A 144179-nucleotide genomic window follows, 5' to 3' on the forward strand; every position below is an offset into this window, starting at 1 on the left:
TGGTTATGGGGGCAAAAAGAAGGGTGTCATCTAAAGTAATAAATTGTCCCATTGAGATAACAGGTCAACAAACTAGTGTAAATTTGAATGTGCTACCCTTACAGTGTTTTGATATCTTAATTGGTATGGACTAGTTAGAGGGGAACTATTCCTTGGAAAATTTTAAGGACAAAACCATTAGTTATATCACTGAGGAGGGCATCAAACAATAAATTCAAGGAATAAGGAGGCCCATGAAGTTGCGACCAATCACAACTTCTCAGTTAGGAAAATGTATTAGGAAGGGTTGTTAGATTTATGTTGTCCAAGTAGGGTATACCAAATCTAAGGATAAAATATATGCCTTAGAAAATTTGCTTGTAGTCCAAGATTTTGCCGATGTGTTTCCAAAAGAAATTCCATTGCTACCTCCCAAATGAGACATTGATTTCACTATAGATCTGATTCCAGGAGTTGCTCCTGTGTCAAAATCCCAGGCTATCGAATGAGTATCCTTGAATTTTCTGAATTAAATATGCAACTGCAGGAGGTACTTGATAAGGGGTACATCCTTCCAAGTGTATCACCTTGGGAGCCCCCATGTTATTTGTTAAAAATAATAATGGTACTATGCGACTCTGTATTGGTTAGAGGCAATTTTAATAAGCTTACCATTAAGAACAAATACCCCTTGCCAAGGATCGATGATTTGTTCAATCAAGTAAAAGGTGCTACAATATTTTATAAAATAGATTTGCGATAACGCTATCATCAGATAAGGATAAGGGAAGAATACATTCGAAAAATAACCTTTAGAACTTGTTTTTGTCACTACGAGTTTGTGGTATTTCCCTTTGGGGTTTCCAACATCCCAATAACATTTATGAGTCTTATGAATGGTATTTTCCACCCTAACCTAGATAAATTTGTCCTAATTTTTATTTATGACATACTTATTTATTTAAGAAATCTAGAATAACATAAGAAACATCTACAGATAGTCCTGCAAAGCCTGCGAGGCCATCAATTGTATGATAAATATAGTAAGTGTGACTTATATAAGGACTAGATCCAATACTTAGGACATATAATTGATGTAGAGGAAATAATTGTTGACCCTAAAAAAATCAAAATCATCATGGAATGGCATATTCCTAGTAATGTTTTTTATATTTGATCTTTCATGGGAGTTTTATTGAGGGATTTTCTAGAATTGTGTATCTTATAACTTCTCTGTAGAAGAAAGGAAAAAAATTCAAGTGGAAAACGAGTTGTCAACATAGTTTTGAACAATTAAAGCATTTATTGACCACAACCTCAGTGTTAAAAATTGCAGACCTTGAGAAGGAGTTCATCGTCTACACATACACATGCCAGGAAGGTGTGGGGGGAGTATTGATGCAAGAAGGAAAGATAATTTCCTATGAGTCTCGAAAGTTGAAAGAGCATGAGCAAATATACTCTTCCTATGATTTAGAATCAAGTGCAGTGGAACACACCTTGAAGGTATGGAGGAATTATTTGTTAGGTAAAAGGTTCATACTGATGATTGAGCATAACAACTTAACTAGTTTCTTTAAACAACCTAACCTCAATGCATGACAAGCCAGATGGACAACTTTTCTAAGTGAATTTGATTTTGACATTAGGCATTTAAAAGGAAGAGAAAATTGAGTGGCTAATGCATTAAGTAGGAAATTACATTATGTATATGAAATCTCCTATAGTCAAGTGGAATTTATTTTTTTAAATCAGATTAAGGAAGTTGTAGTTAAAGATCCAAAATATGTGTTTTTATGGCAGGAAGCTAAACAAGCAAACAACTTTGGAACTAAACATGAATATAACATGAATAAATACAATTTATTGACTTTTAGGGGAAGGATCTATGTTCCTAATCAAATGATTGTTAGGAAAATAATATTGGATGAATTTCATAGAAGTCCTTATGCTGCTCATCTCGGATATCAGAAATTATTTTCTGCCATAAAGAAAGACTATTTTTGGCCCAGAATGAGGAAGGACATCACTGAATATTTAGCCAAATTCTTGGAGTGTCAGAAAGTTAAAGCTGAATGCCAACACCCAGCCATTTTGCTTCACCTGCTGCCCATTCCAGAGTGGAAATGGGAAGTTATTACATTAGATTTTATAATAGGTTTTCCTAAAACCAAGAGACAAAATGACTCAATCATGGTGGTGGTGGATAAACTGAGTAAGGTAGCCCATTTCATCCCTATTCAATCTACATACAAAATGGTGCAAATTGAATATATATTTATGCGAGAAATTTTCAGATCACATGGTATGCTGAAGGTAATGATTTCCAATAGATATGTGAAGTTCATATTAACATTTTGGAAAACTCTTTTTGGACTGAGTGGGTAAATTGTTATAGCTCTGATACCACTAGTTATAGCTTTGATATCACTTGTTATAGATCTGATTTGAAAATATATGAAAATAATAGCAATATACCCAATAACTACAAATAATCACCAAAAATAACAAGATCTAAATATAGATAAATGATTCATTTTATTGATCAAACCCTTAAGGTAGGGCAACACCATACATTCACTCCTTAAGGAAGGAGAACACTCCACAAGCCATATTCCTGTTCATACAATAATCCTTGACACCTCTCAATGTGGAGTCTCTAGCCTCTATATAGTCCTCATACATACAATACCATGGGTCATTACCATGGCTCCCTCAATACCATCTATCTAATATCATGGGCCCATTACATTATTACTTACTACTTGTGGTCCCTTACATGATACAGGTTAACCACCTTATTTATTACTATGGCCCATCCCATTATTACATTATTCCCTTGGGTACCTCCCTTTGTACCCCATATTATCCCCGCTAGGTATATAACATAAATTAAGTACTAGAATATATGTTAAGAATGCATGTAATGCAACAACTGACTAAGTGGGAAGAATACATTCATTTACTTGAATTTACATACAATTTTTTTTACCATGAATCATTAAAGATGAGTCCCTTCGAAATCTTATACGGAAGGAGGTGTCGAACACCGGTTAACTAAAAAAACCCTGAAGATAAGTTACTGTTAGTCCCTAATATGTTGCATAAATGGAATAGACTGTGAAGAAGGTTTGTTAGAACTTAAAAGCTGCTCAAGATAGAAAAAAAGCATATGTAAACAAGAGGAGAACCCATAAAGAGTTCCAGATAGGATACCATGTATATGTCTGAGTGAAACATGAGACAAACACTCTATGATGGGGTGGTTGTGAAAAATTAGCTCCATATTGCGGCCATTTCCAAATCTTGGAACAAATTGTGCTAAAAATTAATTAACAGAATAATGAAATACACAAAATATTGCGGTAACACAAATATAAAAATACATAGAATAAGAGAGACAGATATATGTGGTTCACTCAATTTGGGCTATGTTTGAGGAGAAATAGTGAGTCCTCCCTTTTATATTATCCATCAAAGTAAAGAGATACAAGCTACAATAGATCCGCTACTTCACTCTCATAAAATTTCCGCTCTCTCTCTCTCACTCAGAATAATAATACACATTCGCAATACAATTCCCTCATATAAATTGAGGGGTTTCCTTCTAGGGCAAAAAAACCTAAATTAAACATAACTTCTACCATCATATCATTTGCCTAATGAACGACTTAGATTGACTATGAAATTACAATAACAAGGAAAATTTTCATCTATTTTTAGCGGGTGCTACCCCTAAGCCCCAGCCAGGGGGGGCTCCAAACATGCAGTTGCCCCCCCTGGACCCCCCAGGCATCAATAGTGTGGGGGGGGATCCCCCCCACACCCCCATATCAAGGATTGATATCCAAACACGATTGAAAGAATACCTCTAAAACAGGAAGACAATCATGCTCCACATCCAAAAAATTGAACCTATTGCATATTGGCTTGCATTACCTAGTCATATACGGGGCCAAAATGTATTTCACATCTCTTTGGTAAAAAAATATGTATATGACTCTAGACATATGATTAACTGGTAAGAGGTGCATGTAAATATCTAATGATTAATTTTCATTATTATTTAACAATGCTTTATGAAGAATAATATAAACTAATGACAGTTTATGATGTGGAATAGGTCGAACTAGACAGAGAGTTCCTGGTATTTTCTATCAAAGAGAAACAATGTCACAAAGGTGAGTTATCGCCTAGGCTAAAGTGTAGTGAAGGAACTTTATCTCAGAAGAGGCCACTTGGGATGATGAAATCTTAATGAAGGAAGCATATCCTGACCTGTTCCAAGGGAAAATATGAACACCGAGGATGATGTTTTGCACAAGAGCGGAGAGATGTAACACCCCCTGACTATGTAAATATTTGTTATTTACTTTTACAATGCAAGACTCGATAAATTATGGACTAGTGAAAGTCTAAGTAAGGAACTTTAGATGTTTACAAGTTTGTTTTATTTTAAATGTGTAGCAAGTCAAGGAATTACGGGAAAATGATTCCAAAAATAAAATCTTTAATTTCTAGGTAGTTGAGACAATTTATTCCTTCTCCTCCCTTGGAGATTAAAACATCTCAGTTTTAGAAGGGAAGAAAAGGGAAAGAGGTAAGAGTAAAAGAGAGGCTTGAGGCAAGTGAAAGGAGGAAAGAACCTTGAGCAGGATGTTGCCAAGGTAAAGCAAGACATTGTTGTGGGTATTCTTTAGCTGGGCAAGAGCTAGTGGAATCCCTAAGTCTGGAATTTCTTGGATGGACTAGGAGTCTTAAGGTCCAAGATCTTACTACTGTTTATCAACTACTCCAGAAATTAAGGAGGCTTGGGGGAGACTTGGATGTAATTTCCAAATCTCATTGGTTGGGTGGTGGAGTCCTCTTTCCAGATTATTTCCTTGACTGGGTGAACTACTTTCAGATAAGTGCATTGAATTTCTAGAACTCATTTTATATTAATAAATGCTATAGGTTAAAGATTTTTTTTGTGGAATGAATATTGTTAACTGTAGGAAGTGGACGATTCCTACAGAGATTTTCTATTGAGACAATCTTCATGATTATAAACTATGTTTAAGGAAAGCGTGCTCCTTTTAATTTTCCAATATATTTTTATTGTATTTCTTCTATGTTCTATATTTGAATATAAGGAAGATTTCTTAACATTAAGAATAAGATAAGACTCAGGATAACTAGTAGCCAATAAATTACAATCGGATAAGATATCTAGTAGTAACAAGAGAAGGGAATTGGTTGAACCCCATATGAATGAGACTCGTTCGAGAAGTATTCTAGAACTTTAAAGGATATAAGAAATTGTACCGCATGGGCAAGAAGTAGGTCCTGAGGACCTCAGGTCCCACTTCATGTCAGGCACCATAAATATTTTACAAAAAAAACAAAAGAACAAGAACTTTTTGCGGAACTTCTTCGCATAATGGGTGATAATGCTAAAATTATAAGGAAAAAACCTACAGGAAAATCATACAACTCTAGAATCCATAATTTAAGCATAGAAAGTACATGCATAAAAGTAAGGTACATATAAGAATCAAATGTTCAAATATTCATAACAAGTTCTAAATTTATCTGAAACCATGTACATATAAACAATGACCGATAACAAAAGGCAAAAAAGCTAGAACATTCTAAGACTTCTTTTCAGAAAAGATAGCATAAACGGGAATATGAATTGAAATAAATATTGAACTTAAAGAAGTCATTAAAAATTCTTAAAATGCCATAAGTAAGGCGATAATCTATAAGAAATCAACATCAAAAATGTCAGAAGATATTGTGTAAAATCCTATCAAATCTTACAAAGGCTTCATGGCCATTCTTATAAAAATAATAACAAACTTAACATGAAAACCCTTGGATCAAGTTAATTCTAGTAGTTCTTGTCTTTTAACTGTATTGCTATCATAGAAACCTTTTTATATAACAACATTCTTAAACTGAGAATCTTGGTCAGAAGTGTGCACATATTTTCTTGAAACCACGTGTCGAAGCAAGAGAGGTTATAAGTAGAACCTAGAGGAATAAAAAAATTGTGTAAGTACAATTGGAAGTTCAACAAAGAAGAAATTCTGAAATGGTTGAACTAGAATAATCTTAACCTACAACAAGGCAACAAAAAGGAGAGTTAGTTATACCTTACACAAGGGAAAAATAAAAATATGAAAGGTAACTGGTGTAGAGTGTTAATACCTACTAAAATCAAAAGGTACCCACCTCCAATATGCTAGGGGAAGTATTCCTTCCATTAGTAATTATGTGGACCTATTGATTAAAAGGGAGGCACTTTAGTTGAGGGAAGAGTTATTTTACCTGTGCCATGGTGTCGTTCCTTAACTCAGCTAGCCAAAAGAGAAGAGAAACCCTTTTGCTACTTGTAGAACCATTAAAATTGCATGAGACAGTAGGAAAATTAAATAATGTGAGAAGTCTTGAAATAAATTGATTAGTGTGCATACCTGTAAATTCTAGTTGGAGAAGGGTAACTCAAAACCCTAGCAACGTCAATGTGGTTGTAGAACCCTGAAACCCTATCAGTCACAAGCAGAATGAGTGGTCGGGCCACTCGGCAGAGAGAGGGTTAGTTTCCTCAACCACTTAGTTGAATTCTAGATCGTAGGACCAAGTGGTGGAAGGACGAAGGGAAGATCCGAGGCTAGGTGTGCAAATTGACCGGTGAGTATTTAATGAAGCTAGTACGACAAGAAATTGAGAGACTTGTAATAACCCTCAACAACATGAATAAGTTATATAGTTTCTAGCACTTGGGAATGCAACTAATGTCTACCTCTAAGGGACATCACACCGAGAATACCTTGGCATAGTTTACAAACTTATATCATATGTCAAATATATAAACAAGGGAGGGTTAGATTATTATAAGCAAGTTAAACATGTTCATACCCAAGGTCATAAGTTGGAATAACCTTGCAATATAACATATAATTGAAAATAAAATTTTTTGGTAATGAGTGTATAAATTATGTGATTTGTGTTTTTTTAATTGAAGCTTTGGAGCATGTAACATTAAGATAGATCTATGTTGATTTTGAGCAACACACTCATATATATATATATATATATATATATATATATATATCACCTTGAAATATTTTATTTATAATTCACATTCTACTACACGCGTTAATAAATTCCCCAATCATATTTGGAAGTAGAAAACATAGATCCATAAGACTCTCTCTATAATTATTTTGTTATATATATATATATATATATATATATATATATATGCCAATGCCATATTAAAAAATGAATGAATTACAAATATCCCTATATAACCTATTAATGGAATAAGAATTTTATTTCTTCTCTCTCACATATATAATCTATATGATTTTTTTTAACTAATAAATTGTTTATATATATATATGACATTGAATATTTTATTTTATTTATTTATTTATTTTTTTTTTGAAAACCATGGTGATTAACATGAGCAAGGGAGATTGAAGCAAGCAGGAAGATTGAGGATCCGAGCCGATGAAGAGCTCTGCTACTGCATCCAAACCCTAACCAGCCGCCGCCCTGTTTTTTCGTCCTGCTACAGCCGCCGACTCCTTGCTGGTCGTTAGCAATGGATATGGCGGGAGGAGGGGAGAGCTCTGCTCCCCCTCCAAAACATTCTGCGCGCTCTGACGCTACCAGGCACACTCAGAATACGCCCCCTTCTGACGCCGATCCAGAAACAGGACAAGGTGCAAATCAGAAAGAGGAAGCAAGGACCCATACGGCCCCTACAGAAGAAGCAGAAGATGACAAAGAGACGCCTGCTAAAGCCAAAACGAATCAGCATAAGGTTACATCAGCCACCTGCATCCCAAAAGCAGCTGAACCCATCAAAGTGGACCTGCCCAGCCAGCGCATCAATGGTGAAATCCAGTACATGCAAGACCATGCACTCATCGGAAAATTTTTAGGCTTCTGGCCAACGGAAAGGGCCTTACAAGGCTGGATAGCCTCCAAGTGGAAACCCAAAGGTCAAATAACTCTGCAACTAGGACCAAAGGGCTTCTTCACTGCTATATTCCACTGTGTGGAGGACAGAGTGAGAATATTCGAAGGAGGGCCGTACTTCTTCAATTCTTCAGGCCTCTATCTCACTGAATGGAAGCCCAGATTCAATCCTAACAAGGAGGACTTCAGCTGGGCACCAGTCTGGATCAGGATGTACTCCCTCCCTGCAGAATACTGGAAAGAAGAAACACTTGCAGACATAGGCAACAAACTGGGCACCTTTATCAGAGTGGCAGCTGAGACAAAGACTCGCAAGTACACCTCTTATGCCAGGATCTGCGTCCTGATGCACCTCACCAACGCTCTCGCGGATACGGTAAAGCTCTATCATGATGATTATGAATGGACTCAATCTTTAGATTATGAACACATTCCCTTTCGTTGTCGTAAGTGTCATGAGCACGGTCACCTCTTCCGCAACTGCCCCTTAAATGTACAGTCCAAAGCAGCTGTTGCTGGCTCTGAAATGGACTCAGAAGGTTTCATCAAAATACCTAACCGCCGCAGGCATGCCAAAAAGAGCCAGCCAGCCATTGAAAACACTCCCAAAGTGGACCACCAGAATAAATTCTCCGTTCTTGCAACGCAAGAAAATATTGGCCAACCCAGTTCTGATCCCCCTCACATTCCCTCCCCGCCCTCTCCACCTCACTCTCGCCCAGATCCCATGCAAGTATCTGTCCCTGATCCACTGAAACCCACACCCAGTCCCACTATGGAGAAAGGCAAATCCATATCAAATTTCAGTCCCTCCTCATTCTCCAAAGAACACTCCCCAGAGGCTAGCCAGCAGCAGGACACCGATATGGAAACCGATGTCTCTCTTGCTCTCAGGCTTCAGCACGAAGAGGATGAGGAAGCTCTAGATGACAACATTGCTATGGTAGAAGATCAAGCGGAGGTCACTATAGATGGATTAGACATCTTCACACTTGAAACGGCATGCAAACAAAAAGAATATAACTCCATTCAACCCTGGCAGATCGACAAGCTGGAAGGAGTTCTATCCAAGGCGCAGCATAACAAAAGCCTGGGTATCCAGGGAGGTAGCCCATGGGATGGAAAAAAGCTTCTCAAAGACCTCAAGAAAAGAGGACGAAAGACAGAACTCCAGCGCACAATAGCATTGGGTGAAATACTTATGGAATCGGGGCGATTCCCTAAGTTGACTAAATTCTACAAACCCAAACAATAGTTTACATGAAGCTAATATCATGGAATGTGAGAGGATTCAACAGTCCCTCAAAACACAGAATGATCAAACACCTGATTCAGCAAGAAAAACCAACCATAGTTTTTATGCAAGAAACCAAAAGCACCACGGATGCTATTGAACGAATCCGAGGCAAAGTCTGGGCAGGAAGCAGAGCCATCTCTGTTGATGCTTCTGGAGCCTCAGGAGGCTTAGCCATCTTTTGGAACCCTCAGATAGTCACATTATACGACTTTCACGCTACACTTCATTTCATTCAAGCCTCATTCCATCTCATTGGCACTGACATACATGGCCACCTCACAAATGTCTATTTCCCTCAATTAGTTCAGCAAAAGATAGAACTCCTGGAAACGATTGCTCATCTCAATGAAAGCAGACAATTCCCACTATGGATTGGGGGTGGCGACTTCAACATAATAACTTCACTGACGGAGAAACAGGGAGGCCGAATTGGGCTCGACAGCGACAGCGAAAGCCTCAAAGAATTCATTCGAACCAACCATCTCATGGACATCCCCACCTCTAATGGAATTTTCACTTGGACAAACAAGCGACGAGGCATACAACACATAGCCTCCCGCCTTGACAGATTCTTCCTCTCTAACAATGCAATCCATCTTGGAGGGGATTTTCATGCTTCCATTCTTCCTCAAGGAGGGTCGGATCACTGGCCAATTCTGCTACAATGGACCAGACCAGGCAATCAATGCAACAGACCCTTCAGATTTGAGGCATTCTGGTTCACAAATGCCACTTTCAAAAAGGTTGTCCACGATGCATGGGCAGCCTACATTCCGCCGCAGGGTGCCAAAATGTATCAATTTCAGCAAAAGTTAAAGAATCTGAAACATGTCCTCAAAATATGGAATCGCACAAGTTTTGGCAACATTCAGGAGAAGCGCTTACAACTAGAACAGCAAATGAGTAAACTCCAACAAACCCTCATCCTCCAAGGCAGAATAGAAGAACAAGCACAACAAGAACAGGAATTATGGAACCAAATCGAGGAGCGCAGGAAGCAAGAAGAAATACTCTGGCGGCAAAAATCAAGAATCAACTGGCTCAAAGAAGGGGAGAAGAACACAAAATTCTTCCATAAGACCACCATTCAACGGCGAATGCATAATAACATAGCATTCATCAACAACCAACAAGGTGAAAGAATTGAAAAGCATGAGGATATGGAAAAGGAATTCACAGGGTATTTTAAGGAAATATTAACATAGCCCATTGAAAACAGAGAAGCAGCCATCCGCGCCATCACACAGCACATTCCAAGCATAATCACTGAGGATCATAACAACAGATTACTTCAGCCCACCACCATGCAAGAAGTCGAAGAAGCCATGGCTCAACTCAAGGATGGAAAAGCGCCAGGTCCTGACGGTTTCACGGCTAACTTTTTCCATGAATTCTGGGACCTCATCAAGCAGGAAGTCTGGAATCTGGTTGAAGAATCCAGAAGCATGCATTGGATTCTTCCGTCCCTCAATACAACTTTTCTAGCTCTGGTTCCTAAAGGCGAAGAACCCAACAGGCCGGAGAACTTCAGACCCATCGCTCTCTGCAATGTGATATACAAGCTCATCTCAAAGGTCATTGCAAATCGGCTTAAGCCTCTCCTCCCCCTACTTATATCTCAGGAGCAGACGGGCTATGTGGAAGGACGACAAATTATGGATGGAATCATTCTTTCCAACGAGGTCATACATTCTCTAAAGATCCTCAAGAAACCAGGTATGATTTTAAAACTCGACCTCTCCAAAGCATTTGATAAGCTTAGTTGGAATTTTATCCAAAAAATGCTTCTAGCCTTTGGATTTAATGCCACATGGACCAGGTGGATCATGAACCTTATCACCTCCCCTAGCTTCTCAGTCCTACTGAATGGATCCCCCTCTCCTCCTTTTCGGCCCTCTCGTGGCATAAGACAAGGGGATCCTCTCTCCCCTTTTCTTTTTGTTTTAATGGCTGAGGGGCTTAGTAGACTACTCAAAGCAGCCACAGCCTCTCGCAAGCTTAAGGGCATCTCCATTCATGGCCTCAATCCGCAGACCCATCAACAATTCGTGGATGACACCATGTTATTTGGCCACCCGTCCTCAAAAGAAGCTTCCATGTTTAAATCGCTCCTCTCCCTCTACTCTGAAGCATCCGGCACCTCCATTAACGCCTCCAAATCGCAGCTCTTCTTTTTCAATACCCCCCCCTCCACTCAAAGGAACATAGCAAGAATCCTGGGATTCACCATCTCTCATCTGCCATCCAAATATCTTGGCGCGCCTCTCTTGGCCTCTGCTATTAAAAATACCTCATGGCAATCCCTCCTTGATAAGCTGGAATCAAAACTCTCTTCGTGGACCTTTCGTGCTCTCAATATGGCTGGCAGATTGGTCCTTATCAAGTCTGTCCTTCAAGCTATGCCGCTGTATCTCTTCTCCACTCTGGCAGCTCCAAAATGGGTCCTAAAAGCTATTCGCAACCTTCAACGAAATTTCCTCTGGGGCTCCTCGGGCAGAAACCGCAAATGGGCCCTCGTGAACTGGAAAGATGTATGTAAACCCAAAACAGAGGGAGGCCTTGGGCTTCGAGATCCTCTACAAAGCAACAATACTATGGGAGCCCGCATGTGGTGGAATTGGCTCTCCAAGCCTCACACACCTTGGGCTCGCTTATGGCAAGCAAAATACGCAATGGGAAGTCAATGGCAAGAACTAATCAGAATCAATCCCAGTGCCAAAGGCTCTCCAATCTGGAATGCGGCGAAGATACACAGCAGCTTCATACAGGACCATAGCTTTTGGGAAATACACTCAGGAACGTCAGCCAGGTTCTGGGAGGATTCGTGGCAGCAACTCCCCAAGCTGACTAATCTATTCCAGATGCCACTTTGGCAATCGTATATGCATCACGAAAACCTCATTCACGTGCATCAATTCTAGCAGCAAATGCCCCATCAAGAATACCGAACTTGGAGATCTGCTAACAGCTGGCAAAGAGACTGGGCAGGGGAAACATTCTCAGACTTGGACCAGGAACTTGTGCAACGGAAAATACGCCACTCTGACCAGCAGGACAAGCTCAGATGGGGTCACAGGCACAAGGGCACTTTTACCACGCAAGAGGCGCATCAGCTGCGCTACTCTAATATCCAAGAGATTCAAGACCAAATCTGGGCACGAGTCTGGCTTCCTGGGCTCTGGCCCAAAATCTCAACATTCCTTTGGCTGCTCAGTAAGAGGCGTATACTTACTTGGGATAACCTGCTAAAGAGAGGATTCGTCGGGCCCTCTAGATGCCCGAACTGTAACCTTCACACTGAAACAATCGGCCATTTAATGGAGTCTTGCCCACTAGCAAAGCAACTTTGGGAGCGGGTGGAGCACTGCAACAAAAGAGCAGCTCCACGGAGCGAAGATGTGACGGACAATATAAGGAACTGGGCCAAGAATCCGTTTCGATGCCAAATACTCAACTCCTTATGGGATCTCACTCCGGGTTTCATGTACTGGCTGCTCTGGAAAGAGCGTAACTCACGCATCTTCAACATCTCCTCCAGATCAATAGATGCCCTGTGGCTCATCTATAAAAGAAATGTCCAGGAAACCCTAGCTATTCGAACCTGGTATGACACTGATATGCCAAAAACGCAACAAGAAAAGGAAATCTTTAAAGCATGGAATCTTGACCTTTCAGCCTTTGCAAAGGTCACCACGCGTCCCCCCCGTGGCCCCACCTCTCCATCCTCTTGGTCCCCTCCGGCTCTCAACTCTTTCAAGCTCAACTTTGATGGGGCGGCAAAGGGTAATCCTGGTCCGGCAGGCTATGGAGGAATCATCAGAAGTCACACAGGCAAACCCGTGCACATATACTATGGCTCTCTAGGCAAAGATACCAATAATGTTGCAGAAATGGAAGGACTTTGGCATGGGATTTGCTTCGCAGAGCAACTTCACTTCCTCCCTCTGGAGGTTGAAGGCGATTCCCTCATCCTAATCAATGCAGCCAAGAAAATCCAAGCAGGAAGAGCAGCAGACAAGGTAGCGACCAGCTGGAGACTCTTGAGTAGGTTGGAAGCCTTGGAAACAAAGCTTACAAATCCACATAGCCTCACCTTTCAGCATGTGCGAAGAACAGCAAATAAGGTAGCCGATAGACTGGCTAACCAAGGAGTTTCCCAGACTTCAACTTACTTCTCAGGACCCCTGGACACAGTTGAAGATGAACAACTCAAAAAAGAATGCATCACCCTGGTGCAACAAGATCTCTCTCCCCCGGATGCGGGTGGTCGCTAGACACTTGGCGTATAAGGCTCGTCCAAAGGGCAGGTGTCCGCCCGGACGAGCCACGCATGACGGGAGGACACACCATCAATTCACCAACCTGCAGCATTTAAGGAAGGGAGTAAAGGGAGTTGACAGAGGCGTCCTGTCGACATTCAAGGCGAGTCTTGAGAAGCGCAACATGGCTTTTCATAACCGCATTCTCTCGGACATTCTTCCGCCATTCCTTTCTGCAACTGTTATGTTCTTGCCGGAGGTGACGAAGGTTCTGAACTTCGACTGTCATTCTTGCCCAGAATGTGAATGTGGGTGTGTTGCTGCTGAAGAGTGGGGCAATTGGCAAGCTCACAAGCAAGCCAATTGCGCCTCTGAGAATTTGGCAGCGCCTATCTATCCGCGTCTATCGTTAGCTCCTGTTCTGGCTTCGTTAGAAGGTGTGGAGGCACAGAGTCTCAGCTCTTATCCGCGTCTATCGTTAGCTCCTGTTCTGGCTTCGTTAGAAGGTGTGGAGGCACAGAGTCTCAGCTCTCATTCAAGCTTTGAGAAAGAGGGTCAAGGCTCTGCGGCCACAGCTTTTGGCAATTGGGAAACAAAGACCTGGTCTGGCAGTATTTCTGTGCCAACAACGTGGTTACATTGTGGAATTGTGCGCTCTGTTCAGAAGACCAGCATGCATCGCAATCGCGGAAGGGGCAACAGTGGTAGGGGAGGTTATAGTGGCAGAGCCCCCTCGACTTCTTCCTCAATTGAGGAAACCTCTGAGTGCAGAAGGCCGAGGGGAAGGCCCCCGGGCAGAGGCAGACTAGGGGAACCTCCTGCGCGCATGGATTGTGGGCATACGGAACACCCAATGGTGAGATACCGCCTCCCCTGCACCTTAGCCAATTCTACTTTCTTTGTGACTGTCTCTGTGGAGCATTGTAGCAATCCCTGGGAAGATGAGGATGGCAACCCACGGGCCAACCCTCCGCGTGTTCCTGGGATTGTTCCTACGGTGGATATGGAATTCCCTGCTGTTGAGATGATGCGGCCCTTACATGACCCGGGAGCGAGCCTGAGAGAACCTGTTTGTGACTCAGGCGCTGGCCCAAGCGACCGTGGAACGCGCAACCTTGGTAAAGCTATCCTACAGCCTCCATGCTGCAAGGCAGAAGATGAACCGCAGACCACTGATGAAGATTGACATGCCCAGCTCGCGCTCCAGGTTTTACAGCAAGAATTTTTCTCAGTCAGCTTCCAATGCGGTTATATATGAGTCTGTCACTCTGTCTCTATGTAATTGTGTCGGTTTTATGTTATCTCTGTTCTGTGTCGATGTTCTTCAAGTGTTTTTGTCCATGTGTCAGCTACATGAGTGTGGCTCTAAGTCTTTGTCCATGTGTCCTATGTAATTCTGGCATGAATTCTCAGGTGTCTACTGTCTGTCCTTGGACAAATTTTACAGGGCCGCGGCCCCGTTGTAATTTTCACAATGTAACTCTGCTCTTGCTGTAATATAATAGTTTAGCTTTACTTAGAAAAAAAAAAATATTTTATTTTTTATTTATATTCTACACATTAAAATGTTATACATGCCCCAATCACATTTAGAAATAGAAAACATATATCTATAGGACTCTCTCTATATAAATATTTTTGTTTTAAATATTTTTTGAAATGATATATATATATATATATATATATATATATATAATTTTTGTTATTATTATTTGAAATATTACATGTCAATTCCATATTAAAAAATGAATGAATTACAAATTTTCCTAATGGAATAAGAATTCTCTCTCTATATATAATTGTTTTTTTTGTTATTAATATTTTTTATATGTTATGGGGTGGCAAGAGTGGGAAAGGAATTATTAATCCCTAACGAACATTTGGAATCTACCTTTGTGTGGGCTCTCATACAAGCAACCAACAACCACATGGAGTTTTGGGCATTATGGAAAGCCTTGGAGCTAGCTAGTGAGCAAGATTTTAAGAGTATGAGGATTATGGGAGATTTACTACTTCTTATACAATAGCACACGACAGGGTCTACCCCTTATTGTTCAGAGAATTGGCAATCAGGTGGATCATTTTGAGGATTTCCAACTAATCCACGTTGAGTGTAACACCCCCGTGGTAAAACTTGTAAATATCGTTTTTTTTACTTTTGCTGTTAGTAAGAAAAGAGTTTGATGCAGGAGCATCTATCCTAGGGTTGAATGTTTACAAGGGAGTTGGTTCCCTAAGTTAGGATTTAATTATTTATTGTATTTTCCTATAGTTTTAGGAGAAAATGAGAATTATTGTAATTATGAGAAAGTTAGAGAGTATTTTGGAAGAGTTGAGAGATTTGAGCGTTAGTTAGATCTCATCTAGAGATAAGGGATGAGGTGAGAGTTTTTGTGGATCATGAGAGATATTGTGGGAGTTTGTTTAGGATCTAGAACCTAATTTGGGTTCAGATCCACTTGTATAAATCTAGGTGAGCCATGAGGCATGTAAGCGAAATAAAGAGAGGAATGAGAGGCCAATGATTAGGGCAATAGTGGCATGTAAGCGAAATAAAGAGAGGAATGAGAGGCCAATGATTAGGGCAATAGTTCACTTGTAAATATTTTATTTATTAATGAACTACTTAGATTTTGTGTGCATACTTATTGTGTGGATATTTCAGTTTTAGTGTGTGATAATTTTTAATTTGCGGGCTCCTATGGTCTCTGCATCATTTTTGGTATCAGGCCCACAATTTACAGATTATGTTATAAGAGTTGGATTTAAACAATTATAGATTTAAACAATTATAAATTTCACACCATCAGTTGACAGCATTATTGTCCACTGGAACGTGCTTGGAAAGGAAGCACCGTTCCTGGAAGGTTGGATGTATGTGTCCAGATAGGGTAGACTAGGAAAAGTATATGGATTTTCTTAGTTTGCTACACTGCACGTTATCGTTTAATACACTACACATTATTCATTGGATCCACTAAGTTATTCTTGAGATAACTCGAAAGGTTATTGTCTATGCTGTGCATCGAGGAGCAACCTGCAAATATGGAGCAGTGTGAAAAGTTCTAAAGTAGCCGAGCACATGGAGCCACCTTTGAGAAGTATTGTAAATCAATTTTGAAGCCAAATTGTGTCGAATGTGTAGAGCCAAGTGTGTGGAGCCTACAGTAAAGAGTTTTGTTGTAGAGCTGAGCAACGAACCTGGGAAGTGCGTATAAATGCGAAGCGCTGGTGCTTGAGCATAAAAAACCCAGTAGAGTGATGTAAACCATAACGAAGTTCGTAAGTTAAAAAAAAATTCGTAGAGTGAATTTTGCACTAGAAAGCGTGATGGATGCTTAAGTACGTTGAGATCAGCATGGAACAATATTAAGGAGATCAGATTAAACAAGTTGGGACGTGCGCTTTGCCTTGGAGATCGGCGTGAGTTAAGTTTAAATTTATTTTACCAATGCAAATTTCCTTTGCTTGCCAACCCTTCACCATATTTCGTTTATCACACGTTTTCTCCACTCATTACATTTAAATAAGGGCATTCTTTTCTGCAACTATAATTGAAGGAAAGAAAACTGGAATAACATCAAATTCTTGTCAACATTATATAACCATTGACATTCTATAGCGACCATTTAACAAGAAAATTAACCCACAAATTTCTGTCAATACAGTTAAACTAGAAATCCATTTCATGGCATGAAAAGATTAACTATTAAGACAAAATGTGCAATGGAGTGACACATGAGTCCATAATTTGAAAAAGCTTGAAACTTTACAATCAAAGGTCAGACAATGGAGTATAGGCAACAAGTGTTAGTCGTGTAAAATCCAGTAGACACTTAAAGGGAAGAGAAAATCGAGTGGCTGATGCCTTAAGAAAAAGAATTCATTTTTTATATGAAATTTCATTCAGCCAAGTTAAAAATAGATTTACAGAACATATTAAAGATGCTGGCCTAAGGGATCCAGAGTATTAGTTTTTGTGGAAGCAAGAAGAATTATAGAACAAAAAGGAAAAATAGTTAAGATGTGATATTGAAGAAAACAATATGTTGGTTTATCGGGGCAGACTTTATGTTCCTAACCAACAAAGTTTGAAACAGTTAATTCTGAATGAAAGCCATAAAATCCCTTATGTTGCTCATCCCAACTATCAAAATTTAATTATTTCGCTAAGAAAAGATTATTTCTGGCCTCGTATGAAAAAGAAAGTATCAGAATATATGACAATGCTCCTAGAATGCCAACAAGCAAAGGTTGAGCATCATCATCCTGTAGGATTGTTGCATCCCTTGCCCATTCCTGAGTGGAAATGGGAGGTTATTACACTTGACTTTATCACCGGTCTACCTAAATATAGAAGGAAAATGCTTCTATAATGGTTGTAGTATACAAATTGAGTAAGGCTACATATTTTATACCAGTGCAATATACTTATAAGATAGTTCAAATTGCTGATATTTTTATGAGAGATATTTTTAGATTGCATGCCCTACCTAAGATAGTAATATCTGACGGGGATGTGAAATTCACATCTTCCTTTTGGGAGGCCTTATTCATTGGACTAGGTATGCAGGTATAGTTCAGTACTCCTTACCACCCTTAAACGAATGGATGGACTGAATAAGTGAACCAAGTTCTTGAAGATATGCTAAGAATGTATGTAATGCAATAATCGACTAAATGGAAGGACTATCTTCATTTGGTGGAGTTCACTTATAATAAAAGTTACCGTGCTTCTTTAAAAATGAGTCAGTTTGAAGCATTGTATGGACGTAGATGAAAAACACCTATTAGTTGGAGTGGTCTTGAAGATAAACTAATGCTAGGACCGGATATGTTGAAGGAGATGGAAAGTACTGTGAGGAAAGAGAGAATGAATAAAAGTTGCACAGGATAGACATAAGACCTATGCAGATAAAAGGGGATGTTATTGAGAATTTCAAGTGGGAGATCATGTCTATGTGCGTGTCAAACTCAAGAAGAGCACTTTGTAATGGGGAGGTTGTGCAAAGTTAGCTCCCCATTTTTGCAACCTTTTTCAGATGATTTCTTGCATTGGGCCTATAGTTTATTAGTTAGCCCTACTTAGTCACATACGAATGCACAATGTGTTTCATGTTTCACTATTGAAAAAGTATATGTATGATCTTAAACATATTATTAGTTGGAAATATATACAAGTAAGTGATTGATAAATTAAAATTTATATGAATGTGCCCCAATAATTATTATTTGAGGAAGAACTAATGATGGATTTTAATTATGACGAGGTTGAACTAGATGGGGAATTTTTGGTTGAACCCCTACGTATTCTAGATTGGAGAGAAGTAATGTTGCGGAAGCGAGTTATCACCCAGGTTAAAGTGTCGTGGAGGAACTTTAGCCCAGAAGAGGTTACCTGGAAAGATAAGAAGTTTATAAAAGAATCTTATCCCAACCTATTCTAGGGATTAGGAAACACCAGGACAATGTTTCTCTTGAGGGGGAAGAGATGTAACACCCCTTGATAAAACTTGAAAATATATTTTGTTTTACTTTTTCTGTTGGTAAGAAAAGAGTTACTTGGTTGTGGGATGTGCAGGGGCCTTGTAACTATTTAGATACATTTATTTAATATATTGTTGTCGTTGTGACAAACACCCTCCAAAATTTTGCCTACACTTGAATTTTGGAGCCTACTGAGGATCTTGCAATTGATCATTCTATAGTCACTTCTTGGTCGGATGATGGCTTGTTAAGCCTTTGAGCTCCCTCTTGGATTATAAGTGTCAAAGTCACCTAATCACACATGCTCAGTCTGCAACAAGTTTATGCGCACATTTTTTTTGCAAGATTGTACAAGCATAGCACATTCCATCAAGACTGTGCCAGTGCGATGATCAACACATGGTGAAAGTCAATGTGTGCTTTCATTGTCAGTCTGTCACTTTTGGTTGTGATGGTATTGTTGTTTCGGTGAATTTTTGAAACTATCTCTTTTAGGAACCTTTACTTTCGCGAGTGTCTCTTTCATGTTTTTGATTGTTTCCTTCACTTTCTTTCATCTTAATTAGTGTTTTTTTCATGTTATCTTGGCTTTGGGATGTTTTGTTTTCACTATCATTCACATATCGCAAGTGTCGTTCACACTTTTCTCTTTATATAGTAAAGGTTGTCTTTTGGCATGGGAAGTGTCACTTATCATGTAAAGTGAAGTTTTGGATTGTTTCAAGGAGTAACTTTGGTATTGCTGAGTCCTACTAGTCATGTAGACATGTTTTACACGCATTCCGAAAGTTTCATGCATTTTCATAGAAGTGTCGTCACATTCGTTGAAAAGTGTATCTGTGTCGCACTTAGAGAGGTATGTTGCATTGTTGTCGCATTGAGGGAATCATGTTGTTTTTGTTTTTGAGTGATTCATTTTTTGTCATCAATTGTTCTGAGTGTGTGATCATGAACTAGTTTTGTCTCTGCTCACTTGAGCCTCATTGATCCCATACTTAGCCTTGTCTGGAAAATTTCATTCCTATGCAACTTAACTTCACTCAACATTCCTAAACTGTGCATTGCGCAGTATCAACCCACAAGCCCTGACCTTGCCTCTTGGAATTACACACTACATAGTCATTGTGCTCAGTCCCAGTCCTTGAGATCCATAACTGTGAATCCTTACCTCCATCTAGCCTTCTCTGTGCACTGCGGAGTCTCAAGCATCAAGCCTCATCCTTGAGCTCTTGAACTGCGTAACTGTGCAATCACTTGGCCTCTCTCCCTCCTATTAGGGTTCTCTAATATATAGGATCATAAGTTGATTATCTGTGAATTTTCATGTGTATGAGTATTGAAAATATTCTTCCTTTCTGCAAATTATTTCCAAAAGAAAAGAAAAAGAAAAAATAGAATAACAGAAAAGAAAAGAAAAGAAAGGGGATACAAAAAGAAAAAATATATATGTGAAGAAACAAAAGAAAAATAAAAAAAATGAGAAAATTGAAAAAGAATCAAAGTACCCCAAAAATAAGTGAGCAAGTCTAAATGCCACTAAAAGAAAATCTATCAGTAATACCTTAGAAAGTTTGAATAATTTGTTGCTAGTTAGAATGCCACATTGAAGATAGATAGATAGGGTTAGTTAGATTAATCACACCGTTTAAGCGTGATTAGGCTTGTTAATAAAATATGTTTAGTTAGGAAAATAATGTTTTAACCACACTGTTTAATTGTGGTTTAACTTTAAGTTGATTAGATTAGTTAAAGTTGATTAATTAATCTACACCGTTTAATCGTGGTTTAATTAACAATGAAATAAAATTAATGTAATAAATTTGCTTTACATGTTAAATGTGCAAATGTATATGCTTTGAATAAAGTTTAACGTGACATGACCTTTTGTCATTTTCTAAGTAAAATTTGCGCAACATTGGATGGTGAAGATCTCACTCGCTCGGATCAACAATGGGTGATGAGATTCGGTCTCCCCCAGCCCCTCCGACGTTTAATCAAGGTTGGGGGGGGGGGTTCCGAAAGAGTAGAAACCACTTTCCCACTTTGGGTGATGTGGTGACATCCTAGGTGCTTCGCACGCCCCCATAAAACCCCTAACTATCCTCCGCCCCCTCCGAAAATCGCCATCCTCCTCCTACCAAAAATAAGAACGTTACCCTGCCACGTCTCCCATACCATCCACTAACCTTCAGCCACGTACCTTCCCCACTCCCGCCTGCCTTTACTCCTCCCCCACTCTTACTCCAACCCCGTCCTGCCATCTATCTTGCCCATTACACCTATCTGTTAACTACCCATTCACCATGTGAAAGTCCCCCCTTTGTCAAGGGATTCGCTCCCTAACGGACCAAATTCAACCGTAAGTCATTTTTACACTATAAAACCCCTCAACCTCGTTTAGTGCCCCCCTTCTTCACTATGTTCCTGGAAATTAAAAAAATAGATTATTTGCAGTGAGCAATCAACAAAATCTACCTAACTTCTCGGCCCAGTTAACAGAATAAGAGCCTATACAACCTTTAACCATCAGGATTACCTGTCACAGCCACGGGAAATAAGTCCCAAACCTCCATTTATTTTTCCCAGGTAATCACAGTATCCTTTATTTATTTTTTCTGTTCATCATGGTCCCTAGAGGAAAGTCTAAAAAAACCGAGAAAAACCCCATGTTACCCACAGTCATAGACAAGACCATCAACCTCTAATGGACCAGGAGTACAAAATTGTTGAAAACAGTTGTGAATTTGACTTATATAAATTTCACAACTAGTTAAAGAAAAACTTCTTAGACCAAAGCGATGAGCTGAGTCTCTGGGACTCTCTCCTACCACAATTCATATTTCCCCAGACACAGAATATCCCTGAATTGGTCTCTTGGTGTTAGTTTAGGTATATTCCTAGTCAGAGGGAAGTTTTGGCCTAGAATGGAGACATTTTGTTCACCATAACCCCTGAGTCAATCAATCAAATGCTACAAATCCCAAATAGTGACTCTCTAAGCCCATTTTTAGTAGATTCCCTCATGGAACTCTACAAGAAACTTACCTTCCTACAGCGAGATAATATTTTTGAAAATTTCCTATTAGAAGATGTCCAGTTGCCAAAAAAGAATCCATCTTACCCATCTTCTATGTTTCTAGACATGACCAGGCATATTATTTCATTAGTATCATGTATTTTAGGCTATCAATTTGATCAATGGGTTGATGAGCCCATCCTAGTTTTTCTGTCAGTTTTTTCCATGGGAGAGAAACCTTTTGTCATTTTGAACTATAGTCAGTTTCTAACAGATACAATTCATGAGAAATTTTTGAAATTCTCAACAGAGGGAGTGTTTAAATACGCTTTTGTAATAGTTTATCTATTTTTATTTCACCAGGCCAAGAGATTCTATATTTCATTGTAAAAAATAGATGAGAATGGTAATGCTCAATCAATAATTCATTGGACTTCCTTGATGAGGAAGCATTCCAATGAGTTTACATTCAGTGACTTTCTTGATCAGTTTCTATATATATATTTGACTACTTGCTGAAAATGATGTGGAGCTTAGGATAGGACCATAAATATAGAGAATTTTGCATCTCAATGAGCAGACTAAGACAAGATATTGGTACTTGTACCAAAACTATACTGAGATCAGCGTTTATGGGGGTGAATTGCCACCATATAGGCTTCCAAAATTTTCTCCCATGAGGATTTTCTCATTAGAATACATAAGATAGATGATAAATATGGATGATATCCATTTTGTTGCACCAAAGAAGAAGTCTCAGTTTAAGATCAAGGCATAGGTTGGACCATTTATATGTAACACCAGGGCAATAGGTAAGGAGGAAAATTTTCTTCTTAAGCAAATGAATTTCAAGTTGAGTTTCACCTAGTCATATGACCCCTTTGGCATCATTTCCAAACTGAGAGTGGAGCAGAAAACCACTCCCTATAATCACACTCCTAGACTAGATATAGAGAAATTTATGAATCAAAGTCAGTGGGAGGAGAATACTCTACAGGAGGCAGAAGAGCAGGTGATATCCGCAACTACCTCACAAACTCTAGTACTTGAAGAGAAACATGACAAGAGGCCAAGGGAGGATGTTCCCCCTTCAGTGACAGAGATTGGAGTCAAAGAGTTTAAGATATACAAGAAGAAACACAAGACTAATCCTACACCAGTTTTTCTATAGGAGGATGATGAGCAGTCCACCATAGTCCTAACATGCCCTCATGTTTCTACAAGGAAAGAAGATACCCTCACATGATCTCCACCTTCCTGATCTTCCCAAGATCCCCTAGATATAGCTCAAACAACAGAGTTGGTTCAGGACTAGGCTGAACCAAATATTTTTGCCAAATTCAAGGAAATCAAGAAGAAAAATGAATTGCTCAAAGCCACCACATGCTCCCAATTCTGGAAGCAAAAAACCTCTTCACAACATAGGCTTCCTTCAGCCTTTGACATAGAAAAGGAAAATGAAAATTGCATTCCTTCAAGCATATGTCCCATTTCCAAAAACTCTGGCTGATTACAAGAAGTCTATATTTTTCTTTGATGTCGAGCAGATTCACCCCATTGACAAAATGGACATGGAATGTTATACTCTACTCTGACCAATACTGCCATGAAAACATCCAAATTACAGGCCTTAGTCAGCAACATACAATGTGAGTTAAACTTTAAAAGACCTCATCTATGGCTAGAGATACAAAGATCAAATCATTAGAAGACCTTGTAATCAAACGGGGGTATGATCCCAGTGATGTGAAAGCAACATAAGAGATTGTAAAAAGGAAGAATGATGATTTTAGTATGGGGGTTCACGCAGTGCATTATATTAGATATCATTTTGGGATTCAACTGCATTAAGTAAGTCATTCACGTATGACCATTTCCATGAGAGGTAGTCGTAATTGACTAATTTCTCATGATTTTTTGAATAGTTCACTTAGCACTCATTGCATCGGGTGATGCTCACAGGGGTGAAGAAGTGGGATTGAGACTAGTGAAATGAATCACATAGCATCATTCATCACTTCCGGGGCTTGCACCCGGTAACCAGGACTTCCCAGGAGGTCACCCATCCCAGAACTCCTCTGGCTCAAGCGCGCTTAACTGTGGAGTTTTCCCCACAATCAAGCCCACTTAGCTTGCTACCCCATTTGCAAAATATTGCAGCACTCAAGAAGCAGCTCAAGCTTCCCTCTATAGAAGACCCACAGACTAAGGAAGTTGGGGAGCTTGAGAAAGAAAAAGAGGACATGTTCAAAATTATAATTGAACAAAATGGTTAGATTAAGGACATGGAGGTTGAGATGGAAAGACTGCTGAAGGAAAAGGAGCAGTCTTCACAACTAGCAATAGTTCCACTGACAACAATCCCTATTTCAGTTGCAACCATAGTAGGAGCATCTACATCGACAACAATAGAAGCACAGACCACAGATTCTTCAAATGAGTTGGTTAAATCTATCAAAGACATGTCCATTAGAGGGAAGGAAATTGAAAAATTAAAGGCCCAACTTAAAAATTTACAGGAGAAAAAATTGAAAATAGATAATTCATATATATCAGAGCTACAAAAATCTCACAGGCTAACCCAAAAGATTGAGCAGCTAGAAAATGAGTCTGTAATGGCTCAAACACTGGCACAAGCCAAAGAAAGTATATGGATTGAAATTAATAAGGACATTACAAAAATATGGCCTTCAATTGAAATAATATTTGAACATGAGGACTTAATACAAATATCAAAGGAGCTAATTGAAGAAGTCAGAGACAACTTGGGACAGAGGCCAGGGGAAGCTAATAATTTAATTAAAATTTTGAATTCAAAGACTAAGGATGAGTTAGCAGAATTTGAAATTGTAGTTAGGACAGAGACTATTTTGGAAGTCAGGAGAGTCCTTACTAAAATGAATTTTCCAGTATAGTTGGAAAACAAGTACCAAAATTTGGAGACCAGCATCCCGATGTTCCATAAGAAATTCAATGTATTACATTTAAAAGGACTACCATGACTAAAGGGGATTGGAGACAAGTTAGTGCAACTAACAGATTACCAGCAAAAATTGTACTCAATAGCCCGAGACAAATTAAAATTTTCTACTATCAAAGGCACAATCACAGGAAAAGATTTCATGGAGGCTTTAGAATTCGATCTGCTTATTAGAGCTGAAATCAAGCATTTATTTTTGGTCAAACCAACTTTCCAGAAATATACTAAGGTAGATGAAACTTATAGAAAGTTGGTTAAAATGCCCATTCCAGATGAAGATAGATGGGACAAGCTATGTCAACTCTTGGAGTAAAAAGAAGTTTTATCTTCAGTAAAAAAGAAACACTTTTCTCGGTCCAGTGATCAACAACAACCCTCGAAGATAGTTCTGATAGATTCAGTAGTTCAAATGTTCTATATTTTTGTTCTATTTATATAATACGGTTTTAAGATATTTGTAATAAATCTTCATTTTTCAATCAAGATATTTTACTTTAGAATTTGTATAAATACTTCAGAGTTCGAAAGTAATAGGGGTTGGAACTTGGATGAAGAAAGCATGTTATCGGTGTAAATTTGTTCACTGAGATGAAAGTGATCATTTTCTTTAATACATAAATTTGTTCAAAGATTCTTGTGTTAGGCGAACTGGTGATGTTTTTCTTTTTGTAAACTTGCTGTATCTTTGTTTTCCATATGTTATTCTGATCTATATTGTTTACAGAAAATGAAAGAATGATTTGTTTAATTACACTCTATCTTCGCATATAAGGAATATCTATGTTTTCAAACTGAAATTAAATATAAAATTCTTAACTGCTCTATGTTTAATCGAACCTTAAGCTTTTCCTCTTCATCACTCCATCAAGCCACGAAGATCTAATAGCCTACCTACCTTGCCATGTTAAATCTGTTATGATATTTCTGCATATGATCACCCTAAGGCCTTTAACTCCATTTTCCCAATGGCCTTTCTCTGCAATTTCAACCATACAATTCAAAAACCAAACATTGAACCTTACATCTAGCCTAAAATCCTAAAGCAACAAAGCTAAATCTGATAGAGAGATGCCTCTCTATGTTTATAAGGGTTAGCTTCTAAACTTAAAAGTGGTTTTGCGGTTACCTCTACACTTCCTTTATAGCCTGGGAAATTACGAAGTGATAACGTTTTGGCGACCATACTAGGGAACAAACATATTTCATAGAAATTTTATTTTCCATGGTAAATATTTCATTAGACCTTAAAGCTATTTCAAGTTTGTGGCTTTGAAATAGATCTATTTTAGGTTGTTTTACATTTTAAAGTTGTATATATTATCTTTGAATACTTAATAGTAGATCGGGCTCCTAAAAGAATATACACTAGAGCTAATCCAGATCCAAATCCACCGAAAATTGTAGATAATCCAAAAAAAATTATTAGAAAGAAAAGTGTATATGAGAGTGAATCAAGTGAAGGTCCTCTGCCTAGGGTTAATTCCCTTCCTAAGAATTTTTTCACTTTAGAAGATATATAATTTGATCTAGCTTTTGAACATAGTGTTTTTAGAAGTAAATCTGACAACTTTGTGCCTAAAATTGTGATTGACGAAAGCCTTTTAAAACCTTATATCTTTAAACCTCAAACTAACAAATCAGATTATGTTGATGATGAACTCAAACAATTTGACAATCTTGAAGCTCTAGTAAGCCAGTTAGATTAGGCTGTGCATAAATCCCTGATCCATCAGTCACCTAAACCCTCACCTTCTTCTTCTACCGCTTCATCCCCAACCCCACCAAAAATTACACCTAGTATTTCTATCCCACTAGAAATTCCTCCTATTTCTACTGCTCCTTTAATAACTTCCCTCATTACTACAGTATCTACTTCCACTACTACTACACCAACTCAACAGAGTTTTGCTCCACCTCCTTTAATCCCTCCCACATACACACCTCATCTTCTCATTCTCATTTACCAATCATGGCAGCCTGTTATGCCCCCCTGGTCCTACCTGCACAACTAAATACAATGCCTCAAGATTACTATATTAGGATTCCTCAATTTCATAGCACTGGGCCCATAACTTCTCAAAAAAATATTGATAAAATGAATGAATACTTAGACCTCCAAGAGATAGATGATGTTGATGTAAAAATGAGATTGTTTGCTCAATGTCTCACTGGTGAAGTTAAAAAATAGTTTAAAGGATTACGAGCTCATTCTATCCCTGACCTTACTCAATTTCATTATACCTTCCTCAGAAGATGGGAAGTGAAAAGAACTCTCTACAAATTTTAGCAGAGAATGAAAGTATAAAAAAATCCCCCGGTGAAACAGTGTAGGACTATTGTATCAGAGTTAACAATATCTATAACTCTATCCCTACAACAATACAACCTCCCTCAAGGCTAGCCCTGATTAAATTCCCAGATCGTTTTGACCTTGATATGTCTTACCAATTAAGAGAACGAAACCCTGCAACCCTTGAGGAAATGAAGAGAAATGTAGTTAGTGTTGAAGTCAATCTGTTAGCAAAAAGAGCTAGTCTAAAGGCCGAAAGGAGAGTTACCATAAAAGAGGAACATGCTTCTTCTTCCTCTGATGTTAAGTTGTATACTTTAGTAAAACAAATGGAGAAAATGATGGAGAGAATTTCTATAGTTGATAGAGCCCCTCCAAGGGAAAAACAAGGTGGCCCCAAAATTATAAATCCAAATTTAAGGAAAAACCAACCTCAGATTAAACAAAGAGAGCAGAGAGGCCAAAATGATCGGCAACAGAGAAGACCTCCATTCCAAGAAAAATATGCAGACGAGGAAGCTGACATAATCGATGGTCCTGAAAAAAATCAAATGAATTTGTTTGAGGAAACCGAAGTTGACCACATTTTCTTGATTAACGAAGAGCAAGACATTTTCCTACTCTCACAACCATAAGCCATTCCATTAGACTCTAGAGACTACAAACAAGGATATCGGAACACAATTATGGAAATACATAGAAAATATAACTTGAGGAGTAAAAATACTGCTGACACTCCTCTGAAGAAGATCCAACTGATACCTCGTCTACTAGTCATCCTAAAGATGATTCTCAAAAGGAAACTTCTAAGAAGCAGGATGAAACTACTAAAGAAATAGAAAAACCTCTTACATCTTTTAGCATTGAAAATGAACTAGCTAAAGTAAAAAATTCTATTCCCCTCACTAAATTAATCAATAAAAATGCATATAGATCACAAGTCATAAAAGCCTTGAAGATAGGGGAAGGGATTGACACAGTCAATTTGACTGATGACCAACCTGAGTTATTGTTTGGGCCTGAGGTTGAAGGAAAATCTCAAGATGGCAGTGTGCCCCCTTTCTACATTAGCTTGAATATTCATGATAAAATTCTACACAATGCTATGCTTGATTCTGGAGCCTCACACAATCTAATGCCTAGGGCTATTATGGAGAAGCTAGGCTTAGACATAACCAAGCCATACAAGATTTATATTCATTTGATTCAAGTAAGGTAAGATGCTTAGGATTAATCAAATATTTATGTGTTACTCTAGTCCAAATACCAACAAAGAGCTTGGTGATGGACATTGTAGTAGCATACATACCTCTTAAGTATGGAATGTTGCTCTCTAGATCTCAGGGAGAAAATTTACAGGGCACTTTACAAATGGATATGACTTATGCTACCATTCTAGTGTTTGGTCAACCAAATCGATTATACAGGGAGACACTAATGAATTACATGGTTAGTAGTCAAGACAAACCCAACAATTATCCCCTGTATTCAGTACATTCAGACATGGATTCATTTATCTTGTATAATAATGAATGTGTAGAAAATGAAGTTTCACACTTAGAGGCTAAAATCAGTAATACAGAGGTAATAAAATTGGATACTGAAGAAAAGGATGTAGAGGGAGAAGCTCTTTGGAATATGAATTTTGATGGGGCTGTGAGTAAGGATGGAGCAGGGGCAGGTGTTTTCATTGTAAACTCATCAACAAATATGGAAAAGGGACATGGTTACAAACTTAATTTTCAGTGCACCAATAACATAGCTGAATATGAGGCGTTGATCTTAGGGCTGCAAATTTTAAAGAGATTAGGAGAAAAAATAATTTCTGTGCATGGGGATTCTGAGCTAATTATCAATCAAATTAAGGGTGAATATTCTGCTAAACACCCTAGATTAAGAGCCTATAGGAATGCATTCTTAGATTTTTTGCAATGCTTTTCTGAATATGATTCCTCGAAGCCAAAATATGTGGTGGAAGTGAAACATAGGCTAGATGTTCCTGATAATGTAAGATATTGGCAAGTTTTTGTTAATGATGAACAAATAGAGAATTTTTTACAAATGAAAGATGCGTTTGAGTGTGTGAATATTGATGTAGATAATGATATTGATAATGATGTAAATAATAATGAAAAAGAAATAGTGGTAAATGAAAATGATGATAATCAAGAAGAAGTTGAGGTTCTGCAATTAAGGGACAATGTGTTGCTAAGAGGATTGCTGCTATTAGAAGAGATTTTTGACTTCAACGATGTGGCCAAAAAGCCAAAAATTGAACCTATAGGATATGAGGTAGAGGATTGTAACATAGGAAAATAAGAAAATCCTAAAATCCTAAAACTGTCTAAAACCTTGCCTCCTAAAGAAAAGCAAAAATACATCGAACTGTTTAAAGAATTCTCTATGTGTTTTCTTGGAGTTATGAGGCCTTAAAATCTTATGATACTAGTATCATAAAGCATACCATCCCCATGAGAGAAGAACAAAAACCCTTCAAACAGAAATTAAGAAGGGTAAATCCAGTGTTATTACCTCTAATACAGAAAGAAGTGAAGAAACTGTTTGATGCTAAAATCATTATACCCTTGAGGTTATCGAAATGGGTCTCTAATCTAGTACCAACTAGGAAGAAAACAGGAGAAATTGGACTTTGTGTAGATTACTAGGAATTTAAACAAGTTCTCTCTTAAAGACAACTATCCTCTCCCTAAAATGGACCATATTTTACAAAGAGTAGTTTGTTCTAGTATAATTTCTCTGCTGGATGGTTTCTGAGGGTACAACCAAATTCTAGTTCACCCTAATGATCAACACAAGAAAACTTTTACTACACCTTGGGGGACCTTTATGTATGTCAAGATGCCCTTTGGCCTCATGAATGCAGGGGCCACCTTTCAGAGAGCTATGGACTATGCATTTGCTGATGAAATAGGCAGGTTCATAGTAATTTACCTAGATTATGTAACTGTGTTTTCAAAAACAAATGAAGACCATATGCTACATTTAAGAAGAGTTTTTGAAAAATGCATAAGGTATGGAATATCCTTAAACCCTAAGAAAAATATTTTTGGTTTAAAGGAGGGAAAACTTCTAGGTCATATTATTTCTGAAGAGGGTATCAGGATAGATCCTAATAGAGTCAAAGCCATACAGAAAATTGACCCTCCTAGAAACAAGAAAGAAATCCAATCTTTCATGGGCCAAATAAACTTCCTCAGAATATTTATTCCAAATCTTTCCGAGATTTTAAATGCCATTACTGATATGCTAAAGAAATATGTTGAGATAAAATGGAACACTGAAGCCAAAAAAGATTTTAATGAAGTAAAGTTAGCTTTAATAACAACTCCAATTCTAATCAGCCCTGAATTTACAAAAGATTTTATGATTTTTTCTTTTACATCTGAACATACTATTGTAGAAAAACAGTGAAGGATTTCAACAACCTATTGCTTTCTTTAGCAGCGCCTTGAGAGATGGATCCCTAAAATATAACATCATGGAGAAACAAGCATTTGCATTGGTAAAAGAAGTAAAATATTTCAGAGTTTACATTTTACATTACCATATTATTGCTTATGTTCCTAGTGTTGTGGTAAAATATATTCTTACACAGACAAATCCTGATGGAAAACGAGGTAAGTGGATAGCAGTCATCCTAGAGTATGATATTGAAATAAAACCTACCAAGCTTATTAAAGGGCATGGATTGGATAAGCTAATGGCTGAGTCAAATTTCCATGCTCTTGACATAAATTTCATAGCTTCTCTTGATGAACAGGAAGAGCAGGTGACTCCATAGGTTTCAGAAGCATTTGCTACCTCTCCTTGGTATGCAGATATCATTTTTGTTTTACAGAATTTACAAGCTCCTCCTAGTTTAACTAAAACTAAAGCTAGATTTCTTAAGTTAAAAGCTATGAAATTTTTCATTTTAGATCAGAATATGTATTGGAAAGATGTTGGAGGTATTTTTTAAAATTGTTTATTGAAGGATGAAGCAGATAAGACCATGCAAGAATTTCATCAAGGAGACTGTGGAGGACACTTATATTGGAAAACCACAGCCAATAAAATCCTCAGAGTTGGTTTCTACTGGCCCACCTTATTTGCAAATGTGTACAAGAAGGTCTCAACATGCCATCAATGCCAAATTTTTGAAGGTAAAAGAAAGTTGTTTCCCTTACCCCTAAAGCCTATTTCAGTAGAGGTCCCCTTCCAACAATGGGGCCTAGATTTCATTGGAGAAATCCATCCGAGCTCCTCAGCTCAACATAGATGGATCTTGACAGCCACTGACTATTTTACCAAGTGGATTGAGGCTATCCCAACCAGGCAGGCTACAAACACGGTCATCATACAATTTTTAGAAGGTAACATTTTGTCTAGGTTTGGATGCCCACACAAGATCATAACAGACAATGTTGCAACCTTTAAATCAAGGAAAATGATAGAGTTTTGTCATAAGTATAACATAAAATTAGGACACTCAACTGCCTATTACCCACAAGGAAATGGGTTAGCTGAGTCCTCCAACAAGAGTTTAGTCAACATCATCAAAAAGCTATTGCAGGAGAATAAAAAATCCTGGCATAAAAAGTTGATTAATTCCCTGTGGGCTGACCGAATTAGCACCAAAAAGTATATTGGGATGTCTCCATTCCAAATAGTATATGGAGTTGATGCTATTTTTCCTGCTTCTTTGGGAGTTCCTGTGTTAAAATTGTTACAAGAATCTCAAGTAGAAACCAATGATTTACAAAGAAGAATTAATCAGTCCATACAGTTGCAACAGTCTAGGGAGGAAGTCTACAATAAAACTCAAATCATTCAGGATAAGATTAAAAAGATCCATGATAGAAGGACTAAGGCAGATGATTTCCAACTAGAGGATCTAGTATTGAAATGGGATTCAAGGAATGAGGACAAAGGAAAACATCAGAAATTTGATCATCTGTGGAAGGAACCTTACAAAGTTGCAGCCTTTCGAGGAAATAATGCATTTTTCTTGAAGGAATTTACTAAAGAAGCACTGCCTGGTTGACCAGTCAATGGCAGAATTCTAAAACACTACTTTCCTCAAAGTTAAATTAGTTTTCATTTAGAATCATTGTATATATCATTTTACTATTCTACTGCAAGAGTGAAGGTGGCTAACATCAGAAATTGAAGCTCGAAGAGAAGGACCTAAGCTTCTGGTGATTTGTTACCCATATTTAAGAATAACAACAGGTAATCAATTTATCTACAGAATAAGGACTCCAAGCCTAATGGATAAAGGCTACTGATCTACAACGTTATTGACATCTCACAAGGAGCATGTTATCCCCATTCAAGCCATTGTTAGGGTCCTCTAATATATAGGATCATAAGTCGATTATATGTGAATTTTCATGTATAATTATTGTAAATAATATTCCTTTCTACAAATTATTTCCAAAAGAAAAGAAAAAGAAAAAATAGAATAAAAGAAAAGGAAAGAAATGGGATATATATGTGTGTGTGTGAAGAAACAAAAGAAAAAAAAATGAGAAAATTGAAAAAGAATCAAATTACCCCAAAAATAAGTGAACAAGTCTAAATGCCACTAAAAAATAATGACAAAATGTATCAGTAATACCTTAGAAAGTTTGAATAATGTGCTGCTAGTTAAAATGCCACATTGAAGTTAGATAGATAGGGTTAGTTAGTTTAATCACATCGTTTAAGCATGATTAGGCTTGTTAATAAAATATGTTTAGTTAGAAAAATAATGTTTTAACCACACTGTTTAATTTTGGTTTAACTTTAAGTTGATTAGATTAGTTAAATTTGATTAATTAGACTACACCGTTTAATTATGTTTTAATTAAAAAATAAGTAAAATTAATGTAATAAATCTGCTTTACATGTTAAAAGTGCAAATGTATATGGTTTGAATAAAGTTTAATGTGACATGACCTTTTGTCGTTTTTTGAGTAAAATTCGCACAACATTGGATGGTGAAGATCTCACCTGCCTGGATCAATGCGGAGTGATGAGCTTCTGTCCTCCCCAACCACTCCAACGTTTAATCACCAGGGGGGTGGGGTTCGAAAGGGTGGAAACCGCTTTCCCACTTTGGAAGACGTGGTGACCTCCTAGGTGCTTCGTAGGTCCCCCTCCTCCTATAACTCCTTAATACCCTCCCCCCACGAAAACTGCCATCCGCCTCTTGCCAAAAATAAGACGGTTACCTCGCCATGTCTCCCATCCCATCCACTAACTTTCTACCACGTACCTTCACAACTCCTGCCTACCGTTACTCCTCCCCTACTCTTACTCCAACCCCGTCGTGCCATCTGTCTCGCCCGTTACGCCTTTCCATTAACTACCATTCACCATATGAACGTTCCCCCTTTGTCAATGGATTTTCTCCCTAACGGCCCAAATTCAACTGTAAGACATTTTTACACTATAAAAACCCACAACCCCATTCAGTGGCTCCCTTCAACATTATGTTCTCGAAAATTAAAACAAGAGAATCTTTTCAGTGACTAATCAGCAAAATCTACCTACCTTTGTGGCCCAGTCAGTAGAAGCAGAGCCTGTACAAACTTCAGCCATCAAGATTACCTATCACAACCATAGGAAATAAGTCACCAACCTCCATTTCTTTTTCTCGGGTAATCACAGTATCCTTTATTTCTTTTTATGTTCATCATGGCCCCTAAAGGAAAGTCTAAAAAAATGGAGGAAAACCCTATGTTACCCCCAGTCATAGACCTGGACCATCAACCTTTGGTGGACCAGGAGTACAAAATTGCTGAAACCAGTTGTGAATTCGATTTATATGAACTTCACAACTGGTTAAAGCAAAAATTCTTAGACCAACGCGATGAGCTGAGTCTCTGGGACTCTCTCCTACCCCAATTCATCTTTCATCAGACACACCATTTCTCTGAATTTGTCTCTTGGTGTCAGTTTAGGTATATTCCTAGTCATGTTAGTTTGACAACGAATCAGTAACTTTGGGTAAATGTAACTAGACAGTTTTATACCGAAATATTAGTTATGTAACAACAGTCGATGATATAAAACTAACAAATGCCCATGAAATGTAATGAGCGGAGAATCATTGTTGAATAACAAATTCCAATCCATTCAGTTTCTTGTCTTGTTTATTCTGTTGAGCTTTCTTGTTTTCTTCATTATTTTAGTTATTCATACAACAAGTGGTATCAGAGCTCTGAGGGCCGAGCGATTGGGCGTGAAGCTGTATCAGTTGTGAGGCGTTTTTGAGAAGCCATGTGAAGACCCTGCGTGAAGAATTGATGTTGTCTGCGTGAAGAAGGAATCAAGACCTCCCTGAGATGTACGTGAGGCATTTCATTGCTACGTGGCGGTTGGTTCTTAGCTGTGTGAAGATCGGCGAGGCTTGAAAGGCGACCTGAGAAGACCTGCGTGAGGTTTTTTCAGATTTGCTGTGTGAAGGAGGGTAGACCTGCGTGAGGTTTTCTGTACCTGCGTGAGGGAATCAAACTAAATCAAATTGCAGATTTGCTGCGTGAAGGAGGCGTTGAGACCTGCGTCGACCTCCCTGAGAGCTGCGTGGACCTGCTGGGCATTTTCTGCGTGAAGGAACCGTGTGACCTGCGTGAAGAGTTGTTCTCTGCTCTGCGTGGACCTGCTGGGCATTTTTTGTGTGAAGGAACTGTGTGACCTGCGTGAAGAGTTGTTCTTTGCTCTGCATGGACTTGCTGGGTGTTTTCTGCGTGAAGGAACCGTGTGACCTGCGTGAAGAGCTGTTCTCTGCTCTGCGTGGACCTGTTGGAATTATTGTTGAAGCCGTCACGTTGAGGTGCCTGCGTGCTGCCTGCTAGAACCAGGCAGAGTCTGCATGAGGACTTGCATGCCAGAGCCATTGAAGGCAGGCCGAGTCACTGTTAAATCCGGGTATTGATCAGAGTTTCCAGAATTGTTTATTTTCAGCAGAATTTTTTTTTTAAACAAAGACTGAAGATTGAAATCAAGTCAAGTTGTGGTTTTTGGAGAAAAAAGAAGGAAGGGTTTTTATTTGTTTTTTAAAAGAAACAAAAATAACAAAGGGGTTTGCAAGAAAGAAATTTGTAAAATTTGTTTGTTTAAAAAAGAGGGCTCAGTTTTTTTAAGAAAGGGAAACAAAGTTTTTTTTTTAAGAAAACGGGAAACAAAGTTTTTTTTTTAAGAAAACAGGAAACAAAGTTTTTTTTTTTAAGAAAATGATAGCTGAAAGACTGAAACCTAGGAGAAGAACAAGATGGCCAAGATGTCGAATGCGAAATTCGAGGTGGAGAAATTCACCGGAAAGAGCAATTTTGATCTTTGGAAACTGAAGGTTAGGGATCTGCTTGTGCAACAAGGGTTGCACAAGGCATTGGATGGGGCAACTAAGAAACCTGCAACCATGACTACTTCAGATTGGGAGGACTTGGATGCCTGAGCTCTCAGTACCATCCGGTTATGCCTAGCGGATGAAGTTCTCTTCAACATTGTTGAAGAGACTACGGCGTCAGGATTGTGGGAAAAACTTGAAAATCTCTATATGACAAAGTCATTAACCAACAGAATTTATTTGAAAAGGCATTTATACAGTTTTCGAATGAAAGAAGGTTCAAACATTACAGAACATTTGAATGTTTTTAATACACTAATATGTCAATTAACAGATATGGAAGTCAAAATACAGGAAGAAGATAAAGCCATAACCTTGCTGTGTTCTCTGCCTGAATCGTGGGATCACTTCGTAACTTCGATCAGCTTCAGCACTGCTGATTCTTTGAAGTTTGAATCAGTCGTGGGAGCTCTCCTGTCTGAAGAAGTACGAAGGAAATCCAGCACTGAAACAGCTGCATCAGAAGCCATGGTCGCTAGAGGACGCTCAAAGGAAAGAGGAGAAAAACCAAGGGGGTCTTCCAGATCGAAATCGAAGGGAAAGAAGTGTAAGGCAAAATGTTGGAACTGCAGTAAAGTTGGACACTTGAAGAAGGACTGTTGGAAACGAAAGGAATCCGAAAACCCGAAGAACGAAGCGAATCAGGTCGATTCAGGTATGATAGACGAAGTTTTATCTGCTAAAGAATTATGTATGATAGATGAAACTTCACCTGAATGTAATGTCTCTCAGGGTTTTGATAGCTGGCTGTTAGACTCTGGTGCTTCGCATCACATGTGCCCACATAGAAATTGGTTTACTTCGTATAAAAATGTAAACAGTAGTTCTGTGTTTATGGGTAACAATGTGTCATGTCAGACTGTTGGGATGGGAGATATCAGGATTAAGATGTATGATAACACAGTTAGGACATTAACTAGTGTTAGACGTGTACCTGGTTTGAAGAAAAAATTGATTTCTTTGGGAGTGTTGGATTCAGATGGTTATAAGTTTATAGGTCAGGATGGCGTCTTGAATGTCTTAAAAGGAGCCCTTGTGGTTATGAAGGCAGAAAAGGTCGGAAATATTTACAGGTTAAAAGGAAGTACTCAGGTCAGTGAAGCAGCGGTTGCGTCAGAGAAGGAAGAAGCAGGTACTCGTCTGTGGCATCAACGATTGGGTCATATGAGCGAGAAAGGTCTTCAGATACTGATGAAACGTAAATCTCTTCCCGATCTGAAATCCTTGAAGTTAGATTTCTGTAAACATTGTGTGTATGGAAAACAATGTAAACAGAGATTTAAAGTTGGAAATCATAATAGTAAAGATGTTTTAGGCTATATTCACTTTGATTTGTGGGGTCCATCCCCTGTTGTGTCATATGGAGGTGCATTGTATTTTTTAACGTTCGTTGATGATTACTCTCGTAAAGTTTGGGTCTATATGCTAAAAAGGAAAGCTGATGTATTAAATGTCTTTAAACAATTTAAAGTAATGGTAGAGAAAAGAACAGGCAAATCTATTAAATGTATAAGAACTGATAATGGTGGTGAGTTCACTTCAGTTGAATTTGAACAATACTGTAAGGATGAGGGAATTGTTAGACACAAAACCGCTGTTTATACTCCTTTGCAAAATGGTGTTGCTGAGCGTATGAATCAGATTCTTATGGAAAGAGCCAGAAGCATGATCAGCAATGCTAACTTGCAAAAGGAGTTGTGGGTAGAAGAAGTATCTACTGCTTGTTATTTAGTTAATAGATCACCTTCAGTAGCAATTGATTGTAAAATTCCTGAAGAAGTTTGGACAGGTCAGTCTTGTGACTATTCACATTTGAGGATATTTGGCTGTGATGCTTATTCTCTCATTCCGAAAAATCAGCGTTCAAAATTAGATCCAAAGTCAAAATGTTATGTCTTTGTTGGGTATGACTATGCAGTGAAAGGATATAGGTTGTGGGATCCTACATTGCGGAAGATAGTCATTAGTAGAGATGTAACATTTGATGAATCCTCTCTGTTAAAATCAAATGTTGAAAGAATTAAACAGGAACAGGTATCTTCGAATCAACGAGTTCAGTTGGAGGCTAGACCTTTCGGTGACAGTCGAAAGGAAGGAGAGACTTCTGGAGAAAAAGGTGTTGATGACACAAAGGAAGCCGTTGAAGTTTCTGAACCAGTGCAAGTTTCTGAACCAGTTCAGCAACCAATAGCTCTGAGAAGGTCTACAAGGGAACGGAAAACTCCCAAAAGGTATGAAGATTCTGCTTCATCTTTTGCTTTGATTACTGAAGATGGGGAACCTTCTTGTTATCAGGAAGCAGTAGATGATACAGATAGCGAGAAATGGAAAATGGCTATGGAAGAAGAAATGGACTCCTTAGCCAAGAACAATACCTGGGATCTTGTAGAGCTTCCTGAAGGGAGAAGTGTTGTTGGATGTAAATGGGTCTTCAAGTTGAAACGGAAAGTTGATGGAAGTATCGAAAGGTATAAGGCGCGACTAGTAGCAAAAGGGTATTCTCAGGTTGAAGGTATAGACTTTCATGAGATTTTTTCTCCAGTTGTAAAACTTGTTTCTATACGTACTGTGTTGGCACTAACTGCGTTGCTTAATCTTGAGTTAGAACAGTTAGATGTTAAAACAGCTTTTCTAAATGGTGATTTGAACGAAGAGATATATATGGAACAACCAGAAGTTTTTGTACGAGGTTGCAGCAGAAGATTAGTTTGCAAGCTCAGGAAATCATTGTATGGTCTGAGGCAGTCTCCCAGACAATGGTACAAGAAGTTTGACTCCTTCATGGTGAGCCAGAACTTTATAAGAAGTGAGTATGATCATTGTGTGTACTTCAAAAGTTTCAATGGCATATTCATTATCTTAGCTTTGTATGTTGACGATATGCTTATTGCAAGCAAAAGCATGGAAGAGATCAATATGTTAAAGGCTCAAGTCTCTAGGATGTTTGATATGAAGGATCTTGGAGCAGCAAAACATATCTTGGGCATGGAGATACACAGAGACAGGAAAAATGGTAAGCTTTGGTTATCACAACAGAAGTATGTGGAGAAGGTACTTGAAAAGTTCTCTATGAATAATGTGAAACCTGTTAATGTTCCACTAGCTTCCCATTTTAAGCTTTCTTCGGTTTTGAGTCCTAGAGATGATGAAGAAAGCAGTATATGTCTCATGTACCATATGCAAACGCTGTAGGAAACTTAATGTATGCGATGGTATCTACAAGACCTGACATTTCACATGCAGTTGGAGTTATCAGCAGGTTCATGGCAAATCCAGGTAAAGAACATTGGCAAGCAGTGAAATGGGTGCTTCGATATCTAAGAGGCACAAGTGACCATTGCATCGTCTTTAATGGTAGTGAAGGATCAATCTGCAGATATGTAGATGCTGACTATGTAGGTGATTTGGACAAAAGAAGATCTACTACAGGTTATGTCTTTACTCTTGCAGGTGGAGCAATTAGTTGGATGTCAAAGCTTCAAGAAACAGTTGCGTTGTCCACTACCGAAGCTGAATATATAGCTGCTTCAGATGCCAGTAAAGAAGAAATCTGGTTAAAGGGTCTGCTCGATGAGGTTGGAAGGACGCAAGAGAAAGTGAATATACTTTGTGACAGTCAAAGTGCTATTCACTTGGCTACAAATCCTGCTTATCACAGCAGAACCAAGCACATTGATGTAAGGTATCATTTTCTGAGACATGTGATCGATGGCAGAAAAGTAGCTCTTCAAAAGGTCCATACGCGAGAGAATTATGTAGACATGTTCACAAAGCCAGTTACAATAGAGAAGCTGCGGTGGTGTTTAGCTTATCTTGGCTTGTAGAAAAGATGATGAATGGGCATGGGCAAGGGATTAGGAAAATTGTTGTCAAGGTGGAGTTTGTTAGTTTGACAACGAGTTAGTAACTTTGGGTAAATGTAACTAGACAGTTTTATACCGAAATATTAGTTATGTAATGACGGTTGATGATATAAAACTAACAAATGCCCATGAAATGTAATGAGCGAAGAATCATTGTTGAATAACAAATTCCAATCCATTCAGTTTCTTGTCTTGGTTATTCTGTTGAGCTTTCTTGTTTTCTTCATTATTTCAGTTATTCATACAAGAAGTCAGACGACAGTTGTGGCACATAATGGAGACATTAAATTCACCATAACCCCTGAGTCAATCAACCAAATGATGAAAATCCCAAATATGATTCTTTAAGCCCATTTTCAATAGATTCCCTCATGGAACTCTACAAGAAGCTTAAATTCCCACAGAGAGCTAAATTTTTCGAAATTTTCCTACCAGAATATGTTCAGTTTCCAAAAAAGAATCCACCTTACCCATATTCTATGTTTCTAGGCATGAAAAGGCAAATTATTTCATTAGTATAATGTCTTTTAGGCTATCAATCTGATTAATGGGTTGATGAGCCCGTCCTAGGTTTTCTGTCAGTTTTTTCCACAGGAGAAAAACAATATGTCATTTTCAACTATAGTCAGTTTCTAATAGATACAATTCATGATAAATTTTTGACATTCTCTATAGAGGGAGTGTTTAAATATGCTTCTTTATTAGTTTATCTATTTTTATTTCACCAGACCGAGAGATTCCTGATTCCATTGCAAAATTTAGATGAGCTAGGCAATGCTCAATCAATAATTCATTGGACTTACTTGGTGAGGAAACATTCCAATTAGTTTACCTTCAATGAATTTGTAGATCAATTTCTATATACTGTTTCCTGCATGCTGAACAATGATGTGGAGCCTAGGATAGGACCAAAAATACAGAGAATTCTGCATCTTAGTGAGCAGACTATGACATGAGATTGGTACTTATACAAAAACTATACCATGATCAGAATTTATGAGGGTGAATTTTTAGCATACATGCTTCCAAAATTTGTTCCCATGAGGATATTCTCATTAGAATACATAAGACAGATGATAAATATGGATGATCTTCATTTTGTTGCAGCAAAGAAGAAGTCTCAGTTTAAGATCAAGGCACATGTTGGACAATTTATATGTAACACCAGGGCAGTAGGTAAGGAGGCAAGTTTGCTTCTTAAGAAAATGAATTTCAAGTTGAGTTTCACTTGGTCATATAACCCCTTTGGCATCATTTACAAACTGAGAGTGGAGTAGAAAACCACTCCCTATACTCACACTCCTAGACCAGAGATAAATAAATTTATGAATCAAAGTCAGTGGGAGGAGAATACACAACAAGAGGTAGAAGAGTAGGTGATATCCACAACTACCTCACAAACTTCAATACTAAAGAGAAACAAGAAAAGATGCCAAGGGAGGATGTTTCCCCTTCAGTGATAGAGATTGGAGTCAAAGAGTTTCAGATATACAAGAAGAACCATAAGACTAATCCTACACCAATTTTTTTGTAGGAGGATGATGAGCAGTCCACCATAGTCCTAACAGACCCTCATGCTTCTACAAGGAAAGAAGATATCCTCACAGGATCTCCATCTTCCTTAGCTTCCTAACATCCCCTAGATACAACTTAAATAACAGAGTTGGTTCAGGACTAGGCTGAACCGAACATTTTTGACAAATTCAAATAAATGAAGAAGAAAATGAACTACTCAAAGCCGCCACATACTCCCAATTATGGAAGTAGACAACCTCTTCACAACACAGGCTTCTTTCAACATTTGACATGAAAAAGGGGAAAATGAAAATTGCATTGCTTTAAGAGCAGGTACTGTTTCCAAAAACTCCAACTGATTACAAGAAGTCCATATTTTCCTTTGATGCCGAGAAGATTCACCCCAATGACCAAATGGACATGCATAAACAAACTGGTGAAATGCTATACTCTACTTTGGACAGTACTGCCATGAAAACGTCCAAATTGCAGGCCTCAGTTAGCAAAATACAATGTCAGTTAAAACTTGAAAAGATCTCATCTTTGGCTAAAGCTACAAAGATAAAATCATTAGAATACCTTGTAATCAAATAGGGGTATTATCCTAGTGATGTGAAAGCAACAAAAGAGACTGTAAAAAAGAAGAATGATGATATTGTAGCACTCAAGAAGCAGCTCAAGCTTCGCTCTACAGAAGACCCATAGACTAAGGAAGTTGGGAAGCTTGAGAATGAAAAAGAGTACATGTTCAAATTATAATTAAACAAAATGGTCAGATTAAGGACATGGAGGTTGAGATGGAAAGATTGTTGAAGGAAAAGGAGCAGTCATCACAACTAGCAATAGTTCCACTGATAACAGTGCCTATTTTAGTTGTAACCACATCAGGAGCATCTACATCAACAAAAATAGAAGCACAAACCACAAATTCCTCAAATGATTTGGTTAAAGCTATGGAAGACTTGTCCATCAGAGGGAAGGAAATTGAAAAATTAAAGGCCCAACTTAAAACTTTACAGGAGAAGAAATTGAAAATAGATAATTCATATATAGCAGAGCTACCGAAATATCACAAGCTAACCAAAAGATTGAGCAACTAGAAAATTAGTCTGTAATGGCTCAAACACTGACTCAGGCCAAAGAAAGTGTATGGATTAAAATCAATAAGGACATCACAGAAATCTGGCCTTCAATTGAAATAATCTTTGAATAGGAGGGTTTAATACAAATATCAAAGGAGCTAATTGAAGAAGTGAGAGACAACTTGGGATAGAGGCCAAGGGAAGCTAATACTTTAATTAAAATTTTGAATTCAAAGACTAATGATGAGTTAGAATAATTTGAAATTGCAGATAGGATAGAGACTATTTTGGAAGTCAAGAGAGTCCTTAATAAAAGGAATTTTCTAGTACAGTTGGAAAACAAGTGGAAAAATTTGGATACCAACATCCAGAAGTTCCATAATAAATTCAATGTATTACATTTAAAAGGACTACTAGGACTAAAGGGGATTGGAGACAAGTTAGTGCAACTAACATATTACCAGCAAAAATTGTACTCAATAGCCTGAGACAAATCAAAGTTTTCTACTATCAAAGGCACAATCATAGGAAAAAATTTCATGGAGGATTTAGAATTTGATCTGCTTATCAGAGCTAAAATCAAGCATTTATTTTTGGTCAAACCAACTTTCTAGAAATATATTGAGGTAGATGAAACTTATAGAAAGCTGGTTAAAATGCCCATTCCAGATGAAGATAGATGGGACAAGCTGTGTCAACTCTTGGAGTTAATTTTTTTTTTTATCTTGAGTAACAGAGCAACACTTTTCCAAGCCCAGTCATCAACAGAAACCCTCGAAGATAGTTCCATGATATTCAACAGTTCAAATGTCCTATTTTTTTCTATTTATATAATACAGTTTTAAGATATTTGTAATAAATCTTGATTTTTCAATCAAGATATTTTTCTTTAGAATTTTTATAAATACTTCAGAATTCAAAGTAATAGGGGTTGTAACTTGGATGAAGAAAGCGTGCTATTGATGCAAAGTTTTTCACTCAGATGAAAGTGATCATTTTATTTAATACATAAATCTGTTGTTCCGGGATTCTTGTGTTAGGCGAACTTGTGATGTTTTTCTTTTTGTAAACTTGTTGTATCTATGTTTTCCATATGTTATTTTGATCTATATTGTTTAAAGAAAATGAAATACTGAATTTGTTTAATTACACTATGTCTTGGATTATAAGCAATATCTATGTTTTCAAAGTGAAATTAAATATATAATTCTTAACTTCTCTACGTTTAATCGAACCTTGAGCTTTTCCTCTTCATCACTCCATCAAGCCACGAAGATCCAATAGCCTGCCTACCTTGCCCTATTACATCTGCTCTCATATTTCTGCATCTGATCACCCTAAGGCCTTTAACTCCATTTTCCCAATTCTCTTTCTCTACAGTTTCAACCAAACAATTCAAAAACTAAACTTTGAACCTTACATCTAGCCTAAAACCCTAAAGCAACAAAGCTAAATCTGACAGAGAGATCCCTCTTTGAGTTTAGAAGGGCTAACTTCTAAACTTAAAAGTGGTTTTGTGGTTACCTCTGCACTTCCTTTACAACCTGAGAAATTATGGAGTGATAACACCTCCACAACTACACATCAGGAAACTTCAATATTCAAGCTTAAAGCTTGAGGCCTTGAACCCCTAAACTGCGCGATATCCTAGCATGTTCTCCTGTCTAAACTGCGCATTGGGAAACTTCAAGCCTCAAGCCTAACCTCTTGAATTCTTCAACTGCACAGTCACTCAGCCCAAGCCTTCAGAACTATGCACTGCATAGTCTCAAGCCTCCAACTTGATCCCTTGAGTCCCTCAACTATGCATTCCCTCTTCTCAAGCCTCTAGAACCATGCATTGCATAGTCTTAAGGTTCGAGCCTGGTTGAAATAATGAGAGGGGGCGTGAATCAATATTCCTTAGCAATTAGCTCTTTTAAATCTTTTCAGAGCATTGGTTAATCTTCAATTATTATTATTGTTTATGCAGTAATAATAGTAAATAAAAGAAAACAGTAGATGCAAGAATTTTAGGTGGAAAACCCCTTTCGGGTCAAAAACCACCGAATTCTTTTCTAATAAATTCTTTAATCTTGAACCGCAAGTGAAATGAAAGCAACAACTTCCTAGAATTCTAGAAAAGCATTCTTCTCCAGCTCACACTGGAAGGATGCCCCAATGCCCTAGTTTCTTCAATAGTCAACTGAATGGATGCCTTAACATCCTAGACCAAGCTACCACCCTGAAGTGTTCACAAGCTCCAACCTGTAAGCTATTAGAAAATTATATATTACAGAGCAATGGAACACATAAAAAATACTACAAAAATATAAACACAGAAAACACATAAAACAAGAGAGACATAGATATACATGGTTCACCCAATTTGGGCTACATCCAAGGAGAAACAGCCAATCCTTCCTTTTATATTATCCAACAAACTCAAGAGATACAACCTACAACAGATACACAATATCCTCTCTCTTTCTTACTCAGAATACAGATCTACATAGACGCAATACAATTCCCTCATATATAGCGATGGGTTACCTTCTAGGGAAAAAAACCCTAAATTAAACATAACTTCTACCGTCAGATCTTCGCCTAATGAACGACCTAGATTAACTATGAAATTACAACATTTTACAAGGCAAATTTACATCTATTTTTAGCTTCGGGGGTGCTGCCCCCGATCCCCCACCAGGAGGGACTCCCAAAGATCGCAGTCGCCCCCCCTGGATCTTCCTTCTTTTTTCTACCTCCTCAACATGTAGCTTGAGAAGAGTGGTCTTCTCTACTTCTCTGTTGAGAACCTGTATCCGTTCCTTCTGCTTCTCATTTTCAATCCTGAGCTTGCTTATTTCTACTAAATATGTTTATAATTCCTTTTGCTTTTGGTCAACAACGGATATGTATCTTTCATCAGATTCCTTCCTTTCAATTTCTGCTTCCTCCATCTATTGTATGATCCTGCTAATCTCTACAAACGCTATGTCAAGTTCTTGTTGCTTCTGTTCCACTTCTTTATTGAGGTCCCATGTCGTTGTATTCTTGATTTCTTCCAATTGAATTCTAAGACTACTAATCATCTTCTCAGACTCTTCATTTTCTTTGATGAGTTCTTTTGTTGTCTTCAATTCTGCTTCCAAAAGTCTTGTCTTTTCCTTTTGACTTTTGAGTTCCTTTATCACCTTGATCACTTGATTTTGAAACTTTGTTTTACTCATTTCTTCCATTTCTTCATCATAATTAGAAGGATCCAAATTTTTAATAACATCTTGACCTGATTGCTTTGTTGAATAGAGATTATGAAGTTTTTCCCAAATAGCTTAGCTGTTGAACATTGACCAACTTTTGTTTTCACAGAATTTGGAAAAACATTAAAAATTACATTCATGACCTTTGAATTGTACCTTTTAGCTTTGTCGGTAGATGTGTCTCTAGAAATAATTGATTCCCATACTCCATGTGCCTACAAATGTACTTCCATCCTGGATTCCCATATCCAGTAATTATCTACATCAAAATCAGGGGTTGGTACACAATACTCACTTCATATTTTGTTGTACCTGTCTGTTCCTTTGAAATCCTTGTAACCTGCCTATTTGACTTTCCCATCTCTATGCTCTAAAAACTGACTTCCAGCGGTTAAGCTGTTACTGAAGGAACCAAGCTATATTACCAATTGTTGGAAATATTGAGGGGGCGGGGGAATCAATATTCCTTAGCAATTAGCACTTTTAAATCTTTTCAGAGCATTAGTTAATATTCAACTATTATTAATGTTTATGCAGTGATAACTGTTAGCCTAGTGTTGCAACAGGTGTTCATCTTTCATGATTGACAGTTGAAAGTGCCAAATATGTCATACTTTGCATGTTGCAATGCTCCATATTTCCAAAAGACGCCAAAGAAAAGGTCATGAAAGTGTGCCAGTCTAAATGCCACTACTCTATTCCAATTTTGATAAGTTATTCCTTTTTGAAGAATTTTCTGTTAAGGGAAGGCCAAACAACTTAATCTTGGCTTCCCTAGGTTTCAATTTCTTGTTCTAGAATGTAGAGAATGAAAATCTGTCCAAACAGTTTAATCTTGGCAGATTTGTAGGTAGGTAGAGAAACAAAGGAGCCTAACTGCTTAATCTAGGCCCTTGGAAGAAATAAGTGTAGATTTAGATAGGAGGACAACAAAAAGAAAAAAGGATAATCAGGGTCTGCAAGTCCAAGTGCACCCATGCAAAAAGAAGAAAAAATGCTAGGTAAGTAGGCTGGGTAAGTAGTTTTGTGGTTGCAGAATCAAGCTGTGTGATCCATTTCATGTTTTCAAGTGTTATATCTATTCAGATCACAAGTGCAAGGCAATTCCCCTTTGGAGGAGCTCAAGCAAGGCATGTCTAACTCCCCCTTCTTCTCATTCCCCAGTTCACTCACTAACATCCCCTTGAGGACCTTGGGATCTGCCCAACCAGTCCTGTTATCACTTCATTTTTGTAAAGCACCAAGTCAAGCTTTGACTTTCTTCAGTGAAAAGAAGCCACATTTCTTGTGTAAAATCATGTCTCCACAGTCCATTCACTTCCTATGTCTAAGTTTCAGCTCACAAACTTAGCCTCTCCCCTACACTTCACCTCACCAATTCATATTAACTCCTAACTCTACTATCTAGCTCCCTAGATCATTTCCCTACCCCCCATTTTACAAAAAGCTATAAAAAATCCCAAAAATATTACATATCCCCCCTATAGCACTATAGCTATGTACATACAGTTCTGGGATATAATAGTCCACCTGGGACTATTATGAACCCATCCGTGTCATAACCCTGGGATTGGTCTAAACCTCTGGTTAGGCCAATAACCTATATCCACCCCTTTACCCTTAAAAACCTTATAATTCTACCTCCGCAATCATTTCCCCAATGTCCAATGTTTAATAGTTTTTTGGTTAAACATTAAATTAACTCGTGACCCACATTAACCAAGTTTTTGACCCCCTTGGCGCGTTTTTTATTTAAAAATGTCGGGCGGGTCCCGTCCCTAACCCCCTATCACCTCACCTTTACCGCCAGCCGTCCGATGGACAGCGCCCGAGATCAACGGTGGGCGGTTATTCCTGCGCCCCGATCTGCTGGAGGTTAACGTCCGGGGGATGGGCGGTTTCCCCGTCGTACCCCCGCCACGTGTCAGCCTCCCGGTATGTTCGGAGGCCCCCTCCCCAGTATCGCCTGTGCCGAAAAGTGGTGCGGGGAAAACCGGATACCGCCTTCCGCCCTCCTACGTCAGTGCCACTTCATCATGACGTCATCATCCTACGTCGGCCCCCTGCCATCGTGTCCTTGCCACGTCGCTGCCATCGTACTTCCACATCATCACCCCTACCGTACTGCCATGTCACCCGGCCGTACTGCTGACGTCACCCTGCTGATGTCACCCTGCCATGTCACCGCCGTACTGGGACCCACCGCTGATGTCATGCTGATGTCATCGTCAAAAAGGGCGAAGCGCGAAATCTGCACAACGGATGCCCTGAATGAAAAACCGAGGCAGTTTTTAAGGGAAATAGGCCAAAATGGAAGCCCTCTCATGGCATAGCTACCAGCGGGCCCGAAATTCACAAATTCACAGGAATTTCTTCACATAGGTTCGGAAAAGGGGCAAACACAATTCTAAAGGCAACAGAGGGCTGAACAGCAGCCATAAAATGTCGATGGGACAGTTTAAAGCATTCAGAAGACATTAAGGACCCCAGGTTCAGTGAAAGTGTATCAGAGGAAGCGGTGAAGACTATTAGTTAGTGTTTTTGGTGGAAATCCGTATTTCCAAAGCAGGAGAACATTGAAGGCCCCAAGAAAAGTCAAAGAAAGTGGTGAAGCTATTTCAAAACTCTCAAATCACAGTTAATGCACCTTAGAACCACTCAAGAGCAAGGGATCAAAACCCAAAGCACAGTTATGGCTAAGTGATCAGCACAGAGCCGTAAAGACAACACATTAACTCCCATTTGATACAGCTGCCCCCAGCGCAGCTCGAAGATATTTTCTTGCATTTATTTCAGGCATATGTTAGGTTAAAGACACTTATTATATCAGATCTATCTCAAATTTGATTCTTGTAGATATTTTACTTATAAAACCACCCTAATTTACTGTTTAGTGGGTTGGTTGGTTAATGCACTCCAATAGAGACTCGCTCTGTATATCTGATATGTTTTCTTTAATCAAAGACTGCTGAAAGCTTGGAAAAAGGACTGCGTTCTGTGTATTAATGTTTTGAAGAATGAATATGGAATCCTTGTGCTGCAACATGACTCAATAAGTGTTTCTTATCTCTGTTTTAAATTCATATATGTTTATATCATACAGATATCACCATCTAAATATCAGAAAGAAAAATTAGCTTAGAACTTGCTTGGCTGCACTCTATGCTCAATTTCCGCTGTTTCTTTATGTTTTCATCTGAATTGGTAATGAATATGAATTCCCTTTGGCTCATATTCCCCCTAATTCACTCATGTTTGACAGTTATCTAGGGATTCTTGATTGCTCCTAGATAGAGCTCATTCACCTTCCCTCTGTTAAGCTGAATGAGAAATTCTTAATTTCTTCTCATTCCTTAGCCCTCATTCCATCCTTTTAGCTTGAATCATTATTTCAGGTGCAGCTAGCTTGCTCCATATTCTTCTTGTGACCAAGAAAACGCACCAGCAGTCCTAATCCTTGACTCCATGCCCAATGGTTTGAAACTCTCACACTATACTTACCTCTCTACTTGGAAGCCTCATCCATCCCACCAAACTCAAACAAAACCCCTTGAACTCAATAACTAGCCTAAAATCATCATCAACAAAGCTAAATCATAAAGAGAGAGCCCTCTCTGATTGCAGGTGGGCTAGAACCTGCAGTCCAAAGATTGGTTTGTGGTTACCTCGGCCATATTCACTTGGGAGTCAAAGGGAACAACCTGAGTGATAACAATAACAGTAAATAAAAGAACACAATAGACACAATAATTTTAGGTGGAAAACCCCCTTCGGGTCAAAAACCATTGAACGCTTTTCTAATAAATTCTTTAATCTTCAGCCCCAACTGAAATGAAAGCGGCAACTTCATAGAATTCTAGAAAATCATTCTTCTCCAGCTCCCACTGGAAGGACGCCCTAATGCCCTAGTTTCTTCAGTAGTCAACTGAATGGATGCCCCAAGATCCTACACCAACCTACCACCCTAAAGTGTTCACAGGCTCCAACCTGTAGGTGACTTCATGCACCGACCTAGCACCTCCGTGCCACCCTACAATGACTGAAATGAGACAAGAGTGTGGATTCCTGGACCAGGGAAAACATTCCACGATACAATATGATTTACAATGATTTTGACCGAACACCCAATCACGCTATCACCTCCAACCCAGCCATGACATCATACTAGAAAAGACTCCTATACCTCCCAATAATGACTTTTCAACTCTAGGTAGATTGACTCTTTTACAATAATGACTCTTCCAATGATGACACTTTTACAAATGACTCTTTTATAACTTTATAATGATGACTCTTGGTATTAACACTTCTTAACAATATACGGATGACTGTCATGTCTTCAAAGGATGTCCCGCTACAATGCTTCCTTTGATTTGATACTTCTGCTCTTGAATTCTTGCTTGAAGTTGTACTTGAATCTTCTTGTACCTGCATGTGAAATTTTCCCGACGAAACCAATCCCAAAACAAAACAAAATACCCTTCAACTTACCTTTGCTTGCAAAACACATGTAAGTGCATAATAATGAATAAATACAAATTAAAATTACAATGCGTACCTGAAGTGTTCTTGTCACTTTTTTTTTGACTTGTTGCAATAGTAGACAAAGACTCCCACTCTTGATATAGGCCTGGACTATGTGCAAGACTATATCCAAAACTGACCTAAATATATATACAATAAAAACTAATGAAATACCCTAGACTTGTGATGGAACAAGTTCTAAGTACAACAAAAAATACCATTCTATCAATTATGAAAAGACAAGTAACATGAACTTACAACATGATATAGATTTAGCAGACTTGGTGTAGCATCAAGAATATGTAGCATCAAATGCGTAGTATCAACAATAGGACGTCTGAAATGTGGTATCAAAACTAACTGTGACATATAGAGACATAGAGATATGACCGAGATCCTGTATTTACTTGCGTTGTCGTGCAAAAACATATGTCAGAGATGATACTCATATTTAAAATGTAAAAACTAATCATACATACCTTGTTGTAGGAGACTTACCCTTGACTGTTGATGTGTGGTCCTTACTGCAGTGTTCCTTGAATGCATGCTTTCTCTTGCCTTCTAGGAGCTCGATATTGAATCTATTGTATATATGTAATTTCGGATCTCCAGGCTCTTAAATTTCGTCATGTGGTAACCCTCTAAGTCCTCTTTCCAACCCCATAGGTCAGATGAAGATTGGATTCTTAAAGAAAGTGTCATGCCCAATCTCCCACAATGACTTGATTATAGACTTGTTTGGTAGAGAGAACTTGTACGAAGTGCCACGTGTCACCGTTGCAACCTTTAGCCCTGAACACACTGCTCAAAAAGCTAAAGTCTGTCCCATTTCTGTGACTATTTATGAAATTTGAATCCAATTCTCAGAGAGAAAGTTATCACAATTTTCCCAACGTCACCTATTTGACATGGAATTCGGGAGCCTGCAAAAACCATAACTTCCTCAAATCATATCTAAGAAATATAGTGTTCCAAGATCTGAAATTTGGTCATGAGGTTCACCAAGATTTCGGTTCAAATGAGTTTTAATATCAGATTCTGAAAATTCTCATAAAAATCGCTATAGCGAAAATGCCACGATGACCTATTTGAAGCAACAAAATCCCTACTAGAGGAGGATATGAGGGTCATTATTTATATGAATGTCTTGAGTTGAGAGGGTCCTCAACAAGTGAATGTTGGAGGGATTTTACGAAAAACAAAAGCATTATTAATTATTTACTATTCAATGACCACAACCAATTATGAGTGCCATGCCACAACCCCATAGGGCTTTATCCCACTAACTGGGGTTACTAACTTCAAACACGAATATCTCTCAAACTGTGAATAATTACGCTTCGTGCCATATATCAGCGGAAACATATCGACGAGTAGAATCCATATAGAAGATTCTTGACTCAGAATAGAGTAAGTTGTCAATTCAAAATTCCCATGCAAGATTTGGGTAGGCCCTGGTGGTGCTTGGGTTAACATCAATGACAACCACTGATCAATAAAGCCTCGAGCATGAGTCCGTAATCTCTAAACTATGCAATCCTTTAACCCTGGCCATCTTGAGCTGCACATTGCATAGTCTCAAGCCTCAGTCCCAGACCTTGGCCTCTAGAACTACGGAATCTATGTGTTAGGCACTCAACCATTCACCATTTCTAGACCTAACAAGTGATTTCATGAAGCATCTTAGGCTAGGGGTTTATGATCTAGGTGGATATTGGTGGCCACCCACCAATTCCACTTGAACCCCCACTATTGTTTCTTTCAGTTTTTCAGTTTCCTTATTTGTAGCACAATTTACTTTTTTTGGCAGTTTTTCGGGTCCTGAACTTCCGGAGCCGTTTTGAGTCCCTAAACGAATTTTTTTGGGAAAAATGGGAGCAACATGGCCCAATGGACCAATGTTGCTCATCCCAAAGTTGTAGTCCTCGGAGAGATATTTCTAATGAGGTATTGTGCGCATCAAACAGAGATCATATGCCAAAGTTACGACCCTGGGAAGTTGATGTACCAATTTACCCAAAACGGGGCCCATAGTTTGGCACTTCATCTCCTAGGATTAGGGTTTTGGATGTTTAGCATTTTCCGTTGTTTCTCAACAATAAATAGGCCTTCGAGCCTCATTATAAGACAGTTCAGAGGCATGTAGCCGCAACATCTCTCCTCAGAGATAAGCTACAATCGCCCGAGATAGTTTATTTCCATTTTTGTTTGTAAGAATATTTCAGTATTTTACATTAATGAAATGAAGTATTATTTCTGCTGTATCTTGGTATTTATGGTTATCTCTGTAATTTTTTCCGTTCCTGTTTAAATCTAGATCAGTGGTATCAGAGCGGTCTGCTCTTTCTCTGTTTTTCTTTGCATGTCCCCAACGAGGTCAGGATATAAGGAGTTAGGGCTTGAATTGGTCGAACCTTTGCAAGACCAGCCTCAGAAATCCCAATGGCCTCTCATGGCGGATAAAAATAAAGACAAGGGGGTAGGAGATCCTATCATAATCTTGCTCGAATAGGCCCTCGAGCGACAAAGGAACACGATGATGGACAACTTTGCCCAGATCCTTCAACGGCTACTCAGGGGCGACACATCTACTTCCAGCATCTACTCTGGAAGCACCACACCCTTTAAGGTACAAATTAACTCTCACACTATACTTACCTCTCTACTTGGAAGCCTCATCCATCCCACCAAATTCAAACAAAACCCCTTGAACTCAATAACTAGCCTAAGATCATCATCAACAACGCTAAATCATAAAGAGAGAGCCCTCTCTGATTGCAGGTGGGCTAGAACCTGCAGTCCAAAGATTGGTTTGTGGTTACCTCGGCCGTATTCCCTTGGGAGTCAAAGGGAACAACCTGAGTGATAACATAATGGCGACTCCACTGGGGAACCAATGAATTTTCCAATTGCTGTATATTCCTTAAAACTACAGATGAAGCCTGAATGTCAGCCAGGGAGCCTTTGAAACTGTTCTTGCTTTGCATTTACAGGAGTAAATAAATGCTGCTTCAGTCAATCTTCATGCTAGTTTTAAGTTATACATAGTCATTCCAACATTTGATCAGTTCCTTGCTAATTCTAAAAACATTCACAGAAAATACCAAAACAGGTTCAGAATCTGGCTCCCAAAAGGAACTCACGTTATACAAGGTCAAATCCAGACCCAAACCCCCCAGCTGCTTTTGAAAATCCGAATTTAATCCCAAGGAACCTCAGGAAGCTAGAGCGAAGAGAAGATTTTGTTGATTCTAGCCCTGAAACAGTTCAGCCAAGCTGTGTTCCAACCCCTGTCAAAGTTTTATTTCGTTCAACCCCTACTTCCCCTTGCTCATCATCCACCTCTCAAAGCACTCCTTCCACACCTCCATTCACTGCACATACTACCATTACCACCACTATTGTTACAGCTGTTCCGGCTGTTCCTATTGTTCCACTTATCCCTGTAAACATGGCCAATAGATATGCACCCCTGCAATTACCTGCAAATCCTGGGGCTATGCCTCAGGATTATCAAACTAAAATCACATATTTTGATGGAACTGGTTCTTGCACAGCCCTCCAACATACCAAGAAGATGCAAGACTATTTTGAGAACTACGAGATAGATGATGGTAGCGTGAGAATGAATATTTTTTGTCCAAAGTTTGACAGGTGATGTCAGGACTTGGTTTAGAGCACTCACAACCAATTCCATAGCAGACCCAGAAGCCTTATACCAGTCATTTATCAACAGATGGGAGAAAAAGAAAGACCCCTTGCATATATTATCTGAATATGACACCATCAAAAGAGGCCCTCAAGAGTCTGTCTTGGACTATTGTGCAAGATTCAATAATGTTTATAATGCAATACCACAGAACTTAAGACCTCCACCTGATCTTGCTTTGTATAAATTCCCTGATGGTTTTGATACTGACATGGCTTATCAGTTAAGGGAAAGAGCCCCTCAAACCCTTGCAGACATGCAAAATGTTGCTGTTAGCGTAGAGGCAAATCTAATTGCCAAAAGAAACAGAGCTAGAACTGAGAGAAGAACCACCTTTAAAGAGGAACCCTCAGCCTTAGATCAAAAGCTGGATGCTATTATCAGTGGCATGCACAGGCTGGGAGATAGAGTGGAGAGTGTTGAGAGGAAGTCATCATGGGAAGGACAACAACCTAATACCATAAGGAACCCAAATTTCCAGAAAACTCAGAACACAAATGCTGGTAGGTCTAGCCCAGACCATGATGTAAGGCCTCCTTTTCATGAAAATTATGCTGAAGCATCTACATCTAGTGAACAGACAGAAGACACTCACATGAACTTGGTGGATTTGAAGGCTGAGCAACAAATTTTCCTAACCCAAGCAGACCAAGATGAGCATGACTTTAATCAATTTCAAACTAAGTCTGGTGAGTCTTTTGACTTTAAACAGGGTTATGATTCAGCTGTTTACGAGGTCCACAAACAGTATAAGCTGAGGACAAGAACCATAGATGTGCCCGAAAAGGTTAAACCAAGTGATACCAAACAGCCTAAGAAGATCAAAGAAAAGGCTGCCCTCATAGAAATTGTTGATAAAACAATTCCAAATCCAAAGGATGTCACCATAGAGGATGTCACAGACACACAGCCCTCTAATGATCACTCTCTGCCACCTTCTTTCTCAAAAGAAGATTTGAACAACTATCCTAAAAAACTTTCCAAATTAGAAATAGTTCAAGAAATCAACGAAGAACAAGAAAAAACCGCTGAAAGTGCAATTGAAAAGGGAAAATCTGCCAGTCACAATACTAAATCACAGTCAGAAAAACCTTTTGATTTAGAGGCAGAAATAGGTAAACTGAAGATATCCATCCCTTTATCTGAACTTGCCAAACATGATATCTATAGGCAGCAAATCAAAAGATCATTGCAAATGCCAGAAAATAGGGATGATGTGAATGTATTAGATGATCAACCTGAGCTCCTTTTCGGTCCTGAAGTCAATGGTAAAACAAGACATGGAGCTGTGTTACCATTCTATGTCAGTTTGCACATTCATGATAAAGTATTGCATAATGCTATGTTTGACTCAGGTGCCTCACACAACCTTATGCCCAAAGCTGTAATGGAGAAGCTAAACCTTGATGTTACAAGACCCTACAAAGACTTATTTTCCTTTGACTCAAGTCAGGTCAAGTGTTTAGGCTTAATCAAAGACTTATGTGTCTCCTTAGTCCAATATCCCAACAAGACAATCCTCATGGATGTGGTGGTTGCTGACATTCCACCAAAGTATGGCATGCTATTGTCAAGATCTTGGGGAGAAAAACTCCAAGGATCTCTCCAACTAGACCTCTCTTATGCCACTATATCTGTCTTTGGGCAACCAAAGAGACTGTATAGAGAAACACTGATGAAATATGTGGTAACTAGTGAGGACAACCCCCAAAATTTTCCTATTTTTTCAATCCATTCTGATATGGATTCTTTTATTTTATTTAATGATGAAACAAGTCCTCCCACTGATGATAAGCCGTTGGCTTTAGAACTGGACACACACACCAATGAAGAATTGGTTGCCCATACTGATGAAACTGTCAAAACAATCAAGGCAACCAGCATACAAGAAGAACCTCCCCAAATAGAAAATTCAAATCTGCCCACTGCAAGAATGACTGAAACTCTTGATACTAACCACAAGCAAGAAATCACATGGTATTTAGAGTTTGATGGCTCTGTCAACAAGTTAGGAGCAGGGGCAGGTGTATGGATTCACAATACACATAACAATCATGCAGAAGGCCATGCCTACAGATTGAATTTCAAATGCACCAATAACATGGCAGAGTATGAGGCTCTCCTTTTAGGCCTTAAACTGCTCAAAGCTCTAGGAGCTGCGAAAGTATCCATTCTAGGTGACTCAGATTTAGTCATACAACAAATGAAAGGCAACTTTGTTACTAATGACAATAGAATGAGGGCCTATAGGACTGCTGCCACTAATATACTCAATGCATTCACTGAATCCAAGCTTGCCAAGATCTCAAGAGATCATAACATTCATGCACACAGCCTAGCCACTTTTGCTAGTACATGCAAGCTGCCCTTTGAGCCAAATCACCATTTCACTGCCGAGATAAAACATAGGCCTGCTATCCCAAATAATGTTAAAGATTGGCAAGTGTTTGAAAATGATACCCAGATTAACAATTTCCTCACTCTTGAGCATGAGTTTTCAAATATTAACATTGACATGGATGCTATGACGGATGAACAACAACAAACAAATGAAAATCAGCAGGCTGTAACCGCTGTAACAGCCAAACAAATGCTAAACCCAACTGTTTTTGACAATGCAAACATAGAAGAGCTGAAACAGATGCATTTGGAGGAAATAGCCGAAACAGAGGCCGAGATCGTTGATCTAAAAGATAACTTTCTCCCTGCTGGCCTCACTCCATTAGAAGATATGTTTGATGCAAATGATGTTCCCAAAAAACCAAAAATGCAGCCCTTAAACGCTGCTATAGAAGAACACAACATTGGGACAGCAGAGAAGCCCAAAATGATCAAACTATCTCAATCTTTGCCACATGATCAAAAGCCCAAATATGTTGATTTGTTCAAAGAATTCCAAGATGTATTTGCTTGGAGTTATGAGGACTTGAAGTCCTATGACACCTCAGTGATCCAACACACCATTCCCTTAAAACCAAATCAAAAGCCCTTCAAACAGAAACTAAGGAGAATCAATCCTGTGCTTCTCCCGTTGATTGAAAAGGAAGTGAAAAGAATGTTTGAAGCAGGTATCATAGCACCCATCAGATTTTCTGAATGGGTATCCAATCTTGTTCCCACAAGAAAGAAGACAAGTGAGATTAGGCTATGTGTAGATCTAAGAAATTTAAACCAAGTCTCCCTAAAAGACCACTACCCGTTGCCAAAAATGGACCAAATCCTACAAAGGGTAGTGGGGTCATCTAGAATCTCTTTGCTAGATGGCTTTTCAGGTTTTAATCAAATACTGGTTCACCCGGATGACCAAGACAAGACAACCTTTACCACACCGTGGGGAACATTTAAATATGTGAAGATGCCTTTCGGACTTAAAAACGCTGGTGCTACCTTTCAAAGGGCGATGGATATTGCATTTGCCAAGGAAATACATGATTTCCTAGTTGTCTACCTCAATGACTTAACCCCTTTCTCCAAATCTGATCAAGAGCACCTAAAACATTTGAGGCAAATATTCATGACATGTAGGAAATATGGCATTTCCTTGAACCCCAAGAAGTCTCTCTTTGGCCTTGAAGAAGGTAAATTACTAGGCCATATCATATCAAAAGATGGTATTAGAATAGATCTGGAAAGGATCCAAGCCATTTTGCAAATCCCATATCCAAGAAACATAAAAGAGTTGCAAGCATTCCTTGGAAAGATCAATTTCCTAAGGAGATTTATCCCAAATCTAGCTGAGCTGATAAGACTGTTAAGCAACATGTTAAAAAAGGATGCCAAGATAAAATGGTCTCTTGAAACCAAGCAAGCCTTTGAGAGTATCAAAACTGCCTTAACCCAAGCCCCAGTCCTCACAAGTCCACAATTTGATAGGGACTTCATCATATTCTCATTTGCATCTGAGCACACCATAGCTGTTGTCCTTTTGCAAAAGGATGATCAAGGAGCTGAAAATCCAATTGCATTTTTCAGCCGAGCCTTAAGAGATGCCCCTTTGAAGTACCAAATCATGGAGAAGCATGCTTATGCCCTTGTTAAAGCAATCAAAGATTTCCGAGTTTACATTCTATATTCACATGTGATTGCCTATGTCCCAAATGCTGTTGTAAAAGACATATTAACCCAAGAGGGGCTAGAAGGCAAAAGAGGCAAGTGGATTGCTAACATCCTTGAGTATGACGTGGAAATAAAACCAACCAAGCTCATAAAGGGATAAGGTTTAGCCAAACTGATGTCTAAAACAAACTTTCAAGCCTTAGACATTAACCAACTGGACAATGAACAGGAGCTGGCGACTCCACAGATCAGTGAAACCTTTTTGCAATCCCCATGGTATGCTAATATATGCTTTGTAGTGTTAAACCTGTTTGCTCCCCCAGGATTGTCCAGAACCAAGAAAAGATTTTTAAAGATGAAAGCTTCAAAGTTTTGTGTCATAGATGGTGCTTTATTTTAGAAAAATCATGAAGGCATACTGCTTAATTGTTTAACCATGAATGAAACTAACAATGTCATGAAAGAATTCCATGCAGGGGACTGTGGAGGACATCTATATTGGAAGTCCACTGCGGATAAAATTTTAAGGGCTGGTTTCTATTGGCCCTCTCTGTTTACAGATGTAAAGAAGTTTGCTATCTCATGTCATAAATGCCAAATCTTTGAGGGCAAAAGAAAGCTGTTACCTCTGCCTCTTAAGCCCATCTCAACTGAAAAACCTTTTCAACAATGGGGTCTTGACTTCATTGGAGAAATCCACCCCTCTTCCTCAGGCCAGCATAAGTGGATTCTAACAGCCACCGACTATTTCACTAAGTGGATTGAAGCCATCCCATGTAGACAGGCCAATGACTCCATCATTATCCAATTCCTTGAGACCAACATCCTATCTAGATTTGGCTGCCCTGAGAAGATCATTACTGATAATGCCGCTGCCTTCAAATCCAAAAAGATGATCAATTTTTGCCATAAATTTCACATTACCTTGGGCCACTCCACAACCTATTACCCTCAAGGTAATGGCTTGGCCGAATCATCCAACAAAATCCTCATCAACATCATAAAGAAAGTGCTAGAAGAAAACAAAAAGAACTGGCATAGAAAGCTCACAAATGCCCTATGGGCAGACAGACTTTCAACAAAGAAATCCATTGGGATGAGCCCTTATGAGCTGGTGTATGGCATGGAGGCCAGATTTCCATCTTCCTTGGGCATTCCTATCATCAAGCTGTTACAAGAGATCCAAGCAGAACCAAATGATATTCAAAGAAGAATAAACCAAACCATTCATCTTCAGCAAACAAGAGAACAGGTCTATAACAGAGCTCAAATTTTGCAAGAGAAGCTCAAAAAGATGTTTGATAAGAGAGTTAAGGCTGAAGATTTCTGTGTTGGCAACAAAGTTCTAAGGTGGGACTCACGAAGAGAAGACAAAGGCAAACATGCAAAATTTGATTTTTTATGGAAAGGTCCATTTGTTATCAGCGCTGTGCAGGGCAATAACACATATTTCCTCAAATCTGTAGAGGACGACATAACTGAAGAAGGCCCTGTCAATGGTCGAATGCTAAAGCATTATTATGATCCCTGTTGTTGAACACAACGCAGCTGTATTATATTTGTACATAAATACTTGTATTTTCAGCACTTTGTTTTTTTTAGCAGGCCGAATAATGGAACAGTGCAGCAAAGTTTTTTAAAGGCAGAACCAAAGCAAGTCCTCCATTCAGATCTCTGTCATTGCATTAATCACAGCAAAAGAGCAGGCAGTTCTTTCCGTCAATGGTATTAAAAAGAGAAGAAGATTTTCAGTTTACATCAGCACCCTTTTTCAAGACAGAATCAAGGGAAGTGCTCCAGTTTTGTTCCCCTATGTTGTGTTTATTTCAAAGGCAGGTTCTCAGGCACAGGTGCATGTAATAATAGAGCATGCAGAAGAAAGCAGGCGATGCTGCTATGCTATAAAAATTCAGTTGATGAGAATGTTGTGTTCAGGTTTCAAAGTTTCAATCATTTGACAGCCAGCACAAGGGAAGTTTCAGTCTACAGCAACAATAGAAGATCAAGGCAGTCTGACCTGCTGTTCTTGGCTTTTCGCAAGGAAAAGCCATCCCCAAGTGGAGCCACTGTTAGCCTCCTATTGCAACAGGTGTTCATCTTTCATGATTGACAGTTGAAAGTGCCAAATATGTCATACTTTGCATGCTGCAATGCTCCATATTTCCAAAAGAGGCCAAAGAAAAGGCCATGAAAGTGTGCCAGTCTAAATGCCACTGCTCTATTCCAATTTTGATAAGTTATTCCTTTTTGAAGAATTTTCTGTTAAGGGAAGGCCAAACAGCTTAATCTTGGCTTCCCTAGGTTTCAATTTCTTGTTCTAGAATGTAGAGAATGAAAATCTGTCCAAACAGTTTAATCTTGGCAGATTTGTAGGTAGGTAGAGAAACAAAGGAGCCTAACTGCTTAATCTAGGCCCTTGGAAGAAATAAGTGTAGATTTAGATAGGAGGACAACAAAAAGAAAAAAGGATAATCAGGGTTTGCAAGTCCAAGTGCACCCATTCAAAAAGAAGAAAAAATGCTAGGTAAGTAGGCTGAGTAAGTAGTTTTGTGGTTGCAGAATCAAGCAATGTGATCCATTTCATGTTTTCAAGTGTTATATCTATTCAGATCACAAGTGCAAGGCAATTCCCCTTTGGAGGAGCTCAAGCGAGGCATGTCTAACTCCCCCTTCTTCTCATTCCCCAGATCACTCACTAACATCCCCTTAAGGACCTTGGGATCTGCCCAACCAGTCATATTATCACTTCATTTTTGTAAAGCACCAAGTCAAGCTTTGACTTTCTTCAGTGAAAAGAAGCCACATTTCTTGTGTAAAATCATGTCTCCACAGTCCATTCACTTCCTATGTCTAAGTTTCAGCTCACAAACTTAGCCTCTCCCCTACACTTCACCTCACCAATTCATATTAACTCCTAACTCTACTATCTAGCTCCCTAGATCATTTCCCTACCCCCCATTTTACAAAAAGCTATAAAAAATCCCAAAAATATTACATATCCCCCCTATAGCACTATAGCTATGTACATACAGTTCTGGGATATAATAGTCCACCTGGGACTATTATGAACCCATCCGTGTCATAACCCTGGGATTGGTCTAAACCTCTGGTTAGGCCAATAACCTATATCCACCCCTTTACCCTTAAAAACCTTATAATTCTACCTCCGCAATCATTTCCCCAATGTCCAATGTTTAATAGTTTTTTGGTTAAACATTAAATTAACCCGCGACCCACATTAACCAAGTTTTTTGACCCCCTCGGCGCGTTTTTATTTAAAAATGTCGGGCGGGTCCCGTCCCTAACCCCCTATCACCTCACCTTTACCGCCAGCCGTCCGATGGACAGCGCCCGAGATCAATGGTGGGCGGTTATTCCTGCGCCCCGATCTGCCGGAGGTTAACGTCCGGGGGATGGGCGGTTTCCCCGTCGTACCCCCGCCACGTGTCAGCCTCCCGGTGTGTTCGGAGGCCCCTTCCCCAATACCGCCTGTGCCGAAAGGTGGTGCGGGGAAAACCAGATACCACCTTCCGCCCTCCTACGTCAGCGCCACGTCATCATGACGTCATCATCCTACGTCGGCCTCCTGCCACCGTGTCCTTGCCACGTCGCTGCCACCATACTACCACGTCATCACCCCTACTGTACTGCCACGTCACCCGGCCGTACTGCTGACGTCACCCTGCCACGTCACCCTGCCACGTCACCGCCATACTGGGACCCACCGCTGACGTCATCGTCAAAAAGGGCGAAGCGCGAAATCTGCACAACGGATGCCCGGAATGAAAAACCGAGGCAGTTTTTGATGCGCGATTAGCGCTTAGCGCTAATCACGCATCGCTAAGGGAAATAGGCCAAAATGGAAGCCCTCTCATGGCGCGGCTACCAGCGGGCCCGAAATTCACAAATTCACAGGAATTTCTTCACATAGGTTCGGAAAAGGGGCAAAGACAGTTCTAAAGGCAACAGAGGGCCGAACAACAACCATAAAATGTTGATGGGACAATTTAAAGCATTCAGAAGACATTAAAGAGCCCAGGTTCAGTGAAAGTGTATCAGAGGAAGTGGCGAAGACTATCAGTTAGTGTTTTTGGTGGAAATCCGTATTTCCAAAGCAGGAGAACATTGAAGGCCCCAAGCAAAGTCAAAGAAAGCGGTGAAGCTATTTCAAAACTCTCAAATCACAGTTAATGCACCTCAGAACCACTCAAGAGCAAGGGATCAAAACCCAAAGCACAGTTATGGCTAAGTGATCAGCACAGAGCCATAAAGACAACACATTAACTCCCTTTTGATACAGCTACCCCCAGCACAGCTCGAAGATATTTTCTTGCATTTATTTCAGGCATATGTTAGGTTAAAGACACTTATTATATCAGATCTATCTCAGATCTGATTCTTGTAGATATTTTACTTATAAAACCACCCTAATTTACTGTTTAGGGGGTTGGTTGGTTAATGCACGCCAAGAGAGACTCGCTCTATATATCTGATATGTTTTCTTTAATCAAAGACTGCTGAAAGCTTGGAAAAAGGACTGCGTGATGTGTATTAATGTTTTGAAGAATGAATATGGAATCCTTGTGCTGCAACATGACTCAATAAGTGTTTCTTATCTCTTCTTTAAATTCATATATGTTTATATCATACAGATATCACCATCTAAATAGCAGAAAGAAAGATTAGCTTAGAACTTGCTTGGCTGCACTCTATGCTCAATTTCTGCTGTTTCTTTATGTTTTCATCTGAATTGGTAATGAATATGAATTCCCTTTGGCTCATATTCCCCCTAATTCACTCATGTTTGACAGTTATCTAGGGATTCTTGATTGCTCTTAGATAGAGCTCATTCACCTTCCCTCTGTTAAGCTGAATGAGAAATTCTTAATTTCTTCTCATTCCTTAGCCCTCATTCCATCCTTTTAGCTTGAATCATTGTTTCATGTGCAGCTAGCTTGCTCCATATTCTTCTTGTGACCAAGAAAACACACTAGCAGTCCTAATCCTTGACTCCATGCCCAATGGTTTGAAACTCTCACACTATACTTACCTCTCTACTTGGAAGCCTCATCCATCCCACCAAACTCAAACAAAACCCCTTGAACTCAATAACTAGCCTAAAATCATCATCAACAAAGTTAAATCATAAAGAGAGAGCCCTCTCTGATTGCAGGTGGGCTAGAACCTACAGTCCAAAGATTGGTTTGTGGTTACCTCGGCCGTATTCCCTGGGGAGTCAAAGGGAACAACCTAAGTGATAACAATAACAGTAAATAAAAGAACACAGTAGACACAATAATTTTAGGTGGAAAACCCCCTTCGGGTCAAAAACCATTGAACGCTTTTCTAATAAATTCTTTAATCTTCAGCCCCAACTGAAATGAAAGTGGAAACTTCATAGAATTCTAGAAAATCATTCCTCTCCAGCTCCCACTGGAAGGACGCCCTAATGCCCTAGTTTCTTCAGTAGTCAACTGAATGGATGCCCCAACATCCTACACCAACCTACCACCCTAAATTGTTCACAGGCTCCAACCTGTAGGTGACTTCATGCACTGACCTAGCACCTCCCTGCCACCCTACAATGACTGAAATGAGACAAGAGTGTGGATTCCTGGACCAGGGAAAACATTCCACGATACAATATGATTTACAATGATTTTGACCGAACACCCAATCACGCTATCACCTCCAACCCAGCCATGACATCATACTAGCAAAGACTCCTATACCTCCCAATAATGACTTTTCAACTCTAGGCAGATTGAATCTTTTACAATAATGACTCTTCCAATGATGACACTTTTACAAATGACTCTTTTATAACTTTATAATGATGACTCTTGGTATTGACACTTCTTCACAATATACGGATGGCTGTCATGTCTTCAAAGGATGTCCCGCTACAATGCTTCCTTTGATTTGATACTTCTGCTCTTGAATTCTTGCTTGAAGTTGTACTTGAATCTTCTTGTACATGCATGTGAAATTTTCTCGACGAAACCAATCCCAAAACAAAACAAAATACCCTTCAACTTACCTTTGCTTGCAAAACACATGTAAGTGCATAATAATGAATAAATACAAATTAAAATTACAATGCGTACCTGAAGTGTTCTTGTCACTTTTTTTTTGACTTGTTGCAATAGTAGACAAAGACTCCCACTCTTGATATAGGCCTGGACTCTGTGCAAGACTATATCCAAAACTGACCTAAATATATATACAATAAAAACTAATGAAATACCCTAGACTTGTGATGGAACACGTTCTAAGTACAACAAAAAATACCATTCTATCAATTATGAAAAGACAAGTAACATGAACTTACAACATGATATAGATTTAGCAGACTTGGTGTAGCATCAAGAATATGTAGCATCAAATGTGTAGTATCAACAATAGGACATCTGAAATGTGGTATCAAAACTAACTATGACATATAGAGACATAGAGATATGACCGAGACCCTGTATTTACTTGCGTTGTCATGCAAAAACATATGTCAAAGATGATACTCATATTTAAAATGTAAAAACTAATCATACATACCTTGTTGTAGGAGACTTACCCTTGATTGTTGATGTGTGGTCCTTACTGCAGTGTTCCTTGAATGCATGCTTTTTCTTGCCTTCTAGGAGCTCGATATTGAATCTGTTGTATATATGTAATTTCGGATCTCCATGCTCTTAAATTTCGTCATGTGGTAACCCTCTGAGTCCTCTTTCCAACCCCATAAGTCAGATGAAGATTGGATTCTTAAAGAAAGCGTCATGCCCAATCTCCCACAATGACTTGATTATAGACTGGTTCGGTAGAGAGAACTTGTACGAAGTGCCACGTGTCACCGTTACAACCTTTAGCCCTAAACAAACTACTCAAAAAGCTTAAGTCTGTCCCATTTCTGTGACTATTTATGAAATTTGAATCCAATTCTCAGAGAGAAAGTTATCGCAATTTTCCCAACGTCACCTATTTGACATGGAATTCGGGAGCCTGCAAAAACCATAACTTCCTCAAATCATATCTACGAAAATATAGCGTAACAAGATCTGAAATTTGGTCATGAGGTTCACCAAGATTTCGGCTCAAATGGGTTTTAATATCAGATTCTGAAGATTCTCATAAAAATCGTTATAGCGAAAATGCCACGATGACCTATTTGAAGCAACAAAATCCCTACTAGAGGAGGATATGGGGGTCATTATTTATATGAATGTCTTGAGTTGAGAGGGTCCTCAACAAGTGAATGTTGGAGGGATTTTAGGAAAAACAAAAGCATTATTAATTATTTACTATTCAATGACCACAACCAATTATGAGTGCCATGCCACAACCCCATAGGGTTTTATCCCACTAACTGGGGTTACTAACTTCAAACACGAATATCTCTCAAACTGTGAAGAATTACGCTTCGTGCCATATATCAGCAGAAACATATCAACGAGTAAAATCCATATAGAAGATTCTTGACTCAGAATAGATTAAGTTGTCAATTCAAAATTCCCATGCAAGATTTGGGTAGGCCCTGGTGGTGCTTGGGTTAACATCAATGACAACCACTGATCAATAAAGCCTCAAGCATGAGTCTGTAATCCCTAGACTGTGCAATCCTTTGACCCTGGCCATATTGAACTGCACATTGCATAGTCTCAAGCCTTAGTCCCAGACCTTGGCCTCTAGAACTACGGAATCTATGTGTTAGGCACTCAACCATTCACCATTTCTAGACCTAACAAGTGATTTCATGAAGCATCTTAGGCTAGGGATTTATGATCCAGGTGGATATTGGTGGCCACCCACCAATTCCACTTGAACCCCCACTATTGTTTCTTTCAGTTTTTCAATTTCCTTATTTGTAGCACAATTTACGTTTTTTGGCTGTTTTTCGGGTCCTGAACTTCCAGAGCCGTTTTGAGGCGCTAAACGACTTTTTTTGGGAAAAATGGGAGAAACATGGCCCAATGGACCAATGTTGCTCATCCCAAAGTTGTAGTCCTCGGATAGATATTTCTAATGAGGTATTGTGCGCATCAAACAGAGATCGTATGCCAAAGTTACGACCCTGGGAAGTTGATGTACCAATTTACCCAAAACGGGGCCCATAGTTTGGCACTTCATCTCCTAGGATTAGGGTTTTGGATGTTTAGCATTTTCTGTTGTTTCTCAACAATAAATAGGCCTTCGAGCCTCATTGTAAGACAGTTCAGAGGCATGTAGCCGCAGCATCTCTCCTCAGAGATAAGCTACCATCGCCCGAGATAGTTTATTTCCATTTTTGTTTGTAAGGATATTTCAGTATTTTACATTAATGAAATGAAGTATTATTTCTGCTGTATCTCGGTATTTATGGTTATCTCTGTAATTTTTTGCGTTCCTGTTTAAATCTAGAGCAGTGGTATCAGAGCGGTCTACTCTTTCTCTGTTTTTCTTTGCATGTCCCCAATGAGGTCGGGATATAAGGAGTTAGGGCTTGAATTGGTCGAACCTTTGCAAGACCAGCCTCACAAATCCCAATGGCCTCCCATGGCGGATAAAAATAAAGACAAGGGGGTAGGAGATCCTATCATAATCTTGCTCGAATAGGCCCTCGAGCGACAAAGGAACACGATGATGGACAAATTTGCCCAGATCCTTCAACGGCTACCCAGGGGCGACACATCTACTTCCAACATCTACTCTGGAAGCACCACACCCTTTAAGGTACAAATTAACTTTGACATTCCCATATTTGAGGGTCAGATAGATGCAAAAATTGTAGATAAATGGTGAAATATGCTAGAAGGGTATTTAAATTTTATGTTCATGATTTTTCCGGTCAGGAAAATATTACTTTCGCTCTTCTCAAAGCCACCCCCGACGTCAAGGACTCGTGGTAAACCTACTGCGAGCAGAAGGATGAAAGTATGGCCTTATTGTTTTCAACCACACTCACTTGGAATTCATTCCAGAATGCCATCAAGGAGCATTACTACCTTGTCAGAAGCTATGAGGATAAATACATAAAGTGGACCATGCTACGGTAGGGAAGGGACCAAGACGTGCCAGAGTTTACCAATATTTTTCATACCCTTCACACAAAGTTGGGTATCAAGGATTCTGAGCTGCATTTGGTACTCAAATACCGTGGCTACCTACACAGGTACATCCAGGATGAGATGGAGTTCCTGGACATCTCCTCGCTCGGCACGACGTACTGATACACTGTCAAGATTGAGCAGAAGTTTAAACAGAAGAAGCGAGACTTTGGATCTGCAAATCCGAAGCAAGGGAAAGGCACCCCCAAACCATTGAACAAAGGACAAAGCCAAGGTGAGGTGGCCCAGGACAACCCGCCAAAGCCACAAGCAAAGAACAACACCATGAAGTCGAAGAAGGACACAGGAAAGTGGTGTGAGTTCCATAAGAGCTCCACTCACAACACAAGTGAGTGTCGGGCGAAGTAGTCACTGGTGGGCAAGCTAAAGTCTTCAGAATCAGATTCATGTTCAGAATCTGAGTGAGAACCCGATAAGGGGAATGACAAAGGGAAGCATATTATCGATACGGAACCAAACGCCACTGTTACCACCATGAAGATCCATAAGGAGGAACCCAAAGATCCAGAGGAGGAGGAGCGCCTCTTCCACTCCTAGATGTGGGTAAAGGGCTCCTTGTTACATTTCATTGTCGACAGCGGGAGTCAAAATAGCCTCATTTTAGCAGAGGTCATGAAGCAGTTGGACTTACCGACCACAACAAATCCACAAATATACACCATCGGGTGGCTTCACCAAGGACGGGATCTTCACGTGAGCCAACAGTGTCGCCTTCCATACAACATCAAGTCCTTCACGGATGAGGTATTGTGTGACGTTTCTCCCCTTGATGTTTGTGATGTATTATTAGGCCAACGATACTTGTGGAAGTGACATGTTGTATATGAGTTAAGGCCTCATGCTATTATTGTTACTTTGGGAAATAAGTTGTACAGGATACTGGAGGTAGCATCGCCTACCGCCATCTCTTTGGTTACTGCAAAAAAATGCAGTAAGCTCATTTCCAAAACCGGGAAATTTGTTTTCCTGTTGATACGCCCTCAAGGAAAGAAGAAGACAGTGGCCATGACCTCTAGACAGGGCCCCTACGAATGACAACTACGATGGACAAGGTCGTGGAGGAGTACGAGGACATCTTCACCTCCCCCGCAGGGGTTCCTTTGCGTTGTCAGGTCAAGCACTCCATCGATTTGACCCCAGGTGCGCCGCTGTCCAATGGACCAATCTATCAGCGCTCCATTCTGGAGAACAATGAAATCAAGAGGCAGATTCAGGAGCTCCTACAGAAAGGTCACATCTAACTGAGTTCATCGCCTTGTGGGAGCCCGATCGTGTTGGTACAGAAGAAGGATGGGACTTGGAGACTCTGTATTGACTATCGGGCGTTGAACAAGATCACTGTCTGGAATAGGTACCCGATCCCACGTATTTATGACCTTTTGGACCAAGTGAAGGGGGGAAAATATTTCAGCAAGATCGATTTGAAGTCAGGATATCACTAGGTACCAATCGAACCCTCTGATGTGTGGAAGATAGCCTTCAAATCCAAGGAGGGCCTTTTTGAATGGTTGGTTATGCCTTTCGGGTTGACGAATGCTCCTGCAACCTTCATGAGGCTAATGGATGACATCTTGCAGCCATTCACCAACTCATTTGTAGTGGTATACTTGGATGACATCTTGATCTTCAGCCAGACTTGGGAAGAGCACCTCCACCACATCCGACAGGTTCTCCAAACACTGCGACAACACAAGTTATGTGCCAATTTGGAGAAATGCACTTTTGGCATGACCCAAGTTCAGTATTTGGTATACATTATTGATGAACAGGGGGTGCATGTGGATCCAGCCAAGATCCAAGTCATTCAGGATTGGCCATCTCCAACCACTCTGACAGAGCTCCACAGATTTCTGGGTCTTGCCAACTTCTACTGTAGGTTCGTGTTGGTATTTTCTCATATCACTTGGCCCTTAAGTCAAGTCACCAAGGGTGGAGTGAAAGAAAAACTATTTTGGTTTGAATCTCAACAAAAGGCATTCATAGATTTGAAACATAGCCTCTACTCGACACCAGTGCTCACATTACCAGACTTGCAACAACCATTTGAGATCGAGATAGATGCCTCTGACTATGCTATTGGGGCAGTCCTTACTCAACATGGGCATCCCGTGGCATATCACAGTGAGACACTTTCAGACATAGTTCGGAAGTATCCCTCTTATGACAAAGAGATGTATTCCATTGTGCAGGCCTGCCGAAAATGGAAGCATTACATTTTGGGGAAGGAAACAATCATCCACACAGACCACCGGCCCCTGCAGTTCATAAATATGCAAGGGAAGTTGCAGAATGATCACCATCAGAAGTGATCAACAAACCTGCAACAATTCCATTTGAACATCAATTATGATAAGGGCAACACCAATAATGTTGCAGATTGCCTCATTCGACCACCGATCATGGTGTTAACCACCGTGCTCAACTCTTATGGGCACGAGACTTCTGATTGACCACTTCTCTACAAAAGTGACCCAGAATTTGGCCACACATACCAGACACTCTTGGAGGGTCAACATGTTCCATATTTTCACCTCCAGGATGCCCTCTTATGCCACCTGGGTCACCTTTGTGTTTCTTCAATTGAGCGAGCCAATATTATTTGGGAAGCACACTACAGGCGGGCTGCTGGCCATTTCAGGGTCGAGAAAATGGTGGCAGTACTGCATAAGTATTTCTATTGGCCGACTATTCGACAGGATGTAGAGAAGTACATCAGATCCTGCACTGCTTGCACCATTGCCAAACCAACCATCAAGAAGTAAGGCCTCTATACTTCGCTGCCTACCCCTAGTTGACCTTGGGAATCCATCTCCATGGATTACATCTCGAGCCTTCCTTCTACTAAGCATGGAAACGACTATGTTTTTTTGGTCATCGATAGGTTCTCAAAGATGGCCATTATGGAGGTCTACAAGAAGAATATCACAACAGAAGGCACTGTTAAGCTCTTCTTTGAACGAGTGTGGGTACACTTTGGGATCCCATAGTTTATCATCCTAGATCGAGACAGCGGGTTCCTTAGTACATTTTGGTCCAGTATCTAGTCGATGCTAGACACCAGCCTCACTAAGTCCACAACCTTCCATCCCCAAACTGATAGCCAGATAGAGGTTGTCAACAAGATGATCATACACATTTTGTGCATGTACAACTCAAAGCATCCACGCACATGGGATGAGAGCCTCCCTTATGTTCAGATTAGCTATAATTGGGCTCTCCATAGCTCGACTGGCCACAACCCTTTTTAGGTGGGCTTGGGATTCTAGCCACTATGTCCCATTGATGTGGCCATGCCATTTCTAGCTACTCAGGCAGATTCGGCTCATGTCCAGTCCGAAACAGATAAGGAAAACAACTTCATTGAGAAATAAAATGCCAAGTACAAGCAGTGACATGATCAACATTGGGTGCCACATAAGTTTCAGGTGAGTGACAAAGTTTGCTTGCATTTGCAAAAGGAACGCCTCACCGGAGCCTATCAGAAACTCAGACCACTCCAATATGGTCCTTACACCATTACCAAGGCTGTGGGAGACAATGCATTTGAGCTCAACATTCCCCCATTCCTTGGCCTACACCCAATGTTCAATGTGGACCGCCTTCGGCCATACTTTCCACCATTACTAGACACATCCGACATTGCAGAACAACTCACACCAACAGAGTTAAATCCAGATTGCATGGAACAAGATGCAATTGATCGGATCATGGACATGCAGATCAAGCACACTCGCCAGCAGAAGATCCAACTGTATTGAGTTGTGAAAGCAGAACAAATCCTTCACCAGGGAAAGTGGCTTACCAAGGACCAAGTTCAACAGAAGTTTCCTCATCTCATGGAGGAACTCAACGCAATGGGGACCATTGCTTCCTAAGGGGGGAGGAATGATCCAGGTGGATATTGGTGGACACCTGCCAATTCCACTTGGACCCCAACCATTGTTTCTTCCGAGTTTTTAGTTTCCTTATTTGTAGCACAATTTACTATTTTTGGCAGTTTTTCGGGTCCTGAACTTCTAGAGCCGTTTTGAGGCCGCAAATGACGTTTTTTGGGAAAACTGGGAGCAACATGGGTCCATGGACCAATTTTTCTCATCCCATAGTTGTATTCCTTGGATAGATATTTCTAACGAGGTATTGTGCATGTCAAACGAAGATCGTATGCCAAAGTTACGACCCCGGGAAGTTGATGTACCAGTTTACCCAAAACAGGGCCCATAGTTTGGCGCTTCATCTCCTAGGGTTAGGGTTTTGGATGTTTATGGCTTTCCATTGTTTCTCAACAATAAATAGGCCTTCGAGCCTCATTGTAAGACAGTTCAGAGGCATGTAGCCGCCACATCTCTCCTCAAAGATAAGCTACCATCGCCCGAGCTAGTTTATTTCCATTTCTATTTGTAAGCATATTTAAGTATTTTATATTAATGAAATGAAGTATTATTTATGATGTATCTCAGTATTTATGGTTATCTCTATAATTTGTTGCGTTCCTGTTTAAATCCGGATTAGTTTATTAGACTGATGTCATCTTATCATGGGTGGATTGTAATTGCAAGTATTATATTATTTCATGAAAGGATGATGATGAAGGATATGGAGAAGGAGACCATGCTAGAATACACCTAAGGAGATGAGGAGATAATATTATCACTAAACGAGAAGATGAAGGAACACTGGATTAAAATAGAAGACCAAAGATCAAAACTACATGAAGCCTCCATTTGATTCACAACCCTTTGGAGGGAAAATATGAAGAACAAAACATATATCTCATGAATACAAAGTATTAGATACATCTTTTATTGAAGATAAAGTAACAAGGAGGACAACTTGGCACTTCCACATCATCATGTGGTCGATTTCATCAATCTCATGTCATGTCCATTCACGAGTGATTACTTTCCACATCATTTGTGGGTTAAGTAAATTCAATATTGGAGAAATCTAATGTAAAGAGGAATTCCAAGAGTCATTCATGTAATACGAAAAGTCATGTACGGAGTTGAAATGTCATTGAGAAGTCAAACTGTCATGAGGGTATTCCAAGAGTCACAAGGGAGGTGGTTGGTCACCCAATTTCTTATATATACACCCTCATTTCTCATGTAAAGGATCTTTTCACATTGGCTCCTCCTACCAAGCATTGGAGAGGAAGATACTTGTTTTGGAAGAGTGAGTGACTGCTCTAATGCTCCAATATTGGGGCTAGTGGTGTTCACTGTCTTGATGTATATTGGAACTTTTACTTAATTCAGAAGCTCATTGGCCAACATGCTTTCATGGATATGTCATGAATATTCTTTGAATGTTTGCGATGTATGTTGTTTTCATATGTACTAAAGAAATTGAACTATTTCAGTGGCTTTTGGTACTCATATTGTTGAAGGTGTGTTGTATTTTCTTTAAAAATCTTTGCTTCCTTGTGAATTATTTTGTTGGTTGATAAATGATTCATTCATATGTATATGCTCGCGTTCCTTTTCTATATTAGTATTATTACTTGTCTTTAAGGGCCCACTTTTCTCTTCCTTTTGGTAGAAGGACCTTGATACTTTCTGTAGTTGAACATTTCACAAGGCATACTCACTTGTTGATTCGAAAATATGTGTATCACTCTCTTGTGCTAAAATTTATAGCCAAGGAAAATATACAAGGATACATGGTAGCCAGGTCGATACTCCGGATGAGGCTCCTACTCCAAACGGTTTGAGGTTTAATTGGGACTTCACATCGGGGAGAACGCCTCAGTTGACGAATTTCCAACACCATCAACAAAATGGCGCTAGAAGGAGGGCTAGATGACAAGTTCTGCTCTTTGAGTCTGTTTTGAACCTCTCATCTAAAATGGCTCATCTTCAAATCATACTCCCGGGGTGTTTTTCTAACCTATCCACTGGTGAACGTTCAATCCTTGACAAGTCTCTCCATGACTTGTCTCAACTCAAGTTTGATAGTGAGGGTGATACATCCATTATCGACCATGCATCTCTTTTCCTTAAATTCTGTGAATATTATGAAATTTATTGTGAATATATGGCTTGTATTATCTTCTGTCTCACCCTTGAAGGTCTAGTTAGCCGATGGTGTCACACTCTACCACCTGCTTTGATTCATTCTCTTGAACACCTCATCAAGGAGATTCATTTGGCATTTTTCAGGTATGATTACCGAGATGTTTATAAAATAATTAATCAACTAAAAATGAGGCTTAATGAATCAATTAAGTATTTCTCTGATTGATTCCTTCACGGTTTTTATGAATTTCCTGAAGAAGACACAAATTGGGATCCGTTTAAACAAAAGTTTGAGTGGTTGGTTCATATCTCTTTGCACAGTGAACCCAAACCTATAATGTTTCTTCTTCCCCAAATCTTGTAAGCCATGAGACACCCCTAATTTTAGAGGAGGAACCTGTTATTCCTTTTGTTCCTTGTCCTCCTCCTTTTTCAGTTCCGATGCAGGTGCCTCCTTACGATGATAATAAAGTTGGGAAATATCCAAATCAAATTCCTAATCCATATTCTCTTCCCCCTTCCGCTTTTCATGATTAAGATCCAATGGAGGAAGTCCTAGGATGGTTCATGGAGCCTACGGTGAAGACTAATCCTTTCATTCCTCAAGATGACATTAGCACTATTAACCTCAATCTTGAATCTGGTTCCACTAGAATTATTACTTCTTCAAGGGACATATGTTCATCCTCTATCATCTAAATGCCATGAATCTTTGTACCATGATCTAAGTGATCAATCTGTTGCACCAAATAGTTCTTCTCAATCTCTTGATTTTCAAGTTGTTGGTTCAAATTGCGATTAGGTACAAGGAAGTCACATTACACAAGTAAAGGGGCAGGAATGTGAAGAGACCTTTGATCTTTCTTCTCTTTTTCAAAGTCCCCCATGTCAGGATGATGCTCTTCCATTCTTTAATGATTTTCAATTTGCTAATCTCAGTAGTGAATCAAATGAAATCAATTTTTTTAGACCCGCAGTCTTGGGAAATAATCATTCTGATGGCGATGACTCTATCGATGTATGCAATGACGAATTCCCAAGTGCATTGTTTGATCTTTCTGTTTCTTGAGAAGCTTTTTATTTGAAAGAATTAGAATTGGAATCTGATCCAACCAAATAATATGTTCTTATTGAAACATCCTCTTCATATCACTATCCCTTGTGTTCTATCATTTGCGATGTATCAACTTGCGATGATGATACTCCATGCTCTTTATGTTCATCTGATGATTTAACTTCTCAATTGAAACAAGGCAGTGAGGTTATCCATGATGAAAAAGAAAAAAATCAAATCATTGAGTGTTATTTCCATTCCCTATTATCTCCTGTTTTTCTTGAGGATAACTGTTCGAATTAGCTTGCTCATGAAATTTCTCTAATTCATACATCTCTAGATTGTGATCAAAAGAATATTTAAAATTGAGCAATTTGGTTGTTGAAGTTGTACAATCTATTCAAATCAATGATAGAGATGGTTGTCATATGATTAGTAGTTGTACTATTGAAATTACTGGTAGAAACTATCCGCATACCATGCATGATCTGTCTCAATCTTCAAAATGCGATTTTACAATCCTCGAAAATTTCGAGACTTGTCAGGAAGTCGAGGCACTTCAACTTCCATTGATGGTTATGTCAGGATCTCGGGACTCTAGTAATATCCCCAAATTAAGTCAAATCTGGTTTTCCTCACAAAATTATTTTCTTCATGTGGTCTCGCTAGATGCAAATCTCTTCTTGAAAAGATGTGCGGTATTTCAAATATAATCTTTCGAACTTTCAAGATTCGATTTTTGATCGGATTCAAGATCCTATTTCAGTTGATTATTCTCCATGCAAGGCTCTTGTACTTAAATCAGGTTTGGAATGTGTATCTCTCATAGAATCATGGAACTACAAAGTTTTTCATTTATAATATCATCTTTGGCCAAAGGAATAATGTCTATCAGATGCATTTCAGAATTACTAGCTCTTGGTTTTGTTAAAATAACAACAAGAAATTCCAATTTAATTTGTCCTTGAATTAAATTGTAATTCTATTCTCATAGCAACTTTTAATAGTTAATTAAGTTAAATTGACTTAATCGACTTAGGAAATTCGAGTTGGAAGTCTATCTAGAGTCATTTAGAGTGATCCCTAAATTTTAGGGGCCCAGGTTGAGTTCTTTTGAGTTGTAATTAGATAACTCAGTCTAACTGAGTTATAGTGAGTTAAACTAGTTCTAACTATTGGAGGAACTAGTAGAGGTCTAGTAGTGGAGTAGTGCATGATTGCATCACCAGTACCACACCATTTAACTGAATATTCACTCATAAATAACTCATGCATGTCAGTTCAAATGAAGACCCAATTGAGATTAGAGTTTAGGGACAATGTACTATCAGTTGTATAATTTTCCGAGTTGTACATATGGTGCATGCAATTAGTTGAGGACCTATGTTTGGATTGCATAGTTATGGAGAGTGGATTTCCAAATTAAATATGGGTTAATTCCTCTAGGGATTGTGCAAGGAAGTAGGGGCTTGGTAGGCAACAAAATTGGCTAAGTGTTGGCTTGAGCTGGTTTGTGAGGCAGAGAGTTAGATTGTAATAGTGTAGGAATTGTTCAGGAACAACAAGCATTGTATTTTCTTCTCATATTTTCTATTTAATGTAATATAGATAGTCAGGGTTTTTAGCAGTTTCTTTCCCCAGAGAAATATTGTGTTATGTGCAATTGAAATTATTCCTTTTCTGCTTATTGTTTTCATCGATTAATTTTGGTTTCCGCTGAAGAGTAGAGTAAATTCTTGTCTTGTGTTTTAGCATACCACATAAGTTATTAAATATACAGGAAAATATACATGGTATCAGAGTTGAAGACTATATAGAAGAGGAGAATTTGAGTTTGTTGTGCAGGTGAAAATTTAATTTGCAAGTTCATACTTCAGAGCAAAAATATGTCATTCTACAGTTTGCGACTTGAGTATGATTTGGAGGGAATATCGAATTACCTAGCTTGGAAGGACAAGATGGAGGAAGTCTTGGATGACATTCCTAATCATCCTACATCGAATGCTAGAGATCTGGGTAAATAGAGAAAGTGTGTGGCAAAAGCGACAAGAATTGTCCTGGGAGGAGTTCGAGACCACATTGTCTTGAGTCTCCATGGAAAGGATACTCCATACTCAACGTGGAAGGCATTGATGGACCTGTGTCGAAATAGCAGTGAGCATAGGAAATTGGAATTGAAGGACAAACTCAGAAAGATCAAAATGGAAAAGGGCGACTCTATTCTGAAGTACTTGACCAAGTTCACCCATTGTCGGGATGAGCTTGGAAGTGTCAGAATTGTTGTTGCTGAGGATGATATGATGAGCCTAGATCTTCTAGGACTTCCCAAGAGTTGGCACAGTTATCAGGACTTTGTCAATGGGAGGGAGAAGCTACCAGATTGGGAATGGTTCTAGTCGGATTTGGTATAGTAAGAGATTCAGAGGAATACTAGAGATGAATCATCATGAAAGACTTATGATGAGGCAAATTGTGCCTTAGCGGATAAGGAAAATAAAGGGAAGGGGAAGGCATCCCATTCCAAATTAGATTCTTGTCATGAAGAAAATAAGAAGGACATGTCAAAATTCAAGTGCTTTCACTCTCACGAGCTAAGACATTTTGCCACCAAGTGTTCGCTCAAGAAGGTCGGTAAGAAGCCCTGAGGAGGAGCAGCAGGTGAGGCTCTTGCCTCACAATTTGAACTGGACTTTACCCTCATCGCATGTATGTTTTCATCGATGATGGGTAGTGTATGGTACCTGGATAGTGGAGCTTCTTTCCACATGAATGGTAACAAATAGCTCTTCAATAACTTGGAGGAGAAGGATCTCCATATCCATATCGAGATGGGTGACGATAGAAGGTATAATGCTACCGGGATTGGTATATTACCTTTCAAAGGAAGTCGGGTTCTCCCCTCACTTTGCGAGATGCTATGTATGTTCCTAGTTTGAAGAAGAACTTGGTATCTGTTGCCATGTTGGATGATAGAGGCTATGATGAGATATTTAGTAAGGGAAAGGCGTTCCTTCATCACATAGCCACGGGACAGGTGAAGAGGATAAGGGTTCGAGTGAATAATCTCTACAATTGGAGGTAGAAGATTGTGCTTCCTTGAGAACGAAAGTAGAGACGGTGCAAAGTCAAGACATCAGTGAGTTGTGGCATAGGAGGTTGGGTCACTTGCATCATGGCACTTTGAAAATCATGTAGCAAATTTCTACCGGTCTTCCCAAAGGTACACTAGAGCAAGTTGACACATGAAAATGGTGTACTTTGGGAAAATACACCAAATATTCCTTTCACGAAAAAGACAGTTGAGAACAGGCGATCCTTAATCGAGTCCATTCAAATGTGTGTGGACTGTTCTCGACAACATCCATGACCAAGCATAGGTATTATGTTATATTTTTTGATTATTTTTCTCATAAATGTTGGATCTTCTTCATGTAGAAGAAAGATAAGACTTTTGCAAATTCTTATGAATTTAAAGAATTGGTCAAGAAATATATTGGAAGTAAGGTTAAAGCTCTCAGGAGTGATCACAGTGGAGAGTATGTGTTGAATGCATTTAAAAACATATGTGCGGCAGAAGGCATTAGACGAGTGTTGACATCACCTCATAACTGACAGCAAAATGGGGTGGATGAAAGGAAGAATAGAAGCATAGTAGGGGTAGCATGGGTGATGTTTCATGATCAGGGCCTACCACTACACTTGTGGGTCAAGGTATGCAACATAGTTGTTTATTTGCAGAACATAAGCCCTCATCAAATTCTTGGGACGAGTACACCGGAAGAGGCCTTTTAGGGTCACTTCAAGATTTTTGGTTCATCAGTCTACTACCATGTAACCAAAGATGCATGGAAGAAGCTTGAGCCAATAGAAAATTTGGGAATATTTGTGGGGTACAATGATACACCTCACAACTGTTGGGTGTACCTACTGACCAATAGGATGACAGTGGTTCATAGGGATGTAAAATTCGATGAAGAGAGGCCCTGAGATGTTCCCTTGAGAGGTATCTTCAGCTACATGTGGTTGAGGAGCTTTTAGTTCTTGAGGAACCTCAGATTGATGACATTCCTAATCATCCTACGTCAGATGCTAAAGATCTTGGTAAATAGAGAAAGTGTGTGGCAAAAGCGACAAGAATTGTCCTAGGAGGAGTTCGAGACCACATTGTCTCGAGTCTCCATGGAAAGGATACTCCATACTCAATGTGGAAGGCATTGACGGACCTGTGTCAAAATAGCAGTGAGCATAGGAAATTGGCACTGAACAACAAACTCAGAAAGATCAAAATGGAGAAGGGCGACTCTATTCCAAAGTACTTGACCAAGTTCACCCATTGTCGAGATGAGCTTGAAGTGTCAGGATTGTTGTTGTTGAGGATGATATGATGAGCCTAGATCTTCTAGGACTTCCCAAGAGTTGGCACAGTTATCAGGAATTTGTCAATGGGAGGGAGAAGCTACCAGATTGGGAACGGTTCTAGTCGGATTTGGTACAGGAAGAGATTCGGAGGAATACCAGAGATGAATCATCATGAAAGACTGATGATGAAGCAAATTGTGCCTTAGCGGATAAGGAAAATAAAGGGTAGGGGAAGGCATCCCATTCCAAATTAGATTCTTTTCATGGAGAAAATAAGAAGGACATGTCAAAATTCAAGTGCTTTCACTGTCACGAGTTGGGACATTTTTCCAAAAAGTGTTCGCTCAAGAAGGTCGGTAAGAAGCCCGGAGGAGGAGCGGCAGGTGAGGCTCTTGCCTCACAATTCAAACTGGACTTTACCCTCATTGCATGTATGTTGTCATCGATGATGGGTAGTGTATGGTACTTGGACAATGGAGCTTCTTTCCACATGAATGGTAACAAATAGCTCTTCAATAACTTGGAGGAGAAGGATCTCCAGATCCATATCAAGATGGGTGATGATGGGAGGTATAGTGCTACCGGGATTGGTATAGTTACCTTTCAAAGGGAGTCGGGTTCTCCCCTCACTTTGCGAGATGCTATGTATGTTCCTAGTTTGAAGAAGAACTTGGTATCTATAGCCATGGTGGATGATAGAGGCTATGATGAGATAATTAGTAAGGGAAAGGCATTCCTTCATCACATAGCCACGGGACAGGTGAAGAGGATAAGGGTTTGAGTGAAGAATCTCTACAAGTTAGAGGTAGAAGATTGTGCTTCCTTGACCACGAAAGTAGAGAAGGTGCAAAGTCGAGACATTGGTGAGTTGTGGCATAGGAGGTTGGGTCACTTGCATCATGGCGCTTTGAAAATCATGTAGCAAATTTCTACCGGTCTTCCCAAAGGTACACTAGAGCAAGTTGACACATGAAAATGGTGTACTTTGGGAAAATACACCAAATATTCCTTTCACGAAAAAGACAGTTGAGAACATGCGATCCTTAATCGAGTCCATTCAAATGTGTGTGGACCGTTCTTGACAACATCCATGACAAAGCATAGGTATTATGTTATATTTGTTGATGATTTTTCTCATAAATGCTGGATCTTCTTCATGCAGAAGAAAGATAATACTTTTGCATTTTTTTATGAATTTAAATAACTGGTCAAGAAAGATACTGGAAGTAAGGTTAAAGCTCTCAAGAGTGATAACAGTGGAGAGTATGTGTTGAATGCGTTTAAAAACTTCTGTGCGGCAGAAGGCATTTGACGAGAGATGACATCACCTCATAACCGACAACAAAATGGGGTGGATGAGAGGAAGAATAGAATCATAGTAGGGGTAGCATGGTCGATGTTTCATGATCAGGGCCTACCACTACACTTGTGGGCCAAGGTATGCAACATAGTTGTTTATTTGTAGAATATAAGCCCTCATCGAATTCTTGGGATGAGTACACTGGAAGAGGCTTTTCAAGGAAGAAACTAGATGTGGGTCACTTCAAGATTTTTGGTTCATCAGTCTACTACAATGTAACCAAAGACGCAAGGAAGAAGCTTGAGCCAATACAAAATTTGGGGATATTTGTGGGGTACAATGATACACCACACAACTATTGGGTGTACCTACCAACCAACAGGATGGCAGTGGTTCATATGGATGTAAAATTCGATGAATAGAGGCCATGAGATGTTCCTTTGAGAGGTATCTTCAGCTACATGTGGTTTAGGAGCTTTCAGTTCCTGAGGAACCTCAGATTGATGTGGATTAGCCACATGCAGAGGATTAAGGAGTGGAGACACCCACTCATGTATGATGCGATAGAGAATGTGGGAGTACCTGTATCTCAGCGCAGATAGAGGAGGCCACCTGAGAGGTACACTGGATACATGACTCTTATGAGCGAATATGTTGAGACTAAGCCATCTTGTTTTGAGGAAGTAATACAATCTCACGAGTAACCTAAACAGAAGAATATTCTTCATGCAAGACTAAAAATTATAAGGAATGGAAAATTTGGTCAATGATTTGAATACTTCCTTCTTCACCATGGATGACCTCACTACCTTTCATAAATCTTCTCATTAGATGATGAATTTTAAGAACATGGAATATTCTCATCATAAATCAATGCATTACAAACAGTGGGGCACAAGGGATGGTGAGTTGAAGAGGAGGTTTCCCTATGAAAATATTCTTTAACCAAATTAGACTCTAGACCTAAATATTTCAAATCAAATTCTTCTTGGGAAACTTAAAGATGAGTTGGTTCACTTTGGCATTCATCACCACATACATCAATAGAGTCAACGTCACTAGAATGATGGTTTCCCAAGACTTTATTTGATTGATTAGGATTTTCTTTTTTAATTTGATTTATTCTCGAGATTGGTAGAGTCTAAATCAACAAAGAATGTAGAAACACCATCTTCACATAGAGGACTGTGAAAAAGAAAAGAAAGATCGAACTAATCTTCACCTTTCTACTCTACTTGAGAAATGTGACTACCTTGCACCTGATCACTACTTGGAATAGCAAACTGAAAATCAAAAGAGTTTGAAAGAGACTTATCAAGTATATCAAGGGGAAGGGGTCATGAGCATGGGATGATAGAGGAGGCAAAACATCCCTTGAAGAGGCCATGATTTCAATTAAATCAGATTCAAGATTGAGGTTATGAGTGTTAATATCATCTTGAAAAGTCAAGGGATGAGTGTTCACCTTGCATTCAAATTTTTCTTGGATGATATGTCGAATAAATGGATCAGCAATCTGATTTACAAATTTCCCAATGCCAACATCAAAAGGAGGAGGAGAAGGACTAAATGGAGTGGTAGATTCCTCCTTTGAAACTAGAGATGTATCATGATTAATGAATGTTGGGGGAGCACTATTAGCCAAGGGTTCAAATTTAGATTGTTTCAAGGATATTTAAACCAAGCGCTGAAACTTTTCTTTAAAGAAATCAAATCCATATCTTCTTTAGGAAACTCATAACACAGGTGAAGAAATCTATTAACAAAATCCTCTATTGACTCATTAGGCTTCATCCTTAGTTGATTAATCCTTTTAAGAACATCTTGGTAATCATACCTATCAAAGGATTGATGAAGCTCCATGAGGAATTGATCGAATGAATGAATGGAAGCAGAGGGTAAGGTATGACATCATAGGTTAACTTGACCTTAAAGGGTGAGGAAGAAAAGCACACAAGAAACATCTTCACAATTGATTTCATAAAATTCATAGAAATAGAGAAAATTATATATATGATTAGCTATGGATATTTCACCCTCACCATCAAACTTCAATTGTGATAAGTTATAAAGAAGTTCATCGGGGATTAAAATTTTATCATTAGATTTATTAGAAAAACACCTTGGAAGTATGATTTGGGGATGATCCATTTAGTACAAGAGATTCAAAATAGACTTAATGTGCACGAATTTTAATTTGGCCCTCCTAGTGCAAGAATGTTCACAGTGATGGATACCACCAACATATAGGGGGTCTCCCAAATGTGAAGTCCCAATTAGACCTCACACCATTTGGTGTAGGAGTCCCATCCGAAGTATCAACCCTGCCACCATAACTTAAGGTTTGCCTTAGTTTAAATGGATAGAATAAGAGATCATACACATAACCTTTGAATAAAAAAGTAAGTTCACAATGTGAAACATCGATTGTAATGTGTAAAAGGGCGCTTTCACGAGAGGGGAGACAAGAGTGAGTCCGTAGAATGATAGTAATAGTATTATCCTAAGAGAGGCATATGAGAGCAATAAAATATTTGTTAGTTATATAGAAAATTAGTTCACATAGACACAATGATCATTAAATAAAATACAACACACGTTCAACAAGTTAAGAATGAAATCCAATGAATTAGTTCAATTTATTTAGTACATATGAAAACAACATATACCGCAAACATCTAAAGAATAGTCCTACAACTTTCACGATACATGTGTGAAAGTGTGTTGGTTCAATGAGCTTATGATTATTAGGTGAAATATCCAAGTACATAGTTACAATGGTGATACACTAGCTTGAGTAGTGGAGCATTAAGTCACTTCTTGCTTCTCCAAAATAATGTTCTTCTCTCCTATGCAAAGTTGAAGAATCCAAGGCTGGATCTCCAAATCATAAGCCTCTGAAGTCCATTTTATTTAGTTATGAGGGTGTATTTATAACAAAAGGAATTAAATTTCATATCCCTATGACTCTTGAGCTACCCTCATGACTCTTGGATTCCTAAATGACCTTTGAACTTCTATAAGACTCTTTTTTCCACATGTGGCTTTTTGTTTATTTGGGGTAGTATCAAATGTGCTCTAGTGATGAAAATTGCTGGACAGGCTAAAGCACATGAGATATCCAAAACCCAGAAATCATTTTGGAAAAACCCATCCAGATGAAGAGTTATTAAAATAATTAATATTTTTAATAAGTTCCTAAGTTTAAACTTAGGGAAATAAAAATATTAATGGGTATTAATAAAGATAAGGATGAGAAGCTTCCAAAAGATAAGGATCAAGTCTATTTTAATCTTAGCCATTGATTAGGGACTTAATCTCGTCCGTTGATTCATCAACAGGAAAAGAATAAAAGGGGACTTGAGGGCCAGTTGGAGACACACTGAGGGAGACTCGTCAGTTCGACTTCTGGATCGGGGTTAGCTGAGAAATTTGAACTAGAGGTATGGAGAGAATAAAGACGTAGCGGGTATGGAATAGAGAGTTAGGAACAACACCTAAAGATCAATTCAGAGGTTAGAAAGGCAGACACATAGGCAGCAAGACTGCGCAATCACTGAAGGGCATGTGTGGGTGATGCAGAGAGGCCCAGTGCTGACACAGAGAGCTAGGAGCTGACACAGAGGATCTGAGAGCTACGTAGAGGTTAGTAAGCCTAACACTGGGTCCGAGAGAAGTGTTGGAGAATTTATCTCTGTTGGGAAAGCTAGTTTGGCACCCAATTATACTGAAGAATAGCTGATTAATAAAATCCTCCTCTGCTGCACCGGTTTTCCCGCATTGGGTTTTTCCAGGGACATTTGTCCAAAGTATCTGCGTTGATGTGTTTGATTCTTTTGCATGTATTTATTTCTGTATTATGGTGTGATATCTGCAATAGAATTTATTTCAATGTTTATTGAAGGGTTTTCGTAAATAACTTATTGGGAAATAAGTAGGTAAAATAAATCAGTTGTTGCAGTGATAGAATTTTCACATGGTATCAGAGTAAGTAATCAGAGATAGGAAAGGAAAACCAATTATGGTTCGAGACCATGATGCAGAGGCATCTACGTTGGGAGACTCGCACAATTTAAGAAAATTGCAAAAGAGACAATAATTTCAATTTCTCTATGTTGGCTTCCAAATTGGAAGAAGAAGTTCCCCTTGTGACTAGATCTGCAGCATCAGAGGTATGGTATATAGACAGTGGAGCCTCTTGGCATATGATGGGAATCCGAGAATTTTTCTTAGATTATCAGGAGGAAAGGATGAATTTTCAGATCACCATGAGGAATAAGGCAAAGTGTACTCCACTAGGGAAGGGTACCATAGTTTTTCAAATAGAAACGACAGAGAAGTTCGGTGCTACCAATGTGTTGCATGTACTAGGATTGGGGATGAACTTAATTTTCATGTCATAACTTCAAGGTAAGGGCTATGATGTTTTCTTCATCAAGGAGAAAGTATACGTCAAACACCCGAGTTGGAAAAATAAAGTGTAGATCGGGATTAGAAGTAACAGGTTGTACAAAATACAACTAGAATCACTAATGGCACTAATAGGAAGTCATGGAGACAATGATTTGAACGAACTATGGCATAGAATAATGGTACATTTGCACCATGGGGCTTTGAGAATTCTCAGGAAAACTGTAACAGGAGTTTCAGATCTTAGTACAGAACGAGATGATGTATGCAGAGGATGTGCTTTGGGAAAGTATGCCAAAGCAACATTTCCTAGAAGTAAAAATAGGGTGAAGAGTGTACTAGGATTGATACACTCAGATATTTGTGGACCTATGTCCACTAAAGCTCTTAGTGGTGCTATGTACTTCGTCACCTTCATTGATGACCACTCAAGGAAAACTTGGATTTATTTTTTGAAAACCAAGGATGAGGTTTTTTGTCGATTCAAAGAGTTCAAGGCTCTGGTGGAGAATCTGTTAATTTATGGTATGTTCTATGCTTAGAGAAATTTACTTCTCTTTCTTATTATTATTCACAGATTAGCAATCACATGTGCATAAGTAAAGTGCATATAGAACATTAAATGATCAATAGAAAACAAGACAAGACAAGAGACACAAGATGTGGCGGCTAGCCAGGGACAAACCCCAATATGGGGAAACCCTTTGATCAAATCTTCTTTTATCTTCAATAATTCAGCAGAGAGAAATAATAAAAAAGTCTAATTTAAATCAGCAGTAGCAAACCCTAGATCAGCAGCATTAGCATTAGCGGCTTCATCATCAAAACTAGGGCAGTCGATATCTCGCAAACCGACCGTCGGATCGGCTTGATTCCTTCACCAAAAAATGTGGCCTTCTGAGGAGATCCAAGTACACCTACAACATAGTTCAGAGGAGGAGGTCTGATGGTCAATGTTGGTCAAACTTTGGATCTGCAGTTGCAGCTTCAGGTTTTGCACCTTCCTTCCATACATGTGAGAGAAGAGTCACCTACTACGTAGGAGAGAAGAGCCTCTTTACTGCGCTGGAGAGAGAGAGATGTGATGAGTTGAGTGAGTCCAAATGAGGAAAATTCCTCCTGTATTTATACACATCTGATGATAATTGAAGATGTAACTGTTGGGCTTCTGAGCCTACATGAGTTGTTGGTAGGCTTGATAATTATTCCATAATCAAAATAAATTGATATCTCCATAAATACTTATCGGAATTAGATGATCTTTAGATCAATCCTACACCTCTTAATGAGAGGAATCTAATAAAAATATTATCAACCATGAATAAGATGACCCACATGGAGTTTGGACCTAGTTTCCAAATTTAAAACTCCCTCTCAACTAGGGAGAACTCCATCTGCAATCTGTCTGTCGGTGCTACTATTCATCCATCAAATGCACTGCCCTATAAATCTTGACCCTTGCCCTACTCTACTCTATTCTGCTTGTTCTTCTTTGTCTTGTTCTGCCCTATACTGATCTGTACTTTTTTACTATGTTTTGTTCTACCCTGTACTGATCTGCACTGCTCTGCTCTGTTCTACTCTGATCTGCTTTGTTCTGTTCTGCTCTGCTTTGTTCTTTTCTGCTCTGCTTTTGTTTGAATTATGAAGAAGAAGAAATGATCAATGATGCATCATATTGAATCAAAGTCAGTCTCAGAGTATGTATCATTGGTCCCAGACCAATTTCAACCAACCTGAAGTCAGCGTCATTGTGAGTACAACTCCTACCATTGGTCCCAGACCAATATCATCCTCCACTGACTCAAAGTCAGTCTCAGAGGGCGTACAACTGGTCCTAGACCAGTCTCAACCAACCCGAAGTTAGCGTCATAGTAGGTACCACTCCTACCACTAGTCCCAGACTAGTATCATTGATCCCAGATCAATGAAGGTCATCCTAGCGTAGGGAGTACGGTAGATACAACAATGCATCCATCGGTACTACTATGGTCCCTGCCTTCATGTCCTTGCTCATTGATCAGATGAGAGGTACTTTCCATGAGTTCCTGACTGCATGGGTAGGATGCCTTGACAGGAGAACTTAATCAATCCTGTCCTCACAAGAGAACTAATCATCCTGCTACAATTCTCATGGACAACACATCATCCAGACCTCATAGGAGAAATAATCATCCTGCTACATTTTGTCATGGAGAACACATCATCCAGACCTCACAGGAGAACTAATCATCCTGCTACATAGTCGCCATGGGGTGATACAGGGAAAGTTTTGATTCTTTTACCCTGTGGTCATATGTCGCTCCAAGAAGTACCCCGCACCCCCTCCTGGAGCTACAAGAGTTCCATACATCATACAGGACCCTCATCAGAGGGTTTCTGAACGACACCAAGTCATTCTCAGAAAGTCAAGAATTTGACCTTTCCTAGGGGCTTTGTTAGAATGTCGGTGACCTGTTCATCTGTACCGATATGTTGGAGCCTTATAGCTCCCCGCTGCACCATATCTCGAATAAAGTGGTACTTGATATCGATATGCTTGGAGCGATCATGAAATACGAGATTCTCTGACAAACGAATCCCACTTTGGTTGTCACATAGGATCATAGTGGTATCCAGTGTAAATCCAAACGGCTCACTGAAGAGCTTCCACAACCAGACTGCCTCACAAGATTCCATGCTAGCAGCAATATACTCTGCCTTGGTAGTGCTCAAGGCCACCGACTTCTTCTTCATGCTAATCCAGGATATCGAAGCAGATCCCAAGGAGAAACAACACCCAGAAGTGCTCTTACGATCCACCACACTGCCTTCCCAATCAGCATCAGTGTATCCAAGTAGTCTCACATCTCCGGCAGTGTATCTGAACCCATAAGTGATTGTGCCACGAAGATATCTCAACAGATTCTTGGCATCAATCCAATGTATGTGGTGAGGTTCAACCATATGTTGACTCAACGTGTTGACTGTGAATCATATATCTGGATGGGAGTTCACTAAGAACATTAATGCTCTGATGAGTTGACGATACTTGGTGGCATTTCGTAAAACAGGTCTAGCAGCACTACCACTTAGCTTCTTAAAGTCAAGCTCCATCGGGGTAGTTATAAGCTTGCAGTCTACCATACTGAATCTTTCCAATATCTTCACCGCATATTTTCCTTGAGATAGGAAAATTTCCCTTGGCTTCTACCAGACTTCAAGTCTTAGGAAATAGTGCATCAGTCCTAGGTCCTTCATTTCAAATTTAGAACCCAACTCCCTCTTACATTTGTGAATGAGAGGGTCTGCACCTGTTAGGAAGAGGTCATCCACATATAGCACCAGTATGAGAGGTTTGTCATCTTCAACCTTGAAGTAGAGGTTAGGGTCGGCTTCACTCCTAGTGAATCCCAACTTCATCAAGTAGTTGTCGATCCTTTCATACCATGCTCAGGGTGCTTGCTTCAGCCCATAGAGAGCTTTCTTCAACCTGCATACATGAGATTTTTGATCATGAATCTCAAATCCTTTGGGCTGCTCCACGTAGACCTCTTCTTTGATCAAACCATGTAAGAACACTGTCTTGACATCCATCTGATGTAGATTCCATCCTTGTGAAGCCACAAGGGCTATGATTGAGCGGATGGTGGTATATCTGGCAACAGGTGCAAATATCTCGTCATAGTCTATACCTTCCTTCTGGGAGAAGCCACGAGCAACAAAACGAGCCTTATATTTTTCCGTACTTCCATCTGTTGCATGCTTTATTTTGTAAATCCATTTAGAAGTGACAATTGTTTTGTCCTGGGGTCTGGGAACTACTTCCCAGACATCATTCTTCATAATAGACTCATATTCTTCGGTCATAGCATCCTTCCATACTTGATGTTTGACGACATCTGAGAATGATGAAGGCTCATTTTGTATGATCGTGCTCATGATGGTCAGGTAACCCTGATATCTGTTGGGTTTCTTACTTTCACAGAAGGTTCCTCGAGGTGTAGTGTGTCCTTCAGCATCATCGAGTAGCCCCCTAAGCCAAGAGGGCCTCTTCCTGGAAGAGGAGGGCTCAGGTGGGTCAATAGGATCCATGGGTTCTTCCATATCAGGCATTATTTCATCATCCTTCTCTTTCGGTTCCCTGGTGTCAGCTTCTTGAGAGTTCCTCAAAGTCAGAAGATTGTCCACCTTGCTGAGGGCCACATCTTCGTCAAAGGTGACACGATGACTAATCATGACTTCCCTTTGACTGGCAACATAGATACTATAGCCCTTATTATTTTCATCATAGCCCATGAAGATTGCTTTCTTTCCAGATGCATCCAATTTATTCCTTTTCTCTTTTGGCACATGAAAATATACAGGGCTTCCAAAAATTCTAAAATGAGATACGTCAGGTTTCTTACCGGTGAACATTTCTTCAGGAGTCTTGGAACCCAAAGCTTGATGAGGGCATCGGTTTTGTACATATACGGCGGTGTTTGCAGCTTCGGCCCATAGAAACTTCAGAAGTCTTTGATCATGGAGCATGGCATGGATAGTTTCCACAATCGTATGATTCTTCCTTTTTGCCACACCATTCTATTCGAGAGTATATGGTGTAGTAGTCTCCCTCTTGATGCCAGCCTCTTTAAAAAATTCATGTAACTCGTTAGACTCATATTTAGTCCCATTATCAGTCCTTAAGATCTTGATCTTCTTTTCGGTTTGATTCTCGATCAGGGCTTTGAAGTCCTATTATCAGTCCTTCCTTTTCAAGAAGTATATCCAAGTATTTCGAGAATAGTCATCTGTAAAAGTAAGATAATATAAATATCCTCCCAAGGAGTTCACAGGCATCATACCAGATATGTCTGAGTGAACCAGTTGTAATATATTGGAGGTCTTGCTTTGGCTTGAGGGGAATGGTCCCCTTTTGAGCTTTCCTTTGGCACATCCCGGACATACACCTTCTTTCTCTACTCAGAATTCGGGCATCCCTATTACCATTTGTCTTACATCGGGTAGAGCTTTATAATGAAGGTGGGCAAACCTTCGATGCCAAAGTTCAGACTGAATAGATGTGTCACAAGACATGACACCTAGCGGACTTCCACCGACTTGATATAATGAATCAACTTGAAACCCAAGAGTGAAGGCATCTTTAACATTATTTTTCCATACACGTACCTTGTTGTCGCTGAAGGTCACCTTGTAGCCTTTGTCTTCCATTGTTGAGATGGACACCAGGTTCTTCTTGAGGTCAGGTACATATAATACATCCTGTAATTGGATCGTATTTCCTTGATTCAATTTAAGAGAGACATTGCCTACACCTTTCACGTGATATTTCATATTATCTCCAAGGAAAATTTCCAAGTTATTTTCCTTCTCTATTAGATTATGGAGAAATTCTTTGTAACTAGTGAAGTGCCTTGATGCACCACTATCGATGAGCCAAATTCCCATTGACTTTGAAGGAGCAGAGGTAGATAGAGCAGCTGGTAAATAATATTCATCTTGCTTATTTTCAACAATGTTGGATTCATACTTGGAATTTTTAGCCTTCTTGAATTTTTGTCCTCTTCCTTGATTATGAGCACTCCTTTTACCTTTGCTATTATATTTCCCATTCCTTTGATTGCCATGACAAGAATTTTGATCATCATCCCGATGTGAGATCTTTCTATTAGGGCACTCCTTCCCATAGTGACCTGGTTTATCGCAAATGTAACGTCATCCTTTTCTTCCACCCTTAGGTCCAACCTTTCTTTTGATTTAGTCCCGGGATTATTTCTTTTCTTAGCATGAGAAGAAAAGGCAGCAGGATGACCTTTAGGCATGGGCATTTCTTGCTCTTCTACCCTTGTTTCTTCTTAAATGCATCTAGCCATTAATTCCTCGAAACCAGGAATTACATTTTTTTCAGAAGAGTAGTCCTGAACACGTACCATTTGGATGGTAATCCTCCAAGAGTTGTGAGTGCCATTTCCCTATCAGTAATAGTATCCCCAGTAGATAGGAGATTGTTCCTGATCTTGGTGATCCTTAAGAAGTATGCTTAGATACTCTCATCTTTGCCCTTCTTAATTTCCTTCAGCTTATTTCTAAGAAACATAACTCGATTTGCATCATTAACTTTAAATAAACTCACCAATCTATCGTATATTTCCTTGGAGGTGTTCAGATCGGAGATGTAGGCCACCAAGCGCTTGTCGATAGAATCCCAGATGATCTTCTTTGTTTTGACTTCATCAGTTTTCCATTTGTTCCTTGCAGTAGCGGGTGCATTTGATGGAGGCTCAACAATATTGCCTCTCACATGGTCCAACACTCCTTAATCTTCTAAGGTTAGATCGATGGACATCTTCCATCCGTGGTAGTCAGCTTTCTCATGGAGCTTGTCTTCAGTAGGGAAGAGTGTTGAGGACCCCATAGTTCTTTTAGGATAGCCTTGCCAATCTTCTCTCTGGTGATTTCTCTTGCTCTTGCTTGGGCTTTGTCTTCACCTCAGCTCTGATACCATGTTAATTTATGGTATGTTCTATGCTTAGAGAAATTTACTTCTCTTTCTTATTATTATTCACAGATTGGCAATCACACGTGCATAAGTAAAGTGCAGATAGAACATTAAACGATCAACAGAAAACAAGAGAAGACAAGAGACACAAGATGTGGCCGCTAGCCAAGGACAAACCCCAATATGGGGAAACCCTTTGATCAAATCTTTTATCTTCAATAATTCAGCAGTGAGAAATAGTACAAAAATCTGATTTATATCAGCAGTAGCAAACCCTAGATCAGCAACATCAGCATTAGCGGCTTCATCATCAAAACTAGGGCAGTTGATATCTCGCAAACCGACCATCGGATCGGCTTGATTCCTTCACCAAAAAATGTGGCCTTCAGAGGAGATCCAGGTACACCTACAGCGCAGTTCAGAGGAGGAGGTCTGATGGTCAACGCTGGTCAAACTTTGGATCTGCAGTTGCAGCTTCAGGTTTTGCACCTTCCTTCCACACGTGTGAGAGAAGAGTCACCTACTGCGCAGGAGAGAAGAGCCTCTTTACTACACTGGAGAGAGAGAGAGAGATGTGATGAGTTGAGTGAGTCCAAATGAGGAAAAGTCCTCCTGTATTTATACACATCTGATGATAATTGAATAGATGCGACTGTTGGGCTTCTGAGCCTACATGAGTTGTTGGTAGGCTTGATAATTATTCCATAATCAAAATAAATTCATATCTCCATAAATACTTATTGGAATTTAGATCAATCCTACACCTCTCGACAAGAGGAATCTAATAAAAATATTATTAGCCATGAATAAGATGACCCACATGGAGTTTGGCCCTAGTTGCCAAATTTAACAGAATCTGACAGGGAAGAAAATATTTTTTTTGCCCTCAGATAATGGTGGAGAGTATGTCGATAAGGACTTCATTGATTTTTTCTCTAAGAAGGGGATTAGAAGAGAGTGGAAAACTCCTTACAATCCAGAGTAGAATGGAGTAGCAGAAAGAAAGAACAAGACTATCATAGAAGCAGCTAGGGCCATGATGTATGATCAGGACATGCCAAAGTTCTTGTGGGTGGAAGCATGTAACACGACAGCCTATGTTTAGAATAGAACTCCTCATCGAGCATTGGGCAAGATTACTCCAGAGAAAGTCTTCCCAGGGAAGATACCTGAAGCCAGTCATTTCAGGATATTTGGGAGCTTAACATATTGTCGCATACCCGAGGAAAAGAGGAAGAAGCTGGATCAAACTGTAGAGAAAGGATATCTAGTGGGATATAGCGAGAACACTAAGGCATACAAAATCTATCTTCCACAGAGGAGGAAGGTAGTAGTTCAACAATATGTGGAGTTCATGGAGGACAGGGCTTTCAAAAAATCTCGAGATGCCTTCCGAGGAGCAGTGAAAAGATAAGCCATAGGTCAAACCTCTTCAACCAACATAAGTAAATAATTCTTCCTTGGATCAGGAAGAATCACAGGAGGAAGAGGAGCTAACAGAAGCACCTACTACCAGAGGAAGAATGAGCAAGGAACTTCCTCCGATTCTGCGAGATGCAGAGGATTTCGTCGGTGCACCAAGAAATAGTAAGAGGGAGAGAAAATAACTAGATAGATATCAGGGATTAGTAGCTCAGGATGGGGAGCCTTCCATTTTTCAGGAGGCTGCTCAACATCAAGTTTGGTTGGATGCTATGGTACAGGAATCCAACTCCATAATGGTGAACGATTTCTGGGAGGTAGTACCAAGGCCTCAAGATAGATCGATGGTAGGTTCGAGATGGATGTACAAGATTAAATACACTGCAGATGGCAGTGTGGAAATATACAAAGCCAAGTTTGTGGCAAAGGGGTATGCTCAGAAGGAAGGAATTGACTACGAAGAGACCTTCACCCCAATAGCCAGGTATACATCTATTAGAACTATGATATCTCTTGTAACACATATGGGATGGGAGATTCATCAGATGGATGTCAAAATGGAATTTCTGAATGGGTTGATAGAAGTAGAGGTATACATTGAATAGCCAGAAGGATTTGAGACTCATGAGAAGAAGTCTCATGTATGCAGATTGAATAACACCTTGTATGGGCTGAAACAGGCTCCTAGAGCATGGTATGGTCGAATTTATGGCTACTTGCAGAAGATGGGATTTGTCAAGAGTGATGCAGATCTCAATATATACTATTTGGTTGTAGAGAATGAGCCTCTAATCCTAGTATTGTATGTGGATGATCTCTTCCTGGTAGGATCATCCAGGTTCATCGGGGTCTACAAGAAGAATCTAGCCATAGAATTTGACATGAAGGATTTGGGACAAACGCATTATTTCCTGGGGTTGGATGTTTGGCAGCAAAAGGGGGAGATCTTCCTTGGGCAAGGGAGATATGCTACATAAATTCTGAAGAGATTCAGGATGGAGGATTGTAGACCCATGTCTACTCCAATGATCACCAACTGGAAGAAAATTGATGCATCAGAAGACAAGGATGTTGATCCCACCTTATACAGGCAGCTCATAGGGTCCCTGATGTATCTGGTCAATACCAGGCCAGACATTTGTTACGCTCTCAATACCCTCAGTCAGTTCATGGTGGAACCGAAGAGGGCGCACTAGACAGCAACCAAACATGTTCTCATATATATACAGGGAATAGTCAATTATGAACACTTGTAAACCAAGAGTAAGGATATTAGATTGAGTGGATTTATTGATGTAGATTGGGTTGGAAGTTCAGTGGATCAGAGAAGTACCTCTGGGTACTGTTTCAATATTGGATCGGGAATGACCTCTTGGTGTAGTAGGAAATAGAAATCTGTAGATTTGAGCTCAGGGGAAGCATAATGTATGGCCGCAAGCATAGCTTCATGCGAAGCCATATGGCTTAGAAAAATGCTTGTGAACCTATTCAGAAGAAAGATGGAGGCGACCAAGATCATGTGTGATAATCAGAGTTGCATCAAGCTCTTTGAGAATCTAGTATTTCACGATCAGTCAAAGCATATTGATATTCGGTGTCACTTTGTCAGAGACTGTGTCCAACGATGAGTTGTACAGTTGAGCTACACTCCTACAAGAGAATAGGTGGCAGACATCCTTACCAAGGCCCTTGGAAGAACCAATTTTGATTATTTCAGGGAGAAGATGGGGATGATAAAGAATCCATTTCAGTAGAATAAATGGGTATGATGTTGCAGTGTAATAGAAATTAGTAGTAGCACGATGCAGCATAATGAGAAGGGGTTGTAATGTAGATGCAGTGTTGGGAAAAAGGACCAGTAGCAACACAAATGTAGAGGGAGTTGCAGTGCAGATGCAGTGTTGGGAAGAAGGACCAATAACAACATGGATGCAAAGGGAGCTGCAGTAAAGATATAGCAGTGGCAGTGATAGAGCCATGGGTAGCAGTACAAGATGTAGCAGTGTAGAGGATGTTGGGTGGGGAGGCTCAGTATCAGCACAGGTACCGGTGTCATATAATTAGAGTGATGCTGAGTGTGGAGTATTACTAGAGCACAGTCCTCGCTAAGAGGGAGTGTTGATTTGGGGTAGAATCGGATGTGATCTAGCCATGAAATTTGGTGGAGATGCTAAAGAAAATGAGATCTCCAAAGCCCAGAAATAGTTTTGGAAAAATCCATCCAGATGAGGAGTTATTAAAATAATTAATATTTTTAATGAGTTCCTAAGTTTAAACTTAAGGAAATAAAAATATTAATGGGTATTAATAAAGATAAGGATGAGAAGCTTCCAAAAGATAAGGATCAATTCTATTTTAATCTTAGCCATTGATTAGGGTCTTAATCTCAGCCGTTGATTCATCAACAGGAAAAGTATAAAAGGGGACTTGAGGGTCAGTTGCAGACACACTGAGGGAGACCAATCAGTTTGATTTCTAGAGCGGGGTTAGTTGAGAAATTTGAACTAGAGGTCTGGAGAGCAGCAAGAGGTAGCATGTACGAAACAGAGAGTTAGGAACAACACCATAAGATCAGCGCAAAGTTTAGATAGGCAGACGTAGAGCCTCTCAGGTAGACACAGAGGCAGCAAGACTGCGCAGTCACTGAAGGGCCTGCGTGGGTGACGCATAGAGGCCCATTGCTGATGTAGAGAGGCAGGAGATGATGCAAAGGGTATGGGAGATGTGGAGAGGCTAACAAGCCTAGCACTGGGTCCAGGAGAAGTGCTAGAGAATTTATCTTTGTTGGGAAATCCAATTTGACACCTAGTTGTACTGAATAATAGTTGATTAATAAAATCCTCCTCTGTTGCACTGGTTTTCCCACATTGGGTTTTTCCGAGGACATTTGTCCAAAATATTTGTGTTGATGTGTTTTATTCTTGTGCATGTATTTTTCTCTATATTATGGTGTGATATCTACAGCAGAATTTATTTTAATGTTTATTGAAGGGTTTTTGTAAATAACTTATTGGGAAATAAGTAGGTAAAATAAATCAGTTGTTGCAATGATATAATTTTCACACTTTTCACATTCCACATGTGACTCTTGGACTTCCACACATTTACATTTTGTCATTTTCTTGAAAATACATCATTACATTCCACATGATGATGTGGAAAGACACATGGACACATATGACATTATGATGACACTTGTTCAAGTCACAACTTGATAATGATGACATGGAACTTCATGATGATGTGGCAATGCCAAGCTACTCCTTTTGTTGCTTTGTCTTCAGCCTTGATGAAATATTTTCTTTGTTCTTCATCTCCAACCTCTAATGGGTCTTGGATCAATATCAAGACTTTATGAGTCATCATGAAATGTCTTCAAGCTGTCTTGGTTCAGGATTTGTCCATGTCTTCACAATGGTTCTTCTTTGTGCTTCTTCTCTGCAAAGGCTTCGTTTTTCCTTCTCCTTGACATCTTCCTTGAGAATCACCTTGCCTTGTTGAGGAGGTACACCTACCAATGAATATCACTCATGAAAAGGCACAATCAATCTTGAAATAATATATTCTATCTCTACCTTTCTCATGGAAGAAAATTCTTGTGATAGACCTCTGAAAGCACTGAGAAGGAAGGGTTTGATGAGTATGGTGCAGTTGAACTCAAAAGTGGCTAAGGAAGCACCATTATTCACTAAAATAGTGCCATGTGCTATAAAGCGGGGCTATTTAGGTTCCAACACAATGGGAAAGTGCAAGAGATACTGTGATGATCTTACTGATTAATACTACGCCATGTGCTAGGCCTAAGGGAGTAGGAAATAGTGATAGTGCAGTTGAGCTTGACCATGAGCAAGGGATGAACCCATTTCCACTAAAATTGCTTCATGCGTTGAGGAGGAAAGGAAAAACAACTCTTGGCACAACGAGATGTTTACTAGACAAGGGTTCCAGTTAAGGGCTTACTGACTAAAACTATGCTATGTGGTATGATTGAGAGGCATGCTTAAGGGAAGGCATGGTTTTCTTCAATAGTGATCTACAAGAAAATTCACTGACCACTAAAGCTGTGCCATGCACTGGGAGAAGGAAGAGGCTTAAGGCTAGTGCAATTTTCTTCAAAAGTGGTTGATTGTTCACTAAAAGTTTTCCTTGCTCCCCATTAGGGGAATTTTGAGGCTTAAAATGGGCCTCCAAAGGAAATTATAAAATAATAGCGGGAATAATAAAATAATATTAAATTACATCATCAAATTTTAGAGGGAAAAAGGGAAGAACTATTTTTTCAATTCGTATTTTCAACTTATATCCCTATGGGTTTACTCAAATTTCGAACGAAAACACTCGTTGGATGCAAAAATTGATTCCTTGTCTAAGGAGTACCTATGTTTCATACTTTCGATGGACCCTGCTACACGAAAAATGAGAAATACATGAAAAACATTATTGCAATCACGTTTTTTCATGCATTTCTCATTTTTCATGTAGCAGGGTCCATCGAAAGTATGCAATATGGGTACTCCTTGGATGCGGAATTAAGTTTTTCATCCAACGAGTACTCCCGCTTGAAATTTGAGTAAAACCTTAGGGACACAAGTTGAAAACATGAGTGGAAAAACTAGTTTTATTATTTTACTATTTTTTAATCTTTTTACTTTTTTACTCCAAAAATGGTGAAGCATCCCCCATGGTTGACATCATCATATTGAATCCTATTGGTTGTTATAAAGTTTATTTTGGTTGTACATTTTTCTTAGGAGTCCCATTTTAGACCTCAAAATTCCCCTAATGCTATGCTAGCGCAGTTGGCTTCCAACAATGGCTCACTATTCACTAAAAGTGTACCTTGTGCCCAAAAAGGCTCACTAGAAGAGGAAATTGCCCAATTAGCTAAGGAAAGCAGTAGAATTTAAGTTACTTTGTCTAGGGAGAGGTTAATGCGTTGTGCTAGGTAAGAGACATTGTATGGTGCAGTTTTATTTTGCAGAGGTCCACCATAAATGCTCCATGTGCTATACAAGGCATAATTCCTCAATTATTAGTTCGGTGAGTTAGTGCATGCAACAAGCATTAGGTGACCCTGCTTTAAAGGTTCTCAATGTGCAAACATAGGAGATGACCTTGAAGAGGACATAATGGAAAAGTCTAGGAGGAAAATGTCTCATTAATAAGGCTCATGAAAAGGTAGTGCTCATCACCTTGTGAATGATTGAAGCTTGCATAACTTGCACTGGGCAGTAGGACCAAAAAGAGCTCCAAAATGGCTAAGTGTGGGATCAATAGAGTAAGATTGGGAAAAACATCCGAACAAGACTGAAAAATGGATCACACACATGAAATCCATCAATACAATCTAGGATGATGTACAAGACTCATGAACAACAATCAAACCTTGAAATGACAGTGAAGTGACAATTATTTTGTAAGTGCGACAGTTGAGACGACACACTGCGACACTAAGAACACAAGTTGTGAAACAAGTGTCGATTGTGACTAGAAAGTGCACTAAGCTGTAAGAATGTGTATAGCACATATTATTATGATATATAAGACCATCTAATGTGGAAGAGTGTGCTAAAAATTCCGCTAGTAATGTGAAAAGGTGCGACACATACATGAGTGAAAATAGTTAGAAGTGACACTTGTGATAGTAAGAAAATGTGAAAACAACACTTACAAAATCTAAATAGCTTGAAAGTGACACATGCCAGAGTGAAGATAACATGAAAACACCACTTGTTAAAGTGAAAGAAAGAAAAAATGACAATCGGGAAAGTGAAAACAAAAGTGTGCAAAAGAGACAATTGGAAAAACTCACTGAAATAAAATTACAATTGAAACCAAAGTGAGAGGGATATTGTCAAACAATTTTGTGCACTGACTGTTAACATAGGATGTGCAGTGCACTCTACTTAAGCCTTCTTTCAAGGGTTGCACAATGCCTATCAAATCTTGCATGGAAATAAGTGTGTTTGTGAATTCATGAAAGGTTGAACATGTGTGAGCAAGTGACCTTAACACTTAGAACCTAAGAAGAAGACTCAAACACTTTGCAAAACATTAACCAACCATAAAGAAACTATGGAATGACATATCGTAATATCCTCAATAGGCTCAAATATTCAAGTTTAAGAAAATTTTTGAAGGGTGTTGATTGTAATCTCAACAAGTTAGCATGGGGCTTATATATGGCTTAAAATTCTCCTCCCATGCTACAAAGTATAATGTTAGGTGTTACACTTCTAGGTTTCAAATGAATATCATGGTCATGATCTTGAGCTAGTGGAAGGCCCTTAAGCTATTGAATTTCCACGATCTTGGGTCTAGGACAAAATCTTAGAATCTATGATGCTACCAAACCAATAATCTCAACAGAAATACTTTTCACAGCGGAAAATATAAAGCAGTAAATCACACATGCACAACTATAGACAATTTTTTATAAAATATCTTACAAATATGTACAACCCAATCTTCATTATATTAAAACAATCTGAATAATACAACAGTCTATGGAATACTAGCTAAAATGTCAATCTCGTTGTAGCCTCTATGGTGTATCTTGTCATGTCAGTCCTTCGCTCCCATTCTGCTCTTTCATTGTCCCTTAGTCCTTCAAATGACAACACATAGGGTCTCCAAGATGGCTGCCACCTATCATTGTTGCAAGTCACTTTTGCTACAATGAACACAGGATCATCAATCTTCTCCTCTAGGCTGGCCAACACATGAGCTCCAATCTGCCTTCTAGTAGTATCTTTCATCCATCGAAGAGCTACACATAGGCTCAACAAATTCACCCAAACTTCATTGGTCAAACTCTCTTTATGAATGCTAGTCATAGGCTACTTTGGGTGGCCAACACATTGCCCTCCACCAGTCCAATGGCACCCAATCCAATCACTGCAATATCTTCTCCTAGGAGTGACTTTCAACCATCAAGACAAGCCCTCCAAATGGCTCCGATGGGCTTCAGATTGTCCACACTTGGACACCACCCAATGAACAAAAAATCAACATAGAAAACACTATCATACCTATACATTTGGGTTGGTGCAAATGCTATAGGATAACATTCTAGTTAGGGCATCATTGTAGACCCTAACAACCCTCTCAATAAATTTCATGAATTCCCTTTTTTTACTGCGAATTCCCTTCTTTCTTAAGCTCTCTGTCCACACTGCATGTTCATATGCTCTATCGCTAAGGAATAGGCCTTACAACCCTCCTAACTTGTGCAAAACAAGCATGCGGTGCCTCTGTTGTGACCACGGGCCTTGCAGCTTGTTATAACAGGGATAAACCATCCCTAAATTCGCACCAAAATAGACTAGACTCAGTCAGATTATTTTGTTGCTCCTCATCCCACACAAAGAGACCCAAAATTGTCCTTTATGCACCTCGACCTTCTCTTCCTTGAGCTATGGCTTCCACAGGTAATTTTTTCACAATGAATGTTGTACTTGCATGAATAAATGAGCTCACTCTTTTGTCTTATTTATACCTTTCACATGTGGCTCCAACAAACTCATGCCAAATGTCAACAAGTCTTTCTAAACCCAAGTCAACTTTCCCAAATCATGAAAGTGACATTCAAAAAATCATAACTCAAGTTCTAGAGCTTCGACTTGAGTGATTCTCGATGCATTGGTTTTGCCTCGTGTTGAAGCCCCGAAAATCGGGTCGACAACAAGGGGGATACCCGCCCGGTCCGGACCTTGGTTGGCAACTCCTTATCCGTTTGGTATAGCGGGTCCGACTGGGGATAATGGGACCAGTTTCCCAATCTATGGGTGTGTGTGTGTAGAATTGGATGTTGTTGATCTAACAGTAACTATCTAAGCTATTCTAATTCAAACTTTAATCTAATTCTATGCTATGGTAATCTAATAAAAATAGCACATCTAATCTATGCTAACCCGGGATGTAACTCTTCTATTATGCGATCTAAAGAGATTTCATATAACAACTGGTAATAAAGATCATTCAGTAATTATAAGAAAGGAAATCAATTAAGATGAACTATTTCGCATAAAAGTTAGGCAAAACAGTTATGAACAGGATATCGCATAATAAGCTATTCATACATTAAACATAAATAAATAGCTACCACCGTACAAAAATGCCAAATGGTAACTCAAGCATTCATGCAATAACATATAAACAACTAAAAACTGTATATCACTTTAACATATTAGCAGAAATGGTCAAGAGATAAAAGTACCATTTATGACTGGTCCTACTCATAAGCTTCAAGCAATAATAATTTATTTCTCCTTGCTCTAACATCTACTAAGAGTATAGAAGTGCAACATCAGTAGCAGATATCAAATGCAAACATCAACAAATATTGATCCATTCATTCACCAAAACCTCCTCGGAGGGTGCAAAAGTGCATGTTCTGAGGACAAGTTTTTGGTAAATTTATGGACCCTTCTCTAAATGCATGAGAAGGGTTTAAATACTACTAACTAAATAACTTAATTACACATATTCAGGATACGGTTTAAATGACAGCCCTTTTTCTAAGCAAAATTATTTCTAAAAATTAAATCTAATATCTAACTATTTTTGCATTTGCTCCTTAATGTTGCGAGCATTCAATATTTGCCTGGGTAGAGTCGGCTGACTGTCTTCCGCTTTTGGTTGAGCTAAACAAACAGAAATGGCAAGTGCTGGCACCATTTTTTCCAGCAAAATAGCAAATATGCTTTAGAATCATCTCTGGCTATGTGGATTTACTGTGTATGCTCAGTAATAACCCAAATAACCCAAATTCCACTTGGTTAACCCTTAAATTGCCTCTGCCTTTTCTTTCTTGCGTTTCCAGGCTTACGAGTGACTAAGCAGTTAAGGACTTTGCTTTTTGAGCAATTTTCTCAGCGATGTGCGATTAGCGCCTAGTGCTAATCGCGCATCGAAAACTGCCTCCGTTCTTTGATCCGGGCCTTTCTGGTGCGTTTTTCACCTTTAGCGCCTTTCCTTTATCGGGTATAAGCTTTAAAGTTTTGCAAACATACTGCGTTTGTGAACTTCTACCCTTGAGCGTTAAATCGCATGTTGATATCAGGATTGTTCAACCATTCATTGAACCATGGCTATGACTGATAGATCTGTAACGAATAGCTCAGTAGCACTCTGAAATTTGCGGTTGCATGCGGAATTTCTTCTCTGCTTCCGAGCATTAGAGCTTTACCTTTTTCCTTAATCGCTCCCTGCACATTGCTTCATATTGTTTCTGTCTTTCCTTCCTACTGTTCACACATAAGGAGAGCGTAATGATAATAAAAATTGACATGAAATCTCTAAGCTCTACGGATGTACAAAAACATGCCACCTGACGTGAGCTAACTCTTCGAAAAACACAAAACTGTCTTTCATTAACACTTGGCGTACATTCATTAATTTTCATTAACGCGCGTATTCAATTTTTCTTGAATGTTGAGCCGGGGAAAATCTGCGATGGACGATTTCTGCGATTCGCATCGCGTTATCGCATCATCGCGTTATCGCATTTTATCAATATGTGTTATCGCAGGGTTAGCCGATCACATTTATCGCAGAATCGCAGATTGTTGTTTCGTGTGATCACAAGATCGCCGATTGCATTATCGCAAGATCACAGATTGTTACAATTCGTTAAATAGTTATGTGTTGTTTTTGCGATGTTGCGATATGCGATGTCGCATATCGACCATTGACGATTTCTTAAAGTTTTCGTTTATGAGAGTTTCTTAATGCATGCGATGCGATGGATTTCGCGTCGCATTCTCGCAGTTTATCATTTTACTCACAAGGAAATGTCCTATCTTCTTCGCGCGATGCAATATTTTCTTAAGGAGTATAATACATGAGTTTAAATTTTTTGAATTTTTTACCAAGGGTCCCCACTTACCTAGTGTTATTGCTAATACTAAATAAGGAGGGGGGTTGTTGGTGGCCACAACACCTCGTCATCCTCTATAACCTCAAATTTTCTCATGCTCAAATTATTCATGGGTTTGGTCCAACTCCTTTGGCTAAAAGACCCCAACCTTGGGTTCCAATCCCACAAATGATTTTGTGGTTCTCCAACCTCCAAACCTTGAACCCTAAGGCTTGGAGTACCTATTGGAAATAATACTAAGAGGGGGGGGGGGGGGGGGGGGGGGTGAATTAGTATTAGTCAAATCAATAATCTTTTTCTTTTCATACTCAAATTTATATAGGCTACTTTGATGTGGGTAACTCGCATGTACACGCAACTGTATTTAAGGCAACTAGCGTATATCCAACAAACTTATGATTCAATTAATTCATCGTGTATTGATATTTAATCAATACATCAGTACTTCATTAACCATATAAATAGTAACCATGTGCAGTAATATCAGAACAAATCATCACACATAAGAAACACACATGAACACCAAGATTTAAGGTGGAAACCCAATGCGGGACAAAAACCACCTGCTGTTGTCTTCTTTTAATATAAGAAAAACCTGTTTACAATCTTGTACTAGTGTAGACTCATACCAGTACGCAGGCACCCACCTGCAGAAGGCTACAACCTTCTCTCGTTCTCCAACTTCTACTGGAAGGGAGCTACAACCCCCTAGCTCTTGTACTAGCCGATCCGTTTACTAGTACGTAGGTGCCGACCTACTGAAGGCTCCAACCTTCACTCGTTTTCCAGTTGTTACTGGAAGGGAGCTCCAACCCCCTAGCTCTTGTACTGGCCGATATGTTTACCAGTACGTAGGCGCCGACCTACAGAAGGCTACGACCTTCTCTCTTCCTCCAGGGACCATGTTTCATAAATTTTCAGACTGGATACTCTTGGAATAGAACACCATAATTTTAAGGCCACGTTTCATCCAATTTTCATACTGGACCCATCAACAACATTGAAGCTCAAAATCAATCACCACTGCAATACAACCATCAAATACATCTGCATTAACCAATCATTGAAACTCAATCATCAATCTCTGAATCACCCACAACTGAATCACTGAAGGCCCATCATCACTGAAGCAAATCACAATCAACCAATCTGAACATTCAGAATACTGTCATCAAAACACAGTCACCAAAACACAGAGTAGAACCCAGAACTCTGCAACAACCACTAGAACCAACTGCAAATTCAAATATCATATTTCATAATGTATACGCTACTCTGATGAGCCGAACCAGCATGTATACGCACTTTTACCAAAGCGAACCAGTGTACAGATCTGCAAATACTAACTTAAAAACTTCACAGCTATTTCAGAATCCAGTCATACCCAGATCATAACATTTGTAGAATAAAACATGCGTCAGTATTCAGATCTAGACTATCCATGATCAAACCACATAATGATAATACATTTCAGGTCTTATGATCCCGATCCATCATCCATCATCAACCACATAGGTGCATCCTTAGTTTAGATCAAGCAAAGCATTAGAAACCCATAACTTGCATACTTGATCTCACACTTCATCAGATATTCAATACTTGCACACTTGGCCTAATGATCTTCTCCTCCTTATATAGTTTTAGGATTTTCTCAATACCTTGGACCAAAACCACTTAGGACCAATACCTTGGTCCAAATACCTAGGGTCAATACCTCGGACCAATTACCTCAGACTAAGTACCTTGGATCAATACCTTGGACTAAATACCTCGGTCCAAAACTTTGATTTTCCAACATGTACGTGCTTTTCCTCCTGTGAAAGTGTGTGTATACATTATACTCTCCTTTTGTTCTGTTAACCCATGTGTATATGCTTCTTGGACAAAGTGAACCTGCGTATACCTCTCTTTCTTCATTCTTTGGAGTCTGATCTGTAATCCTTTGTTGCTGTACTGTGAACTTTCATCTGAGTGAGTTGCCATCAAGGACAAAACCTATATCGTAATGCCAACATTCTCCCCCTTTGGAATTAATTGCAGCAACAACACCAAGACACTCTCCCCCTTTGACATCAAGGGCAAAGGGCGGACCAAGATATCCTCCCCCTTTGATATACATTATGTTGTCCATGCTCCCCCTGAGTACATGCTGAATTCTCTGATTGAGCTCCTATTGAGATGCACTGAAACTGTCCATGCTCCCTCTGAGCACATGCAAAGTCTGCAAAATATTCTCTAAAAGAATAACATGACTCTATAACTCAACTATGTGAGTATGACCTTCCTATCACCAATGACTCATACATACATTCATCTCCCAACCAAGTGGGGATATACCAAATTTGACTCATCCACCCAACCAAGTGGGGATATACCAATTGTTTATACATGATTGAAATAGAAATTATTACATCATCCTTCCCATGCATAGTGGGGTTACAAATTAGGTCTTTTCATGACCTTTACATCAAATGATGAAATTTATAACAAGGACCAAAAATCTAAACAAGACCATGATAGTCATCAGAAACTATCATACACCATATATGATCTGCACCATCAGCATCTGTCAGCAGCATCAAGATCAACAGCATGTATGTGTACATCATCAAAACAACTATGTGGATCAAGCAATATAAGCATCTTCAAGTACCAAGATCTTCTAACATAATGCCAACAATGCATTATTAGAAGCATATGCTGCCCCTGAACATATTATCAGCAGACTGGAATCATCATAAGAACATAACAGATATTTGATTGAACCATATCAGACCCCTTTTTCTTGAGTCTGCCCCACTGCTTTTTCCTCAAAACCCCATATACACGACTGTGCAGCTTCGAACTTGCATATATATGCAACTTGTCCTCATGCTAACTGCGTATGAGAATTGAAATTCTGAAGTTTCACACTTTCAGCTCCCTCTGAGTCTGTTATGTCTGTATACTCTGCTATGCCACATCTTTCTGACTGTACTTCCTTTTTCTTCCATATCTTCGAGTGTGATGATGTTTTCTCCCTTTGGTATGGTGGCCGAAATTTGCTCATGCATTCCTTTGCTATATGTCCAAACTTGTTACAAGCATAACATCTTACATGTTTCATATTCCTTCTATAACAGTCAATGGCTTTGTGACCAAACATATTGCAGGAAAAACAATATCCCTTAAAGTACTTGGAAGCTGATGATCTTTCTGTGTGACGGTCTTGAACCATTCTACTTCTGCATCTCGCAACATGTCCAAAATTATGACATATAAAACATTCAACATTATTCATCAGAGGAAATAACCGACTATCACTTCCACAATTAGGAGTAAAATATTTTCTTTGAAGACTTTCTTTCCTTGGTTGTTGATGGGGTTGACCTCTCATCTCCTTGTTGAGAATTTCAGATTTTGCATTAGAGTTCCTTGCCTCACCTTGTGAGCTAGATTCACCTTCAACAGATTCATGAAAACCAAGACCAGTTTTGATGGTAGGAGACCTTTGACTACTAAGAATATTATCCAAAATCTTAGTACTGTCTTGAAATTGTAATAGTTTATCCTTTTCTTCTAATTTACCTTTTAAGATATTTACCTCAACCTGATATTTCTCTTCCTTTTCCAGATATTGCTTCTTCAAGATTTCTTCAGCCTTTCTTCCTTCTTCCACTTGTTGCCTTAATTTGAGAATCTCATTTTCTTGTTCTTCATCTGCTTGAGGTAGTTCTTTATTCTGCTTATTTTCTAGATCTTCTTTTAGAGAGAGGATCTTAGCTTCAAGACTTACATAGTAACTAGATCTATCTTTAAGTCTCTTGATTGTTATACTCTGGTCATTTATTTCATTTCTTAATGATGTCACTTCATCCTACAACTTTTGACATTGATCTTCCTTTTCCTTGTACTGCTTCCTTACTTTGTTTCCTTCCTCTAGCTGAGATTAAAAGCTGGTAACTTCTTCTTTGAAGGCACACTCCCTTTTGTTAAATAGATCTTGTTGAGCTCTAATTTTATGTGCGAGTCTTTTAACTTCTGTCTCCATGTTTCTTTCACGATCACTTCCAATATCTCCAGTATTGCATGAACAAAGAAAAGTATCACTAGAAGACCAAAAATTTGTACCTGATGCTTCATTTGATTGTCCATCTTCAATCTGAGGTGATTCAGAATCTAAATACTTGCTTCCACCTAACGACTAATTGTCTCTCCTACTGTCGCTATTACTTTGAGTTGTCTTCTTCTTCTGAGGTGCTTTCTTCTTTAGCTTCTTTCCCATTGTTCTACGAATCTCCTTCAAGCGATCAAGCTTCTACCAAAGGACCTGTTGTAATACCAATTGTTGGAAATAATATTGAGAAGGGGGGGTGAACAAGTATTAGTCAAATCAATAATCTTTTTCTTTTCATACTCAAATTTATATACGCTACTTTGATGTGGGTAACTCGCGTGTACACGCAACTGTATTTAAGGCAACCAACGTATATCTAGCAAACTTATGATTCAGTTAATTCATCATATGTTGATCTTTAATCAGTACATCAGTACTTCATTAACCATATAAACAGTAACCATGTGCAGTAATATCAGAACAAATCATCACACATAAGAAACACACATGAACACCAAGATTTAAGGTGGAAACCCAATGCGGGACAAAAACCACCTGATGTTGTCTTCTTTTAATATAAGAAAAACCAGTTTACAATCTTGTACTGGTGCAGACTCATACCATTACGCAGGCACCCACCTGCAGAAGGCTACAACCTTCTCTCATTCTCCAGCTTCTACTGGAAGGGAGCTACAACCCCCTAGCTCTTGTACTAGCCGATCCGTTTACTAGTACGTAGGCGTTGGCCTACTGAAGGCTCCAACCTTCACTCGTTTTCTAGCTGTTATTGGAAGGGAGCTCCAACCCCCTTGCTCTTGTACTGGTCGATATGTTTACTAGTACGTAGGCGCCGACCTACAGAAGGCTACGACTTTCTCTCTTCCTCCAGGGATCACGTTTCATAAATTTTCAGACTGGATACTCCTGGAACACAACACCATAATCTGAAGACCGTGTTTTATCTAATTTTCATATTGGACCCATCAACAACATTGAAGCTCAAAATCAATCACCACTGCAATACAACCATCAAATACATCTGCCTTAACCAATCATTGAAACTCAATCATTAATCTCTTAATCACCCACAACGGAATCACAGAAGGCCCATCATCACTGAAGCAAATCACAATCAACCAATCTGAACATTCAGAATACTGTCATCAAAACATGGTCACCAGAACACAGAGCAGAACCCAGAACTCTGCAACAACCACTAGAACCAACTGCAAATTCAAATATCATATTTCATATTGTATACGCTACTCTGATGAGCCAAACCAGTGTGTATGCGCGCTTTTACCAAAGAGAACCAGCGTACAGATCTACAAATACTAAATAACTTCACAGCTATTTCAGAATACAGTCATACCCAGATCATAACATTTGCAGAATAAAACATGCGTCAGTATTCAGATCTGGACTATCCATGATCAAACCACATCATGATAATACATTTCAGGTCTTATGATCCCGATCCATCATCCATCAACAACCACATAGGTGTATCCTTAGTTCAGATCAAGCAAAGCATCAAAAACCCATAACCTACATACTTGATCTCACACTTCATCAGATATTCAATACTTGCACACTTGGCCTAATGATCTTCTCCTCCTTATATAGTTTTAGGATTTTCTCAATACCTTGGTCGAAATACCTAGGGTCAATACCTCAGACCAATTACCTCGGACCAAGTACCTTGGATCAATACCTTGGACTAAATACCTCGGTCCAAAACTTTGGTTTTCCAACATGTATGTGCTTTTCCTCCTGTGAAAGTGTGTGTATACGTTATACACTCCTTTTGTTCTGTTAACCTGCATGTATATGCTTCTTGGACAAAGTGAACCTGTGTATACCTCTCTTTCTTCATTCTTTGAAGTTTGATCTATAATCCTTTGCTGTTGTACTGTGAACTGTCATCTGAGTGAGTTTCCATCAAGGACAACACCTGTATCATAATGCCAATAGTACCTCCCAAGCTACTCAAAAATCAACATAGGGATCTCTCCAAATACCTTGAAATGATTGTTGATAAATTTTTAGGGATCCACTTGAATATAGAATTTATATGTTTGAGCATCTAATGAATACAATTGTGCAACTACACCATGATGTCCTTTTTTTAGCAATTATTTCATGATATTGAGTTTTTCACTTTACAGGGTTTCACTTGGATATTTTAAGCTTAATTCCCTTTCATTCTAAGGAAAATCTCATGAAAAGATCTTGAAAATTAAGGGCCAATTTTCTCAATTATTATAACTATTAGACCCCTAATACAACATCAACACTACCCATTTGGATTGCAATCATTGTACTATCCAATAAATACTCCCCCATATTCATGTTAGTACTATGGAACTTTCGTGAACAATTTATGGTGTCTCCATATACAATAATTACTTGAAATTTTGGTGCTTGATATATAAATTAATTAAGAAGTTTTTCCATTTTACAATTGATGAAGTTATGGGTACTATTTAAATCAATCAACATTGTTACCTTTTTCTTTTTGGCATATTCTTCAATCTTGAGGGTTTGTGGAGTACGGATGTTAGCTAATGTATGGCAAGATGTTGTTGAGGTAGTCTCTTCTATCTCTAGATATTGTGATGGTTCCAATTCTTAATTTTCTTCATCTTCATGGTCTATGTATAATAATTTCTTCTCACCACATTTATGTCCCTTACTATATTTTCTATCATAGTTGAAACATAGTCCCTTTGATCTTCTTTCATCCATTTTCTAAGGTGTTAGTCTTATTAGTTTAAGAGAGGGTGCATGATGTTCTCTATACTTATTAGTGACTAATTTTCTAGTAGTCATAGTTTTACTTTCATCTTTCCTCTATAGACTAAAATAATGCTCTAGGTATTTAGGTTCAAATGGACACACCTCATGGTGGATTCTTTCCTTTAAAGTTCCCATAAAGTGGTCTAAAAACTATCCTCTAAAATTTTCTTTACCCTCACACTCAACTTTTGGAATTTTTGAATGTGCTATATAATTGGACCATCTTGTTGAAAATTTATCAATTTATTAAAGATATTTTTTCTCTTACTATCCCCATATTGTGTTATCAATCCATTTGTAAAAGAAAATTAAGATACAAAAGACATATGTTTCCATTCATAAATCCATTGATACCATATAAAGTGATCTTTATCTTAATACATGGATGTCATATTTACCTTTTGTAAGGCATACACTTGGTGTAAATCAAAGCATTGGTCCATTTGGAATATCCATGTTATAGGATCTTTCTCATCAAACTTCCTCATATTGATCTTTGGAATGTAGCAGTTCCTAGTTGTTGACTTAAAACCTTGGTGATGTGGATCTTGGATTAAAATTTCATGATTATGGTTCTGTAATTCAATATTTTTGTGGTCCAATTGTGATAAAAACATACCCAAAATGGGATTGAATATTAATTCCATGCTTCTCCTTATGTTCATTATTTCCTTGGATCTCTATATCCCTTTTAGGGAGATCCTTTAATAAAATGGTTTGTAATTTTTTTATTTCTTCCTTATTTTTAGTCATGGACTTTTGAATTTCTTCCTTGATGGATTTTTATATTTTTTCCTTGGCATTTTTCATTTCTTCCTTATTTTCATTAATCATATTTTCCATTTCATCCAACATTTCCATTTTAACATTTCACTTATTTTCTCTTATCTTTTGTTCCATATTTCCTACTGATCCTTTCATCTGTGATAGTTCAACTCTAATAACATCAATTATTTGATTAAATTTACTTTTCAACATGGATAATCAGTACTTAAAATCCTTTGTTTCTTCATGAGTCTTAGATAGGCCTTTAGGAGGTTTATTTGTTGTAGTAGTAATTGGATCTTTCTTTGAAGCCATGTGAGAAAATAATAATAGTATTCCTCATTATCAAAACTTATATTTACCAAAATAAATGGATCTTCTAATCAAAATTTATGTCACATGTATGTCATGTACCATTAAAACCCTAATTTGGAGAATATCTAGATGGATAAAATTTGTCTTGATATGTCTATGGGATTTGAGCCCATGTAAATCTAAAACTTTGGCTTGTAATACTCTGATATGTCTTCTTTATATTTCTACAAGTCTGACCAAAAATTGATGTGTCAAGTGAAAGTTATGGTAACTTTCCCAAAACTTGTCGATTTTTTGACTTGTTCCAAAATTGAAATTGTAAGGCAAGATAGGTGTCCAATTATTCAAATTTGATTTTGAAATTTTTACTTGAGGTACCTCAATATGTTTCCTCAAATATCTAAAAATTGCATAGTCAAAAGTTACCCATAAAACAAATTATATTAAAAATGGTAACATCACTTGTTTGAAACTGATTTTAGGACCATTCACAAACCCTAACTTGCATAGGGTACATCTCCAAAATTAGAGTGAGATATAATTAAAGAATTTTACTAGATGTACAATAAGATGCTTTCTCATTATTTTCAAAATTTCAAGTTCTAAATCCTTATAGAAAAATAATTATATTGAAAATTACAAAATCACTTGTTTGAGACTGACTTCAAAGCCATTAATAAGTCCTAGCTTCCACAGAGTATATCTCTAAAAGTGTAGTGAACAAAAACCTATTTTTTTTACCAAACGTACCTTGTGAGGTATTCTATTCTGAGCAAAATTTCATAGTTTGAAACATACCCCAAAAAAAATTATAATGAAAATGCCAAGATGGCTTGTTTGAAGTAATAAAAACTTTGGATCATAGCTCTTGAGCCAAATGTTATGAACCATGCACCTTCAAAATGATAAAAAACCAATAATTACAATCCTCTTCAAGAGGGAAACCTCCTTTTACAATGAATACAATGTACAAGACAAGATTTTATGATCCTAGGACTAGGCCTCCTTTGTGTGTGTATATGTGTGTAAGAGAGACAAAAGGGTGCAATTATAATAAAATGGCATAGTGAAAGGTTCTATTTGACATAACAATATAACAATATAAATGTAATAACTTAATATCTATGGATTAATAAAGAGATGTAGGGTTAACATGGGGCTTATATAGGGCTTAAGATGTATGGTTAGCATTGTATTCATGTTATGGAGATGCCAAAAGTTGAACTATTTGAGGAATTAAAAACAATAATCTTATTTTCAATATCATCATTAACATGTTTGAAAAATTGAAACCATGGTATATTGGGCCCAACATAGCTTGTTGTTAAAAATGCAACAAGAAAATCCTAATTTAATTTTGTCCTTGAATTAAATTAGGAGTGAAATTGTAATTCCACATCACAATACAACTTTTTTTTTTCCGAGGAAAAAAACCGCGCTTTTCTATTAATCAAAGAATAAAAAAGCTACAAAAGGAATGAGAAAACATTCCGCAGAGATTGCTTGTGCCCAGATGCATTGAAGCAATCCGTATGCTGCCGCAAGGGCCCGAGTGCTTTCGCACCCCACGCACCGTTAGAAAACTAACGTGCACAAAGAATAAGAAAAGAGAGAAGAGGAGAGAGAAAGTGAGGCAAAAACTGGAATCCGGCAGTGAGTAGAACTCACGCATCAAGTTTTTCGCCCCTTTTTCTTTTCGACCTTACGCCACACTCCTTGAGAGGGCTCGATCGAAGCAATGACTAGCTGTGTTTCTGTATTCTGTGGACCAGGTTCTTTGTCTGAATCTGAAGTATCTGAAAGGTGGTGCCGTTTTATGCCGCCCGTACTAGGTTGCATGCTTGCCTCCACTGCCTTGTTGTCTGATGAGATTTCTTTCTGATTCTCCATTTCTTGGGCTACCTCAGTTTTCTCTGCTGGGAGTTCTTCCTCTGCTGCTTCTGATTCTTCGTCATCTGAATCTGGAGGAGAAAAGTGCCATCCTTTCCTCGGCTTCCCTTGCTGCTTCTTTTTATTCTTGGCTTCTGGGCATGAACTTTGTAAGTGTCCTGTCTGCCTACAGATCCTACATCTGAAAGCCGTGTTTTCATAATCTAGTACCTGCAACCAGTTCTGCTGTTTGTAGATCAACTTTATACTTTCAGGCAGCCCCTTACTTAAATCTACTTCCACACAGATTCGTGCGAATGTGTAGATCCTTTCATCGATCCTTTCCAGGTCCGTTTTGATGTATTTCCCTATGCTGTTCCCAATGCCTTCCAGCACTCGTTCGTCCCAAAAGTGCAGAGGAAGATTGTGAAGTCTAACCCATACTGGCATTTTGGTTATAGTCATTTTATTTGGGTCGAAATCTGGGAACCATGGGGTCACAAACAGCCCCGATGTTCCCCAGAACCATGGTCCGGCACCGATGACTGTATCTCTGACCTCCTTGGATGTGAATCTTACTATGAAGAAACCCTTTGCACATAAATGAATGTCGCATTCCATGGTCCAGTTGTTGAATATCCAATGGAACAGATCCATAGGTTTAGGCCAAAAGCTGTTGAAGCGGCAGATTAGGGCAGTCGTTTCATAGGACTTGACGAAATCATCAATCCCTGAAGAATCTAGGTTTAATGCTGGGGTTTGCTCTGACTGATCTACTATGTACGGCCTGGGCATGTGTCCGCCTTGATCTGGAGAGAGACCTGCATTCCTGCTGCCCTGTAAAATGTTTTTGTATGATCCCTTTGGTAGGTGCTGGGCTGCTGCTTTTTTCCCTTTGTCTCCCCCTGAGGAGCTTGTCTGTCCCTGAGGCATAGCCCCTCCTCTTAGTCTAAGATTTAAGATAATGATCGATCCTGGACCGATCTCATAGCTTTCCATCGATCTGCAGTCCTGGAGAGACCGCCTACCACTGACCAGATGTTGGATCTGGGCAGGGTATCCCATTTTTGCCCATATTTGATATTTCAGTTGCATAACGGTAATTCCTGCATGAACCCACACTAGACGAGATTTCCCCTGAGGGGGTTTTATCAGAATCTGAAAACTATTTGTTTTTACCTGCTCTGGTGGCGTGCTATACTCCAGATCTGGCCCTGATTTTGTTCGCTCCTCCTTGTGCATGCCCAGATCCGCAGAATCTCCGCACGATCTATGTTTTTTGCCCTCGATCTGAGGCCTGCGGGCAAACTGTACTCGGGTAAAGGCTTGATCGAGTAGATCAAAGCCAATACTGCAGTAGCTGGGTCCATGCGATGAAAGAGAGAGCGGATCTGCATCGAGCCGACCCCCTCTGCCGTTTCTCTGAGTATTCTTGCTTTGACAGGGCCTTTCCTCTAAACACCATTCGCCACAAGGTCTTCTTTGTTCGAATGCGCTTTTCAGGATTTCGTTCTTTCGCGAGAGAATACCCTCCTCTAATATCCATGCTGAGAAAAGGGCTTCCGCTGTTTTCCTCGCCTCACAGTCTCGCTGAATGCTTTTATCTCGTCCCCGTTCCGGAATCGCTTGATTCCTTTTAACTGCAGCCTCCACAAGTACATAGCCGTGAAGATCTGGAAAGATTTGAGGCGTTCGACTGCGAATGATAGGCCATTCCACTGTAGGCAATCGCTCTACAAACAGTCTACCAGCAGCGTTCTCTGTTATCCCAGGCCCTGAATCGCCTTTGGCCCCTGCGGCGGGCTTTAGGACCGAAGCGGCAGCAAACATAACTCTGCAGGAGCAAACCCTAATCGTTTCCATCGCTCTGAGCTATCAGATTATACATTTTCATCACAATACAACTTGTACGAGTTAACTAAGTTAATTTGACTTAGTTGGCTCAATTAATTCAAGATGAGGGTCTAGCTTGAGTCATGTAGAGTGTCTCCTACTTTATAGGATCCTTGGTTGATTATATTTTGAGTTTTAATTAATTAATTCAATTTAACTGAGTTAAAGTCAGTTAAACTAGTTCCAACTGATGGAGGAACTAGTAGGAGGTTAGATAGTGTGGTGTTGCTTCATGTGTTCAACCATTTAACTCATGATTCACTCACAAATAACTCATGCATGTCATATTTGAGAGTTACCCAGTCGAGATTGGATTTCAGGGACAATGTACTATCAGTTGTATAATCATATGAATTATACAAGTGGTGCATGCAGTGAGAGGAAGGCCTACGATGGATTGCGCAATTCCAATTGAGGAATTTCCCTAATTAATAGTAGGATAATTACCAAGGAAAGAACGCAAGGAAATAAGGACTTGGAAAAGTAGAAATTTGGTTAAGTATTGGCCTAGGCTTGTCTAGGAAGCAGTGAGATAGATAGAGATAGTGTAGAGGTTGATCGGGCTTGAGCAAAGCATTGTAATCTTCTCATATTTTCTGACTAAGGCAATATAAAGATAGAAAAGGTTTTTAGTTGTGCCTTTCCATAGGAAATCATTATGTAATGTGTTGATTGATTCTTTCTCTTGTATGCTTCATGATTTTGTGGTCATTTAATTGTTTCCGCTAATGAGTAGAGTAGATTCAAGTCTATTGTTTTAGTAAATTACAATTAGCAGTTTGAATCTACAAGGAATTTCTACACTCGTGGCACTTACTTTTGGTGATGCCATGTTGAATTCTAATTCTATTATGACATGTTTGTATTTATAAAAGGAACTAGCAAGGTAACCCTCCTCCTCCTCCCATAGTGCAAAATTTGCTTCAATGATATTATGTCAAATGACTCTAGTAAAATAAATGTAGGTGGAAGAAAAATATTTAAATGTGCTAATTTGACTTTAATCCATAGGAATTTTTAATATGAATCCATACACCCTAGATTTTGAGATGTCATGGTTACATAGAGGAGATATGAGTACTTTAGTATCAATCCATTCTATTATTTGAATGTGCCCTCTAAAAGGATTCACTTACTTGAAGATGATATCCCTACTACAAAATTAATGGAGAAGTTTCAAACACTCTTATAAATCCTGGTGGAAAACTTACCAATTTGGATACTCTTGCAATTTATTTGAGATGGGTACAATATTATTAATGGTACACTTCACCAAGAATAAGACAATTTTCCACTAAAGAGAGATATAGAGCATGCATTATCTAGCTAGGAATAGTTTTTCAGCTATTTTATGTGAGTAGTTTCCAAACATAGACACACATATATTTAATTTTCTATGGTATTGTGTACTAAATTAAAGTTATACTAATGGATGACTTGTATGTGCAAGTGTGTACATTTATGCATTTCTTGTATAGAATACTCTAAAGTGAGCATTTATGGTAAGAATAACACTCCAAAATCTTGTAATGTGATTCATGAGTACCATCTTTATGCCAGTGATGATTCTAAGCATGACACACTATTTGTTCAATATTGATTTTAAGGTTAAAATATGAATAACGTAGAATGAATAAGATTGGATTTACATGGCACTAAATTTGGTCTGATGGGTGTGTGAGGTAGTTCAAATAACACGCTCTTTTTACTAGTCAAGTTGGTTTCATAAGGAGACAAGAGTTTGACATTCTTGGAACATTTTGGAGCCAATTTATAAAAAGGGTGAACACAGTGATGTGAGTGCTTGTGTGAAACAAGCATCTAAAAGGTACTAATAAGTCACTACGTAGTATAACTCAAATAATTTGGTAAATTAGTTTACTAGTGTAAATAACATTTAGATCATCAAGGTCACACACAAATGTGACCATTGCATAGGTAAGTGACTACATTGTGAAAATTGAAGCTCAAATTTTCAACGTAGTTTGAAACACATGCTTTGTCGAGAAAATATATTTGATATTTAATATGATTAAGGTTATTATTGAATGTTTCACTTGGTCATTATATGAATATATCCATGCTTTGGTATCATGAAGCTATAATTGGCATGAGGGAATTAAACTATGTTTGAAATAAAGAGATGGTGTCATCATTTCCATTGTGAAGAGAAGGTATGGATACTTTTGTATACTTTATGTTGATGCAAAGGGATGTGAACTTAGTTAATGTGAACATATGGATATGTGAAACAATTGAAATATGCCCCTATTAATCCAAAGGGACCATACTCAATTTCTACTTTGCAAGAAATGCATAATAAAGAGGTCACGACTTGAATAGATTATGATCAAGCTTTTGATGTTGCTAGGGAAGGTATGTTATTTCATTAATGTCCTTGTTATAAATTAATGGTGTAGAGAAAATTTGAGGGGTGACATTTCACCCATGGGAGAAGCTAGGGGATTCCAAATCTTGACGGGGCAATTTTTTTGTCATGTCGTGCTTTATTATCATTCACTCCAAATTAATTTTAAAAAAAATGTAAATAGGCTTAGCCCTGGCTTATTTATGAGGAAGAGGGAAAAATGAATTTTCACCCCTCCATATTCGAGTTGTGATCTTCCACTTTCTCATATTCCTAGATATTGGGATTTTTAGTAGCAATTTCACCCTTCACATTGGGTGGAAATTGGGATTCCTAGATTTTTTCAACCCAATTTCATGATATGGGTATCTAAACACACAAACAAAAGCCAAAACCTCTTTAAAAATGACATCTAATACAATAGTTAGATATGAGCTCTCATATAAGAAATATTTTCTTATAAGGAATTCTAAAAGTGAAGTGGAAGAGAACCCAAAAACACATTTTATAAAGGTAAGATAGCCAAAATTTATGAAGTTTTCCATTGTGTTCTATTCCTATTTGTGTTTTTTGGGGGTTCCTTGAATTTTTTTTTCTTTTTTGGTTTTCCAATTGGTTTTCAGAGGATAAGAGATAAAGCACATGGTTCATAATAGATTATATATCTACCTTAGATATTGTGAGCACTTCCCACTATCAATTACCTATGAGAGATCCTAGGAATTGCCACTAAGCTTATCAATTCATATTTGGTGACTAGGAAGAACAGTTGTGGGTGGGGATCACAGGAACTGATAGGGAAACAAAGCCTAACTCTTTAAGAAATGATGCCACCTAGAGGACCTAACACTATAAGAAATCCCCGTACACAAGTAATCCAACAAACACTACTACAAGCGAAGGATGGGATATCACCTCCACTTGCCCTTATGTGACCTTGTGCTTCATACTTGTGTTAGAGGTGTTTTCTTGGAAATAACTTCATACTACTATTGTATTTTCCTCTCACTAATCAATTCTAGTTGAGTTCATATCCTTAGAGAGATTGCTCTCCAATATTATTCTAAGGCCATACAACCTATAATTTGTTGGCTTAAAAAAAAAAAGTCTATTCGATTTTTTTAATTCAAAGAAAAAAATTGTAATTTCATTTATAAAATATGATTGAAAGTTACATTCTACATATACACATTTAGTGTATTGTTTAACCACCCAATAACATCGGAAATTTTACATAAAGTCTCACCTAAAAAAATATATAAAAAAGTCTATACATTTTGACAAGAGACAAAAAAAACCAACTAAAAACTAAACAAAATTAGGGTAGCATATACATCTCAGTTTTAAAACATACCTATGAGAATACTGACAAAAAAAAAAAAAAAGAAATACTATAATAATAAACTAGCTCAACAATACTATTATTTGTGAGAACATATTTTGTTTTCCTATTCTAGAGGAAATCAAGAAGATTATTGACTCTTTTTCCACTTTCTCTTGTTCCCATATATACAGGGAAAGGAACAAAACTACAGATAACCTCTTCAAAGCAGGTATCAACCTGGAAAATGGGCTATGGAGTATAATTGAACAAGTAAATGGACAAGTTTTTTTTTAGTATTATCATCGACCTTACAAGGACTACAATATGATACAGCTATAGAATAATATGGAATCTCCAGTTTCTTCTCTGTGTTAGAATAATAAGGATTACATTCAACGCTGCTGGCATCTCACGCCTAGCCAAAAGTGTATCTTTGCTTAGGTGCAGCTCACCGCATGTTGGCACATGATGATGTTATGTAGAAACGCTAGAGAGTTCTCGTACGTGGCGGAATTCCTTTTGAGTGCGTTTTCTTGTTTGGGTCGGTTTGTACAGGATTTTATGATATCGGGGACAGCAGTGGCGTGGCCTAGACGTGGCTAAGGATATCTGGCGAGGACATTCACATAACGACCAGAGTATTTAGGTATTCATAGGGATTAATTAGATCACCGGGTGTTCCGTTTTCGAGTCGTTCAGTGTCAACCCCAGTCCCAGCCTTGCATTGCAGTTCTCGGTTGTTTGTCCCGCCATTTGTGTGAAACCTGTTAACACTAGAGCGTGTCGCACGTGGATCCCCGCCATTTGTGTGAACCCTGTTATCACTAGAGCGTTTCGCAGGTGGATCCCCGCGTTGAACCAGCTCCTCGACGAAGCGAGCCACCGTGGGTTTCACGGTCTCTTCCACTTCCATAATGCAGAAAAGGAGACGGCGGAGAACGCGCAGCCGTATATTGCTCTCACATGAAGCATATTCGATCGAATATCAAATCCTTGCCCTTAATTAAAAGTCAGCATCGGTACTTCAAATTAATCAAATAATTGTTGTGATCCATACCACTTTAGTTCGTTCTTTTAAAAAGAAATATAATATCTTCTTTTAAACAAGTTTATCTGTTTCATCCCATAATTCTTGTACTTCATACCACTTTGATTCTTTTTCTTTAAAATTCTATAAGAAATATAATACTCTTTTTAAAACAAGTTTATTTCATGGTTTCTCTTGAACTAAGGATTGTTGTGATCTGATTTTACGAGACCGAGACTGTCATTGCTAAGCTTAAGACCAACGAATGGTGGCCTAAAGATATTAAATGTAATATCGGGGTTAAACAAGGCTGTCCCCTCTCCCCTACCCTTTTTGGTATTTACATCGATAAACTAGAGGAGTGTCTGGAAACTGCGGGATGCAAAGGCACCGAGCCGTTGGTATTATCACTACTCTTCTCCTTTATGCTCATGATATGGCACCAAGCCCGCTGGTATTATCATTATTCTTCTCCTTTATGCTCATGATATTATTCTTCTTGCAAAGAGCCACAATGACCTAGACAAGTAGCTTAAGACTCTTCATGTTTACTGCTCCAAGATGGGTATGGCAGTTAATACTGACAAGACTAAAGTCATGATCATTAAATCCAAAAAGATCACCCATGGTAGTTTTGTTTATGATAACCAATGTCTTGAGCAAGTTTCTTCTTATAAATGTTTGGGTATTGACTTTCCTTGTCAGCTCAACTGGAGTTATAGCATTGAGAAAATAATTAGTGGAGGTTGGAATGCTTATTATGAGCTTGAAAACAATTGTAAGTCAGTGGATCTTTACATTTGGAGTAAAAAAAGGTTCCTCTTTGAGACTCCAGTCACCCCTATTATCTTATACGGATGTGAAGTTTGGGGGTGTATTATATCTAGGGAGTCGTGGAGAAAGATTGAGATGATCCAGAAGCAATTCATAACCTATAATCTCAAGATCAAGGGAAATACTCCCTATCCTATCCTCTTGATTGAAGTTGGCATGTCCCTCATTGAAAGTGTGGCCATGTTTAGATATCTGATGTATAAGAAGAAGCTTCACAATATGGAATCCAAAAGGCTCCCAAAAAGTGCTTCTAAGTTAGTCAAAAGCCCAACTTGCGCCTTAAGCGTCGGTGGCATCAGGATGCTCAGTCTTGGCTTAACCTTTGGGGGATTAAGGAGGAGATCATCGTGGGAAGCAAGGATAGTATCAAAGATACTATTACCTCCAGTTTTAAGGACAAGATATGGGATGCTAAGGAGCTGGAGGGTAAAAGGAAGCTAAGGTACTATAAGGAGGTGATCAACCCCACCCTCGATAACCAAAATTATCTCTCTATTTTGACTAGCACTAAGAAGAAAATGAACTTCGATAAGATTAGAACTAATTCTCATGAGCTTCAAAGTGAGACCGGACAATGGTCTACTCCCAAGGCTCCCTGGGACGATAGGATTTGTCAGATTTGTGATACTGAGAAGGTGGAAGATGAAAAGACTTCCCTTTAGACTGCCCGACCCTTGCCCACATCCGCTCTCAATTCCCTATCCTCAGTCACATCTCCAATCTTCTTGACTTATTAACCCAACCCAACTATAGTGATCTTGGAATGCTTCTTTCCCTACTCCTTGATAACAGAAACAAGATTTTGAAGAACGATAATTAGACTCTCTTTGCTTGAGGTCTGATAGACCACATTGCTATTAATGGACGTTAATCACCGTCATCATCATTTATAATATGTTTATCAATATTAAAATTTTTATTTTTATTTTAAAATCAATTTCAATAACTTAAATAATATGTTAAAGTTTTCACTTACTTTTATTTTTATATATCTTATAATGGCTTTATATATTTTATAATGTATTTATTTTGTTTTTCTATGTTTTTGAAATATACAAAATACATTTCAAATAGAAATTTATTTTCAATTACATTTATTTTTCTAAATTTATAGTACATTTTAACTTTCATTTTCATATATTTTATTAAAGAAACTTACTTTTATTTTTATATATCTTATAATGTGTTTATATATTTTATAATGTATTTATTTTGTTTTTCTATGTTTTTGAAATATGCATACTAAGATCAATCTTCTATAGATGTTTGTGTCCATCTCCCCTGGTAGACAATTAGGAGGGCGAGGAGCGGCAAAGAAGCTAGGGTTGGAATTGAAGACAGGGTTTTGATTCAGGGTACCATGGCGGGGAGTGCAAGGAGTGCAGGGGGGAGTGCTGCTCCCTCCTATAGCCAGGCAGTTACAGAAGGAAGTTAGAACGTGGGAAAGAAACATTTCAAAAAACCACCGGACAAGATCGCAGAAACCAGAAATCAGGGGACATCTGGGAGAAGCGGAGATCAAGATTAGGAAGGGGATCAACAGGAAACAAGAAAAGAAAAGGAGATCGGAGTGATACAAGCTCATAGAGATCATATGACGGAGCATGCAATTATATGCAAGTTCATGGGGCTATGGCCAATGGAAAGGGCTTTACATGTCTGGATAAGGAGCCATTGGAAGCCAAAAGGGGAAATACATTTGCATCTGGGTTCTAAGGGTTTTTTCACTGTAGTGTTTGCAAACCTGGAGCACAAAGATAGAGTTTTTGAAGGGGGGCCCTATTTCTATGTTGTAGCAGGACTCTACATGGGGCCATGGATGATGAACTTTGTCCTGGAACATGAAACATTCACTTCAATACCGGTTTGGATCAGACTATATTCCCTTCCTCTGGACTATTGGCTGCCAGAATCTTTGAAAACCATAGGAAACAAGCTGGGACATTTTCTAAAAATATCAGAGGCAACTCTGAAAGGGAGATACACCTCCTTTGCTCGAATATGTGTGGAAATGGATCTATCTGGAGCCCTGCCAGAAGAGATCATTTTAGAAGTATATGATGAAGAATGGGTGCAGACATTGGACTATGAGCACGTACCATTCAGATGCTGCAAATGCCATGAACATGGGCATCTATATAGAGACTTCCCTACAATCAATAGGGAAGATAATAAAAAAACCACAGTCGAGAAAGACCATGAGGGTTTCACCAAAGTTGGGAGCAAAGGAAAAGGAGGAAATCGTCCACACAAGAAGGTAAATGAGGACAAACATTCAAGACAAAACAGCTTCAAAATCCTGGAGGAAGAAGAGGGGAAGAAGGAGACAGTCCAGAACATGGAGAAAGCAACAAAAGAACAGCACAGGGTAGCTGACATGGAGGATATCACAGTAGACAACCAGCGAAAGGATTATCTTCCAAGCCTAATGGAGATCAGTCGAGACCAAGAGATGACTCCAAGTGAAGCAGGAATAGAGGACCATGAATTACAGGAGATTCTAGATAGGGAAAATATAGATCTAGAGAAATTTCTGGAATAAGGAAAAACAATAGGGGTGGACTCCCTGCCAAAAGAGGACTATGATAGAGTACAACAACTCTTTCTCTAGAGGTCACAAGCGAAGGGAGCAGGAGTCAAAAGAAATCATGAAAGCCAGGAGCCAAGTGGGGTCAAGATAATGGACAATCCTGAGGTACAATCTCCAAAGAACTTTGGCAGGAAAAGAGGAAGAAAGAGGCAGAATGAACTACTGAAGGAATGTGGTAAACTGTTGATCAACTCAGGTAAGATGAAAGATCTTACCAGTTATTCCTTTACTAATCTTTCTTAATGAAGTTCACAACCTGGAACATTAGAGGAATAGGACATAGAAGGAAACAAAGAAATCTGAGCAATAGAATGAAAGACGAAAAACCAGACATGGTTTTTATTCAGGAAACAAAATGTTTGATGGAAAAGATAAGAGATATTCATAATAAATGGTTATGCAATTATGAGTATTTAGAGGTTAAGGCAGATCATACGGCGGGAGGGATTTTGACTTTGTGGGACCCACAAAAACTGGGAATTCTGGATGCTGAAGCATCCAGGAACTACCTCTCCCTGATATGTCAACCTGAAGGGGACAAGGAGATATACATGATTACGAATGCTTATGGACCTCAAAAGATAGCAAATAAGCTCAAGCTTCTCACTTCCCTGGAGGAACTTAGAGAGAGACATCCCACTCTGCCTTGGATTGTTGCAGGGGATTTCAACATGATAAGATTGTTAGAAAATTATATATTACGGAGCAATGGAACACATAAAATATTGCAGAAATATAAACACAGAAAACACACAAAACAAGAAAGACACAAATATACGTGGTTCACCCAGTTTGGGCTACGTCCACCCCAAACAGCCAGTCCTTCCTTTCTATTATCCAGCAAAATGAAGAGATACAACCTACAACAAAACCGCTGTAATATCCTCTGTTTTCTCTCACAGTCTCACCTCTATGTTTCTCGCTCACTGAACACACATCTATCTCACAGCCTCAAATACAATGCCCTCATATAAAGAGAGGGGTTGCCTTCTAGGGCAAAAAACCCTAAACTAAACATAAGTTCTACCGTCAGATCATCCGCCTAATGAACGGCCCAGATTGACTAGAAATTACTATACTTTTACAAGGCAATTTGACAGATGTTTTTAGCTTCGGGGGCGCTGCCCCTGAAACCCCCCGGCAGCGATTATTTTACGGGCGGCGTTGCCGCCCCATTTTGAACTGGGGTCCAATATGCCGGTACTATAGAAGATAATCAGGCTCCACACCCAACAATCTCCCACTTGGAGACTGATTGTAGCAACTCCACCGCTGCTCCATTTGTTGGACAATGACTCCTCTTTGGACTTGGTTGTTTCTCATCTTCATCGTCATCCTTGAAGACCAACTGAAACTGAGCATATTCTCAGTTTCTCCCTGGTTACAACTTTTGTTAGCATATCTGCAGGGTTCTGGCTAGTGTGTATCTTTTCCAGCTTCAACTCTCCATCTTCCAACACTGATCGTATGAAATGGTACTTGAGCTGTATGTGTTTTGTCCTGGAATGAAATGCTGAGTTCTTTGCAAGATGAATGGCACTTTGACTATCACTGTATAACGTGCCCATATCATGATCCTTACCCAATTCACCCATAAACCTTTGTAACCAAATCATTTCTTTACTAGCCTCTGTAGCAGCAATATACTCTGCTTCTGTTGTTGAGAGTGCAACAACACTTTGGATTTTTGAAACCCAACTGACAGCTGTTCCTCCGACAGTAAATACATATCCTGTAGTGCTCCTCCTATTATCTCTGTCACCTGCCATATCTGCATCAACATATCCTTGTAGGGATATGTTTGAACCACCAAAGCATAATCCCTGATTTGTGGTACCTCTCAAATATCTGAGAATCCATTTCACTGCCATCCAATGTTCCTTTCCCGGATTGTTCATGTACCTGCTTACAACTCCCACTGCATGTGCAATATCAGGCCTTGTGCAGACCATTGCATACATTAAACTTCCAACCGCTGATGCATATGGAACTTTAGACATATAATCCATGTCTTCTTGGGTCTTTGGGCACATTTCTTTGCTAAGTTTGAAATGGCTAGCAAAAGGTGTACTAACGGGTTTTGCATTTTGCATGTTAAATCTTTTCAACACCTTTTGTATGTACTCATTCTGAGACAATGTTAATTTTCTATTTTTCCTGTCTCTAGTTATTCTCATACCAAGGATTTGTTTTGCAGCACCCAAATCCTTCATTGCAAATGAATTTGCCAATTTTCTTTTGAGCACATTTATTTCCTGCATGTTAGATCCTGCAACAAGCATGTCATCTACATACAATAACAATATAATATAGCTGCCATCATTTTGCTTTTTCAGATAAACACAATGATCAGAGTGACATCTAGTATAACCTTGTTCAGACATAAACTTGTCAAATTTTAGATACCACTGCCTTGGAGCCTGTTTTAAACCATACAAGCTCTTCTTCAACCTGCACACAAGTTTCTCCTTCCCTTTCACCTCATATCCTTGTGGCTGCTGCATATATATCTCTTCCTCCAAATCCCCATGGAGAAAGGTTGTCTTTACATCTAACTGCTCAAGATGCAAATCTTCAGCTGCTACAAGACTTAAAATAGTTCTGATTGAAGTCATTTTAACAACAGGAGAAAATATTTCATCGAAATCAATACCTTTCTTCTGTGCAAACCCCTTCACCACAAGTCTAGCTTTGTACCTTTGCTTTCCTCCATCTTCTTCCTTCAGCCTGTAAACCCATTTATTCTTCAATGTAGTTTTTCCTGCAGGCAACCTGACTAAATCCTAAGTCTAGTTATGCATTAAGGAGTCCATCTCTTCTTCCATGGCTACCTCCCACTTCTTCTTGCTTTCAACCTGCATTGCTTCTTCATAACATTCAGGTTCACCGGAATCAGTCAACAATAAATAATATAATGAAGGAGAGTATCGTTCAGGAGGTCTACTTGTCCTGGTAGATCTTCTAAAACCACTTTCAGGTGTTTGGGGTGCCTGTTGTTGTTGTGATGGTTTCTGTTGTTGATTATTATTATTTTCAGGCACCTCTACTTTTTTAGTAATTTCATCAAGAACTGCGTATTCCTTGTTTTCTTTTTCTTGTTTCTTTTCCTGAAACTGATTCTTATACAAGACCTTTTCATTGAATATTACATCTCTGCTCCTAATGATTTTATGATTTTCATAATCATATAAGCGATAACCAAAATCATTAACACCATATCCAATAAAGGTACATTTCTTTGACTTTTCCTCAAGCTTTGTTCTATTTTCTTTATCAATATGGACAAAGGCCTCACAACCAAAAGGTTTTAAAATAGAATAGTTTACCTTTTTCCCTGTCCATGCTTCCTCTGGAACACCACCATCCAAGGAACTTGAAGGTCCTCTGTTTATTAAATAAACAACAGTATCTACAGCATCTGCCCAAAACTGTAAAGGCAATCCTGCATGCAATCTCATGCACCTTGCACGCTCCATGATTGTTCTGTTCATCCTTTCTGACACACCATTTTCTTGTGGTGTTCTTGGAACTGTCTTCTCTCTGTGAATTCCATGCTCTGAACAGTACCTATCAAACTCTTTGCTGCAATATTCACCTCCATTTTCTGATCTAAGACACTTCAATTTCTTTCTTGTCTCAATCTCAACCAAATCTTTCCATTTCTTGAAAGTATCAAATACATCAGATTTATTCTTAATACAATAAATCCAAGTTTTTCTAGTTGCATCATCAATAAAAGTAACATAATAACGAGAGCCACCGAGAGATGATACCTGAGCAGGTCCCCATACGTCTGTATGCACAAGCTCTAATTTTTTGTTCTTCTTTTCTTTCCCAACTCTGAGAGATCTGACTCTCTTCTGTTTTCCATAAATGCAGTTCTCACAGAAATCCAAATCAACATTCTTCAAACCTAGCAACAAATTCCTTGAGTGAAGAATCTTCATCCCTTTTTCACTCATGTGTCCGAGCCTATGATGCCATAATGCTGCATCTGCTCCTCTGGAAGTTAAAGCATTAACAGAGTTAGAAATACCATTGCATAAATACAATGTACCAACCTTTTCACCTTTTGCTATTACCAGGGCTCCTTTAGTGACCTTCCAAGCTTTATCTGTGAAAGTTGTCACACAACCTTCACTGCCTAACTGCCCTGTTGAAATCAGATTTTTCTTTAGATCTGGAACATGCCTTACCTCCTTTAGTAACCATTGGTTTCCATTCTACTGTTTTACAAGAACCTTACCCATTCCAACGATTTTACAGGGTTTATCATCACCTAGACGAACTTGTCCAAAATCTCCTTGAACATAGTCATGAAAGTATTTCTTATCAGGTGTGGCATGGAATGAAGCCCCTGAATCTACCACCCAGGAATCAGTAATATTTTCGAAAGAAAGAATCAAAGCATCTTGTAACACCTCACCTGTCACATTTGCTTCATGATTGTTTTCTTGCTGTGCATCTCCTTCTTTTCCCTTCCGAGATCTACAGTCTTTCTTTAGGTGTCCTTTCTTTCCACATTTCCAGCACACTATCCCCGATCTGGACTTGGATCTGCCTTTCCTTGATTTACTGCGATATCCTGAGCTCTTTCCTCTTTCCATTTTTCTTCCTCTAGACTCTGCACTCAAAGCATTTCCCGATGTCTCACCGGAGCTTTTCCGTCGCATTTCCTCGCTAAGGATAGCACCGACAACATCATCAAACTTTAAAGTACTAGATCCAGAAACAGAGTTACTGATGGCCATTACCAAACCATTCCAGCTTTCTGGTAACGAGCATAAGAATAACAGAGCTCTAATTTCATCATCAAAGTTTACCCCTACAGAACTTAACTGACTTGTAACTGTATTAAAATCATTTAAATGGTCTGCAACAGATCCACCTTCCGACATCTTCATATTAAATAACCGTTTCATAAGAAATACCTTGTTCGAGGCCGAGGGTTTTTCATATAGTTTCGACAACGCCTCCATCAAACCTGCTGTCGTGGTTTCCTTTGAAATGTTGAAAGCGACTGACGCAGCAAGGCACAGCCGTATTGTTCCGAGTGCCTTTCTATCGAGAAGGTTCCATTCTTCGTCTTTCATACCCGTCGGCATCTTTGTTTTTCCGCCCAATGGTAGGTATAGATCTTTCTGATACAGATAATCTTCCATCTGCATCTTCCACAGCGAGAAGTTTTGGCCGTTAAATTTCTCGACCCTAAACTTACCATCTTCCGCCATTGCTCCCACTCGAACCAGGAACCCTTCTTTCCTGCGATTTTATCAGCCAAATAGACCTTCGGCTCTGATACCAGTTGTTAGAAAATTATATATTACGGAGCAATGGAACACATAAAATATTGCAGAAATATAAACACAGAAAATGCACAAAACAAGAAAGACACAGATATACGTGGTTCACCCAGTTTGGGCTACGTCCACCCCGAACAGCCAGTCCTTCCTTTCTATTATCCAGCAAAATGAAGAGATACAACCTACAGCAAAACCGCTGTAATATCCTCTGTTTTCTCTCACAGCCTCACCTCTATGTTTCTCGCTCACCGAATACACATCTATCTCACAGCCTCAAATACAATGCCCTCATATAAAGAGAGGGGTTGCCTTCTAGGGCAAAAAACCCTAAACTAAACATAAGTTCTACCGTCAGATCATCCGCCTAATGAACGGCCCAGATTGACTAGAAATTACTATACTTTTACAAGGCAATTTTACAGCTGTTTTTAGCTTCGGGGGCACTGCCCCCGAAACCCCCCGGCAGCGATTATTTTACGGGCGGCAACGAAATGGGGGTCCAATATGCCGGTACTATAGAAGATAATCAGGCTCCACACCCAACAAAGATCTCTTTCGGAAAAAAAGGAGGCACTAGAAAGCTAGGCAGAGACTCTATAGCCTCCCAGAACTTCATTGGGAACATGAGGCTGGTGGATACTGAAACAATAAATGGAACCTTCACCTAGAACAACAAAAGGGGAGGGGCCCATCAAGTTGCTTCCAAAATTGATAGATTCATGATTTCAGAGGACTTCTTTCTCTCAGGACCGGCCATGACAGCCTCCATTTTACCCTTTGGAGGATCTGATCACTGGCCTGTACAGCTGGAAGCCACCTTTATGGGTACTCCGAGAAACAGACCTTTCAGGTTTGAAAATGCCTGGCTCTCACATCCTAATTTCACTAATAATGTTAAGACATGGTGGAGAGAGGAGTTGAATATTCAGGGTTCAAAAATGTACATGCTCCAGCAGAAAATTAGACATATAAAATCCCGTCTAAAAGTTTGGAACAAAAATGAATTTGGAGATATCTTCAAAGCTAAAAGAGAAACTGAACTGAAGCTCAAGGAGATCAATCAGATCATCATCACAGATAGCTTCACCGAAGAGAGGCAAAAATTAACAAACTCTCTACAGGAAGAATGGGAGAATCGCTGCTTACAAGAAGAAATTCTCTAGAGGCAGAAATCAAGAATACAATGGATTAAAGAGGGAGAAAAAAACACAAAATTCTTTCACAAAACTACCATGGCTCACAAGGCACACAACAGAATCACAAAGATCAAATATTCTCAAGGCATTGAGCTAGTTTCTCACAGTGATATGGAATCGGTCCTTGTTCAGCACTTCTGCAACATTGCAAAGGAGCCTTAGGAGGATAGATCTAGGTTCATTAAACATTTTACACAATAGATCCCTCCGCTGGTTACCGAAGAGGACAACCACAATCTCAACAGGCTAGTTTCGGAAGAGGAGGTTAGTGAAGTGATTAATGAAATGCAGAGTGGAAAAGCACCAGGCCCGGATGGATTCAAAGTAGACTTCTTCAAGGCTTGTTGGGATACGATCAAATACGATATCCTCGAGGTGGTGGAAGACTCAAGAAGGTCCGAAAAGGTACTAAAAGCTCTGAATGCATCCTTCATTGCTCTGATTCCAAAGCAGGAAAATGCCATCACCCCGGATGGTTTTAGACCCATAGCCTTACGTAATTTGGTGTATAAAATAATCTCCAAAGTAATAGCCAATCGACTCAAACCACTTCTTACCTCTCTCATTTCAGAGGAGCAAATAGGCTATGTGGAGGGAAGACAAATCCTCAACAATATCATCCAAGATCATGAGGTGGTACACTCTCTCAAAAGCAACAAACAAGCTGGCATGATCATTCACTTGGACCTTGCGAAAGCCTATGACAAATTGAGCTGGGCTTACATAAGAGTAATTCTAAAAGCCTATGCTTTTGATCAGAACCGGATAAGATGGGTTATGGCATTAGTTACCTCAACCAGTTTTTCCATACTACTTAATGGAGCTCCCTCACGGACCTTCACTCCCTCCAGAGGGCTCAGACAAGGAGATCCGCTTTCACTGTTCCTCTTTGTCCTCATGATGGAAGGGCTAGGTAGAGCGATTAAGATGGAAAATGTTGAAGGAAGAATTCAGGGTATCAAACTTACCGCAGATGGAGAGGCCAACACTCATCAACAATTTGTAGATGATACTATGTTGCAGGGCATACCCACCATCAGGGAGGCCAGAGCAATCAAAAACATCTTAAATGACTTTGCTATGGCAGCAGGCACTGAGGTAAGCCTTAATAAGTCCAAAGTTTTTTTCTTTAATACTAATATTGCTATTCAGAGAAATATTACCAGAATTCTTGGATTTCAAAGAGAACAGCTTCCTTCCAAATATCTTAGCATTCCTCTTACTAACAAACCGCTAAGCAAGAAAGTGTGGGAACCCATTTTAAATAAACTTCAGGACAAGATCAAAAAATGGACTTGCAGATCACTAAATCTGGCAGGACGCCTTGTTCTCACACAGGCGGTCCTGCAGGCCATTCCCACCTTTATGTTTTCATCTCTTCCTGCTCCTCAAGGCATTAAGCAGCTAATAAGAAGCATTCAAAGGGACTTTCTATGGGGCAGAGGGGAAGAGAAAAAGAAGTGGGCCTTAGTAGCCTAGGACAAGCTTTGTAAAGCTAAGAGCCATGGTGGTTTTGGGCTTCATGATCCTGAGACCCTTAGCAAAGTCTCGGGAGCCAAACTTTGGTGGAGATGGATTAAGGAACCAAATGCCCCCTGGGCTAAGCTTTGGAATCAAAAATATGCCAAGCACTGGCAAGAAAAGGATCATATTAGAATGTCAGGGCAAATCAAGGGCTCCCATATTTGGAACCTTGCCTGGGATAATAAAAACATTATATAGCACCACTGTTTTTGGGAAATTTGGGCAGGGGATCTTGCTTGATTTTGGGAGGATAATTGGCAGCAAGAACCCAATCTTTACAAGGATGAATTTGCATATCTCAAAAATGACACAGACAACCAAGGTATGGTTTTGGTAAAGGAATTTTGGGTTCAGGGAAGGAACAATGGAAAATGGAGGGAATGGAGGGAGCTAGGATACAATAACGAAGACCAGCTGAAAACCAAGGCACTCACCTAGGAGCTCGAGCATAGAAGGATTCTTGTCTCTTCCTCAACGGATCAATTAAGATGGGGAAAGAACACTGAAGGCAACTTTAACCTCAAAGAGGCCAAATAGGAATTCATAGGATTTAACTTTGTGAATCCCGATCAGACCTGGAAGAAACTTTGGCAAAGTCTGCATTAGATGAAAATAAAGATTTTCATCTAGCTAGTGCATCAAAAGAAGATCTTAACTTGGGAGAATATCCTCAAGAAAGGCTTCATTGGTCCTTTCAGGTGTCACCTCTGTGGCGAGCATGAGGAGACGATTGAACACCTTCTCAACCTTTGTCCTTTCACTTCAATGGTGTGGGACTGGGTGGCTGCTATCTTTAGGAAAAATGGCAGGGACAGCCTTAGCATATCCAACACTCTAAAGAACTGGAGGAAGAACTTCTCAGGGAATGAGATAGTAAATAAAGCTTGGATTCTAGTTCCAGGTTTTGTCATCTGGCATGTGTGGAAGGAGCGCAATAGTCGAATCTTCAAAAACAAAACTCACAGACCTCAACACATAATTGAGAAAATTCTAAAGCAACTCAAAGATATAGTTAGAAGCTTGCTGAGGACCCTTCCTAAAGATCCTCCCCTGCCCCATGAGGAAATAATTCTTCTGCACTTGGGACTGCAGTCTATTAGTCCTTTTAGAAATATGAAGACAGTGAACTCTCTAAACACGTGTGTAATCATTTGGAAGCCCCCTCCTTATGGTTTCTTAAAAGTCAATATTGATGGAGCTGCTAAGGGCAACCCAAGATTAGCGGACTTTGGAGGTGCCATAAGAGACGATCAGGGACAAATTCAGATGACCTTCCATGGCCACTTGGGGAAGGCTACAAACAACATGGTTGAACTCATGGTATTAGAGCAATGCTTAGAAATATTGGTGAACTCTGGTTCACACAATGCTATAATTTAAGCGGATTCAGAATTAATTATTAGAGCGACTAAGAAGATTAGTAATGGTACCCCTCCAGATGAAGTGTCGAAGCACTGGAAACTCCTGCAGGTTTTTTACTGCATCTATTCTCACCTGCAAACCCTCAAAATTTTCAGATTTTCTCATGTTAAAAGGAAGGCTAATATGTTAGCAGATCGGTTGGCAAATGAAGGAGTCACAAATAGGGACAAGGATTCCAGGTTTGCTTGGGATTCGCTTCCTCCAAGAAAATTGTGGGAGGACTGTTTATGTCATGCTACCCAAGATATGGATCTTTGGACTAACAGGGAGAATCAAAGGAACCCCGAAGACCAACGGGAGGATGGAGGTTCCATACAGTCCAACACGTCACGGCTTGGTAATTTTCCAAGGTTAGGTTTCCCTTTGTTTGAAGGTTGAACAGTTTGATGCGGACTGTTCCTCAGGGCAGGGGAGCCCTCATCATTTGGTCTATGTGGTGGTTGACAAAAATTCCAGGTGAACGGGATTGGCTCAATTACTGCCAGCTGGAAGGATTTAAGGGATAGCACGTGGCGAAAGGTTGGGCGGTTTTTTACGCATGTCAACCGTCCAATACCACAAGTGGTATATCGGGTGGGGGCTGAACGGTTTCCGGTTTCGCTATGTTTGGCTCTGATTCCACTCATTGAGCGACACGTAGCAGAACAAGGAGAGAAAAAACCGCCCAATGATTCTCATCCTTCTGATATCCATGAGGACCATTGGATCTTCATCAGCGGATCAATGGCGGCGATTAGGTGTGCATGTTGATTGGACCTGAAAAACTTTAGAGTGTTTTGCTTTAACTTCCTTCGGGTCCGCTCGTTCATTTGTCAGTTTGTCAATTTGTCAGTTTTCAATTTGTCTTGTGGTGGGACCTCTTGTAGTTTCGTGGTGGGTTTGGTACTTGCCCTCCAAGATTTACTTTGATCCTTATGCTTTGTTTGGCGACTCCCTGGTGTTCCAGTTTAGGTGCTCTTAGTTTTGGGAGTTTGGGTGTTTTGGCCTACCCGGCTGACTGTTGAACTCTCGCAGAGCGGGTATGGCTCGTTCTAAATTATGTATTTTTGACTAAGTTTAATAGAAGGTTCTACACTTACTTGATAAATATATATATATATATATATATATATATATATACTACATTTCAAATAGAAATTTATTTTCAATTACATTTATTTTTCTAAATTTATGCTACATTTTAATTAGTGATGTATTTTCAATCTTATTTTATTTTAGAATTATATTAGTGATGTATTTTCAATCATATTTTATTTTAGAATTAAATATAATAGTGTCACATTTATTTATTTTAAATATTTTAAGATATTTTTTCAATAATATTATAAGAAGAAATGTGTTTAAAAATTTAAAAATTAATGTTTAACTTATAGCATAATTATATTTTTATCTTTCTTGGCAATTATAACTATTTACACAACAAAAACACTTTTATGTTAGATTGACATACTACTCAATAATTTTATCCACATGTCCCCAATGACGGTGTAAGTTGAAGGGAATTGAGTCTATGCGTTGAGATGCAGGTGAATGAATTTAAGAGGGGGTTTGACCCACCTCATAAGTGGCACAACATCAGTTTTCATGGCGTGATGCCAGCAATGAATGTTTGTATGCAACTTGGGAAGTCAGTTATCCTTTCATGACAACCCACACTTTGGCTCAGTTTTTTGGTTAGAGAAACAAGACATATGGAAGTTAAGAATAAGATAGGGATGCATCATGAGGTGAGGTCATGGAGGTTTATGTTTATAAGTTTAAAACAAGATCACACAACCTAGTTGCTCTAGCATAGTTTACTATATGGGTTGGTGCCTCTTCAACTCCAAATTCAAGTTTTACTAACTCATTTTCATAGCCTTATTTCTAGAAATTTCCCTTTTGGTGAGATTTCTTTGCATGATAGTCATCTAGTATGGCTTTTATTCTCCTACTTCTCTTGTCATGTCATTAATATTTGGTTTCATTTCTCGCTTGGGAATTCAACAAGAACTCAGCTAGCTTTTGTGCATTTATGCATGTGGTGAGGTTCATATAGCATGTTGGGTTGGAATTTAGGGCATTGTTTTCAATTCCTTGAGCTCTTGATTCTCATTTGGTCTAGTGTTGCTCTTGTGCACACACTCTACATTATTTGGTTGGGTACTCCCCTGCTCTACTTTTGGACTCTTGACTAGTTTAGGTGTGGTCCTCTCGTTGAGCTCGTGTCCTCTGCTTCTCTTAGGGGATTTCACTTTCTCCTCACTTTGGTATAGAGGATTTGAGTGACTTCAACTCTCCCTTGTTTCAAACACTTTTTCTACATTGGATTCCATTGTGTTGTGTGCTCTGGGGATTTCTTGTGTTCACTAGGCACTTTTGGTTTAAGGCATAGAGTGGTAATTTCACTATTTTCTTATGGGTTTTTTACTAGCATTTGAATTCTCTTTTCTCTGACCTCGGGATGAGTTGTTTTCTGAATGTCCCTAGGGTTCAAATGTGACTTAAGGTAGGCTCTTTAGTTGATTCTTGTGTTTCAATTTATTTACAGGGATGGTTCATTTTCATTTCAAGAGTTTGAATATGTTGGTTGCTTTCCACCCTTGTAAAGTCAAGCATTTGGGTTACATTTACCTTCACCTTCATGGGTTCTCTGGCTTACCAGGCTAGTTTGGAACAATTTTGTGGTATTTCATTTTTTATTCTGTGGGACCTCTATCGATGAAGGAATTTGATTCTTATTGCTCTCAACAAAAGAATTATATTGTTTTTATTTCCTCTCATTATGGCCTAATGAAGAGCTCCATTGAGTAGCAGGGGAACTAGGAGGCGTCATCCTCCCATGTAGCCTAGAGCAGAGATGGAATTCAAAAGATATATGGCTAGATATCATGACACAACACCTGCAAAAAATTGTAACATTATTTCTGGCATAGAGGATGAAGTGTGCTTCAACCATCATTTTATTCTGGATTAACACATTGAAATGGAAATGAGAAAGTGGATCCTAGAGACTAGCAACACCAGATCTAGGAAGACCTATTAGTTATAAACCATATATTTATAATAATCACATAAAAACTCTCCTAATATAGGTTCTAGTCGAGCACTATGAGACACAAGTGGAGTTCCTATTATGTATTGACATATTGGAATAAATGCACAAATTGGAAATATGAGTTTCAACTTTAATAATAATAAAAAAAAGATACTCTTCCAACAACTCCAAGTGAAAAAGTAGATATTTCCCCTCCCATAAAAGTGGACTCATTGTCTCATTAACATAGCCCACAATTATATATTATATTTTTTCGTTCTCACCATAAGGATACTTTTTCTTCAAGTTACAATAGGACTATGCACGGACTATGCAACATATAGGCTTGCCAAACTTCTATAGCATAGTTTATTTTAGAACTAATAGACTTGTTTTCTTTTTTATATACAATCTTAAGATAATAAACCTCTATTATTGGTATGTTATCCATTATCTATCTATCTATCTCTCTCTCTCTCTCTCTCTCTCTCTCTCTCTCTCTATATATATATATATATATATATATATAGATATATGCCTCCCTGTGTTCAGAGCGCTGAGAGGAAATCACAATCACAAGAACCATTTATCATGGTCTCCTTCCCTTCAAATCATCACTCTAAAAATGAACATTTCAATCTATTCAATGCAATTTAAATTTAACAATCAAAGCATATATCAATGTCTTTAACTAGAGTTCCCTTTTTTTAGACTAGATTACTGTGAAATGTAAATAGAATGATCACAAACATTCCTCAACTATTGTAGCCATCATTCAACCAAAAAAGAGACATCAATTCATTAAAGCTACAGGTATGAAAGAACACTTATCTTATCTATTATGGGCATCAAATTCTGGGGCAAGGACTCTCCACCCAACCATAGATAGTTGCAGCCAAAGCTCACTTGTAGCTATCACCCCCAAGCCAAATTCCAGAGACTAAGAGGCTTGCTCAAAGGATTAATACACCGACTTCCAGCTGAAACATGGACTCCAGAGGACCTCCTTCCTCCACCCACCAACGACTTTGTAGTTCACGATGCACAGGGAATCCAGAGGTCAGTTGCCTCTAGCCTCCAGATACCCAATGGAAGCCAATCAAAATACATAGGGAATCTAAAGGATCCTTCTCCACCCAATTGCTGTGATGTTCCTTTTTCTAGTGTTCCTTATGGCATGGTTAGGATGGAATTTCAAGGTTGGAGGTAGACAAGTCACATGTGCAGGTTTACATCATCAGTGGGCCCAGGGGATTTTGGAGACCAGCTACCTAATGGAAGCTAATCAAAATACATAGGGAATCCAAAGGCTTCTTCTCCACCCAATCAATGTGATGTTCCTTTTTCTAGTGTTCCTTATAGCATGGTTAGGATGGACTTTCAAGGTTGGAGGTAGACATGTCACATGTGCAGGTTTACATCATCAGTGGGCCCAGGGGATTTTGGAGATGTTTTATGCAATCTAGAGGATTTCACTTTCCATCTTCCATAATTAGGATTGCTTTCACACAACTTTCTTCTCATTCCATTGCATTTTGATAATTATCGTAAAACAGGGTTATTATGGTGACTATCTCAATTAATTACGCTTAAGGTGGTATTCCGAGAGGAATTCTTGACGGAACACCTTAGTGTAATAGCTCGTTAGAACTGGAATGAGAATATCAACAAGATGGGATGGTTAGTATGGATTTTCAGTGGCATGATGAGGTGTGGTGGTCAATTTACCATTTTCCCACATTAAAAAGATATTTTGATTGAAGTAAAAAGAGAGAAATGTGCTTAATGGTTAACATAATAATAAAATAGGAGCTTCTAGAGGGATCCATCAGATATATAAAAGAGGAGGAGGAGGCCATTAGAGGACATCTTGGATTTTAACTTTCTTCTTGCATGAGAGGTTTGAGAACCCAGTTCTCTACTTTATTTGTAGACCCTGGACGAAAACCCTCGGATGATTCTATTAAATTAGGCGAGTACCCATCTCCCCTTGGTGAATTCATATAGAATTCATAGGAGAGCTTAGCTGTGCAGTTCATGTCAGTTTGGAGGCTCGGTGTAGTGCAATAGATTATCTTGGAGGCTAGCTTTTCATCTCAGCTATATTAGTTGTATATGCATGCAACCCCAATTTATCTATTATAATAAAAGACGAGATTTCTCTTTTTCACCTTGTTGTTATTTTTCCGTATTCTATGGATTATATTTTTACATGGAAATGTTCTATTAAATGAATGATATTTTTATGGAAAATTTCTGGTTGAGTTAGATTTCTACAAAATTAGGAAAATATCTCGTTTGGGATATTACAGTGGTATCAGAGCTGGCTCTTCCTACTATCTTGGAGGGTTTCAATTTCAATTGCAAGAGGTTCGAGAGCTTTAGGAATATTTATAGTAATTATGCAAAGTATCGAATTCTCCAATTTGCTTATTTCTTTGACAATTTTGGAAGAAATTATCTTAACCATTCTACATTTTTTTCTATAGAAATTATCTTCTATTTAATAAGGCGTCGTCTAACGAGGCGACGGAATTGCTCGGACGGCCAAAAGTGGCTGGAATCCAGGCAAACAAATTTTAAAAAAATCTTGTAGAGGCAGTGTTTGAATCATGTTTTTAATGTGTTGAAAAGTGTGCAACAAGCAATGCTTGTTGAGAATGCAACAAGATGATGGAGCTTAGTGAAAAGAGTCACCTTCACTAAGTGGGCCCGCAGGAAAATTATGGCACAAGTTCTATTTTTGGATCCCAACAGGGATGATCACAGCAGGAGTGACCACAACAGGGATGATCACAGCAGGAGTGACCACAACAGGGATGATCACAGCAGGAGTGACCACAGCAGGAGTGATCACAGCAGGAGTGATCAAAGTCTATTTTTAGACTGGCTGTCAAAAATAGAAAAGTCAAATATTATTGTCTCATAATAATATTTGGACTATAAACTTGATCTTATTCTCTTGGAGCACTTCACTTTGAGCTACAGATGTGGCACATGCAGCTGTCAGAAGGAAGTACACTTTCTTTGTGGGTTAGTTGAGTTGTTGCATGCATGACTTCAGTTAGAACTCAATCAGTCGAGTTTGGTGGAGTTGATTGTAGAGTTGATGGAGTTGTGTTCAGTTTGACTTGGTTAAAATAGTTGTAATTAGTCTAACCGCAAATAGACTAATGATGAGTTGTTAAACTAATTATTAACTCATAATGCAACTATAGAATACATCAGTTAACTCAAATGCATGTCAGTGCATGTTCAGTTCAACAGGGACAGGTGTTAGAGGATCAGATTGCTATCAGTTGTGACTATAGTTGTGCATGAAGATTTGCAAAATCAAAGGGATTGAGTATGCCAATGAATTGGCCAATACCAAGTATTATAGCCTCTACTCACGTCTTTCCCAGTGTGAGTGATTCTTTGGAGGTTAAATACGAGTTTGGTAAACCATTCTCATTCATTCTTGAGTAGGTATTGAGCTGTGGAGGCAGGCAAGCAGTGGAATAGATTTGGAGATCAGATCTTAGTTGTATTGTGCGTAACAGGTGGATTTGGTACTAGATTGCTTGTGATAAGCATTGTACTTTGTAATGTTACATGATTCAATCAATATAATATACAGATAGTTGGGGTTTTTAGCGAGATGCTTTCCCCGGGATACATACTGTGTTAATGAGTTTGATTGATGCTTCTATGTGCACCTGTGAATGTTTATGCTTCTGTAAATTGATGATCAATGTAGAGGAGCTTATGTATTGTGTATGTATTCCGCAATAGTACATGATCAGGATATTCTCCATTGAATATGTGTCATTTTATTCAAAATTTCTACATAATGGAGGAAATGGATTCAGCATCATAAAAAATGTCTAGAACACCTAAAATTTTGAAGTTTAACAACTATAACTTGGATTTACAAAAATCCTTACCAAATTTTCTCTAAATGTAACCGGAATTTCCATAACTTTCCAGGCAACTCCTCCGCCTCGTTAAACTACACGATTTAATAATTGTGTGACAATTGAGCAAATTAATTTTTCTTGAGGGAAAACAAAGGTGGATTTTTTTTACTAATCAAGAGGGTCAACTCTTGTAAAACCACGGAGTTGAATTATTGATTATTAAAGGGGCCACATCTATTTTGAAACTTTTTCATGGGAGTCGCCAATTTTCCCAAGTGAATCATCTCGTAAAGGCCAAATTCCAATTTGTTGGGCCACCAAATTCAAGAAAACATAGCACTAGAAAGGAACTCCAATTTGTTGGGCCACCAAATTGAAGAAAAATTAGCACTAGAAAGGAAATGTTGAATTATTAAAATGGTCAAAGTTTATTAAAGACAGTTTTTATTTGGGGACGTCAAGCTAAGCAGCTGAGTTCTCACTTCATTTGGATATTCCAGACTGCATTCCAGCATCCTTTGTCAACCCCTCTGATTGCAGTCAAGTTGTGGTTGTGATTGGGAAATGATATTTCCATATCGACCAATTATATTGTGATTGCATCTCTAGGTTGAAGAGGTTTTCCGTTACAACAAAATGCGCAGGTGTTGGTAAACATTCCAAACCAGTAACTAGGATCCCCAGGGTGGAAGTTATGGATTCCATAGAGGTGTGGTGATTCTTCCAACACCCCCCCTCAAACGCAACTCGGGGGAATCGAACCTGGGTCCAGGCTCTCATACCATGAAGAGGTTTTCCGTTACACCAAAACCCGCAGGTGTTGGTGAACGTTCCAAACCAGTAACTAGGATCCCCAGGGTGAAAATTATTGATTCCCCTGAGTTGCGTTTGAGGGGGGGTGTTGGAAGAATCACCGCACCTCTATGGAATCTGTAATTTCCACCCTGGGGATCCTAGTTACTGGTTTGGAACATTTACCAACACCTGCGAGTTTTGGTGTAACGGAAAACCTCTTCATGGTATCAGAGCCAGGACTGTTAAAATTGGCAACCAGAGCAAAACTTCATGTGGGTCATATTATTCATGGCTGATAATATTTTTATTAGATTCCTCTCGTCGAGAGGTGTAGGATTGATATAAAGATCAGCCGATTCCGATAAGTATTCATGGAGATATGAATTTATTTTGATTATGGAATTATTATCAAGCCGACCTACAACTCATGTAGGCTCAGAAGCCCAACAGTCGCATCTATTCACCCACCAACGTTGTGTATAAATATAAGAGGACTTTTCCTCATTTGGACTCACTCATCTCATCACATCTCTCTCTCTCTACTACGCAGAAATGAGTCTCTTCTCTACTGCGCTGAAATGGGTCTCTCTCTCACACATGTGAAGCCGGAAGCTGTTGAATCTGAAGCTGCAACTGCAGAAGTAAAGATTGACTTGCGTGGCCTAGAAGATCTCCTCTTTGGAACTACGCTGTAGGCTCATCTGAACCTCCTCTGAAAGCCGCAACTTTTGGTGGTGGAATGAAGTCAATCCGATGAACGGTTTGCAAGATATCAATTTCCCTAGTTTGAAGCCGGAAACTGCTGAAACTGAAGCTGCAACTGCAGAAGTAAAGATTGACCTACGTGGCCTAGAAGATCTCCTCTTTGGAAATTCACTGTAGGTTCATCTGAACCTCCTCTGAAAGCCGCAACTTTTGGTGGTGGAATGAAGTCAATCCGATGAATGGTTTGCAATATATCGTCTACCCTAGTTTGATAATGAAGCCGCTAACGCTGATGCTATTGATCTAGGGTTTGCTACTGCTGATATGAATCAGATTTATTGTACTATTTCTCTCTGCTGAATTATTGAAGATAAAAGAAGATTTGATCAAAGGGTTTCCCCACACATTGTGGGGTTTATCCCTGGCTAGCCGCCACATCTTGTGTCTCTTGTCTTGGCTTGTTTTCTGTCGATCGTTTAATGTTCTATATGCACTTTACTTTATGTACGTGTGATTGCTAATATTTGGAATATAATAAGGAAAATAAGTAAACTGTTATAAGCATAGAACATACCATAACTTAACATGGTATCAGAGCTGAGGTGAAGACAAAGCCCGAGCAAGAGCAAGAGCAATCATTGAAGAGAATATTGGCAAGGCTATCTTAAAAGAACTATGGGGTCCTCAACACTCTTTCCTGCTGAAGACAAGCTCTGTGAGAAAGCTTACTATCATGGATGGAAGATGTCTATCGATCTAACCCTTGAGAATCAAGGATTGTTGGATCATGTGAGAGGCAATATTGTTGAGCCTCCATCCGCTGTTGCCTAGAACAAATGAAAAAATGGAGAATGCAAAACAATAGAAGATCATCCAGGACTCTATTGACAAGCACTTGGTGGCCTACATCTTTGAACTGGACACCTCCAAGGAAATCTACGATAGACTGGCGAGTTTATTTAAAGTTAATGATGCAAATCAAGTTTTGTTTCTTAGAAATAAGCTGAGGGAAATCAAGAAGGGTAAAGATGAAAGTATGCAAGCATACTTCTTAAGAATCACCGAGATCAAGAAAGATCTCCTATCTATTGGGGAAACTATTACTGACAGAGAAATGGCACTCACAACTCTTAGAGGATTGCCATTTGAATGGTATGTGTTCAGGACTACTCTTTTGAACTATAATGTAATTCCTGGCTTCGAGGAATTAATGGCTAGATGCATTCAAGAAGAAACAAGGGAAGAAGTGCAAGAAATGCCCATGCCTAAAGGTCCTCCTGCTGCCTTTTCTTCTCATGCAAAGAAAAGAAATAATTCCGGGACTAAATCAAAAGGAAAGGCTGGACCTAAGGCTAGAAGAAAATGACGATGTTACATTTGCGATAAAGCAAGTCACTATGTATGAGATCATGAGCATCATGATGAATGAGATCATGGACATAAAGGGCAACATGAGATCATGGACATATAGGATAGCATGATGATGATGCACACTAGTTTGAGTAGCATTATGATGGATAAAATCATGGACATGGGCAGCATGATGATAATCATGATTAGAGAAGCATGGTATAGTATGCAGTGGTGCAACTCGAAATCCCTCTGATGGCAATCAAAGGAATGACAAATTCAACAGCAAAGGTAAGAGGAGAGCTGGGAATCAAGGAAGAGGACAAGCATTCAAGAAGGCTAGAAATCCCAAGATGTATTAAATGCACCTGACCTCAAAAGGAACCTAGTGTCCATCTTGGCAATGGAAGACAGAGGCTACAAGGTAACCTTTAGCAATGGCAAGGTATGTATATGGAAAAATAATGTTAAAGATGCCTTTACTCTTGGGTTTAGTGTTGATTCATTATATCAGGTCGATGGAAGTCTGCTAGGTGTCATGTCTTGTTACACAACTCTTTAGTCCGAACTTTGGCATCGAAGGTTTTCCCACCTTCATTACAAAGCTCTACCCGATGTAAGACAGATGGTAACAGGGATGCTTGAATTCCAAGTAGAGAAAGAAGGTGTATGTCCGGGATGTGCCAAAGGAAATCTCAAAAGGGGACCATTCCCCTCAAGCCAAAGCAAGACCTCCGATATATTACAATTGGTTTACTCAGGCATACCTGAGGTTGGCATTAAGAGGGAGACTACTACACCACATACTCCTGAGCAGAATGGTGTGGTGGGAAGGAAGAACCACACGATGATGGAAGCTGTCTGGGCCATGCTACATGATCAAAGACTTCCAAAGTTTCTATGGGCTGAAACTACAATCACCGCCGTATATGTACAAAATTGATGCCCTCATCAAGCATTGGGTTGCTAAACTCCTGAAGAAATGTTCACCACCGGTCAAAGGGAAGTCATGATTAGTCATGATGTCACCTTTGACAAAGATATGGCTCTCAGCAAGGTGGACAATCTGCTGATTTTGAGTAGCTCTCAAGAAGCCGACACCAAGGAACTGAAAGAAAAGGATGATGGATCAATGTCTGATGTAGAAGAACCCATGGATCCTATTGATCCTCATCCACATGAGCCTTCCTCTTCTAGGAAGAGGCCTTCATGGCTTAGGGGGATACTTGATGATGCTAAAGGACATGCTGCACCTTGAGGAACCTTCCATCAAAGTAAGAAACTTAACAAGTATCAGGGATACCTGACCATCATGAGCACGATCATACAAAATGAACCTTCATCATTCTCAGATGTCATCAAGCATTAACTATGGAAGGATTCTATGACCATAGAATATGAGTCTATTATGGAGAATGATGTCTGGGAAGTAGTTCCCAGACCCTGGACAAGACAATTGTTACTTCAAAATGGCTTTACAAGATAAAGCATGCATCAAATGGAAGTATGGAAAAGTATAAGGTTCATTTTGTTGCTCGTGGTTTATCCCAGAAGGGAGGTATAGACTATGATATTTGCACCTGTTGCCAGATATACGACCATCTACTTGATTATAGCCCTTGTGGCTTCATGAGGATGGAACCTACATCAGATGGATGTTAAGACCACGTTCTTGTGTGGTTCTATCAAAGAAGAGGTCTATGTGGAGCAACCTAAAGGATTTGAGATTTATGATTGAAAATCTCATGTATGCAGGTTGAAGAAGGCTATCTATGGGCTGAAGCAAGCACCCCGAGCATGGTATGAGAGGATCAATAGCTACTTGATGAAGTTGGGATTCACTAGGAGTGAAGCTGATCCTAACCTTTACTTTAAGGTTGAAGATGACAAGCCTCTCATACTGGTGTTGTATGTGGATGACCTCTTTCTAACAGGTGCAAACCCTCTCATTCACAAATGTGGCAGAAGCCAAGGGAAATGAAGGACCTAGGACTTGAAGTGTGGCAGAAGCCAAGGGAAATTTTCCTATCTCAAGGAAAATATGTGGTAAATATATTGGAAAGATTCGGTATGATGGACTGCAAGCCTATGACTACCTCGAGGATCTTAACTTTTAGAAGTTATATGGTAGTGATGTCGGACCAGACTTGGGAAATGCCTCTGAGTTTCAAAAACTCATTCGCATTGATGTTCTTAGTGAACCTCCATCCGAACATATGTTTTGCAGTTAGAATTGTGAGCTCATATTTGGTTGAGCCTCACTGAATTGATGCCAGGAATCTTCTGAGATTTCTTCAGGACACAATCTCTCATGGATTAAGATACACTGTCGGAGATGTGAGACTACTTGGATATACTGATGTTGATTGGGCAGGCAGTGTGGTGGACCATAAGAGCACTTCCGGGTACTGTTTCACCTTGGGATCTGCTTCGATATCCTGGATGAGCAGGAAGCAGAAGTCAGTGACTTTGAGCACCACCGAAGCAGGATATATTGTTGCTAGCATAACCTCGTGTGAGGCAGTCTGGTTGCGAAAGCTCTTCAGTGAGTTGTTTGGATTTACATTGGATACCACTGTGATTCTCTGTAACAACCAGAGGTGGGATTCGATTATTGAGGAATCCCATATTTGTCAATTGCTCCAGCAGATAGACATCATCTGGGATATGGTAATTCGATGAGCAAGGAATCTCCATCACATTAAGATGATGTATAGGTTGATACACCTTGTCAAAGCCCAGAAGAAAGATCTAATCTGTGATTTTCCCAAACAACTTGGAGTCGGAAAGAAACCCTTGTACAAGGGTCCTGCATGTTGCATACATTGAGCTCTGGGAGCTCTGAGGGCTTGCAGTTCCTACTGGAGCAACATATAACCACAGGGTGACTCACCCTCCCCTGGTGGTGCACACTGGAACAAGATGATTCACTCTCTTGTGGGACAAGATGATTCGCTCTCTTGTGGAACAGGATGATTCTCTTTCCTGTGTAGCAGGATGATTAGTTCTCCTGTGAGCCCTGGATTGATGTGTTCTCCATGGTAGCCTTGATTGATGTGTTCTCCACGGCGATTGTAGTAGGATTGATGTGTTCTCCTGTGAGGACAGGATTGATTAGTTCTCCTGTCGAGGCATCCTACCCATGCAGTCTGGGACTCATGGGAAGTACCTCTCATCCGATCAATGAGCAGGGAAATGAAGTTAGGGACCATAGTAGTACCGATGGACGCATCGTTGTATCTACCGTACTCCCTACGCTAGGATGACCTCCATTGATCTGGGATCAATAATATTGGTTTGGGACCAGTGGTAGGAGTTGTACCATACTATGACGCTGACTTCGGGTCGGTCGAGACTGGTCTGGGACCAGTGGTACATACTCCGAGACTGACTTCGTGTTAGTGTA

This window comes from Pinus tabuliformis, chromosome 9 (genome assembly GCF_031772625.1).
Source record: "Pinus tabuliformis cultivar Carrire ecotype Pingquan chromosome 9, CPIR1, whole genome shotgun sequence".
NCBI classification, from domain to species: Eukaryota; Viridiplantae; Streptophyta; class Pinopsida; order Pinales; family Pinaceae; genus Pinus; species Pinus tabuliformis.